The sequence below is a fragment of the Lygodium microphyllum genome, chromosome 23, assembly GCF_053477565.2.
Source record: "Lygodium microphyllum isolate KBCC chromosome 23, Lygodium_microphyllum_v1.1.10, whole genome shotgun sequence".
NCBI lineage: Eukaryota > Viridiplantae > Streptophyta > Polypodiopsida > Schizaeales > Lygodiaceae > Lygodium > Lygodium microphyllum.
Window position 1 is genome coordinate 31,214,473 of NC_141157.1, and position 144,179 is coordinate 31,358,651.

Consider the following 144,179-nt stretch of genomic DNA (forward strand, 5'->3'; position numbering starts at 1 on the left):
TAATTAAAAATAGCCAATATGACTTCAGAGTGAGAGTTACCACCACATTCTTACTCTCCATTTGAAGCACAAGAGTATATGACTATGGACTTGTGTGGAGATCATTGATTTATAAGGGTAAAAAATGTTTGAGTAAGATATACTAGGTGCTTTGTGCCAGTCTTGTCCTGGCGCTTCGCGCCAAACTTTGAAGCACCACTATTACTATTGGCTAACATATTTCACACCTTGATGCATGTCTTATGTGGAAGTATGATAAATGGCTAGTTGAATCCCTAAAAAACAAAACATGAGAGACCCCAAAACCATTGTGAAGTAATTGTATTATTAATAGTTAATACACGCTTTGCCCCAAACCTTTGAAGCACTAGTGTTCTTTTAGCACTTTGCAGTGGTGTTGTCTTGGTGCTTTAGACTAAAGCTCAAAGCCCTAATGTCAATAAGACATCAACTATTTAACCTAGACCCCTAGGATCACTATTCAAAGTTAAAACTCTACTTTTAGTGCCACTATTCTAAGTTGAGCTCAACAATTTTTACAATTTCCTTCAGTCCTCTTCCCTCTTACTTTAGCCTACACTTAAATATATTAAGTTAGTATAGAAGACACATTAAGTGTGAGTGAGTCTCTATGTGTGTGTGTGTGTGATAACTCAAAAATAGATTTTAATGTTGATGCTAAGGTCCTAAGTTGATATGATGTTATGGTCTACAACAAGTACATATTCATTGTAAAAGCATGCATTTAGCTTGCTTTAATATACCTTTTGGTGGATGTTATTATCGCAATGAGAGAGAGAGAGAGAGAGAGAGAGAGAGAGAGAGAGAGAGAGAGAGAGAGAGAGAGAGAGAGAGAGAGAGAGAGAGAGAGAGAGAGAGCATATCCACATAGATGATTTTAAGGATTATCCCTTATCGTGGGTAAGTTATGTGCCTCATCCTCTCCTTATCTTAGCATTGGCTCTCAAACTACTTGGATACATGTTTCCTATTCCCCCCTTGAGAAACTCCAAGGTGTACCCTACCAACATAAGAAAAACGCATTGCATTTTGTAACCTAAGTAAGACTTTATGTGGTAAGAGTATGGTCATGTATGTGTTTTGCATATATGTACCCTGGGTTGTATTGATGCATGTAAAAAGCACTTAGAATGAAGCTTAGTTACATGATAAATGGCCACTCCCTTGCCTAATAGTATATATATACAAAACATCACACACACACACACACACACACACACACACAAAACACATATCTTAAATATAAATTATAAAAATCTACTAATATCTTAAATTTTAAAATTTGATTACTTTATATAATCAATGCTAATAATATATTTGACCATTTGATTACATATTAATATAATATAACGCTATGTAATGTGTAATACATTGATAATATTAATATATTCTATTCTATTTTCTAATATAATGCTATGTAATGTGTAATATATTGATAATATTAACATATTCTAATCTATTTTGTATTATCATTAACAACATATTGTATCATTTTTATGTATTAATATTAATATAACATCAATGCTAATATAAATAGTAGAATATATTTTAACATTAATATATTGATTTAATAAACAATACATCAAGCCGAAGCAGGCGAGTGGGAGCAAGAGCACACTGTGTGGGCACCCCCCCGCCCCCCCCACAACCACCTCTCGATAATAATGTAAGAGATAAGAAGTTGCATATTGCAATTGCAATTGGGTATGATAGCGACTTTCTAAAAAGTTAAACATATGAATGTTAGATGATATGGCTCAGTAAGCCAAAGCCAGGCATCTATACCTCTCAACTCCAAGACAAAAGCCTAACTCCCTCCAAAAAAGCACAATGCTAAAAGAAAATGACACTCAATGAGTGCCAAAAAGGTTGCCACTTCACATAAACTATTTTGTCTAATAGAACAAAGTGATCAACCAATGACATGTCAAGTCAATCTTTTTGAAAACACAAATAAAACTTTGAATGTAGAGGAAGATAAACGGAGCCAATAGAAAAATATAATTATCTACCTACAACCATCATTACACATCGAGGGGCTATAGGCGGACTTTCATCTTTGCAAAGATAAAAAAGTTGAGTGGTTGTAATAGCACTATACCTACTTCTTTAACAACTCAAAGGTAACATTGGTATCCCTTACAATTGCACCATGGGACTTAAAACCATAGCCTCATAATTATGAGGCCTCGTCCTAAACGACTCGTCCCAACGAGCAGATTATGATTTTGGAGATCCAAGCAAGGTGGACTGTTTAGTGGTGCACATGGGCAAAATTGAAATGGGGACTCCAACATGTTAAACCAAAACATTGAATATACTTGGTGAAGGGGCCAACAAGATGACTCCCCCAAAAAGCAAACCGCATTCCATCCCAATTCAGTTCCATGAAAGATGTATTTTTAAAACCACTTGAAATACGGTACAAATTACATTTTTTATATATTGCGTTTTTGAATGGATTATGTAAAACTTTAAAACAATACATCCTTGAGTATCATTATCAAGTCTTTAGTGAACCTTTCATTTATATTTGATAAGATAAGATTAACCAAATACCCCAATCTTATTTATTTAGTGCTATATGATAGTTGGACTATTTAACTATTTTTATATCAAAGATCCTTAGATGAGACTCTAGTGGCCCCTTGAATTACATACATTGGCATTGAACAATGGTGTTTGAGCATGTGAGGAGACATTGCAAAATATCCAACACACCTTGGCATTTTGCAAGTTTTGGAACTGTGAAAAGAAAGTTTCCAATATATGTGTAATAAAAATTTAACCAATTGGGAGAGGCCACGTGTAGTATGGGGAAGGCATACCCACACGTAGGCGGGGGCGCGCGTGATTGGATGGAGAGAACTCGAGCAAAAGGACGAGAAGTAGTAGACTTCTGTTGATTCACAACAGCAGACACCGATCTCTGCAGTGACCAGAGAGAGCTGAAGGTACTGTCAACTGTTCATTATTTCAACAGCTCTCTCTCTCTCTCTCTCTCTCTCTCTCTCTCTCTCTCTCTGTTTCTGTGTGTGTGTGTGGAGCTAAGCAGAACATCTAAACCACCTCTCATTGCTTGCATTGGCTCCATTCTTTCATATTTCTCCTTCTTGAGCTTCTGTTTGTCTAGTTCCCTTTTTGAATGCTAGTTGGCGATCATTTCTTCACTGACATGTCGATAGGCTTGCTTTGATTTTGCTTGGGCAGTTCTATTGGGCTTCCATCCAAGCAATCCTCTGGCACCATCTAAGATGTTAGTCACAGCCCCATGTCAGGACCTTCTCAGTTCTGTGGGTGCATTCCCTGTTGAGCCATCAGTAGCATCTGCAGCGGTCACATGCTCGACCTCCGGCATTTCCAACTTTGAATTCAAGAACATCTCACAACAAAGAACCAGATGGAAGATACTATGCCAAGCATCCAAGAAGTCCGCAGGCACCGTTGATGATCGCCCTCGGCTGACTCAAGCTAACCCTCAAGTCAGTGTTGAGTTTCACAATGATTTGGATGAAGCTCAAACAATTATAAAGATTGTTGCACCTGGGAGACCAGGCCTCCTCCAAGTAGCCATCGCTGTATTGAAGGACCTTGGATTGAAGGTCACGAAAGCCACTGTGGACTATGAAAATGGTGTACTCTCAGAGAAGTTCTGGGTGCAAACAGTGCTGAATTCTAAGGTTCAGGACATGAAAGACATGAAGAATGTGCAGAGGGTCCTTCTTAGTGCTTTGGAGGAACCTGTGACTAATACTGCAGGTAATGTGAAAAGGCTTCCACCAAAACTTTTCAACAAGCGAGAGCCGCCTCCAGAGGAATCTTTTGAATTTCATCGGAGGACTGATCTTGTATATCGCCTTATGAATCAGTATCTGAAAAATGATGTTGTATCCATACAAAAGAGTATCGTCGACCATGTGGAATATACTGTAGCCAGATCAAGGTTCAGGTTTGACGACTTTGAAGCTTACCAGGTATCGGTTTGATGCATCTATCTCAAGGTGTTGGATAGTGTTCAAGAAACCTAATTCTCAGTTCAATACCAGTCGTTGATTTAACTCAATGGTTAGTGAACAGGGTCCTTATAAGAATAGCTGGATTTCTGCTCGGAAGAAAGGGCTCCCAAACACAAAGAAAGACCTTTTTGCCTTTCCTCCATTCTCTGTGCATCTTACTTGATTTTTCCTAGTAGCCTCTCCCTGAGTGAATAATATCAAAACTGATTGGCTGAAGTGCTCTTTGCTTAAAATATGCTGTAACATGAAAGCAGTGCTTGGACCTCCTCTCCTTAATGGTCCTGAGATCAATACTTTTCACATCAAAATTTCCAACTTTCCACTCATTTCTTTGAAAGGTGCTGTTCTGCTCGGTTACAAGGTCCAGTTCTCTTAAATATGCTGTTCTGCTGGGTTACAAGGTTCATTTTCTCTTAGACAAGCGACTCTCCTTAAATCCCTAAGACCTGCCAAAGTTTCCTAATTTTTTAATGCCATCATCCTTTAGTTGGGCCTGTGAGATCCCTGTGTTTCTCTCTCCTAGAAGCAAACAATCTGCCCTAGGCATCTAACCAGAAGTACTTTTAATGGCCCTGTGTTCCCAAGATGGCTGAGGCTCAGAATAAAAGCCATGGACTCTTGGCTTAAAAGTCTCTGTGATATTGACTGCTCAAAAGTCTCTGTGATATTGACTGAGGGTGGAGGCAAGGGAGCTGAATGGGATCGTTGACACACAATGACTCAACTGGCCACACCTAAAGTAATAGCCAGCGAATGTTCCCAACTTTAATTCATAAACCAAAGCATAATGTCAGCCACGAGCCTGGAAATGTAACCTCCCGGGTGGAGGCTTGGCTATACTCACAACTGGCAAGCTCTGTTTTTGTTCTCATAATCCAAGAAAGGCCACCAAAACTTGTCCCGATAATGTGAGGCCAGAAGAAGGAGGCGCCAGATATGCAAGGGGAGGTTCACCACTACTGCCCACATGGGACAGGTCTGCCAAAGGACATCCTCGAATTCTTCCAGGGACCACCATCAAACAACATGAATTGGTTGTCTGTCTTTGAACAAAGAAGTGTGCTGCAATTCGCTGCAGCACAATGCCTGTCCCTGACTCCCTAGAACTGCCATTGCATGTTCTCCTTCTGCAATTCAATTGCTTTTCCTTGATTAGCATGAACATAATCACTCATCAACATATTAGCCTGAGAAAGCATGTGCTGGAACTACTCATTCCTCTCCCCTGGAGGAGGATGAGAACCCCCCTCCAATTGAGGGGTCCCCAGGATTTCTGTCTCTGAAAGATCTATAGCCAGCATGCAGCACTTGAGGTTCTTCTCCTTTTCCATCATCCTGAAATTCCTCTGCTTGAGAGTCACACCCAAATCCACTTATTCTTTCTGCATGTCAGCATCAATGTCCTAGAGTTTTGCATTTCTAGTATAAATACCGAGTTTTGCATTTTATCAGATTCAATTCTAAAAACATAGTAGATCAGAAATTCAGATACTGCATGAAACGGGCTGCCCTTGTCTATTGCCCTGCACAGATGGGCCTGCCAGAGTTTTGCATTTCCAGTATAAATACTACCAGAGTCTTGCATTTCTAGTATATGATCAGACTCAATTTGGAAACCATAGTAGACCAGAAATTCAGACACTGCCCAAAACAGGCTGCCCTTTTCTATTGCCCAGAAATACCTGCTGCAGATAGGTATGCTGAGGACTTTGTGAGTGTTGTAGACAATGGTGTGGAACCTTGATGTGAGGCCCTCTTCATGCTCTAAAACAAGCGGAGGTAGCTCTTCCCCTAGAAGAGTCTCTAGAACCCTGTAGGTAAGCAAGCTGGTGTAAAAGACATCATACTTGGGAGATGGCAACTGAGAGTAAGGAGAATCATTGCCATGTCTTGTGACGAGAATGTCTTGCCAAGGGATGCAAGCTCATCCTGGTCCTCTATCAATTAAGAAACTTGCCAAACTAGTACTCCATAACTCTTCAAATAGACCAGCAAACACATGAAAACTCGCATTTTTCTTGTTGGGCTGTCTGAACGGAAGGATAATCACCTACACCTTGCATAGAGAAGTTGTAGATGCCTTGGAACACTTTATAGAATGCTCGATCAAGGTAGAAAATCTGCATTCTTCGTGAGAGATTTGCTCCAAATAGCAAGCTGAGTGTGGTCTCCCCTTTGTAGAACCTCAAAGTCCTCACTTTGGTGATGACACCATGCGAGAGTGCGCATTGGAAGAGTCATGCAACCTTTCAAACCGGTACTCCATAACTCTTCAAATAGACCAGCAAACCCACAAAAACCTCTTGCACTTTGGTGTTGGGCTGCTCAAAAGGAGGGAAAATCTGCCACACTGTGCAAAAAGAAGTCATAGATGCCCTGCACAATTCGTAGAAGGCCCAAAACAAGGAAGAAAATTTGAGTTCTTCTCAAGAGATTTGCGCTCGACAAGGTGAGTGTGGTCTTCTCTTTGTAGAACACTGAAATGTAGAATGACCAGTCAATTGAGGCGGGGGCAACTATAAATAGCTAAATTTGCCAAAAAATGGCCAATTGCATAAATCTGGCGTAAAAAATGTTGGCCAACCTCTGTCCTACTATAAAAATTGTTGATTGCATCATACTAGCCGGTGTGCATTAGGGCATGTCTTGCGCTTCGAAAAACACTTGTACATGTTTGATAGTGAGATTTTTCCATGCCTTGGCCGTTATGAGTTGCTAGGGGGACCTTGCTCCTTCACAAAGTAAGGCCTATGGATGTGAGGGATATGCTGCAAATACAAGAGAGTAACAATCATTTTACACCATTGGAAAATTCATCAAAGAAAATTTGGATTAAATATTCTCTTTTACCAAATAGAATGTGATATTCTTTGCTCCTTATGCCTCCTTTATTACTTGAACAAGATTTGTAATTGAACATTTGAACTGTTTTGGATATGTGTATATTATCTTTTGTTGCTTGAGGAGTTTTAGAAAGACATTGAGGTGTCTCTAAATCTCCATCCTTAGAAATGCAAGTCGCGGTGTGCTTGCAACATTTGTCGTTATTCCACATAGCTCTCTCCAATACTTCCAAGTAATGGTTACCTGTTTTCCTATACGGTTTCCTAAAAAGCTTTTGATTTTTGAGCTTTCCATTGAGACATTAGCCAAGACATCTCTTGTTTTCTTTGAAAGTGTTGGATCTATTTTTAAGTGAACTTGACCTCCATGAAAATCCATTTTCGAGAGTGATGCCTCATATTTGTCAATACACTCATCTGATAAAGACGAGGGCTTAATCGAGCATGCATAGTCAAGATGCAATTCGAGAAGTTGTTAATTATTCTAATTGCTGTATGTAAAGTACAAATATGAACATTTCTAAGAGAAATTTAAAGAATGGGATCCCATATGTCTTCTATGTTTTTAAATTTACTCAAATCTATAGAGTCTCTAGTTGGGGCTCTTTTTGTAGGGCGCAAGTTGCTCCAATCTTTAGACCCAACACTTTCTATGCAATAAACACAAGGATATTTTGCATTAGCCATTGCATATTCCAAGCATACATGTGATATTTTTTAAGTCAACGCTCATATGCCATTCCATATTAAAATTACCAACCCTATCAACCATCAACATTTTTCCTTCACTTTGAGACTTAATAATGTTTGGCCCAGTATAAGTGAACAACCATTTCAATGTTTGATGATTCTTAATTGGTACCTGGGTTGCGCCAACCCACCAAATCTCCATCTCAGACTAGAACTTATGCATTGGTGCTTAACCCCCACCATTGCTGTAGTCCAATACCTTGTCTGTGATGTAAATGTTAACTCTTCATTTCCTGTCATTTTTGAATTTGTGCTTCATTTAACTTTAAGGCAAACTTCAAAACACTGTGACATTTCTCTACTGTGAGTCTATAGATGTGGACCATTGCAATCTGCACTTTTCTTAAATAAACCTATATATTGTTAAACACATTGCATTTAAAAATAGTTTTCTTCAATATGAATGTACTTCCCAAAAACATGTGGAATCTTACGATTCATAGCGGTCCTTGCAACCAATAGTGCAAGGGCCCAAGGCAATACAAATGCACTTATTCTATTAGATCTAAGGTTTTTAAACCATAATCTAGAGATAGCACGATAACCTTTTTGACTAATACCCACAATATCACATGTCTCTACAATTTCATTTGGTTTTATAGTGTCTTTTAAGTCCTTTACCAATTCATATTCTGAGGTGACTTAAGAATCCTCGAAATATCTTTCTTATTCATGGGCTCTTTTAAAAGATCGATTCTCTCCTCACTCTCTCAGATATTAATGCCTGATATATTAGAGATTTCTTTCCAAGATTTAATTATCTTTTCTTTACTCTCGCACATAAGCTAGTTATATTTTTTAACGGTCTCTTCCTCTCTTTGAATCCTATCGGAGTTTCCTTCAAGCGTGTTAGCTTGTCTTGTAATGACTTATTAGTATTTTTCAAAATGTTAATCTTATCAGTTAGCTCGGAAATGCTTGTTTGTGCAATTAATAATGCTTTTTTCATTTCGTGCATTTGAGCCATGTATGTGCAAGATGCAGAGCATAACCTTGTACAATAGCCAAGTATCTTGTTATAACCTTCTCCAATATATCTTACGTAGTCATGAATATTAAAAAAAGGAGGTTTACCTGTAGAAGAGTCCTTGGGATAAATATTTCCATTCACCCACAAATCTATATGATTATTTCATTGTATTTGCAATCTGTTAGCTTCCATCCCATCTATTAGTACTCGATGATGTATACTTCTCCAAGATGTATAAATTGGATCTAGTTGAATGGTAAGTTTGTACTTGCATTTATTTGCATCTGTATTACTTGAAGAGGTATTGCTAAACATTTTAGCAAATCAACCATAAATGAATCTCACAGTGATAAGAAAGTGAGCGCAAAAGAAGAGAATGGCGAAAGAGAATGGCAAAAGAGAATGGTGTATGAGAAGAAGACGTGGGAGTAAACGAACATGATTTTGGTGCATATATCTTGAAAATACAAAATCTCCCAAGTTTTAAGATTAAAACAGCCGAAAAGGTGACTTTGATATAAATTAAAAGATGAGGGCAATTAATGGCTAATCCCTTCAATAAACCAAATATTCTCTCATTAATCGCATTTGAGCAATCAAATTTGGCAGTTTCAATTTTCCAAAATCTCAACTAATTAGCAACTTAATCATTTTCTTAGAAGTGCCTTTTTTGAAGCGTTTTTGTCCAAAACACAATCTAAACCACTGAAAAAGAAATATAGAAGCTGGAAAAATAACCAACCAATGTGAACACTCTTAAAGTCAACGAAAAAAAGAAATGCGTGCTCTAAACAAAGCTATCCCCTTTGTCAAAACACATGACAGATTGAGTGTTGGAGCTCCAAATGTCCTTCTTTGACTCAGACTAAGGCTCTAAAGCAGGAGATGATTGTGCAAGATATACACGACTTCTAATTGTGAAGATATGCTAGGGTTTGCATTGAGGAAACATAGCATGTACAACAAAGACAGAAACATAAAGACTTAGATAGAGACCAGCAAAACTCAAATCCTAAATGCAAAACGTAGAACACAAAACGTAGAACACAAAATGTAAGAAACTCAAAGCTCAAACAAAGAGAGAAGAAACTCTGAAGTGAATGAATGCTGTAAATGAATGTAAAAGTGCACAGAATGCCCAAGGACAGAGCAATGCAACGTTGGAGAGTGATGTCCATTGGAGATGGATTCCAAGTGTTGTGACCACTAGTCAGAGTACAGAAGTTGAGGAAAACACCAAATGCTAATCATTAGAGGTCATATAACTGAGGCAACAGTAGGAAGGTGCCAGGAGTAGAGAGTGGTAACAGAAAGTTGCAACCATAGTTGTAGGATAACCGCTCGGAGGGAGAAGATGATTGCCAACAGGGAGAAGATGGTTGCCAATTGCCTCTTGGGAGAGAAAAGACTGAACGTAGATTGTAGGCCTGACGCCTGATGACGAGGGAGGGTACCTCTTGTTGCCTAGCTGATGGAGAGTTGAACTCACAAAGGAGGTAGTTTGTGGGCTGGCGATGGACCAAATGCAGCAGAGGAGTGAGAACCTGCACTGAAGGGATGAGGCTGAATGGTGGGCAGCCTATCTATTTATAGATGTTGAAGGGTTTCCCAAAAAATTAAGGTTTTGGGGTCCACTAAAACTCTCTTAAACTACGTACCAAATTTGTGTTTTTCATTAATTAAGCATGTTTTGGGGCTGTTTAAAAATGCTAATCAGCTGTAAAGTGTGTTTTAGCTCAACACCCCTTCTCAAGCCCAAAACTGAGTCTTAAAGGGAAGGTTGGCAATGTTTACCCTAAGGCATCCCACCCCAAAGCAACTAGGGCATCGGACAAAGGGTGCACCTCGGCTGCCTAGTGGCCTACCAAGACTATAGAGGCGATTGTTATCTTACCAAGGGAGTCAAAGTAGTCATCCCAAAGAGGATAGGGCAACGGACAAAGGGTGTTCGTTGGCTGCCCAGTGGCCTACCAAGGTGCTTGGAGCAGAGAGCGGCAGCAGGAAGCTGCAAACGCAGTTGTAGGATGGTCGCGAGTAGGGAGAAGATGATCACCAATTGGGAGAAGGTGGTCACTAGCTGTCGCCTGGGGGAGAAAAGGCCGAATGTAGACTACAAGGTTGATGCCTGATGATGAGGGAGGGCTGCCACATGTCACCTGGCTTATGGAGAGTTGAACGCACGAAGGAGGTAGTTTGTGGGTTGGCAATGGTAGATGGACCAAACGCAGTAGAGGAGTGAGAACCTGCATTGAAGGGATGAGGCTGAATGGTGGGCAGCCTGTCTATTTATAGATGTTGAAGGGTGCCCCAAAAATTAGTGTTTTGGGGGACCATTGAAATTCTCTCGAACTATGCACCAAATTTGCGTTTTTCATTAATTAAGCATGTTTTGGGGCTGTTTAAAAATGCTAATCAGCTGTAAAGCGTGTTTTAGCTCAACACTAACAACCGCTCTGATCTTCTTGATCTAATAGAGCGGTGATCTCTAGATGAATGTGGCTTTGGACTTTGATCTTTGCATCGTTCTTTATGACGATCTAATTGGCGGGATTGCTTCTTTGAATAAGATAGGATGAACTCTTCATTTGAGTCATCAAATGCTTCGAACTGGTACTCCACATCTCTTCAAAGAGATTGGCAAACACACAAAGGTTGCTGAGTTTTGGTGTCGGGCTGTCCGAATGGAGGGGAAATCAGCTCCACCTTGCAAAAGGAAGTTGTAGATGTCCACATACTTCGTAAAAGGCCCGAACAATGCAAGAAATCTATGTCCTTCAGGACAAATCTGCTCCAAACAGCAAGTAGAGTGTGGTCTTCTCCCTGTAGAACCTTGCAGTCCTCTCTTTTCGCGATGATACCATAGGAGACTGCACAATGGAAGAACATGAACACAAAGAGAGAAGCAAAGAGAAAGACTACCATAAAAGAAGAGAATGGAAGAGAAAGATCTGCACTGAACTCCAAGAGAATGCTGAACACAATGAGGACTGTTCATGCATGTAGCCTTAAGTGTTAATTAGGGCACCAGATCAGGCCGATGACAAAAGACAGCATCTAATAACAGAAGAGAGTTCATTATGCCAGAGTATGCTGAATTTGCAAAAGAAGAATGGTGACCAGCCAGTGGAGAGTGGCTGTAATTAGCCAGAAAAGCTGAAAACTGGCCGATTGGTGCTAGAGTATGCCCAAAAAGCTGGCTGACATGCAAACTGCAACAAAATAATGCAGGAAATGCTGATCACAATTATATTGCTGGTCATGCTCAATCGCCATTGTGAATGCTGCCTCTAGTCTCCTCACTGAAAATGAAATGCACTGGATTGGAAAATAACCTCAGCTAGTGTGTTCGCAATTGCCATTGTGAATGCTGCCTCTAGTCTTAATGAAAATAAAATGCACTGGGCTGGAAAATAACCTCAGCTAGTGTGAACACACTAAGATGCTCACTGAAAGTGTAATGCACAATCTAGAATGGGCAGAAAATAGTCAAAGCTCCAATGTCTTTGTCAAACTTTGATGGACCTCACGACTAGGAGATGACGGATTGAAATAATAAAGGCTAACAAGCTCTTGGTGAAGTGGTATTGACTCCAAGTATGTTGCCTCCATTGTGATGAGCAACTCATGCTATCTGCAATTGCATCCATGGTTTGCATACAAAGAGTCTTCGTACAAAGCAATCATGGTCAGAAAGAGCAAATCCTTGTAACCTACTACTTTGGAATTCTCTGATCCAATCACTCCTCACCTATCATTGAGAGTTGGCTCTAACACCAATTGTAAGATTCTGAGTACTAATGCACAAACCAAGCAAAAGATGAGGGAAACCAAGAAAGGTAGAGATCCTCAAATCTTAATTACAACAGTTTAATAGAGATTTGTAAAAGTATTAGCTCCGAGGGCCCAAGCATGAACCAAACTCCAAATCCACGAAGTCACCTAGCTGTCCTATTCTGGACAGCTCTTCAATTCATCTCGATCTGCCTCGAATTGTCTTCACCTCGATCAAGGCTCACCTTTGTCTTGTGAGCATTCTAGGTTGCGTGTAGACTCCAAATCCACTACGTGATCTAAGTGTCCTATTTGGGACAGCTTTTCACTCCCAACTCAATCTGCCTTGAATAGTCTTGACCAATCTAGGAACACTTAAGCTTGCTTCGATCTCACATTCACTCCAGCTTGTAGATAGACTCACTCTGTGTCGCTCCTCGCAATTTAACACAAACAATAGAAGAAGAAGAAGAAGAAGAAGAAGAAGAAGAAGAAGAAGAAGAAGGGATTGCTGATCACCATGATGCACCACCACAATGATCTCGCATGTTGCCATCGGTCTGTTTTCATCCACTCTAGGTTCAATGCATAGCCGACACCCATTATGAAGTCAAGACTTCTACGTTTGTCACTTTCTTCAATTAATTTAATGTAGCTGACTTGTTTGATTGATGTGCTACATCATTAATAATAAAAACATGTAATTTTCACCCTTCATTTTTTGAGCCGATTTGCTGCCATGTTTTGCAAGACACATCTTGTTGCTCACGACCTGCACAATCTGCTGCCTATGATTTGCTAGTGGTTGTGCACGTGTCTCACCTCTTGCACTATCCTTCTCATGTGCGTTCCCTTGGCCATGTCTTTTGCCTTCGCCTATCCCATTGCCTACCCGACCTATGAGCATGTGTATGTGGGCGGTGCCCGGTATGTTACATCTACTTGATTAAAATATTATAATGGCCCAAATTTTTTAATTTGAGTGTAATACGATATAGTTCAACCAGCAAAAAATTGTGAACTCACTTGAAAAAAAGATCTAGTGGCGGGCAGTTAGATGTCATTGTATTGGCCCCTCCACTCTAGTACTTTATGCAATGCTTTCTATAGTGGCAGTAAAACCAGTTTTCTCCAATTGACTAAGATGCTTGAAGACTTTCCAAAACATCTACATTCTAACGTCAAGATGCTTGAATCATGAATATAAGTTTGAGCAACCAAGGTCTCCCCATTTGACATTCTAAGACCTTGTAGGTACCCTTGCAATAGATTATCCATTTGTAAAACAACAAAACCCCCCCCCCCCCCCCCCCCCCACACACACACACACACACACGCACGCACACTATGCGTGACTTCTGGTGCACAATACATAAAATACCGTTTTAGATGATATGAGAACATGAGATTTCTTCCTTAATATTGTAATGTATATAGACAATAACAGAATTTTTTCGAAGGTTATTTTCAGTTTTCCTTTTTTGGGGGGAGGAGTGGTTTATGTATCAGTGTGGTAGGAGGACGACTAACTTTGTACTTTCACTGTAATTGCAGGCCACAGCCCATAGCGTACGCGATCGTCTGTTGGAAAGTTGGAATGATACCCAACAATTTTTTAAAGACAAGGATCCAAAGCGACTCTTCTATCTTTCAATGGAGTTTCTTATGGGTGTGTGAAATGAGCAGCCAGTAAATTGTTATGCTGGTGTCAAAAGCTCATAATTCTTGCAAAAACTACCATCTTTCATTCGTTTGAACACTGCTTATAGTAGTTTTGATTTTTAGTTTGGACTCCATCTTTTGTTTCACTAGCTCTGCCGACAGAATCTCATATGTGGAAGACAAACTTATATATGAAAGAAGAAAGGTGAAACTGTGAGGAGAGTTCTGTTAGGTACTGCTTTGAAGGCTTGAGAGAGTCAAGTGGTTAATTGAGAGTCCCATCAGCACCTGTGAGTCAACAAGTCATGTGATTAAGGCTTTGCTATGAGCTTGTCTTATTTTCAGTGGAGTATCTTTTGAGACGCTACTTAGCAATGCTTTGAAGATCCAAAGAAGATGATTTGCAACTGTATTGAGTTAGGATTAGGCGGAAAGCACGAAATCCTAAAGTTAAGGGCACTGACCGCTATGAGACTTCCAGTTTGAGTTGGGAGCACTTTTCAACAGGTAAAATATTTCAAGCTGAAAAACACAACTGAATACCGATGTTCAATAGGAGACTTCATGTTACAAGATCATTTGATTCCATTATGAGAATCTATGTAATGACATAGCTAAAATGAGATGCCAGCCATATGAAGGAGAAATGATTCAGCCACTGAGTACATGGCCTTCCCTGACAATGCTAAGCTGCCAAGGGCACAGGTATTTGGCAGTTTCTTGCCCTTGCAGATATAGAGAACCAGCAAATAGTAGATGGGGGAGGTTTCTGTAAGTCAGATGATGGCAGTGGTGGGAGAGGGGTCGTAGGAGTGACAGAGACAACAAGAGGAGGAAGAGATGGGAGCAAAGGCCACTTAGGGGGTGTGGAGAGTGATGAGACGTCTTCACCTGGCTGCCTAGCCACAGGAGTCCTCCCCTGTTCCCACAAAGGTCCAGGTCTCCCAGCTATAGGAGGTTCTCGTAGGTGAGGTGCAGGAGGTTGAGTCCTCAGAAACAGACAAAGAGTAGCTAGTTGGAGCAGAGACTACTGCATGCTAGACAGAGAAAGCAATAGATTCCCTATGCTCCCATTGGGTGGGGGGGGGGGGGGGAGAGGGGGGGGAGAGAGGGAGAGAGAGACACTCCCTGAAGCCTGCATAACCTGCACCGGGCAGGTCTGTTTGACCTGGAACCTGCGTGACCTGCACTCCCTGCATGACCTTCAGATGAGCAGACTTAGTACAGATTGCATGACCTGCACAATTGCATGATCTTCAAGACTATCAACAGACCAGGAGAGGAAGGCCAGAAAACCTGCAGACAGTGGCGACCTACCTGTAGATAGTGACGACTAGGAGGAAGGCCATGAAACCTGCAGACAGACCATGAAGAAGGCCACGAAAGCTGCAGACAGTGATGACCTGCCTGTAGCATCACAATTTAACTGCAACCGTGTGTAGCATCTTGACTGCTCTTTGGAACACTGGGGATCTGCCTGAAGCTTCATGACTTGCTTCATAGAGAGAGAGAGAGAGAGAGAGAGAGAGAGAGAGAGAGAGAGAGGTACCTTTTTTTTCGTAAATAATACAATTACCTTTTACGAGAGAGAGAGAGAGAGAGAGAGAGAGAGAGAGAATTGGAGAGAGAGAGAGAGAGAGAGCGCGATGGCAAGAGAGCACGCGATGGTGGATTCCGCCCTGCTGCCGGCCGTCTGACCTGCGTGTCCTGCGTGTGGTCGTCGCCCGTCAGCCCTGTGTGTCAGGTTCCCTGTTGCCGTCAGATCTGGGCCCTGTGGGCCGTTGCCTGTCCGCCCTGCATCGCCTGTTCACCCTAACCCTGCCGTCGCCTGTTAACCCCCCTAACCCTGCCGTCACCTGTCAGCGAGAGCTGCACCCTGCCTGAGTTCTCCCCTCAGGCGTCTGCCGGGTCCGTTCTGCCCATTCGCCACAGTGTTCCACGCGCTGGTCGTCCTGTGACTACCCCGTCGACCCCTACTGCTTACTGGCTGCGACCTTCCTTCTGGGGTCGCCCTGGTTCGCGAGAGAGAGAGAGAGAGAGAGAGAGAGAGAGAGAGAGAGAGAGAGTGCGATCCTGTGCCTGCGCGTGTGCTGCTTGTGTGACGAAGGCCTGCGTGCGTAACACTGCACCCCTGTGGGACTGCGACCTGTGAGCCACCCGTTTGCATCTCAGCTGCCTGCCGCCTGCTCCTGCAGCGATTGGCAGAGAGAGAGAGAGAGTTCTTGGCAGCGAGAGAGAGAGAGAGAGAGAGAGAGAGAGAGAGAGAGAGAGAGAGAGAGAGAGAGAGAGAGAGAGAGAGAGAGAGAGAGAGAGAGAGAGAGAGAGAGAGAGATTTCTAACTCAGCCGACAGTGATCTGCACTGTGCGTCAGTCCTCCTTCGAGGTTAGCTCGTCATACAAGATGGCTGGTTTGGATCTGGATTTCATAGACCAAACGGTGGCAGCACTTGGCCCGGATTCTGATGCTGAGGAACCGGAGGATATGGTTCCGTGCACTGAAGAGATGCCCCCGGGTCCTGACATCCAGCCTGCGGGTAAATTTACCAAGCATACCTCGGAAGCGATAGGTGTTATTCAGGATCGTTCCTATGCGCAGGTTGCTTCGGATTCTGTGGCCTCTCAGGAGGTGGACTGGGAGCATCTGCTGGAATTTGCCAACACTCTGCTTGGTGAATATGTTCAACATAATCAGGAAGCCTTCTCTGACTCTGCACCTGACGATGTTCTGGAAGCTACCGTCGACCCCAAAACTGTCCTACGCTCCTTTTCGGTGTTTTATGATCGTGCTGTGATACTCTTCTTCACTGGTCGAATCCCGCTGCTTTCCCGTATTCGCCAATGGCTGCAGAGTCTGCTACAAGGGGAATGTGTTGAAGAGATTTTTGTTGGGTCCCGGGGTTTTTTTGAGGTCCTCTTGAAAACTGAGACGCACCGTGCTGCTCTCCTGTCTAAACTGCCTTTGTTTTTTGATCGTCGGTTGGTTCATGTGGTTCCATGGCGCTCGATGGCAGATTTTTAGCGCCTCCTGCAACGTGAATGCCCTGTGTGGGTAGAAGTGGAAAATTGTCCGGCTGTTTATTGGCCGCTATTGAAGGATGCTATGGCCGCTGTGGGCACGGTTCTGGTCCCTCCCAGTCTTCGGGCTGTGAATCGCAACCGCTTGTGCATGTTATGGGATACTGCACGGAAAAGGCCTGCTTGGTTATGCCTCAATTGCTCTGGCATGCATCCGTTACACTTTCGTTTGAAATGGGGCAATTTTGCAGGCCATTGCTTTTCCTGTGGACAGTTGGGGCACTTTATGGCCGAATGCCCAGAGCAGCAATACATTTCAGATGCGGGCCATGTTGCTTCCCCCATGGAAGATATGGTGTGTGATGCTCCGTCGCTGGATACTATCCACTCGCCCCAAGTCCTGGCCAAAGGTAAACAACAGGTTTCGAGTCTGGATTCCCGTGCCACTGATTGGGTTGAAGTACGTGCAAAAAAAGGCAACAGGATTGTTGCTGGCATGGAGAGTACTGTGCCTACTACCTCACAAGATTCCATGCGTACATATATGCGCAGGAAGGAAATGTTGTCTTCCGAGCGCTCTGCTTTCGCTATGGTTTCCTCAGCCCCCCGTCCTCAGCCCGCCACGAAAATGTATTCAGATCGTCTAAAGGGTCCACCTGCAAAGCTGGCTTTTGATACCAGAGGCAACGTCATTACCCCGTGGGACTGTCGTTATCCACGTTCCAACCCCAAGCAAGCAGATATGCCGTCTACTTCCAAATCTGGTCCTCAGAACTCTTTTGCGGTGTTGGCTGATTTCTTGGATGAGGGAGTCCTGGATATTCTCGCCGACAAAGTCAAATCGAGGCAAGCTGTGCCTCGTACCTGATTGTGTTTTGCATACACATGAAAATAGCCACGTGGAATGTGCGAGGAATTTGTTCTCGACAGAAGCAACATGCCATGTGGACTGCATTGTATGAAAATCAATGGGATGTCCTGTGCGCTGTTGAGCACAAGAGTCACGGTGACGCCGGAAAAGTTGTGGATTGCCATGGCTTTCGTTTGTTCTATGCAGGAACACATGCCATGCATTATTCAGGTGTGCTCATGATTGTACATGCCAAATATCAGCCTGTTCTTATTAAAAATGATGTTCATGGTCGCTTTTTGGTGGTTGAAATTTTATTCGACGGGGAAATCTTATGGTTACTTGGCCTCTATGCTCCGAATGATTCGTTATCTCGCCGGGAGCTTTGGCAGACTTTGCAGACTTCCTTGTCACTTGGCAGACGGGGCTTCTTCATGGGGGATTTCAATATGTGTGTTGATTCTTCCCAGTCCACATCGGAGCACTCGGTAATGGATGCGCCGGAAAGTCGTATGTGGCATGAGTTGGCTCTTGCTGTTCTTAAGCAAGATCTCTGGTCCTGGCTACACCCGTCTTCTACAGGATTTACTTTCCATTCGGCCCAGTATGCCACAACATGGTCGCGGTTGGACCGTATATATATCATGCAGAATGATGATTTTCTGCCTGAGATGCTCGAAATAAAAGTGCTGCAGCAATATGCCTTGTCGGACCATTTCCCTCTGCAGTTCGAGTTGCTTGCACAATCCATTGCACCTTTCAAGCAATTTCTGGAGAGACTCCCTTTGCGTTTCAACTCATCCTACTTGAAGCATGCAATTTTTCAAGGCTATATGTAGCAATTGCTTGACAGATTCTTCTTGGACTTTTCCTCTCAGGGCACTGCGTCATTTGAAAGATTGCTCTCTAATGTGCAGCGGGTTGCTCGGAAGTATGGGATCTACCATGCCTCTCTTTGTCGGCGCCGTCGACAGGTAGCGGAGGACCTGCTGGTTTTGGTTCGCTCCCTGCTGGTGGACACTCCGGATGATGCATTTCTGCTTGCATTGGCCATGCGGGTGGCCGATCTTATTAAAGAATTTTAGTTAAAATCGTATCAGCAGGCCAAATTGCAACATGTGACAGAGACTTTGCAAGATAGTGCATGTCAGACCCATAAGTTCTTTCGCGCTCTTCATGCCTCTCCTGCTCGAGAGAATATGACCAGACTCGAGGATGCAGAAGGCCACCTTATCCTGGATCCACAGACTATTGTGCATATGTGCAGGAATTATTTCCGTGACCTTCTCGGTTCCGCTTCTCCACCTTTAGCCCAAATTACTCAGGCCCGTTCGGTTTTTTATGACCTGGTCCGCAATCAGCTTCCGCAGGACATGCAAGCTACTATGGAGTCAGATATTGGTGAGGCAGAGGTTATGGACGTCTTGTTACACTTGCCCAAAGATAAAAGTCCGGGTTGGGATGGTCTCACCAATGAGTTCTTTGAAGCTTTCGCTACCCAACTGGCGAAACCATTGCAGGCTTTGTTTTAGCATGTGTGGGAAACGGGGATCATGCCTCCCTCATGGAAACAAGGACTTATTAAACTGCTTCCAAAAGTTCCTTCGCCATCTAGATTGACACAGTGGCGCCCAATTTCTTTGATGGGTTCAATGTACAAAATCTTTTCCAAAGTAATGGCGAATCGGCTCCATAAGCATCTCCCTGTCCTTGTGCACCCTCTCCAGTATGGTTTCATTAAGGGCCGAAATATTCTACACAATGTTTTGAATGCCCAATTGGCCATTGATTATGCCAGGCATTCTAATCAGGAGGTCGTACTGATTCAACTGGACCTAGAAAAGGCTTTTGACTATCTGGACTGGTCTTTCGTTGCTGAACTTATGTCTGCTATGGGCTTTGGTGCTCGTATGTCTCGTCTAATCTACACCATTAGTGCTGCGGCGTCTTCGCGAGTCATGCTGAACGGAGGTGTTACGGAGCCATTTGTTCTTGCCCGTTCTGTCAGACAGGGGTGCCCTTTGAGCCCTTTATTCTTTGCCCTTGCGACACATCCAGTTCTTTCCATGTTATCACATATGGCCGCCTCTTCTTAGTTGGCCAGACTGTCGCTTCCTACAGGACAGCACTTCATTAGCCAATCCCTGGCAGATGATACCTTTATGATTTTGCGTGCGGACAAGGATAACCTTCGAAAAGCATTGGATGTTTGGGGTCTCTTTGGTCAGGCGTCAGGCCTTCGTATCAATGCGCTCAAATCAGCCATTCTAAGCTGCACGGAGTCGGATTTGCAGTCCTTGGACTGGCAGGGTCTGGTTGTTCCTCGTGGCTCCATTGTCAGGCAACTTGGATACCCTTTGGGTGTTGATAATCCTCCAAAGCAGCTTCTGCAGTGGATTTCTCAGAAAATGGTGGCTAAGTTTATGTATTGGAAGTCTCAGGCCTGGCCCTTCCATGTTTGCCTCAAAGTAGCCCAGATAATTATGTTGCCAATGCTCACATATTTCTTGCCATTATTGCCCTGGACTACTACGACTCTGAATGCTCTTACTCAGTCTATTCGCTTCATGCTATGGAAGGACTCATTGCATGCAGGTATTTCCTGGATCTCGTGGTCGCATGCGTGCACCCCCAAATGCATGGGTGGCGGAGCTATTTTAGATGCCTAAACTCACATGTAGGCACTTCGTTGGTCTCTTTTCTGCGCCATGTGCTCGGATCATCATCCGTGGGTCGCTATAGCCTGTTATTCCCTTGAGGGCCATGGGCTTCTGCATGGCAATACCCAAATCCGGAGTTCTTGGTGGCATGTTCTTAATGCTGATTCACGGTTCTCCAGTTCTTCTTCATCACTGCTTACTCATTTGGTATGTTCCTGGAAACACGTCCTTCAAAAGGCTCAGTGGCATCCAACGGAGGATCGCTTGGCTACTAACTCTTTTCAATTGGAATTACTGGCAGTCTTGCGTTTACTTTCGTGGGATGGTAAACATGAGCTTAGACCACAATTCAACCGGATGGCACGTTTGGGCTTGTCTTCGGTTGCGGATGCCACCCTTGCCAGTCGCAATGTGCTTATATCGTTTCGTACAGCTAGGAGGCTTTTCAGGATCCCTCGTGGATATAGGCCTTTATGGGAACAGCTTTTGACGGTGCTCCAGAGCAGACAACCCTTTCCTGCTCTTGCTTCGGATCATCCCTGGCAGGATTGGGACCTAGAAGGCCGGCTGAATTTGAGCAAAGCTTCTGCTAACCAAGTGTATCATCTTCTGATTAAAGATCATCAATGGCTAGTTACTAAAGCGAATGCTTTATGGGGATTGCGTAAATCCCGGTCATGGTGGAGGGCAACTGTGATGGAGGGCTGGTTGAACAAGACACCCTTTAAATATAAAGTCTTTCTTTGGAGAGTGATGATTGGGGGTCTTCCGCTTGCTTCGGCTCTTTCCAAGCGACGAATCTCCAATGGCACCTGTTTCTTTTGCACCACTACTATGGAATCCGCCCGCCACCGATTTATCTCTTGCCCCGTCGCTCAGAAAGTCTGGTTATTTTTGTCGGCTGTTTGGCGAGGGGTGGTTGGTATCACCCTGCGCCCCTTTGATTGGGTTTTTGGCCAGCCCAAATACCCTACTCCCGCACAGCCACATATAAAGCTCATGTATCACTTTCTTCGATACTGGGGCTGTTGGCATAACTGGAGAGAGAGAGAGATGACAAAGACTTGGCAGATTCGGATGGTGATTCGTTAGCTGAAGACCTTGGGCCGTTGCTGGATAGTGATGAGATGGGCAAACGTCGTAGGATGTCGGTTGAAGAACCGGTCTTAGGCCCGAATTTGCCTCAGCCTGAGGTTCATGTTTCGTGTTCACAACTTGACGGGTCTCTACAGTTCATGTTGGCCACTGCCAATCATCTTATGTTGGATTATGTCAATTGTAATGAGGATAAAGCTAACTTATTACCGGATGGGGATCAAGCAGTTGCAGTCATGGGAACTGACCTGGTCTTACAGCAGATTGCTGCTTTCCATGAGAGGGAAGCCATCTTTTATTTTATTGGAAGGATTCCTTTGATCACTAGAATTCGTGCTTGGCTGCAGTCCATGCTTGTCAGTTTTGAACAGTGCTCAGATGATGCTTCAGGGCGTATGCAGGTCCCCCTGGTTGAAGAGATTTATGATGGCCCGAAGGGGTTCTTTGAGGTTCTTTTTCGTTCTGTGGAAGTACAGGTTTTTATTATGCAACGTTCAATATTTGTAGGGGGTCAAAGGGTCACCACTCTTCAAGAGTGGGATTATAGTATTGTTTGACCAGGTCATAGGAAATCCCTCACATACTGCTTGATTGAATATATGTGCTACTATGGGTGTTAGTATACCATAAGTATGTGAGAAATGTTGTACCACTAGGCCATCCTCATCCTGTGTTCTCCCATTTCGTAGTCTGTAAATTGCATCTTTGACCATTTTCTAGGTGAAGAGAGACCACTTTGTTGGCCTTTAGGCATGTGGGGGCTGCATAGATGGCTGTCCTGGCACATCACATAGCTGTTTCCCATAGTCAAGGCAAGGATTTGGTGATGTGTTTTTAGAGGGGCTGTCTCTCATGAAACATCTTCCATGCACTTTTGTACCCTTGACACACTACCGCATGTGTTTGGCCATCTTAGATCCTAAAAGAATTAGCATCATACTCCATGAGCAGCTCGAGCTGTAGATCTTGCTCACCAACAGCAGCTGGGTGCCAACAATTGGCACACAAAGTACCTTTGATTTGAAGGAATTGCCATGTCCATTTGGAATGGTTTGAACCTCTCTTATGTCATGAATGAGGATTGAAGAATTCTTGCTGGTGTAGACATTGCCTTGCATGGAACTCAAATGCAAGATCCCATCCTTGGAGAGAGTCATGTGGCAAGAAGCACCACTATCTATAATCCATTCCTAAGAAAGGGGAACCAACAATATGACATTTTGGGAGGATGGAGACTCTAGAACCTTGAGATGCAGAAATGCGGATGACAATGGAGCAGTCACTGCTCTAGATGACTGAGAATCCTTCTTGGATGGCCCCTTCTTGTCCTTGGGCAGTTCTTAAAGGGACCTGTCTTGCCACACTTGTGGTAGGTGGCATCCTCTTTCTTGGATTTGTTGTCTTCTTTTCCTTCCCCTTCTTTGGGCTAGAGTTTTGACTTGTCAAAGCCTCCAAGTTCCCCTCGGGGTTGGCTGTTGCTGTGCTAAGTTGATTTCCACTTGCCTCCAGCTGCATGGACCACAAAGTCTGCACCTGCTTGCTGTTTTCCCTTCTCTGAGTTCAACATGGTCTGATTTTTAGAAATTTGGGATTGTTTACAGCAATATTCTTTGCTGGTATAAATAGGGCAGGTGGCCATCTTGAGGTAAAAATGCATTACAAACTGATTAGCTGTTTAAAACAGCCCCAATACATGTAAATTTCTAAAGTTTCATTAAAGGATGTGCGGTCTTGGAGAGTTTGTGTCCCATAAGAAAAACCCTAATTTGGGAAGATCCTTTCGCATCCATAAATAGACAAGCTACCCACCATTCAGCCCATCACCTTGTCTTGCCGGTTTCAGCCATCAGCTCTCCCTCTAGTGGCCATGGTTGTACAAGCCACTATTGTGGTTCTTTCTCACAGCTCATCTTTTCTATAAAGATGCTACCTTTTAACACAGCCAGCTTGGAATCACCCCCTTAACCTTAGTTTATACCTAAGTTGGAAAATCTAGCTGTCTTGTGGGCTGTTCTGTACGTGATAGTCCTACAAAGATCAGAAGATACACTTTCTATGATCCAAATGCGAGTTGGTTTTTAACATGTAGACAAGGTTATGATTTGGGTACTTCTGTCTTTAACACTGAAATTCTTTCATGTTTGTCTGATCTAGGACGCTCATTGCAGAACAGCGTCTCCAACCTTGGCATCAAAGATCAATATGCTGAAGCTCTCCAGCAACTGGGATTTGACTTGGAAGTCTTGGCAGAGCAGGTTAGTTTTTCTTATTAATATTCAAAATTAACACTGCTCAGTTGTATTCCAGTTCACATTTGACAGGGTTGCCTGCTTACATTGTCTATAGTTGCAACATGCATTTGTGATCATGTGGCTAGATTATTCAAGGATAAGATTATTGAGATGCCAAATGAAATTTCACTTTAGTTGATCTGCATTGCTGATCTTTCTTTCTGTGGTACAAATTCAGTCAGGGCAAGGATTTCATTCACTTATTGTTAACTGTGATCAGCTTTTTGAATAGAGATGCAAGTGTCAACTTGGCCTTCTTGTCTACTTGACGTGCTTATACTATTATAAACATTGAACACACAGGAAATGGATGCTGCCCTTGGAAATGGAGGCCTTGGCCGATTGGCTGCATGCTTTTTGGATTCGTTTGCAACGTTAGACCTCCCTGCTTGGGGGTAGGAATTGGTATCTTGCAAGTGCGATGATGATGATTGTGAAGGCTACTTACTGACTGAAGTTATGTTTCAGATATGGGCTGCGGTATCAATATGGACTGTTTCGTCAGAATATTAAAGATGGCTTTCAGCATGAGCAGCCTGATTATTGGCTAAATTTTGGTAATCCCTGGGAGATAGAACGTGTGCATGTCTCTTATTCTGTGAAGGTATTAATCCACTGGCTTCTTTATCTGTTCTCACCTAGGTTAAACCATGCTTTTCACAGGCCATTCTTTTGGAGGCTAAGTCTCAAGGCTGATGTTAATGTTCACAGTTTTATGGAAATGTTGAGGAAGATATACAGAATGGGAAGAAGATTTACAAATGGGTGCCTGGTGAAATGGTTAGATGCATACACTTATTTTTATGGGCTGCTTTATTGAACCTGTTAGGGAAGTAAAATTGAAGTCCAGTTTTTATGCAATTCAGTTTGGAAACTTGCCTGCTACCATTTTTCCAAGATCATGCTATTGATACAAGAAGAGGAGTATCTTTTTCACTTCTTATTTGCAGGTAGAGGCAGTTGCGTATGACAATCCCATTCCTGGATATGACACAAACAATACAATCAATCTACGACTTTGGGCAGCTAAACCTAGTGGTGGATTTGACTTGGTATTTTTGATATTTCTTCATGCAAGTCTTTCTTCAAGTGCCCAAGGTCATATTATTCTTAGTTTTGACCTTTGCCATATGTTTGGCAAATACTCTAGTTTTTTATCCCTTTAGAGCAAGTCATTCAAGACGAAACCTGATTCTTGCACCTATTCCATTAACTCATAGAATGGGGAACGTGGTGAGGATGGAGATCTTTATGAGATGAAAGTTTTTATTAGAAGTCAGCTCTCATTTGCTTAAAGATCAGAACTTCCATAGCATTCCAGTTTAAGCCATTGTTTGTTGCTGTTTCAGGTTCTCATCTTTTTACTACAATCACAAATTAACCTTGTCGTCAGCCCCATGGTTATTCTTAGGATGGACACATTATCCTCTCTTATCTTGACACATGCATCCCATTGAGGAGCTTGTGATGTAGCTAGCCACATGCCTCAGATATCCACGGCCACTGCTTTCTGATATACCGGACCACTGGTAAGACTATCGATGAGCAGGACAGCCCCACAGAATATGTGCTATAATGGTGAATTTTGTGAGACGAGCTCATCTTGATAGGTAGGTGGCTTCAGGAGCACATACTTATTAGTAGGCACAAGTTTTTTCGAACCTCCAGTATGGTGGAAGAAATGGGCATATCTTAAAAGTTTGGGGCTGGAGGTGTACTTGTTATTTTTGGAAAATACTGCAAGAAGGCATGGAAACCCTTCCAAGACCGTTACCTCTTGATGATTGCAAATTACCTCAAGAGAGACATTGCATATGCATATATCATCCTTCTTACCATGTCTATAGGCAGCCCACTCTTTCTCACCCCCATGAGTCCACACCAATCAATCCTTCTAGATGGTATGAGATGCCATAGTTGGACTCCAAAATGGGAGAGCACAGGATCATGACAGTTTTGTAGCATGCAGCAGTTTCCCCATGTGACCTGGAATGGGGGCCATATGTGAGGGCTTTTGGTGTCTACATTCTATCATTGGGACTCCAGGAGCAGTGATACTTTGCAAATCACATTACAGTCATCCCAATGGCGCAACTAGATAGTGATACACAGTGCTTGTACACACAGGTTAGCACATAACTTGGTATACATAGTATGCATTTTCTTCCCCCTTTCCAGCACAGCATGGGTCAAAGGTTCCCCTCAAAGATCTCAGCAACAGGGTTATTAGAACAGATCAGAATCAGCTACACAATTACAGGGCATGGACTACACCTCAGACGTTTGGGGAGCTTGGGCTTGGGAGATGGAAAAGTACAGTTTTTTTAATGTCTTCCAAACCCTAAATGCAGTCATACCTTATCTTCCTTTAGAGGATTAGTGTCGATTAATATATCATATTCATCTAAATGACGATTCACTTTGTCATGCTCGCAAGAACTCACATGTACAATGAATGCACGAGTGACTGGTAATTTCACATAAAAAACTTTCTGTTCTGAGACTAGCTCTAGTATACTTCAGTCCTAAAAAATTTACTATCTTTGCTCACAGAAGGAAAATTTATGCCTCATGCTTAATATATGCATGATAATGTGCTGATGCAGGAAACTTTCAACACAGGAGATTATGTCAGTGCTATTCTTAATAAACAAAGGGCAGAAGCAATTAGCAGTATACTGTACCCTGACGATCGTTCTTATCAGGTACTTTGGATGTGAACATGAACAGCTGTGCCATGTTTAAGTTTGCTTTTGCCTCTAGATTGAGTTTGTCGCAAGAATGCCTTGATTTCTGTAAATGGAAAACTGCAACCAAATTTCAAAAGTTTGCAACTTGGAGGAGAGTAGACAGGATTTTCTGACGAATGAGTTGGTCTAAAGTACTCACGTATGTGCATGATAAAAGTGGATTATTGAAGGTTTTCTTGATCTGCAGTTTGTAAATTAGAGTTTTATTTCCACTTCTTAGTGTTGGGCATTGAAAGAAGCCCTATTGAGCCCCATAAATTTGATATCTTCACTTTCATAGTAGCGTATGAGACTTTGTTGATAGAACAATATCAGGATCCAGATATGATTACTTTTTGGTATATCGTTGACTAGCAGCTAAAATGCTGTTTTTTGACATACAAGTCTGCCGCCTTGATGTAGGAGAGACTAAGGGAGTAGGATAGATCCATCTAATCACCATAATTGCGACAGCTTAACATTTTGAGAACATTAGGTCCAACAGAACCAACTCAATTTCAAGTGTAACAATCTAGGATAATCATGTCTTCTGTAGGGTTTGATGGTTAAGTTTCATGAAGGTCCACAGCCTACTAATGCAGTCTGTGACTAGGTCTGTGTGACAAGGATAATGGGTTATCTTGCTATGTACTTGAGCTCTCTTGCACTACATGAGCCTTCTATTCAGGAAAACCACACGTGAATGATTAATTGATGATTGTTCTAGGTTTTACTGCACAAAGTTTTTCAACTCATCAGCATAAAACTTCAAAACAGGACTTTCCAGGCTCGCTGCTCTAAAAGGTAGCAGGGGGGAGGAAAAGTAAAAGTGGTCGTCCATTAAGATAAAAGGGCCTGCTCCCATGGAAGGCTTTTTATAATTCCCTTAATACTCTTTAGGTGTTCCTGATTTTCAGCCAGATTGTCAATAGCTCTCTGCCAGAAGGGTCCTCTGCTGTGCAATCAATCATGGGCATCTCACATTACAGACATGTGAAGTGACTGATGATCTCCCATTTCTCCTAGCTTGCGAGCCTGTTTGAAGTTGGAATGAATGTTTGAAATCTTGGGTAGTCGCATTGTTTGGATAGTTCTCATATCGCAAGGCTGGTCCAAAGATATAGGAACGTGCAAGATGGACTAGCTATTGTGGCCTTCTTGACTCCAACCAGCTCATCCATATACTTCTCTCCAAACCTATCTCCAACATATGATATCCTCATTGCTTCCATTGTGCTGAGTCCCAAAACTCTTCCTCTTACCTTTGAGGGGTTAGAAGTTAAAGGTAGTACTAGAAGAATGGTGACCCTATGTCCTCTGTTGTTGCCTTTCTTGGTAACCTAAAACGTGTAATTTAGCCTCTAGATGCAGCTCTATTGACAGCTAGAGCACAACTCCAACGACGCTGTGGCTGAGCTTGAGCAATGCCGTGGGAAAAACCTTCTGCCTTACCAGGAGGATCTTTATCGTTATGTTGGAGGCCCCAACTTCATCCGAGGAAATATCTTTTTGGAGACAACCACCTTTGCTCTGGAAAATGTGGCTAATTTGGCTTTAGCAGTTTGCAAACAACCACTTTTGTAGCTTTGGCAAAATACACTTTCTTGGCAGAAGCAGTTACTCAGGCTACAGTACTCAGCTGCCTACTTACAAGTTCTACAAGATCATGATGATGGATGCAATGGCTCACTCAATTCCTTTTGTGTATAATATTGCCATAGAGGCACTTGGTATATTGTATGAGATTGAGTAGCATTACATTTGCTAACGCTTTGCTAGAGACTTGCTTTGGCAAGAGTTGTATCTTTTTGTGTTAGTAATATGAGTTGCTTGATGTGTTTTGGAGCTTCCCTTATTTAAATGTCTTGTTAACCTTGTCTTTCTCTTTCTTTACCCCTTGCAAACACATCATTGTCTTTTTAGGCTAGAGAATTAAATTGTAGAGCGCACAAATTTCTCCTCTCCATCAAGTGATACCTATCTATTCTTGTAGACTACTTAGTTCCATCTAGAAAATCCTAAAGTGTGGGTATCCCTAAGACCAGGTCTGCTATTGTATATGAATGTGTGCAGCCAATGGCTAGAAGAGAAGGCACGTACTCCTTTTGGAGTCATATGGAAACAAGAGGATGTCATTTCTACATGCAACTGTCATGAACCTTGTGTTGAGCTAAAACAGACTTTACAGCTGATTACCATTTGTTAAACAGCCCCAAAACATGCTTAATTAATGAAAAATGCAAATTTTGTTCGTGGTTCAAGAGAGTTTCAGTTGTCCCCCGAAACCCTAACACTTTAACATCTATAAATAGATGGGCTGCCCACCATTCAGCCTCATCCTTCTGTGTAGGTTCTCACCCTTGTGTGTAGATTTCAGCCATCAGCATTCATCCACATGGTGGTCCAGCTTTCGTGACTATTGCCACTCCTCCATCAGCCCTTGCAGTGCCTAGCGGCTTCCTCCCTGGCTGTTGCCTACTGTTTGGTGCTCTCCTCCCTACTACATTTGGACTCTTTTGCCGTTGCAAGCACATAATTTGCCTCCTCCACCTTGCGTTTGGACACCTCTACCAGGCAACAGTTGGCAGTGATCTCCCACACCTTTCAGCGACCTTCCGTTGCTTGAGTTTGGCCTTCACGACTCGAGGCGGTAGCTGGCGACACTCCTCATCTAAGCATATGCTCCTTAGCTGCGTTTGCAGCCTTCTGGTGTCGTCACCTTCCTTTTCCACCTTCCACAACTGTCACCAGCATCTCCAACATTTGTTGGGATTTGCATTTGACGGTCTTCCTCTCTCCTTCCAGTAGTCACAATACTTGGGATCTGTCTTTGGTGGACATTACTCTCCAACACTCCATTGCTTTGCCCTTGGGCATTTTGTACACTCTTACATTCATTCATAGCATTCATTCACTCCAGAGCTCTCTTCTCTCTATGTTTGTCTTTGAGTTTGAGTTTTGCGTTTGCGTTTTGCGTCTAGGGTTTGAGTTTTGCTTGTCATTGTTTGAGTCTTTGTGTCTTAGTTGTGTTCGTACATGGAATGTTTTCTTAATGCAAATCCTAGCATATCTTTACATAGTATCCAAGGTGGTGCTCTTCTAAAGAGTACCTTGTGGTGATTATGGAGGCTAGTCTTTGTGCAAGATTCACATGCTACTTGATTTTGACTCATAATGTCTTAGGCACCTTTTTTTAAAGATCCTATGATGCCCTATTAGGCTTCTTCATCATTGGAGGCTCTGAGAAGGCATTATGGTCTCAAGGAGGAGGTAGACACACCTTCACCTTCACCATCTTCTTCTTCTTGTTTTGATCATCTTATAGATGAAGAGTTTGAAGAGTACTTGTGCATCACGTACAGTTCGGTTTACACTTTTCAATGAGTGCTACTACTCTGTTTGGACCGATTGGTGAGATTGGCCATCCCTCTAATCTTGGAGGGACCAGGACATTCAGCGGGTTTGGCGATCCATCTCCTTTATCACAACTAGGCCTTATGTTAGGTTTGTATAACCCTTTTGAGTTGCTCTCTTGTTTCTCCTTTTGGTGTACAAGATTCGGATGTTTTTTAGTATGTTAACTTTAATAGAGGAGGTGCTCGAAGCAAATATCCTTCATGAGGTATATCCCACACCTTTGCACTTTGGGATGCTTGTGATGGGTATCATCTTCACTATTCTCGAGCACTTTCACCCCGCCTTTCCCCCCGTTTTCCCTCCACGACCTTTCAGACGTAGGGATATCCCTCCTTTGCTTATGGAGTGTTGTTACACATCCCTTGGGTCACTCCTATGCAAGGTTCCATCGTTTGGGTCCCTATCCCTCCAGCTTGGGCCCCTCGTGTGGTTACCATGTCCATATCTAGTCCGCTCATGCCTAGCTTTGGGGCCACTGTGCACACTTCTTGTATGCACGGTGGGCACTTTGGGATTGCTTCGCAAGTGTACTCCACTCCTCCACCTTATCTCTTTTATCTACCCTACCCCCATTATCCACCTTCTCTATCTCCTAGCACTGTCACTCTAGTTGCAATGGTCAAGAATGCCTTCACCGATAAGATTTGTTTTAACGGGTCAAATTTCACCACTTGGTCGAACTTCATTCAACAAGTGCTTGAATCTCAGGGACTTTGGGATCTCCTTGCTAGTACTGAGCCTATGTGGACCCTTGATCAGCTCATCTTGATCACCTTGGTCAATGGAGAGGTTGCAATGCTATAGTCAATGTTGAGTTAATGCAAGGGTTGCTTCTTGAATTCTACTCTCAATTACAGCATTTTTCCCTTGCACTTGAGCATTGGAGTCATCTCATTGATCGCTATGCAGCTCGAGATCGCACTCGACGTATCATCTCGATTTTGAGCTTCAGGAAGTTTCCATTAAGGAAGGGGATGATTTGAAAGTCAAGTTGGCTGAATATCAGTGATTACTCGTCGAGTTTGCCACTAATTGACTCCTCGAAGTCAGACGACGATCAAGTCACGTTCTTCTTGAACAAGTTGCTCGACAAATACATTCATTTTATCCAACACATTATCTCACTACCTAGATTGCTGACCTTTTATGAGTTTGGGTGCCAGTTCTTGCGTTATGCAAGGCTGCATGATCAAGTTCACAAGAAGTCCTCCACACACATTCATTTAGAGAGGCGAGGGTTGGTTGCCTCTTCTTTGGGCGGAAAAACCAATAGTGGCAAGAAGTCGCAAGATGCGAAGGCAAGCCACAACAAGGGTAACACCCCTTCCTCCGATGGAATCAAAGAATCACAATCCCTTTGGTGGAAAATTCCTAAGAAAAATAGGTTTTGCATATACTATTAGAGGTTGGGCCATGTGGACGAGGAGTGTTTATACCAAGGCCCAAGGTCTTCCTCCTAGAAAACCATAGCAGAGTATTGCAACTACCTGGACTGTGGCTGGCCAATCTAGTGGGGCTATGCCTCCCGTTGTTGAATCATTTGCTTCATCTGTTCCAACAATGAATGACTAGATATGTGGCCCGTGGTTAGCCTCAACAGCCTATATTCGTCACTACTCTTGAGGATTAGCTGATTGGTTTGCTAGTGGCTCACCTATTGTACTTTATGCATCCATTCCTAGGGTATCCATTGCACCTTCTAGGATCCCTTCCCCACCTCACCGTAGGTGATGGTGGCCGCATACTTAGTCTTTTTCTTTTCGACTTCCGTTGCATCTATACATACTCATTACATTGTACTTTTATTTAGCTTTGCTTTCTTTATTTCAGCTTTGCTTTTTGTTTTGGAGCATCTCACTACTCACCTCTGTGCTTGTAGATTTTGATATATTCTACAGGGTTTTGTATTTCAATTAAGGGCTAACATGTAGGTTTGCACCCATCCTTCCTGAGCTAGAGACAAGAGCTGCGCACTGTTCTTCTCATGGTTCCATCTACTAGGAGTTTTTGTTCTTCTACCAACATTGAGGCTTCTTCTCCTATGGTGGATCGTTTGGTATCTCTCTTGATGCTATTATGGCAGTGACGTCTATCCTTGCTCTTTTAGTAGGGATGCTTCATCATTTTTATCCACATGGTTCTCGGTACCACTGAAGACCGACATCCTTAGGCTCCTCTTCCTTCTTTGCCATCGACATCTAGGTTGAGAGGGGGACTCCTTCCCTTCTTGGTATTCTACATGTTTCGATACTTGTCTTCGATATCAGCCTTTATCCCTGTTGTACCTTCCCCCATGCATTGCATGATTTCATCATCTTTGTACTAGGGCACTTGGGCAAGTGAACAAATTTCCCATGAGGGACATTGTCCAAGTGACACTTGCTGCATGAGCATTCTTCAGCATATAGCATACTATGCATTCCATTGTGTAGAGCACCACTGGATAGATCCTAAGCTGTTTCCATCGACAGATTACACCACCATCTTTCTTCACATGATACTTCATCACATTTCCCTCGTCATCGATACCCTTGACTGGATGGGTAAGCTTGTATTGCTTTGTGATGTGTTGGGTGTACCATTCCTACTGTCATCTTCTAGGTTACTGTTACTAAATCGGCTACCAGTACCTAAAATTAGCTTTCCAAAAAAAGAAAAAAAAGAAAAAAGAAAAAAAGGTTCAATGTGGTTCCATCTGCCTTTGTAGGGTTTGGTAGGCCATTGGGCAGCCGACGTGCACCCTTTGTCTGATGCCTTGTCCTCTCTGGGATGACTACTTGGAATCCCTTGGTAAGATAACCATATAGCCCTACATTTGATGATGAAAAGACTGAAATGGCCAAGATTCGGTATGCTTCAGCTGTGGATAGCTTGATGTGTACTATGGTTGCTACACGTCCTAACATAGCATTTGTGGTGGGAGTGGTCAATAGGTACATGGCATATCTTGGTAGGAAGCATTGGGAAGTAGTGAAAGATATCATGAGATATCTTAAGGGCAGAAAGGATTTGTGCATCTGTTTTGGAAAGCAGAAGGCATCTATCATTGGCTTTACGGATGTAGACTATGCTAGTCATGGTGATTGCAGAAAGTCAATTTCAGGGTATGTATTCACTTTCACAGGGGGAGCAGTTTCCTGGATTCCCAGGCCACAAAAGTTTGTTGCATTGTCTACTACAGAGGCAGAGTATGTGGCTGCCATTGAGGCATGCAAGTGCCAAGAAGGCTTTATGGCTTTCATGTCTGGTGGGAGAGCTCGGTCCCACCTCGGTATTACCAAGCTCTCCCTATCCTCCATTGTGATAGTCAGAGTGCTATCATACTAGCACAAAACCTTGTCTTTCATGCAAAGGCGAAGCATATATAGTTGAAGTATTACTTATCAGGGATGCACTTGATAGCAATAACATTGAGCTTGTCAAGGTACATACGGATAATAGTCCTGCAAATCTTCTCACCAAGGATCTTCCAAGAGAGCGGTTTGCTCATTGCCGACAGATGATGGGAGTTGGATAGTATATGTATTTAAGCTTTGTACATACTTAGACTTAGCTGATTCTTTTCTTTAACCTTAAGGCACGTTGCCTTCCGGTGGGAGGTTGTTGGGAATAAAGGGCTACGGTGCCTTTTATACGTGCTCGGGTGTGAACACACTCTTATTACGTGTACTTTACATATATCTATCTCAAAAACCTAAAAGAGGTACAACTAATTGTACCCACACATTGTGCATCTCTCACTCTCTACTCTCTACCGTTGCTCACGTTTCTCTCTCTCTCTCTCTCTCTCTCTCTCTCTCTGTGCCATTGCCATTGGTGACCATCACATCTCCATTGCACATTGAACACTTCACCAATCTCTTGAACCATGCTGCTATCCTTCCTGTAGTTTTATGCCTTTGTGTTTGCCTTGAACCCTCACTCGGTTCCTTGGTTTGGTCTATGACTACAAGGAGACACATAGGCAAGCACACAAACTTTGGATTAGAGCATGGATCAAGTGGTAGGATTGCCTGTGAGGTGGCATGGACCCTTGGAGAGTCAAGCAAGATTTTTTGGTATAAGGCCCTCAAAGCTAGGCATTAGTGTTGTAAGGAGGAGAGCACGGTGTAGGAATTTGGTAACCATCCAATTGTTGGTACACGTCTTGACTCTCTCCAAGGGACTGTATTCCTTTATATGAGGAGCTTTGAGTGCGATCAACCCTCACCAACATTAAGGATAGGAGGATGGAGGAGTCCTTTCATGCCTTTGCAGCCTTCTAGGTTTGGAAGGGGGATGGCGAGGTTATCAAGCTCAGGAGTAGTTTACTCTAGTCAATTAATGCTACAACTAACCCTAGTTTGGTTAGGTTTACATTCTAGGGTTCATATTAGGGTTTAATTTTTATTCCTTGACTTGTATTATTATAGTTTCAGTGGTTTCAACTAACTAAATGTCATCGAGATCTATTCTTGGAGTAGTAACTTATAGGAACTCTTAGTTTTTGCTTAGTAGAGTGTCTCCAAATTGGGTTCTCCCTATGGTGAACTTGTATGCACTTAAGCAGTTCCTAATCTACTAAGGTTCCCTAAATTTACCCCCTAGGGTGACTTCATAGCATTGATTTTACCCCACCCCCATTCTTAAGTTTCCCTCTTTTGGCTTGAATCACAACAATTGATCATGTTTCACAGTACTCCTTTTGTTGTGTTCTTGTCTCCTGCTATTCCTTGAATTTGTTTCTCAACTATAATCTAGATGTTTAGAGCGATGCAAGTGTTAGCCTGCCTATTTTGGTCATGTTAGTCTGTCATCTCTTGGTTGTAAGCTCTTGTCAAAGTCTGATGGAGATATAGGAGCCTTGGTAATTTTAGGTGCATTTCCTTCGATTATCGATTTCCTATGTGCATTTCTAGGTTAGTTTCTACCTTTCCCAGTTTGCCTCCATTTGCCAAACATTGTCCTCACCGGTTCGGATTTTTCTATGGCCACCTAATATTTTTTTGGCATTTTTTGGAGTGCAACCAGCATCAAATGCTGGTCGGCCACTATTTTTGGCTCTTACAAATGCAAGTCAGCCAATCTTGGGCTTCTATGGCTATTTGTAGCCAGTCCTTCCCCACTTGGCAGTCACTCACACTTTGCGGTCTTCATTCCTTCATTTGCAGGTGCACACTCCGACACTGTGACACTCCGTGCTTGGTGCTGCCATTGTCATCGGCTTGATCTAGTGCCCTCACTAATGTTGTGGGCTGCATGCAAGGATGGGTCAGTCCATTCCCTTTTGTATCAACATTTTTTTTTAGTCAATGTAATATTCTTCCTTCATCTTTTGCTCTACTTGTAGCCCACCATTGCTGGTTTGTTTATTAGACGGATGTCAAGTCTGCCTTCTTGAATGGCATCCTTGAGGAGGAGTTTTATGCTTCACAGCCTCAAGGTTTTCTTGTGGAGGGGAAGGTGGACCATGTCTACAGATTGCAAAAGGCCCTCTATGGCATGAAGCAAGCTCCTAGAGCTTGGTACTAGAGGATTGATCGATTTTTTCTACAGAGTGGCTTCCATCGATCACTCATGACCCCAAACTATACTACAAGGTTGAGGGTGATAGGTGTGTCTTGATCATATTGCATGTGGATGGTCTTATCATTATTGGGAGCTATGCTCAGGAGGTTGATTGGACTCACGAGATTTTGAGACATGAGTTTGACATGATAGATCTTGGGATCCTACACTTCTTCCTTGGATGCGAGATCTATCGGATAATAGCAGGTATTTCAATATCCTAGCACATATAAATCTTTGAGTTACTCTTGGAGTTTGACATGGCCGAGTGTTAGCCTATTTTATGCCCCATGGACCTTGAGTCCAAGCTTTGGGCAGTAGAAGATCCCCTTAGATACCAACCGTTATAGGTGTCTTGTTGACTCCCTCATCTGGCTTATTCACACATGGCCAGATATACCTTTTGTGGTGGCTTTGTTATCTTCTTTCATGAAGATTCCCACTCAGGAGCATCGGGGAGTCGCTTTGTGTATTGTTCATTCTTTATAGGGGACTCGATCCTACGGGATCACGTATGGAGAGGGGGTTTCTCTTTTTGGTTGGAGTGACTTTGATTGGTGGGCAAGTGATGTGGATTTGAGACGGTCCACTACAAGTTATGCCTTCTCCCTTGGATCGGGAGCTATCTTGTGGAGCAGTATGAAGCAGCCTATTGTGGCCTTTCCTCCTACAGAGGCAGAGTATCATGCTTTATGTTCTACAGCTTTGGACGTAGTTTGGCTTCATCATATGTTGGCAGAGATCGGCTTTTCCCAGCTTGGACCTATGGAGTCGCGTGCGGACAACCAGAGTGCTCTAGCTCTGGCAAAGAACCTTGTATTTCATGCTTACACAAAGCACATTGAGGCTCAATATCACTACGTACAAGAGCGGATCACGAATTCCAAGTTAGCGGTGGCCTACTGTCCCACCACGGACAATGTAGTAGATCTCTTCACGAAGCCTTTACCCTAGGCTTCTATGCTTCATCACGTGAGGTTGTTGGGTCTTCATACACTTCTAGGATCTGAGAGGGGGTGTTAGCTTGCCTATTTTAGTCATGTCAGTCTGTCACCTCTTGGTTGTGAGCTCCTGTCAAAGTCTGATAGAGACATGGGAGCTTTGGCAGTTTTAGGTGCATTTCCTTCAAATGTCGGCTGCCTGTGTCCATTTCTAGGTCAGTTTTTGGTTTTCATAGTCTACCTCCATTTGTTGGACATTGTCCTTGCTAGTTGGGATTTTTTCTAAGGCCACCTAATATTTTTTTGGCATATTTTGGAGTGTGACCAGCATTAAATGCTGGCCGGCCAGCATTTATGGGACTCATAGGTGCAGGTCGGCCAGTTTTGGGCTTTTATGGCTATTTATTGCCAGCCCTTCCCTAGTTGGCAGTCAGTTGCTCTCTCTGCTCTTCATTCCTTCGTTTGCAGTTGCAAACTCCAACACTCCATGCTTGGTGCTGCCATCATCATCAGCTTGATCTGGTGCCCTTACTGACGCTGTGGGCTATGTGCAGGGATTGGTGAGTCCATTTCCTTTTGCATCAGCATTGTTCTTCAGTTAGTGCAGTATTCTTCCTTCATCTTCTGCTCTCTCTCTCTTTTTGTGTTTGTGTTTCTCTTCCATTGCACACTCTCACAGCAAGCTTGTGCACCCATAGAGGTATTGTTTCTTGTCTATTTAGATTGCAAGACTAGCCAATTCAAGTTTGAGATCGCAGCTCTTCCTCCTTATCGTGTTTGGATAAGCAAGCTCCCTGTTTTTTCTATTGTGGCAGTATACAATGTGGTTCAGTCTCCACTTATGGCTGATTATTCTGACAATTGAACGTTTTTCCTCTTTCAAAAATAGAGGACTAACAAGACCATTAAATTGGTTGGATATTGTTCCACAGTAAACTGTTTTGTTCTCACTGTATTGAGGACAATTATTAATGAAACAAACAGATCCAGAATCAATCATACGCAACAGTTGAGGAAATGGGCTGCAAAAACTACAACAATGCCACTGCACTATGATCCACTCAGAAAATTTTCTTTCGACTTTCATGGGACATATCTCAAATGTTTTGCCAATCGCTGTTATGGGGCACCCCATTGTAGTGCTATACTTACTAACAATCTAATGTTGCAAAAAGAATCTTAGTCAGCAAGTGTGTAAGAAGCTGAGAAGGTTTCATACCATCTTTATGGTAAAGGCTCTTCCCTCCTTATTTTGGTTTGTTTTATGCAGGGAAAGGAGCTTCGCCTGAAGCAGCAATATTTTTTTGTTTCAGCATCTATTAAAGACATTGTTAGACGCTTCAAAGATTATCATATGAACTTTGAGGAATTCCCAGACAAGGTTCACCGCTTTGCATTAACTGCTTATGTTGCTGAGGACCATAAGCTTAATTTTGTGCTTTGGAGAAAATGATGGTTCTGCTCCAATAAATTTTGTCAATTCCATTGTCATTTATATTATTGCCATGTTTCTTTACCAGGTTGCTCTTCATCTCAATGACACACATCCAGCCATTGCTGTAGCTGAGCTGATGCGTATTCTCGTTGATGATGAGGGTCTAGATTGGAGTCAAGCATGGGGCATCGTAACCAAAGTGTTTTCATTTACTAATCATACAGTGGTACTGGAATCTTTGGAGAAATGGCCTGTGGAACTCATGGGAAGTCTGCTGCCTCGCCACCTTCAAGTATGGATAGCCCGTCAATTTACCTTTGTTTTATCACAGTTTGTTTTTAGTGCATATGTCAAGCTGGAAATGCCTTCTTCTTGCTTGGTGCTTGTATTAATATTTGCTCATTTTTTATGAGGTGATGGAAATATCAGTCTTTTTGAGTACACCATGAGCTCAGTCTAGCACAAAACATATAAGAGTCATTCTACCAGTTATTAACAACGTTCTACCAAGCACAGACACTCTGACTGACCACGGAGTCTGTTTGGAAGGTTATTTGGCTATACTGTTGTGGCACCAAGCCTGGAAGAATTTGCTGGTAAATAAGGTGTTGCTTAGCTTGCAGCCTCTGTGCTAGTGTCTCTCATAGGATTACCTTTCAGGATTATTCAGATTTTGCAGAGACGCTTTGCTACAGGTTGCAAACAGGGAATTGCTCAATCTTTCTCGACCAACTTTCAGAATAGATTGGAGGAGAGCTTTAGGCCAAGGAGGATTACACTCTTTTCTTTGGATTTTCCCACATAGATGGGAGCTCATTGGCAGTATTTGGTACCTTTGGACTGTGAGATGCAGGGAGCCTATATATAAGTAGCATATCCCCCACCCATATAAGGACAGAGATCATTCATACTCTTGAGAGGAAGATGGGAGAGAATGCAGGTTAATTCAGATTGCGTGAGTAGGATGTGAGTGACCTTCCTCCCTATTGGCACCTTCATTCACTTAGGGATTCCTACAAGGCATGGCATTACGAATGGCCTGCCTGACTCTTCTATTAGCCTTGCATTTGTACTCAATGTCTTCCTTTGAGCAGAGCGCTAAGTGATAGCATTCATCTATGTCTTTTCTTTGTTTGAAGAGAGATATTGTATGTTTTCGTTAGCGATTTTCATTTAATTATATGTATTCTCTCTTGGAAAAGGGAGCCTGGTGGTAGGCATATGCAAGATGTGGCATGATTGAGGATTCTCAAAGACCAGCACATGAGGTCTGGAGGAGGGCTCTTAGGCTGGTTTTCTGAGGCACCCAGGGAGAGATGCTTGTGAATTGGGGAACAATGACCTGGACTGCAGACAGAGGAATACTAGCATGTAGCTGTGAGGTTTTTCAGTGGGTATTTAAGAGTCATCCACACCCAGAACTTCATTGAGACAGAGTGGACTGCAAGACATTATCATAAATGGGAATTTATCTCGAGTATATTGCTTGGAATACTTGGAGTCTGGACAGCAAGATACAGTCGGACGATAACTACACTTCTACTTCCAAGGCTTTCTCTCAATCACAAGATCATTCATGCTCTTAGAGGCAGATAGGAAAGCTCTTAGCAAGATTTAGAATGCTTGCAGACAGAGTGAGCAACCCTTTTAGACATGGAACCTCCTTTCATTAAGGGATTGCTCATATGTTTTACACTCTAGATTGTGACTTGTTATTCACCTAGCTTTTGTCTGCGACATTCTCTTTTGAGAGTTGTGAGCCTATTCGTTGCATGTGTTGGGAATTTTATACTCTGTTTTCTTTCTAGCTATTTGTTGCCGAGGAGATTTTCACAAAAGTATATGTGTCTCCAAATTCAAAACAGCCCCACTTGTAATGCCTCAGTCTTTCAGGAAGACCCACGCATTAAAGGGGCACATAGGGGAAATAAATTAACTAAGGAATTATATCCTTAGTAGAAATGAAAAAGAGAAGATAATTCGTCAACTGACTGTCAAACAAGCCGAGCCGCCACCACCGAACTGATCATCATCATCACCATTGAGATGAATCGTTGCTCGATAGCTCCGAAGCCACTGTGTACCTCACAAGTGTGCGATTAAGAAACTACCTAGAATGCATCAATGGGAGGGAAGGAGAGCTCCATGATGGCAAGACAAGGAGAGGAGTAAGCTGATAGCCTAAGGCTGTAGCCTTAGCCAAAGGCTACAAAGCCATTGGCTCTTTTGCCTTTCACCCGCTAGTTGCTGCTGTGAGAGAGAGAGAGAGAGAGAGAGAGAGAGAGAGAGGTGGTGAAGAAGAGAAGAGGAGGAGAAGAGGAGAAGAATAGAGGTGGAGAAGAAGAGAAGAGGAGGAGAAGAGAGAGAGAGGGAGAAGAGAAGAGGTGCAGAAGTAGTGAAAGGTAGGAGGAGAAGGAAAGAAGAGAGAGTGAAAGGAGACAAAGAGTGAGAAGAAGAATAGTAAGAGGTCATCATCAACAACCCCAAGATGTACTCCTTTGGTCTACAATAATTCCACCTTATTACGTTGTCAAATTCCCAACTCACGAGGAATCCCCATAGCGGTTCAAGATTCTTGAGCAAGACCTAGCTAGTGCACGCGGACTCCCTACTTGCGATGGCCTCGAAGAGACGATATTCTGGAGTGGGGAGTGTGGGAGCTACGAGTACGGTCACGAATACGGTCAACATGCTATCACACGTAACACAAAACCATGTTTTTTCGTAGATTAATGATCACTTATTAATACATGAATAAGAATCTAAGTAAAATAGTTTTATTATTCAGCGAAGAAGTTATAGCTTAAGGGGAATTTAACTGGAAAAAAATATTAGAACAAGTAGGGGTTATTAATTTAGAGTTTTAAAGTCGGAAAGATAGGATAAATTGCATGACATTGCAATGCATTGAATAAATTACCTCTAGCTGCATATAAACAAAGTGCATCAAGGAAATCAAATTTTTATTCAAGAAGGATCATTAGAAAAATCCACAACAAATTTTAGTAAGAATTAGGAAGTAAGAAATTGCATTAAGAATATTTCTTTAGCTATAGGAGAAAGTAAAAATTACATCAATAATATTTCTTTAGCTATATGGAAAGTAAAAAAATTGCATCTAGAATATTTCTTTAGTATTTTTGAATTCATGAATATAAAGAATTATTTCAGAAATAGTTTTTCTTGACACTTATAAACCATATAAAGTAAATTAAGATAATTAAAGTAGGTAATTAAAATTGTTCATTAGAAGTACCATCTTTAGAGAAAAATTCCATCATTATTAATTAAGTAGAAATTATGGCACATAGCTCATTAGAAATTATCAAATTAAATATGTAACTATTTTGAATCTAGGATATTCAAACCAATTTACTATGCCAACATGACAAAGTGAAATATGAGTCCTAGGTCATAAGATAACCAAAAGGACGATATAATTTCTTCTTTGAGAAATAGAAAATCCAAAATTCCTAGAAAAAATACCCACCTTGTTGACTCACGTAGTTTCCAAGGAAAAGTCGTGATTTCAAGATTCCAACTTAGTTCCACAAATTAGGACAAATTTTAACTATTTCCCCAACCTATAGAAGTTTAGAAAAATAGTCATAACTCGTAATAAGGTCAAGCAATTAACCTTTAACAAAGGTTACAAGTAAGATTACGAACAAAGACTAATGATAACCAAGGAAAAATCCAATGAAGGAAGACTAATTGGAATTTAGATCTCGAAATGGAGACTTAGAAAAGAAAAATCCGAAGGGAAATTAGGAGAAATCCAAGAAGCTACGAAGAGGACCAAGTTGAAAAGAATTGCCACTTAGTTAAGATCTTGCTCTAATTGCCTCTCTATTTGTGTAGAAATATTGTTTGAGGAAGAATTGCTTGTGTTTGTAACAATGCACATGATTTTAACTTGATGTGCTTAGGAAGTTGATTGAATTGAATCAAAATTCTAATGTACTAAGTTTGCAGCAGGATTAAAAAAAGAAAAGTACGCTAGACCTCCCCCAAGGCTAGTTGCAGGTCCCTTTTCCAAGGGGGATTAGCTTTGTTGAGTGCCCTTGCCCTTGCAGGCATCCGATCATCACACCACGGATGCGGCATGTGGGAGTCCACTTTTACTTTTCCAGAGAGCAGGTTGAGCTAGGTACTATTCGCCTAGAGTTTGTGCCTTCATCAGATAATTTTGCAGACATTTTGACCAAAGCGGTCAACTGCCTGGTTCTTCAGTACCTGCTGCCCAGGATCGGCTTGGGTACACCCTCCCCTACTTCTTCAGCTTGACGGGGAGAGGGTGCTTCCCTCTTGCTTTCCCTTCCAGTTTGAGAGGAGGCGGCTTCTACTCTTGTTAGTGACAGTGATGATGCTTACAGTTTTTAGACATTACATTCATTTATTCTTTTGTATTGTATTATGAACATTTGTAACTTCATCCGCACTGTTAGGATGACATGATTGTAAAAGGACACTTGGACAAGTGAATAAGTATCCTGCAAGGGCACTGTCCAAGTGGCACCGTTGCATAGCATATTGCATGAGCATGACATCTTGTGTCTCCCTTTGCATTACCCCATGCATTGGCATTCTGTTCATGTAAACATGTATCTGTGCTCATTTATCCCTCTTCGGTCTTTTGGAGTGGTCGACTCTAGGATTCACCATATTCGTGGCATAACACATGGCAGTTCTCCTAAAGGCAGTTTCTCTACCCTTGCTTGCTTGGTTTGCTTGTCTTGCTAAGCCTACCATCATCCTTTTTGCCTCTCCCTATATTCACCACATGGTTGGCACACATACACACTTTTATCATCCTTAGGCACTTATCCTAGTCAGTGTGAGGGATTGGCTTGCTAGTTTTGTGAACGAGTTGGTTTTAAAACTCTCTTTATCCTTTCCTTTCTGTCGCTTAATCGGCCGCTTTCCCTATATTTCTTATGTATTTTCAAAACACTTAAAAAAAAAAAACCCAAAACACAACGAATGCTGTCCATTGTTGTAGCCATTTGCCTTTGTAGGACTTGGTAGGCCCTTGGGCAGCCGCCGAGCACCCTTGGTTCGATACTTTGGCCTCTTTGGGGTGATCACTTGGGCTCCCTTGGTAAGATAACCATCGCCTCTGTAGTCTTGGTAGGCCATTGGAGGGCAGCTGACGTGCATCCTTTGTCCGATACCTTGGCTGTTTTGGGGTTGGGGTAAATTAAAATTTAGGCTGGCCTACTTTTCTAGCCCTATTTTGGGCATGAGAGGGGATGTTTGCTAAGAAATGCACTTAGCCACTTAAACAGCCCCAAAACATGCTTATTTTAGGCTTATTTTAGCCAAAACCCTAAAATGGAGAGCGGATTGAGAGAGTTAAGTGAGAGAGAATCTAGAACCCTAATTTTCTATAAATATGCAGCCAGTCCTTCACTCTTCTCTAATCTCGTTTTTGTAGATTTGAGGTGTTTCAGCTTGCTGCAAACACCTCGTTCGCGGAGGACATCTTAGCCGAAGCTATCCATTGCTATCTCTATTAGTTGACGTGTGATTTTCAGCTCTCTTCATGCAGTTTGGAGCTGATTCCAATCAGGCAATTGCTGTTCTTGTGCAGACTTGCTGCCGTACAGCCTGCCACGTCATCACAGTCTTGTTGGCTGCGTTTTTAGTCTTTTTCTCTCCTGCAGGCTGTCCTGTCAACGTTTTTAGTCATTCTCTTACCTGTTGCTTACGTTTTTAGTCTCTCTCTCTCTTGCAGGCTGTCTTGCTTGCGTTTTTAGTCTTTCTCTCTCCTCACTACTGTCTACATTAGATCCAGCTTCTTACCGTTGCGTTTTCTGGTGCTCAACATCCAAAAGTTGGCTTGTTGTGATTCGAGATCCATTCGGAGTATGACACACTCTCCAACTTATTACCTCTACCCTGATCCTTGAGATTTAGGAGTTCGAGGTTCAGTATTCATTCGCTGCATAGTGTGTTTGCTATGTGAGCATCGTATTATTCAGTAGTTATATCACTTCATTTATTTATTGTGTTCATTGTCTCTAAGTTACCCTAACCCTAACTGTGTTCTTTTATTAGTTTGTGCTTTGTCGTACGGTTTCCGTTTATGTTTTTGTGTTAGGGCATTTCTTTACAATTCCTTCCTTTGATGAATTGGTATTGTGTAGCGCGGATAATCTCAGGGAGGTATTCATATAATCTATTAGCCAAAACTTTGGTAAAAATCTTGTACATAGTGCTCATCAAGGGAATGGATCACCAATGCTTCAAAGTTGAAGGGGATGGCACTTTGGGAATTAGTTTAATGGCGCCCTCTTTTCAAGAGCGCAACATGTTTCTTGTCATCGAAACTTGTTGGCATAAAGCTGTGAAAGGTGCAGCCAATTGAGTTGCATAGGCTCTCAAAGAGCTCATTAATGATACCATCCCATCTAGGACTCTCATCTTGAGGTAGATGCAACATAACTTCCATCACTTCATCTTGTGTTACACCCGCATTCAATAGATCAACAACATTTGGCAATACTTGATCTTCAACAAGATCACAAAACAGGCTGCTAAGATTGTGTCTGAAACAAAGAATTGAAATCCAAGAAAATTCGTAAAGTAGTTTTTGCACATGCACAATTGCTTGAGGATTTGTAACCATATCCCTTGCAGAATTGCTTAGCCTAACCACATTTTTCCTAGCAAAGGAAGCATCCAAGCCTTGATAGAATTCATGTGACTAACAATTATTATCTTGCAATCCCTTTGATAATGCAATGATTTTGGCCTATTGATAAGATCTCTTTTGAAAAGTATCAACAAAATGTGACAATCTTGCAAAGACAGAAACCAAAAGAGAGTCTCATGGCGAGTCCATCAGGTGGGAATATGCCAAGGTAGTATTCTCCCAGATTCTTTGTGGCTCTTATGCTCCATCACACAAAACATCCCAACCGTTAGAATGCAGAATTTGCCACATAGCGTGCTGTTTATATTCCATGTAGCCAACTTCAAGAAGAACAATAGGAAAATCAAGTTTGAGGCTGAAATTGCCTCTCAATGGCTTTATTTGCTAGAATAGCAAGAACATCCTCATCCAAAAAGTTAGCCAAAATAGCAAAAGCAGTTATTCCATTGCTATGCACTTTAGTAAAGAAGTTGAGGGTTGATCCGCATCAATAACACTATGATGTGGGTATTGGCAATCCCATGGAGTAATCACTTTACCACATTTATTGAAGGAAAGACATTTAGGAGGGTTTTGTGTGATGACTTGTATTAGGACCTGAAACCGGCCTGTTCACTGGAAAGGGCGGTAGTGTACAACCAAAATACATAAATGCTTTCACCCAATTTACAGTCGTCCACTTTACTTGAACTTAAAGACACAGAATCAAGAAGAAAAACAGGAAGCTAGAATGCTCCTGTTGCAACACAGACACCTTGTTGGCCCCTAAGTCAGGCGCCCCTTGCGGTATTTCTTTATTTTTAAAAAGAGAGAAAGTACAATGGGCTGTCTTTCACCTATTTTGGGTGAAATTTGACAGCATAACAGTACAATTACTGACCCAAATCAAGTTGACCAGGAGGGGAAACTCTGCCCAAGTCTGAAACTTCTGGTTGGAGTGCAGATTTGACCATTTCAGACTGCTGTAATTACTGGTTCAGACTTGTTCTGAGACCTGTTTTCAACTCATACTGTTCCCTGTACTGTTCAGCCCACAGTAACAACTGGTTCAGACCTGTTCTGAAACCTGTTTTCAGCTTATATTGATCCCTGTACTGTTCTGCATTATATGGGCCAAGTGCCCCTTGATTTTGACATCATTTGGGCTCTGAATTAACCTCTCAACAGTCCAAAATCTGTACTGATTTAGTGCTGTTTCAGACACTTGCTTGGTGAGGTTACCACCCTCATCTGTCCCTGCTGGGACAGCAAACATTGCTCCTGTTCTTGGAGAAAAGAGGCTCTTGCCTCATGCAAAAACAGCATATTCCACGCAGTTGTACCTGAATCAGAATAAAGGCCCTTGATTCGCAGCATAACCATACTGTCAGGGAGAGAGAGAGAGAGTAGGAAGCAAGCTCAGCCTTTTGTGCATCATAGACAGGGTAGGCCAGCTCTCAAGAGCTCTCCATCTGCAGCTGTTCATCACAAATGAGCCCCTCTTTTTTTCCAAAAACTGCACGCCAGCCCTCTTTAAAAGAGGTAAGTGCACACATTTGTGCCATGTGGCAGCACTAGAAGATATTTCCCGTGTTAGCCTTCCGGTCTAAAATTCTCCATGCTCGGTGCAGAATTAGACCTCGACACAGACCAGAGGATTGATCCTCCTACAAAAACGAAGATAATGATGTGAACAGATTTTGGGGTTAAAAAATAGTAACTCCCTAAATTTTAGGAGTTGCTTCCATTGCATTCCACTAGTCTTCTAATAATCTTTGCAGACTGTGGCTACATCCAAATTTGTAATGTAGCTCAACTGAAAGTGAATTTCCACTGATGACCCCACATGGACTAATCTCTTCAAGATTTGTCCATCTTCACTTTGAGCTAGTCTCTTCCAGGCTAGTTCTTCAACACACTTGTCCATATACACTTTCACAAGTCTCTTCCAGGCTTGTCAATCTACAGTGCCATCAGTCTCTTCCAGACTTGTACTGGACCTTAACTGTCTAGTCTTGACTCACTAGACATTCCTGTCTGTTCCACATACTGGCCATGCAACTCAGGCGTTTAGATTTCAAGAGGGATCCTTCCAAAAAGAAAAACGAAATAAAATATGTAATAAAAAAATCAACAAAAAGGTAATAGTTGTCACAGTCTTGTGACTGGACCTTAGGTTAATGTTGTCTTAGTGCTTAATAATGCCATTAAAGTATTGTGAGAAAAGGATTTATCCTTATGATGTGCATAAGTGTGCGGATGTTATGCATGTATAGGTGCCTTGCCTTCAGCAAACATAAAAGTTAGGAAAAGCTTGGTTAACTTTCCAGCCACTTAAGACGACAGCTTTTTTTAGCACCATGCTGGTATCTTTAGGCAGATCTATGGATTATTTTTAGGTTGACCCTTAGTAAGTCCATTTATACTAATTGCCTATCCTTCGTTCCTTCAGTCCATATACCCTTGTGCCCTAATAATGGTCCATCACCTGCAATAAGCGTTGCAGTTGAGCTATTCTACAGACTTTGTGTACTTATGACCCTTGTCTTGATATTACTCCCCCCTTTTGTAAGAGCTTTTGTTCTCGAAAACAAATGTGGGAAATCGCTTCTTGAGTAGAGTAATGTGCTTCCAAGTAGAATCTTCTTTAGGTCTATCTTTCCACTTGACCAAAACTTTTTCGAACATGATGACATATATAATGCTCATGGAAATCCAAGATCCATTTGGGTTCATGAGGTTGAATCGATGGTTCAATAATTTGTACTAACACTCCTTGATCCACCAAACTATCATCATTACCAAGTTGCCTTTGTAATTGGCTAACATAAAGGACTAGATGGACTCTACTAGAGGATGGTAGATCTAATTTGTATGCAACTTCACTAACATGCTTAAGGATAAAATGAGCCACAATACGGTGGAGATAACTTAGGAACTAGTCCAGACCTCAAACTTCTTGAATGTTGTGGAACATGTAAGTAGACCTTATCACCTTCCCAAAAGTGATCATATGTTTATGTTCATCTGTATATTTCTTATAATAGTCTTGAGCTTGCTTAACATTCAAGTACGCTAGTTTAGCATATCAAAATGATCTTAAAGCAAGTCCTCGATATGTTGGATTTTCTCATTGGCTAATCCCACTGTAATTGGTGATAGAGGTTGAAATCCATATATAATAATGAATAGAGTAAACCCTATAGTCACATGCTTAGCACTGTTGTAAGGAAACTCTAATGTGGATAAATAAATTTTCCAATTACCCAATTATATTGTTTTTTGCTTACATATGATCGTAGCATAACTTTTAGAACTTGGTTTCCCACTTGGTTTGCCCATCCATTTGAGGGTAATTAGCACGGTACTTGGATTAAGCATTGTATCTAACCTTTTGAATATAGCTCTCCAAAAATGGCTATTAAACTTTTGATCGCAACTGCTTATGATTTTGGTTGGCAATTCTGAGAGCCGATAAATATTTTTTACAAATAGCCGTGCTAGTTCAGGAATCTTATTTGTTATCTTTGTTGGAATAAATCTACATATCTTAGTGAGTCTATCCACTACTACCCAAATGGCGTCATGACCACGATTAGTAGTAGAAAGTCCAACAATAAAATCCATAGAGAGACCTTTTCACTTGCCATTAGGAATCTCTAAAGAATGTAAAAACCTACCTACCTTCAAGTGTTCAGCTTTGTTCACTTGACACTTTTGGTATTGAATAACATATTGCTCTATATCCTTAAGCATTATAGACTGATAAATGTGTTTACATACATGTGCATAGGTCTTTCTTATTTGTAGATGACCTATACTAGGACTATCATGATACTCCTAAAGAAATTGGTGCCACGTGTCTAAGTTTGAGGGTACACATATTCAACCTTTGTGAAGTAAGTACCCATCATCGATGATAAAGTTCTTCCATCGATTGAGCTTCACTTGTAAGAGAGGAGCCTTGTGTGGAATTCACATCTTATGCATGAGTTGGTGAGCGATCCCTTCTTTTAACCACATTTCACACCTTTTCGTAAGACGGATCATGCTCATATTTCCCTTTTAGAGATTTTAGTAGATCACACTTTGATATTGTAAATGAGAGTGTCAATCTCAGGCATTCTACTCAGAGCATCGCCTACATCATTATATCGATCCTTTCCATACCTTAGTGTGCAATCAAATTGTTGAATAAATTCTCTCCTAGGTAGTAAACCATTTGATACTCTCTTGATCAAATACTACCTTAAATGTAGCACCATACAAATAGTGGTGCCATTTTTTTGAAGCATAGACAATTGCATAGAGCTCATGTTCACAAGTAAAATAATTTTGCTAACTCTTATCTAGCTCTTTACTTTCAATAGCCACAGGTCGACCCTCTTACAGTAGCACAGCTCCAATGGTTGTGGCACTAATATTAGTTTTTGTCAAAAACGGTCTACGTGGATCCACTATAGCTAGGATTGGAGCTTGGAGCAATAGTAATACCTATTTTAAATTTGTCAAAACTGCATTGTTATTCTTCACCCCAACCTTTTTTAGATATGATATGGTCAAGATGTGAACTTATGTCTTTAAAAGTTCATATTTACTTTCCTTAGCATAAAGTTCGTGCTTCGTGAGCAACTCAAAACTAAGTGAAGATGTTTTAATGTTCTTCTTCAAAACGACTACAAATGAGAATATCAACAAGGAAAACAAGAAGAAGTTTCCAACATATGGATATAAGACACTATCCATAAGTATCATGAATGTGGCAAGAGCATTAGTTAGATCAAAGGGCATAACGACTCTGTGCGTATTCACGCTTGATGGTACCTTGACCTAAGTCAATCTTTGTAAAGTATTGTGCTCCTGTAAGTTGATCAAACACCTCATCCACACGAGGAAGCGGATGCTTATTTTTTATTGTGATCGCATTTAGACCATGATAGTCTATACACATACGCATGGATCCATCCTTTTTCTTCACCAACAATATTGGAGAAGCCTATGGAAAAAACCTAGCTTGAATAAATCCTCGTTGGAGATCAGTTGCTTCTCCACTCCACTAGCTTTGCTAGCACTTAGTCAATAGGGTGGTCTTGACTAATCGGCTTACTTCCTAGGTAAAACATCAATACTATGCATTGCACTATGTTCAAAGGGTAAACCTGGAGACAAATTAGGAGGAAATACGCCGTTCTATTCGTTAAGTAGTTGGCGCATCTTATTATGTATATGTTGCAGAGAATGAAAAGAAAGTTTATAAGAGAATGCTACGGTGAGAAATTTTCTTTTAAAGAGAGAAGAGAGAAAGTATGTACTTAATTTATTATTGGATTCTAGTAAAGAATAATCCACAACATCACTAATAAAGACAAAGACTTGTATGAAGAAACAAAGGGAGACATTACATAATAAAAATAGACATCTTATATTTCATATTTTTGCCTAAATAATGAAGTTCAACTATACATATAAGAGGGGATGGCAGAACATTCTCCTCACCTTGTAACAAAACATGCACACCATTGCCCTCCAATGCAATAGTGTTATGTTGATAACCACATTTTAGTAAGTCACCTCAACTATACAACCATTTTCGGCCCAACACCACATCTGCTCTACTTATGTTCATAACTTGAAAATTTATTTTTGTAGTATGCCCTTGCACTTCTAATAAAACATCGCAGACTTAGTATGCCACATATCCTCATCACTCCCATTCATGAGCGAGACAACACGAGTACTAGGTACTTGGGAAAAAGTAGCTTCTTAACCAACGTATAGTTAAAGAAGTTGTGTGTCGACCCATCATCCACGAGGATATATTACATGAGCTATTCGTTGCATGCTTTGGAAAAAAGACTCCATCCGAGTTGGCATTATGATCATGTTTGTACACCAAAAGTCATGGGAGGCGCTGTTGTTTTGGATGTTGAGACTCGTATGGTTGCTTTATGTTGGTCATTGTTTTAGGTCCTATGAGCTGGTTGTCACCCTTGGTTTCAATTGCTCTTTTTTACTTGAAAACTGAGGTTTGCTCCATGGAAACACTAAAATTCAGGCCTCTTGGTGGTACACTCTTCATTATTGATCAATTAGTTTCTCTCCCATGCTTATTTCTGTTGATCTAGTTGACGTGTTCCTAGAAGCTTGTGCTTTGAAAGGGGGTTTGGCATCCACCCTTTTGAGTCTGGATTTACATATTGTTGTCTTCACCATTGGGATACTTGGGCTAGATTGGACAAGATGTATGTTTGCTAAAGTGACTCTTTCCTTCCAGCAATGCTCAATATGTGGGTGAAGACATGACATGTTCTTTCAGATCACTAGCCTTTGGTGTTAGAAATGATCCATCAATGGTTGGATGCTTTCAAGGCTCTATTGGCCCATTTTCCTTTGCAAGTTTATTCATATTTTTTGCTGCATGAGCAGTTTTTCGAAGTATATAATGCAGTTGATTGCTTTGTTTGTTAGATGGGGTCCTCTCTAAGGGTATCTATGCATGGCTGATTTTTATGGGAGAATCCATGCACATTGTCTTGAGAATATGAAATACAGAATGCATCCGCTATTAGAGCTGAATTGCAACTCTCGAAATCTTTGTCGGAGCATTCTCCAACCTTACAGCAGGTTGGGGATGATTCTAGCAACTTCATCACTTATACTAAGTGGTTGAGATGTAGAGTTCAGTTGATGAGCTGGAGTGGGATCCAGGAGAGTGGCTATGGCCGGCCACTGCGGTCGCTAAGAAGCCATCCAGGTTCCTGGAGTGTACTGCCAAGATTGGCAGACACATACTGATGCGGGAGGATTTGGATTGGGCGCTGTCACGTAGCAGGCATTGGGCGGAGCACAACATCACGGAGCCTTTCCGATAGACCTTTTGGCACTGCCTATGGAATAGCTAGAGACCGAGGAGGGTGTCGTATTTCTTATGGCTGGTGGCACATGGAGGCTTGGCGGTGGGAAGTTGGCTTGCCCAAATGCAGGAGGGAGGTTGTAAGTGCTGAACACAGCAGCCTCTGGAAACCCCAAAGCATTGCCTTTGGTCATGTGAGGAGGCACAGCTCGTGTGGAGAGGAGCATGCCGCATCCTTCGCTGTATAGCACCCAGCCTTGGATATATCTCATGGGGAGCTTTCTGTTGGTAGGTAGTCAGCCAGGGCCGTCACCTTCTGTATGAGGCCGGGATGCAAGACGCCATATTCGTTATCGAGGCAGGGTCGTGCGTAGTGGTCGGTTTGGAGACTTTACACATCGGCTAGGTACTGGGGTCCATATCAGACCGCTTGGAGGTATGGAAGATCATAGGGAGTCTCACTAGATGGCATATCTGGAAGGCGCGGTGTCAGGAGGCTTTCGGCAGAGAGAGACTTTCAATACAAGTGACCTTAGCGGAGCTCTGGACCTCCATCATCCACTCCCTCCGCAGCTGATGGGACCAGGTGCAGGGCGAGTCCAGGGCTCGTCAGTAGCTCCGTTGTCATTTCATGCGTACTTGGGGCGGCCATGACCTGTTCTTCATGATGCAGGCAGGTAGTCCCAGTTGGCAATACGCCCCCCCCCCCCCCCCCCCCCCCCTCGACCGCCTTCAGAGGCTTGTATACATGATGTAGTTGTGACTTTGCATTAACTCGAGCTAGTCTGTTGAGCATGAGCACCCCGTTGTAATCAGTTTTTTTGAAAAAACCCTCATTTGGCAAGCTGTCTTGTTGATCCTCATATTTTGGAGTACGCGTTTATTAGCTAGTGATGATCTTCTTTTACTGTGATGGCCTAAGAGCCAGTGATTGGCGTGTGATGAGAATGATCCACCAATGTTCCAAGTTCCATTTCGATCAATACTATCCAGTTCCTTCTCCATGGCCTCATGCCACAAAAGATCATAGAGAGCCTCATGCCAATAGTCCGGCTCGGAATGTGCAATGTAATTAGTTGTAAACAACACATATGAAGCATGAGAGGTGAGCCGAGCAGACCTTTTAGGGCCTTCTAGAGTGGAATTTGGTGGAAGGATCCTCTAATCCCGCACGGTCTATTGGTACTAGCGAGATAATGGTCCTCACGGAGAATGCTTAAGAGTTGAAGTGCCTGTAGGAAGGTTAGGAGCAGTGGGTAGTAGACCCAGCTCAAAAGGCACAATCTTATATGATGTGAGCGAAGGTGAGGATGAAGAGTTGGGTGTATAAGATTGCATGGTGTCCCTCTCATCAAAGATGACATCTCTCCTAATGATCACCTTGTTCGTACGAGGATCGAAAAAACGATAGACGTTCACTTAAGAAGAATAGCCCACTAAGATTAAGAGATCAGCTTGAGAGGTGAGCTTTCCTATGTTGTCATCCGGAGGTGTGTATAAGCATGACCACCGAAGACTTTGAAGGGAGAAACAACAGGCGGAGAGTTAAAAAATGCCTCGTACAAAGTCTTTTTAGGGACCGCCACAATCAAACATTGGTTAAGTATATACATCGAAGTGTTAATAGGTTTGAACCCAAAGGCGCTCAAGGAGCTTTACTATTAACAATAGAGTGTGTCATATTTAGGAGTGTCCGGTTCCTACGCTCTACAATTTCATTCTATGTAGGGGAGTCGGTAGAGGTGAGATGGCGAGCAATGCACTGCTCCTGTAGAAACTCAAAGAACTTGTGGGAGGTAAACTCGCCATTAGAATCACTGCATATAGTCCCCACACGACGACCGGTTTGATTATGAAGTAGTAGCACCGAAGTGTTGAAATAAGTGAAGGTATCAGACTTGTGCTTGAGGAAGTACACCCACATGTACCTAGAGAAATCATTCACTGTTAAAAAAAAGTATAGTGCACCATTCAAGGCGGTAGTGGATGTGGGACCATAAAGATCTACATGAATGAGCCTAAGGGATTCCTTAGCATGGGTGGTAGATTGCGAAGGGAAGGGTGTATGATACTGCCTACCTAGTTGACATGCTTTATAGACCTCTCAAGGTAGTTTTAGGCGTGGAAGATCCTCAACCATTCCTTGATGCGATAGCTCATAAAGAGAGTCGTAGCCAATATGTCCTAAGCAAAAATGCGAAAGACGCTTAGAGTTTGTGGGCTCCCGTGTAGTGGCCAAGGCTTAGAAGTGATGGAACTTTGAATCATCGGCAGTTGGCTCGGTAAGAAAATGGCTCATGTGGTAAAGGCCATTAGGCTGTGCCTTGCTGCAAGCAATCACTAAATGAGTCTGAGAGTCTAGGACTGATGCCAGGAGGCATATTTCACGGTGGATTCCGTGAGGTTTTACGGTGGATTCCGTAAACTTTGTTGACCGGGGCTCATACACAAAGTGGATTCTTTGTGCGAGAAGTTGATGGGGACACCTATCCTTTTCGGGCGTTTCATTAATTTAGTGTGTACATGGGTGATTCCATAGCGGGTGATTCCACAAAATACATATTAAATTAATAAACGTTTATGAGTTTAGAGTGCGCACTCGTAATAAATTAAGGTTAGGATTGATTTCTAACCAGTTGATTTATTTATGTAGCTGAAGACTGCTAGGTATTCACTTTTGTCGATTTAATTGTATTATTTTACTAACGATTGTGAATGCTTCAATTGATGTGTAGAGATAGCAAGAGTGGCGGAGGAAAGCATTGGAGGATAGTGTGTATTCGAGTTATCACTTATATTTTGATGGGCACATACCTTAGGCATGGCGCCTATATTTTGTCGCGCCTATTTATTGAGGCGTTGGATATTTATTTATTATTTTGTATGTGTATGGGCGTACGATTATGATATTTGTATTTGGACATTGTATTGGGTACGCCTGACTCTTTGGGCGCCCGTCCATTAGCTTTATTTTTATTTTTGTGCTAAAGCAAACTCAAAAGCCAAAAGCGTGCTATTTTGTAATTTGGGCGATTATTTGAGCTTGAAGATGATTAATACATAAAATACATGCTTTGTGGAGCGCTCACATAAGGCATGGGGGGAGATTGTACCTAATTGGTCTCTTGTTCATGTCGTGCATGCTTTCTGCCTTGAGTTTTGTGCAAAAAGTAGAGTTCTTTTGTTCTTGGGGACCTTCCGGCATTTACTACTCGAGCATACAGTGTCCGATCTGTGCACCAGTGGTATCAGAGCCACTCTGTTAGCTCCACATTGAGCTAATAGCAATTGAGGGCAATTGCTATCCCACCCCGGGGGTATGATGCCAGGAGGCATATTTCACGGTGGATTTTGTGAGGTTTTACGGTGGATTTCGTAAACTTTGTTGACCGGGGCTCATACACAAAGTGGATTCTTTGTGCGAGAAGTTGATGGGGACGCCTATCCTTTTCGGACGTTTCATTAATTTAGTGTGTATATGGGTGATTCCATAGCGGGTGATTCCGAAAAATACATATTAAATTAATAAACGTTTATGAGTTTAGAGTGCGCACTCGTAATAAATTAAGGTTAGGATTGATTTCTAACCAATTGATTTATTTATGTCGCTGAAGACTGCTAGGTATTCACTTTTGTCGGTTTAATTGTATTATTTTACTAACGATTGTGAATGCTTCAGTTGATGTGTAGAGATAGCAAGAGTGGCAGAGGAAAGCATTGGAGGATAGTGTGTATTCGAGTTATCACTTATATTTTGATGGGCGCATACCTTAGGCATGGCGCCTATATTTTGTCGCGCCTATTTATTGAGGCGTTGGATATTTATTTATTATTTTGTATGTGCATGGGCGCACGATTATGATATTTGTATTTGGATATTGTATTGGGTACGCATGACTCTTTGGGCGCCCGCCCATTAGCTTTATTTTTATTTTTGTGCTAAAGCAAACTCAAAAGCCAAAAGCGTGCTATTTTGTAATTTGGGCTATTATTTGAGCTTGAAGATGATTAATACATAAAATACATGCTTTGTGGAGCGCTCACACAAGGCATGGGGGGAGATTGCATCCAATTGGTCTCTTGTTTATGTCGTGCATGCTTTCTACCTTGAGTTTTGTGCAAAAAGTAGAGTTCTTTTGTTCTTGGGGACCTTTCGGCATTCACTACGCGAGCATACAACGTCCGATCTGCATACCAAGGACCTCGACGGGACATGATAGATATCATCTAGCGAAGCGAGATTCGAACCTTGGTCAGCGGAAAAATTAATGCAACCTTGGCCTTGAATCTTGATCGAGGAGTCATTTTCTATACGAATTCTCCCGACTGTAAGGGCTTGGAAAATGAAAATGTCCTCTATAGGAATCATGTGATGGGTAGCTGCATTGTCCATAAGCCAAATAAGTGCTGATGTGCTTAGTTGTGACAAGTGGGCCTCTACAGCCACCTTGTTAGGAGGCAACTTGCAGATGTGAACGAGACTTGCATCCAATGTCTCTAAGGAGACAATGTGGGCCCATGGAGACTAGTCAAATAAACCCTTTGGAGTTGAGTAGTTTGCCGATTGTGATGGCTAATTGGTAGCAGTGTGGATCTAGCCTCGCCACTGCCCTTGTTGAGTGTTGCCACCACCTTGCTTCCCTTGTTGGGAGCTTGGGGGTTACTTGATTGGGGTGTGGGGGTTTGATTCTTGGATTTTGATTGTGTGCCTCTTCCCTTAGATCAACACTTGTCGTCATAATGACCATCCTTTTAACAATGTTGATAATACCTATTTTTCTTAGGCACATTCTGCCATCCAGGTTTGAGAATTGATTGTGTGGTCCCTTGGGATTTACTAGCCTTGTTTTGATTTTGATTTTGATTTGAATTTTGTTTGCCCTTACCTTGCTGCTCCTTCGGAGAAGATGCAACGAGAGCCTCCTCTATTCAAGACATGTTATGAAATTGATTTTACAACCGTGTGTAACGCAAAGGCTAATACTCAAATTCATAAAATGTGGGCATCTGAGGCTGTGAAATCGCCTGTTGCAAAAAATGGTAATATTTTCTTGATAGCTTGTTAAGGAACAAGGTAACGTGATCGTTAGAGGACTTAGGAGCCCTAGTGGTTGAGAACTTAGCAAGGAGATGCCGATACTTAGCCAACTTGACTTTCAAGTCATCCTTGTTTGTGATTTTAAAGTTTTGGAGCTCATGATCCAAATTGATGCAATGCTTCCTATCCCAACCCGCATAGCGGTCAGTCAAGTGTGCCCAGTGCTCGGATGCTAAGTCAAAATGCTGAAGCTAAGAGTGAAACTCAGGCAATAAGCCTTGCATAAGCTCGACAATAGTAGAGGTATTACGAGCCTTCCATGAGTGGACAACCTTGCATGGAATAAGTGGGGGATTAGATTGTGGTTCCAACCCTTGTACTAAATCCGTGAGAGTCTAAGACATATCTTATCAAGTTTGACCAAGTTTTGTAGTTTGACCCATTGAAGTGAGTCTTGTCATTAAAAATATGCTTGGTGGATGAGGTGTTAGAACCATGAGGTGTCTATGAAGATGGATAGTTGGGGTAATGTGGAGGATAAGATATGGGTGGTGGTGGAAAATAAGGAGTAGGAGGGGGTAATTGTGGAAAAATAGGTTGCTGGTGTCCAATGAGTCCTGATTGATGCAGAGATACCAAAACTACCATAGGTCTAGATGGTACCGTAGGTGGAGGTGGAGGCAGTGGGGCACGATAGCCTTGTCCAAATGTCGGCTGGGACACAACATAATGACTAGATGGTCCATTAGGCAATGCCATAGAGGCAAACTGTGGTACCAAATGATCCACACTTTAGTATGTTTGGGTTGCACTCCCACAGGGATAAGCGGAAAGCATGTGTGGAAGTTGAGCCTGCGTCATAGGTACACCACCTAGAAATGGATATGTAGAGATCCTATAGGTTGTGTCTAAGTGTGCAGAAACCCCCCAGTGTGGTGAGTGGTGGTAAATGTGGTGTACTTAATGGAAGTAGAAAGGAAGGTGCAATGGAAGATGAGGGAGGGATGGGTGGGAGACCAAATGGATTAGTAATAGATGTTGTTGTGGGAAACATGGTTGGTTTCTTTTGTCCATTAAATGCATTAGATGAAGATGCAACTACTCCAGATTGACCATGGAAAATAAAATCATTAGAAGGAAAAGGAAGGGAAAGAATACTTAAAAGTTATTATTTTAGCTTCTTATCTAGTTTTGAATTCATAAAGAAATACGTGTCTTCCTCATTACTCAGAAAAAAAGGTTATTTTGAAGAGTCCCTTCTTGACGAGCATCTCGCAATCCAACAGAAAGTATAGAATTAGTTGGCATAGAATCAGACGTAATAGGGGTCGTATGTGGCATTGGAGAAAAGAAGTACTATGGAAGTGGAGTGTACTCGGAGCTAGGTTCCTCTTGCAGATGACCAGTCCATAGTGGAGATTCTGAAGGTATTGCAAGATCATTATAGTTCTGTGCACTGAATCTAAAGGAGATAACTCAGGCTTACCTTTAACCTCAAGTTGAGTCCTATGCATAAGGATGAGATCATACTCAATGGCAGAAATCTCATATGGTTTGTGGTCTCCATGGTAGTTTGATGGTTCTCCACCCATGTCAGATCGGGTAGTAGCAAGTTGGGAGGCCCACTCCTGATCGTTTCTGTCCATGTTTGGCTGTGGAGATTGGAGTGTTGGTGTGAATGCATTCGAAGTCATTTGACCCTTTTGTTGTTCCTACTTGTGCGGATGAGCTTTTTGATCAAAGGCCAAGGTTTCTCAGAGAGTACCTAGCTTTGATACCATGTGAAGAAATGCTCTAAATTGGAAAAAACACAAAACCAATCGTACGACAAAACACAAATTGATAAACATAGAACACGGTTAGGGTTAGGGTAACTCAGAGACAATGAATACAATGAATAATGAAGTGAAGGACTATTGAATATACATTGCTTATGCAATAAACACACTATGCAGTAAATATTGAACCTTGAACTCTTGAGGTAGAGGTTATGGTTGGAGAGTGTGTCGTACTCCGAAATAGATCTTGAAAACGCAGCAAGGCAGCCTTCGTGTGTTGAACAACAACAAATGCAGCCAGAGAGGCTGGATCTTATACAGATAGGAAGTGAGGAGAGAGAAAAACCAAAAACGTAGGAACTTGAGGAGAGAACAACTGAGCGATAGCTGGAAATAGTAGACAACTATGCAGAAAGTGCAGGCAATAGCTAGAGGAGAGAGAAACTCAACAAACGTAGGAATTGGAAGATGGCGACAATGTCGGACTAATGGCGACATGCCTAGCTGATGATGTCAGCAGCAAATGCAAGGTGTAGAGAGTAGGCGTCGATAGCTCTGTGGTACTAGGCAACAACTCCTAGATGCAGGCGACAGCTCTAGGATGCAGACGACAGCTTATAGGTGGAGTTGGAGGCTTGAATCAAGTGCCAGATGGTAGCAAACAGCAACGGGAAGCTCTGATTGCTTTGTCCTCCACGAATGAGGTGTGGGCAGCAGAGATACGGCTCTTGAAATTTGCAAAAACGAGATTGAGGGAGAGTGGTGGGTTGCATGCCTATTTATAGAAAGTTTAGGGCACCCAAATTAGCGTTTTGGATGTGGGACACAATAACTCTCTAGGATTGCGTTTCTTTTTAGGATAATAGGGTTTCTTCATTAATTAAGTGTGTTTTGGGGCTAATGTATTGTTTACCTTGGTAACTGGTTGTTCTGCTGAGGCTGCACTGCAAGGACAATGATCTAGAGGCTTCATGGGTTGATTTAAAACATGTGGACTACAGAAAGCCATCAAGTGGTCCAACTGACTATGACTGGATCTGAAGGTACAGTATCTATGTTGGTTAGTAGATAACCTTGTACTGACTATGACTGGATCTGAAGGTACAGTATCTATGCTGGTTAGTAGATAACCTTCAGCAAATTTTTGGGAGTAAGATCACAGAAAGCCTGGGAGGATGCCCACACAGCAGGTCAATATATACTTGACTGGACAGTTCAGGTTGCACTTGTTTAAAAATCCTTGTCACATACCTTGGTAGCAATGTATTACAAATTGTTTCTCGTAATTTGGAAATAGCTATCTGTTTTCGTGTGCTCTCTTTCATGCCAAGATAAACAACTCTTCCATTTTCTCAGAATATTGTGCCTTCAGAATAAAGACAAAAGGATGCTGCATCCTTTTGGGATTATTATATCAAGCATCAAAGACTTACCAGACCATGCTTTCAGCACGTCTAGAATTACAGATGTGCAAGTTTTAATGTGGTATACCCTTCTTAATTTCTATAAATGATTGCTGCTGTTTTATTGGACTCAGATAATTTACGAGATCAATCTTGCTTTTCTTGAAGAAGTGAAAAAGAAAGTGGGATCTGATTTTGGCCTGTTGGCACGTTTGTCCATTGTTGAAGAAGGATCAGTAAAGGTGAGTCTCTCTTGCAATGTGTCAGAAATCTTCAACATATAGACATGGTGGAGGTTTGCTAATTGGCACAGTTTGTCAATGATCTTTGCGCAGAGCATTCGGATGGTAAACCTGGCTCTTGTGGCTTGCCATTCTGTGAATGCAGTTTCACAAATGCATGCCAGTTTTCTCAAAGCAGCCTTATTAAAGGTATATATTAAGTATTTTGTTTTGGAAGACTTGTAATTATAAACTCAGCAAGATGTTTACAATCCTGAATTTGATTGGGCAGCCTTCACATCCAGGCTGAAGACACGCTTCATATGCTAATATAGTGTAGGATTCATTGCAGGACTTTTACAGCATTTGGCCGCACAAGTTCCAAAGTAAAACAAATGGTGTTACACAGGTGAGCTAGATGTTTACTGTTTTTTTCAAGAATTTTTGTCTCATTTTGTTTGTTGTGATCATCCACTGATCTACATTCACATCTAATAAGCATTAGTTGAATGCACAAGGTAATGATCAAGTGTCTGTGTTTGTCATCAAATCAGGTAGACCTGTCCATGAGAAACATAAAACAAATATCACCTGCTGTACACTAAAGGAGGTAATTCCAGGTTAAATATGAAGAATTTAGTATGCAGAGGGGTTGGATATAAACAGCCGTTGGGTTAGGATAAACTGCCAGTTAGGGATTCCTCTCTAAATGCTAACTCAGTCAGCTTGCAATCCACTTTAGAAATGTGAATTTTTCTTTGGTCAGTGCCAAAATGGTAACTGGAGTGCTGCTATGACCCAGAAGCCTCTAGCATCAGATACACCAGAATTCCAAGTGCATCCTGAACTAAATGCTTGGGAGTGGTGATATGGGCCTAGAAAAGAAATCCGAGCTTGAGCATGCCTGTGAACTTGTTTCCTCGTGTAACATTAACTGATGGGTCTGATGAATTCCTGAGAGCTTTTTGGACCATGGCAGCAAAGGCAAAAAAAGGATACCATTCTAATAATTATCAAGTGTTCCAACTTGAAGCAGACATGTAAAGGCCCAGTGTTGCAATTTTTCATATATGGATTAGTTTCTAAGCCTTGCACAAATCATTTCAGAAAAGCTGTGTCACATCTACCCATATTAGATAAACGAAGTGTCTAGAAATAGTTCCTTGCTGAATGCCAACCTATATTTTGTAAGTGTTCTTCTCTGCAGTTCATGAGGACTGATTTCTGGAAAGTGGTACAAATACTGGAAGCTGAAAAAACTATTGCCATGCAGTGATTGCTTCGTCTAAATCATCCTTCTGAGCATCTAAGAGTATGAAGGAACTTTCAATCCCACGATATCACTGTCATGGGCCATTTTATCATATAGGGAAAGTCTACGATGAGCATTAATCATAAGCAACAAAGGACTTGGTGGGCATCCTTTCATGAAAGAGCGAGTCAATGTAACGGTTTCAGTAACTGTGTCATTAAGCATAAGGTAATACGGTCCATTGCTGCATTTTAATGAAACTATCAGACATCCAAGGTCTAACACATACAGAATTCCTAAGCTGCAATAAAACTGACTGATTGAAAGACTTGTCAGTAGCCAAATGGTTGCCATCACCACCTTTTGATTTGAAGAATTTTTTGTAACCAATTCCAATCTTCACAGTATATTCCGGAAAATATCTAGATCCTTAACAAATCAACACTAATGGGGATGAATAAGTGATGGAAAACAAGGGCCAATCCATTTCCTGCAATCTTAGTAAAAAATAATAAATGAAATGGGTCACCACTTACACCAATCAATGTAAGGCAGAACGTTGGCACAAGATGAATGATCCCAATTTTCCATGAATCAAGCATGCTTACAATGCTTCACGCCTCCTGGCAAAGGTCAGTGACTGGGATCTTCATGTCTTCTGCATATCTTTGGAAGGCCGTCCAGCTCAGATTTTTATCCTTTGGAAGCTGCAACAGGACCACCTCAACTTTTCCCTCACTGTAAATTGTTCTGACTTAGAATGCATATCTTTTAAAACTTGATTGTGAACCAACTCAGGATTTTACAATGCCATTATTGAAGAGAACTTAACTTAGCAAGTCTCAATAGAAGTCCACAAACAACTGAATGGTCCTTGAAGGAGTTGCATCCTTAGGATTCTTAAGCTGAATAATTTTTTGAGATGCATATTTCTACTACAAACAAACATCAGAAAGTATGGTGGTGCCAATTATGATGCTCAAGTGATTACATCCAAGCAAATGGTTATTGCATTGAGGATCTTGGATTACATCCACTGCCTAGTCCACCAATCAATGCAACCCTACCTCATGCAAACTAGACAGATCCTTCTCATGAAGCAATATTGCATCTCTCATGGAAGGTTGCAATTTGAGCCACTGTAAAACAAGCATCAAGTTTATTCTCAACCACCAGATAGTCTGATTTGTTATATTTTTTTTGAATAAGTAATCACCAAAGCTGCAAGAGCATATGAAAATATGGAGCTTGCTCTCCCTAACTGGCCACAGTGTCCCTGGGATAGTGATATCAAATATCTCATCTATTATCATCACCCCTCCCCCCTCCTGAGTTGCAAAAAATGTGATTCCACATAGTTGACTCAATTTTGATCTTGTTCATTTCACATGAACAGTTGAGCAAGTTATCGCTCTGCCAGGGTCTTGTTGTCCAAGTTCTGTCAACTTCTAGTAGAAACCGGAATGGGCCCTGGCAAGGCTAGAATAAAGGAGGAATGTAGTAGATTGATGCTAAACTTATGAGCGGGTCTCTATTTTCCCAAGAAGATACATTTGGGAAAAACACCTTAGCATTATCACCAACAACTTAGATATACAAATATAAAAACTGTCTATATAAATGAAGAAAAACACAAGTGTATGCCATCACCTCACCCTTTGCTTTTGTCAAGAGAATGAGAAATGGACCTAATGATCTAATTAAACGTCATCAATCATATCTCATTCTTGTGACAGCTCAAGGGGAGAGATGCAGTAGAAGTTCAAAGGCCAGTAGATGAACCAATCTGGCAGTTTGTAATGCCACACCGGGAACCCCTGAATGAAAGAAGATGCTAGACCAATTATGTAAAAAGCCTCCTCCTACTCACATGATCTGAATTACCTCGCAATCTCTTCCATCTACCTCTCAATCTCCTAGAGTATGGGCACTGTGTCACAAGCTCAAAATCCACATGGCTTATGCCAATCGACATGGGAGCCTGAAGCTCTATGTCTCCATGGTTGCCAAAAAGGCCACTTAAAATTTCCCTCATCCCCAAAACTTGTGAGTTTTGTAACCTAATACTAGGAAATCTGTCCACTACCACTCAGTCCATTGGAGTACACGCATCCTTCACTTCTTGAAATTGTCCGTGATTATAGTAATGCACACACATGTATTGCAAGTGTTGAAAATCACTTAGCAAGTCCACCAAGAAAGCCCTACCAGCCTGTTTGCAAAGAGAGAAAAGAGAGCACATGGTGAATGGATCAGATATCTCCTGTCCTAGTGCCATGAAGAACCTCCTAAGTATGATACATCTGACACAATCCCTCTTACCACTTCCAAAAAATTAACCTTGGGAATTATGAGGACTTGTGCTGATCTCAAGGGTGGGACTTTGACTCTCACACAATCCCTCTTACAACTTCCAAGAAATTTACCTTGGGAGTGATGAGTTCTTGTGCTTGTCTCAAGAGTGGGACTTCGAGTGTGCCACTATGCATTCCACATGGCTAGTGCAAAAAGAGGGTGAATGCTGTGCACTCTTGCACAACCCATTTTTTGTGGCAAGTAGATGAATTTGGGTTTGTGATAGATGGCTCAAATATGTTTAATCTATCTGCAGTTTTCTTTTGGGGTAGCATAAAGAAAATCAAAGGGCTATGTGGTGTGCAGCGACGTTGGCTTGCCTTGGGAAATCCTGCTCTTAGTGAGGTGATAACAAAGTGGCTTGGCACAGAAGCTTGGGTTAAAGACTTGGATATTGTTGCTGGTCTTCGTCAACATGCAGCAAACCTGCAACTCCATCGAGAATGGAACCAGGTTCGCATGTTTCTTTATTTTCTTTTTGGAATGTCTTGAATACTTGCACCTAATGCAGTGGAAGGGGCTTGATCAAAAGTAATAAGGTGGTGTTGCTGTTTTTGTTAGGCCCACCAACAGAACAAGAGGAGACTAGCCCTGTACATCAAGAAAATAAGTGGCATCACGGTATCTCCAATGACACAAACATAGCATGCTTCTTTTCCTGAGGAATATTGCCTTCTTTCTAAATTGATTGCCTGTAATTGGTGGCATATTTCAAGCTTTGATGTTCAGCCAACTTGACACAGTTTGAAGTCACAGCACTGAAAAGCCCTTTTTTACAGGTTAGTGTGGATGCGATGTTCGATGCTCAAGTAAAACGAATTCATGAGTACAAAAGGCAATTTCTAAATATACTGAGCATCATTCATCGGTACGACTGCATTAAGGTGTGAAAGATCATTAGGTTTTCCAATCCATAATGTCTGGAATCTCATATCATTGAGCATGACAGTCAATTTGAATGTCAAACAGAACATGTCTGCAGAGGAGAGGAGACAAGTTGTACCACGTGTGTGCATTTTTGCAGGAAAGGCAGCTCCAGGTTATGAGTTTGCCAAGAAGATAATTAAACTAGTGCACGCTGTTGGTGAGAAAGTAAACAATGACTCTGATGTTGGTGATCTCCTCAAAGTGGTATGTTTGATTATTGATAACTGAACCGACATCTTCCTACTTTTTGCTTGTACATCTAGTCATTGGAAACAATCACAGTAAAATATTGGAGAAACACCCATTGTGAAAATAAAAATGAACACCAACGCAGTAGTGATGGAAAGAAAAGTGAAGGTCATTCACTGCAGCAATCACACAGTGATTGTCTCAGCATATTGATGATTTGGGACTTCATGAATTTTAAAGCAAGTTAATGAGATTTTGATTCAAGAAAAGAGTAAGAAGAGATCTGTCAGACAACCTAGCAACCGCATTACAGTATATTGATCCAGAGGCTAACGTATGATGGCTGACATAAAAGTGTATTTTTCATCCTGGTACTGCTACTTTTACATCGTTGTCTTGCTATTGAGATGCCTGTGCTCTATTTATCAGCTTCTCTGGGCTTTGTATTGCCAATATTTGTTGAGACTAAAATGCTTTGTTGCTGATGCTGGAATTCGTAAAATTTCCAGGTTTTCATACCAGATTATAACGTCTCAGTAGCAGAATTGATTATACCAGCTTGTGACCTTTCTCAACATATCAGGTGAATGAATTGCATGTTCCTTTATCCTTACAGCTAGCCTGGTTCTGCAGGAGCTTGTTTAAGTACAAAGTAAGAGAAACCTTTCTCAAGGACTCACTTTGGATGTTAATAACAGCACACCTGGGTCTGAAGCTTCTGGTACCAGCAATATGAAATTTGCTATGAATGGTTGCCTTCTTTTAGGCAGCTTGGATGGCTCCAATATTGAGATTCGAGATGAAATTGGAGAGGAGAATATGGTAGTAGTGTTATAGTTTTTTGTATTTCCATGAATTTTGCACAAGGTATCGTCATTTGTGATAGATTTTAGTTATTCTGCATTGCAGTTTACATTTGGTGTAACAGCTGCTGATGTACCTCATCTGCGGGCAGAAAGCAAGGATTTTCAATCTCCACGTGAATTCCAGCGTGTGATAGGGTATTGCAACCATTTTCTTTCTCCTCTATCTGAAAGTAGTAAAGCAAAAAATTTCCTTGAAAGCATGAGTTTTTGGTTCTCCATTACCTTGCCAAATAGAGTCCAGGTTTTAATAATGTGACCACCTCTCCAATGCAGTATGATTCGTGACGGAATATTTGGTTTTCAAGACTATTTCAAGTCACTGTGTGACACTGTCGATGGAGAAGCTGGGGATTACTACTTGCTAGGAAATGACTTCCCACATTACCTTGAAGCTCAGGTCTGTGTGTGTGTGTGTGTGTGTTTTCTTCATAAAGGTAATTGTATTAATTGTATCAATAACTGGAAAAGTACAAAAGTCACAAATAAATTAAACGGGCAGCAGAGGAACAGAAGAAAAATTGTCGTGTGCCAAGAGACCAATCATCCTTGGGGGGAATGCCTGCATACAGCATGATACCAAATTGACAATGAAGAAGATAATTGAGTCTAGCAATGTGACTTTGCACTCTGGAATGGGAATAAAAAATGAAGGCATTTGAGGTAGCCCAGTTATGCCAACATCTCCAAAAGCATAGGAACTGAAACACAATCTTCATATGCAGCTGCACAGGATCCGAAAATTTAGGCTTCCCATATATCCAATCACAAGGACGCATAGTAGTTCCAACCATATGGCAGCAGATGTCAGGTAAAAGGGACTAGATCTTTCTTGCCACTGGGCAAGACATAAACTGATGATGACATGTCTCCACCCTCGTAGTACAGAGGAAGCATGAACCATTGGAGATATTGCATCTAGAAAGTGCAAAATCAGGAGCAAGACCACCCACCATCATTCACCAAACAAATAGTTTGTATCTGAAGGGGGTTTTGTTGGGCCATCCCACCATCACCATCGATTTCCACCATTTCATGCTTTTATGAAGGCCCCTAATAGAGTTGCCCTTGTCTCTCTCAGCTTGGATCTGCACACCTGAGGGAGGGGAAGAAAACAGAGAAAATAAAAATAGAGATTATAATCACAACAAACAGACAGGGAGCATGGATGCAAAGCTAGACACACTCGAGAGAGCGCTGAAAATGCTAATCAGCAATACCAAAAGACCTTAAAGAACAGCATTAATCAAGTGCAGAGTGGCCATCTAGAGAAGATCACAGAACTTGAAAATGAAGTGGAAGAATGGAGGAATGAGAGAGCAGCCCTGTAAATGGAAATCCAACAATTAAAAGAGGAAATCTTGGCATTGAAAAGCAGTGGATGAGAGGAAGGGGAGAACCAAGAGGACACAATCACTGCTATGAAGGATGAAATCACCAATGCAATGGATGTTAAACTGGAGGCTACACAACAAGGATGGGTATAGGTAGTGAAGAAGAATATAAAAAAGGAGGTGGAAAAAGACAATTGAAAGGAGTAAGTGCACATTGTCAATGCCGCGCTTGAAGAATAGAATGAGACAAGTGAAGGCGATTGAACGTAAGGGTAAATGGCATAGTGGACAAGGAGGGCTCATCACCCAAGGAGGGTGGTGAGAATTTGTGCATATGCCTCAGATAGAAAGAGGAAAATGCACTTCCCTTTACCAAAGCCTGGAGAGTTGGGAAAGAACTGCAAAAGTGTACACTCATCTTGAGATTCCGAGATGAGATGGAGAGGATAGCCTTCATGAAGAAAAAGGTTGTATTAAGCGGACTCCCAGGGGATCCCATCTATTTGGACGATTATCTTACTAGGATGAAAGTGGAGCACATGCTTGTGAGTATGCCTAGACTAATCAAGGCTAGAAAGGAGGGCAAGAACGTAGTGTATTGAGATGGCGGAGTCATCATTGATGGCAAGGTAGTTGAATAGGGGCATATGGCCTATGAGATAGAGACATTAGAGATGCAGATGATAGTATGGAACTGTAACGGCTCATTATGGACACACCTAGGGGAGGAGGTGATGGAGAATCATGAGCTGATTTTGATTAGAGAGACACACGAGAGTCCCGAGAGAGGAATGCCTAGAGTATAGGGGTATGGATGGGAGTCCACATATAGGAGTTGCATGAGACATCAAGGCACCATCCAAGGATAAGGAGGAATAGTGGTGTTGATTAGACGGAAGCTATAGGATAGAGTCTCCATCATGACACGGGACCTCTGACATGCTAAGATTGTACACTACTCCAGACTAGGAAAGATCCTCTTGGCAGGAGATTTTAATGCCTTAATGCAGAGTAGAGAGTGTGACACATGATTTTGAGGATCCACGGAGGCTACAGGTGATGGATATAGAGGAGGCAAGTACAGGTGGAGTATCAATTGATAATGGAGAAGATAATAGTCATTACGGCTAGTACCTACTAGAGCTAGAGTCACGACACAATCTTGTTATTTGCAACTGGATGAAGAAATGGCTTGGGTCGGGAACACTAACTTGCTTCCAGCCCACTAGCTCCAGCATGGTGGATTATGTACTAGGTTGCATTGTGATGATGGAACCAATTAGATTCTTCACAATCCCTTCTTGTTTGATCGGAGAAGATAATACCTACCTATCCCTCACCAATTCCTCCTCCCCATGCCCATAGGTACTAGTCACTGCCCACTCTTGAGTCCTAGCCCACCACTTCCATTTCATGCACGAGCTAGTTGACATATGCAATCATCGTGTCTATGATGGAATTACACAGTTTGAGCATAATACTCCCCTAGTGACACTCACCTCCTAGCTCACCTCCATCCTACACTCAGCCACTCTCTAGAGCTTCTCACACTACACACTAGTGTGAACTTACAAGACCTAGGACCATACCCACAACAGGTGGTACGATGAGGAGTGCAAGGAGCTATACAAGCACCTCCTGATCCAGAGCGGACTTGGATCTATTATAGAGAGATAGGCTTGTGGGCAGATAAGGACCTTGACTCACCAATAAACAACAAGCATATGCGGAGGCACAATATTGGGATCTATACAATTTATTCATGAGTAGAGATGTACCGACAACATGGCACAGACTGTGGAGCCATGCCACCCACACCCATCAGTGATTGAGAGACAAAACTCCTATGTAGAGGGATTATATGATGTAAAACACCAACCATTGATTCCTCAGTTATCACTGGAGCCCCACCCTACCATATCCACCTTCTTTACACATGATATGGTGAGGAGGGGGATAGAGCGCCTACAACATGGACAATCGATGGATCACATAGCTATATAGCATGAGCACTTTATTTATGCAGTGGATATTTTGGGTCCTCTCATGTTTATGTTTAATAGGGCTCTAGGAGAAGGCTTACCAAACAAGTGGACCATGCATAGTATTGTGCCTATTCCCATCAGTCAAGAGATCCTCTAGATATGGGCAACTACAAAACCATCATGGTGGGCCACACGTTGGAACAAATATATGGAGCAATGATGGAGGCAATGCTCAATGCATATGTAGACAGAGGGAACTTGACCACATCTTCACTTTGAGGAGCATGATTGAGCAAGCGAAAGTGAGGAAGAAGAGAATCTATTGTTGCTTTGTGGATTTCTGCAAAGACTTTGATACAATTTTAGGAGATAGATTGCTACAGAGGTTGCAGACACGGGGGATCCCATTATATATGATTTGGGGCATCTATGCACTATATGGGAGGGTGATAGACCAAGTGAGATTCCAAGGAGGACTTTTAGACATGATCTCTAGCACCATCGGAGTGAAGTAGGGATGTCCCTCTCCCCTACACTCTTTGGGTGTTGACGAGATCGAAGGTTACATCACAGGAGGAGGAGTTAATGGGGTGGAGATAGTAGATATATTGGTCTCTATTATGCTTTATATTGATGATATTGTTGTGGTCCCTAAGTCACAGGAGGATCTACAATGACATCTTCATGCGCTCCATGACTTTCACATATAGCGTGGATATAGCAGTTAATCTTGGAAAAACCAAGATCCTGATCTTCCTCACATCAGCCCTAGTGGGGAGGAGATTAATCTTCACCCTAGGAGGACAGGTGGAGGTTGTGGATTCATATGTCTACTTAGGGGTCACATTCATTGCAATGTTGGGAGATTCACTATGGCTCAGGTAGCCAGAGATCGACTCTCATGAGGATACACAACATTGGCCATGATGGAGAGATAGTGCTACCAGCTACATTTTTTAGGAGTCTCGTACATGGAGGTGGCTATTTGACACATTGGTCACAGCAACCATGATGTATGGTGCACCTATTTGGACCCTTGGCTTGGCTATATACCTATGGACATAGATTGAGAGTCCATTGATAATCATGCTCTCATGGATGATCCGTATCAAATTATCAGTACCACATGAGATAGTGGGAGCTGAGTTTGCTGCACCCCCCATGATGATGGAGGCATTTTTTTAGACCATCAACTTCATACACAAAGTATGTGGCATGCATCCAAGTAGACTACCTCGGAGAGCCTTTGAGGCCTCTAGGTAGCTAGCTCACGTAAGACATGAGACTTCATGGTCACAAGATACACAATTGACGTGGACCACCTCCCCCCCTTTCAGTATGATCATGACTCCCCCTTCATACATCTCTCCCACACTAAGAGGAACTTGGTCATGTGATGGGACCTTTACCGATTGTACGTACAACATACATGGATTTACCCTAGCAACCCCTTACCATGAAGATGTTGCACTATAGGGACTACTTCATGAAGACTACAAGAGATGGCTTCATTGAGAGACCTGGATACCTAGATGCGTACATGCCACATGAGATACGGGTAGCCATTGGCTAGCACAGGGTATCCTCTCATTAGCTTGAGATCAAGATCGGGAGGGCAGCCCATATTCCTAGAGCTAAGCAAATTTGCAAATTACCCCAGGAGGAGGTGGAGAGCGACTACATTTTCATACATAGAGTCTATAGTAGAGTTGGAGCTAGATACCCCATGTTATTTGGAGGAGATACCTCCCTGAGAGACTAGTCATGGAGTCCCCATACCACCGTGCTTGGGCCAAGTCCTAGTCGAGATTCAAAGGCTGCGCACATCATTAGTACAGGCTAGTACAATACAAAGAGAGGGACATCAGTCACATAGCTCACTGATTTCTTCTAGACAATGACCACACACATGGCTCCAACATAGAGAGGGGTGACAGTTCAGAGAGTTGAGATCAGAGCATCACACTGACCATGGATATCGGGATAGTAGACACAAATGCTACATTAGAGAGATGGGAGATTCACTAGTGACATGAGCAGCACATGACAGAGCTCAGGGCTTAGTCCAGTTACTACCCCCATACTATTTCATTAGGTATGTATGACATGCTCTACCCACTTATCCTGACTGGGTGGAACTAGATATATGGATATCACTTAGCTATATTGTTAGACATGTACTACTTCATCCTCCTATTTTATCTTCACATGTGCACTATTTTGACTTATATATCACTTCAGTTTCTTTCCATAGTATATCATTGATCATCTTTTAGCATGTCACACTTTGCGTGGATAATGATGATCCCATGGAGTAATGACCTTACCTCATGTGTCAAAGGCAAGTTTAGCTGAAGGGTCTTTAGAACGGTCCATAGAAGTTTTCACAATAGAAGGTTTCCGAGGGGTAGAAGAGACCATGTCATTAGTTGTACACACCATGGGCAGCTAAACTTTTTCGTCACACATAAGTATGCAAGGATTCTTGGGCAGGGCCAGGCATAGTAGCCAGGATGTCAACATTAACCGTTTTGCTTCTTTTAGAGCAAACATCCATTCAACCCTGTTTTGGTTTAGGCTTTTTCCCTTTATCTACATTTATCAATGCAGGAGCCTCATCATCCTGAAGGCTTTCAACCATGAGATCCTCATCAACAACCAGGGCAATCCCATCCTCTAGAGCTGCATGTTTTTCAGGGCACTCAGCCATAAAGTGCCCCAACTTCCCACAAAGAAACAATGTCCAGCAAAAGTGCCCCATTTCAAGGGAAAACGCAAGGATAGCATTGCAGGACAATTCAGTTGCAATGAGTTAGGCCTCTTTTGAAGGGTATCTTACAACATACACATGCAGTTGCAGTTGGTGGCCCTCAAACTGGGAGGCACCAAGATCATACCAATAGTTGCCATAGCTTCCTTTCATAAAGGCCAATACACAGCAGGGCAAGCTTCCACTTCCACCCAAACCAGGCATTCCTATTGAAATAAGTGTTGAAACTCATCCATTGGTCTCCATGGCACAACATGAACTAGGTGTTGATCAAAGATCAAAGGCATCTTGGCCAGGAGATTATCACAGAGTGTGGCTGATTTTAATATCACTTTGTAAAAGCCATGTGGTCCCACAAAAATCTCCTCCATACAATCACCCAACAGCAGTGAATGTAACCATTGGCAGATTCAGGAAAGCACATGGATCCTGCCTGTGAAGAAGAGGATAACCCCTATTTCATATACTGCTGAAAAAGAACGCAACACCGTCTTGTATCAACAGTGGCATCCAAAACACCATCTTGATCCAGATCAGGAATTTCTCCCAGTAACGTGTAACCTCAGTGGCAAACTTGACTTGTGCATAGGCGTGCACCTAATGATCAGGTTGTGGGGGTTCTTCAGAATCTTCCATCAACTGCAGGGGGAACAGCTGCAGAGCTGGACGAAAGCAGGCACATCAGGTGGGCAGGGTGATCACGCAGGCAGAAGGGAAGGACAGTCATGCAGGCTCCATCTTGACTCTCCCCACACCATCTCTCTCTCTCTCTCTCTCTCTCTCTCTCACACACACACACACACACACACACACACACACACACACAAGATGTACGAACACCTACTCTTTGGCTGATTTCTTTTCAGGCTGCTGTTGACAAAGCATTTGTAGATAAAGAAAGATGGCTAAAGATGAGCATCTTAAGCACGGCAGGCTCAGGCAAATTCAGCAGTGACAGAGCAATCAGGGAGTATGCTGAGCAGATGTGGAGGATTGAACCTTGCAAGCGACCTATTTGATGTGTGAGCGGACAAATAGGCTCAACAAGGATGTAGTACGTTGGAGGTAACTGCACCAGTACCATTTTTGAAAGGTATTATGATTGTCAGGTATTGCAGGCATCCTGCGAGGAATGGCATACACCCTGTTTAATAGTGAAAATCACATTTTGCAGATATGAACCTGATTTTTAATGCACGGTTTTTCCCTTTACAGTGAGTAGTATTGAAGCTGCTTGGTCATCCTGCTCATCATACCAATTTCAGCAAAGTACATTGATGTGTTCAATGATGTAAGGTTTATTGCCATTGCTAGCACAGGCCAATGCTGTTGTAATAATTGATATGGATTATATCATGTTAATCAAAGTTCACTTATTTACATGGCAATCCTCCTCCCTACTACTCCCCAGGGAAAAAAAAGGGTGATTGTATTAATCACTAGAAAAATACAAAAGTCACAAGTACACTAAATGACTGGGAAAGAAACAGAGGAAAATGCAGCATGCTAAGAAACCAAATCATCCTTGGAGGAGACCTCTCAGTTGACCAGATGTGACTTTACACTTTGGAATAAGAATGAAAATTGAACACATTTCTAGGAGTGCCAGCAACCCTAGAAACGCAGAAAGTGAAAAATGATCTTCATATGTGGGCACACAAGATATCATAACTCAAGCTTTCCAAATACCCAATGAGAGGGATGCAAGATAGTTTCAACCACATGATGCCAAATCTCAAACAAGAGACCAAATATTCCCTGCCATCGGGCAACAAATAAGTGGCAAGAATTAAATCGAGGACAATAGGTTTCCACACTCGTAATATTGAAAAAGAACCATTGGAAATCTATTGTCTATAACAATGCTGTATTAAGGAGACTAGCCACCAATGTTTGCCAAACAGATACTTCGTATTTGAACTGGGCTTTGTTGAGCCAACCCACCATCATTGGGATTTCCACAAGGTGTGCCTTTTTGAAGACCCCAGTAGGAATTGCCCTTGTTTGTTAACCAATCGTGATCCTTAATAAGCATTGAGCAAATGATATATATCTAATTAGCTGATGTGTGCTCCAATGATAGCCATCCTTTATAACTTTTCAGCCTTGCTAGGGACTATCTAGAATTAGTCTAGGAAAGGGCTAGCTAACATGCAAAGAGGATGAACTAGTTTCCCATAAGTCACGATATCCTTTGAGAAAATGAAAGATCCTTCAGATTGATTGGAATGTTATTGAGGTGTCGTGCAAATAAAAGTGTATCATCAATAGAATTCTATTGAAGTCATACCATTTGATTTAACCTAGGTCTAAATTGCTCCTTTCATTTCCATGAGAACAATATTAGAAACACTTGGCCATTCAAGTTGTGTAGAATCGGCTTGTGAATGAGGATTTCTTGGATGCCAATTAGACTTCTTAAGCACCACTTTCGATGAACAAGCTTACTGAGTGAATAATATAGAACATTTGAGACTGACAAGTTGATTGGTATTAAGAACATGCCACCATGAGGCTTGAATTTTAGTATTCTGGTGCATGATACTCTTCAAAAAATAATTGTGCTAGAGAGACCCAAGGTTGTTGACCAAGTCAACCTTAAATAATGACCATCTAAGTGCCACCATGTGAGTTGCCACATCCAAGATTGTACCACCTTCCATCTCTCTCTCTCTCTCTCTCTCTCTCTCATATTTCCAACATCAAGGAATATTCATATGTATAAATAGTCTTTTGGGGCCAGCAAATGGAAGGTATATCAAACTAAAGCTATGAGAGAAATGCATCATAAAGAAATAAGAAGTGCATAGAATGGATCTCTCTCTCTCTCTCTCTCTCTCTCTCTCTCTCTCTCTCTCTCTCTCTCTCTCTCTCTCTCTCTCTCTCTCTCTCTCTCTCTCTTGTATGCATGCATGCTTATTAAACTTAATTAGAAATTTGGTTTCAACAAATATAGATTTTGTATGGTTCAAATATCAAATTTTATATATCAATGTTATAATGTACAAAGTGACCAATACCATGGAATAGTTTAGGCATTAGGGATAAACACGTGTAAACAAGGTCTAAGATTGATCTAGTCCTTTAGAAGCTATGTTGCCAAAGATGAAATCGCTGAAGGACCTTTTAGATGTACTCCTTTTGTAACAAGTTGAAAAGCCCCTTAGGGCGATCATGTATAATGTACATCCCAAAAAAAATGTAAGGCATGTTTTATGTCTATCTCAAAGCTCTTCTTGAGTTGATGTTTCAAGGCATCCAACTCATCATGAGCACTCCTAGTAAGCAACATATAATTCACATAGAGAATCAAAGTCATAAGGTTGCCATCATGAGCCTTTTTTTTGTATAAACACGGATCCATATCACTGTGGGAATATCCATGTGAGTGCATAAATGCGTTAAACTTGTACCATTTCTTAGGTGCTTGCTTAAGGCCATAAAGACTCTTCCTCAATCTGCACACTAGGCATTTCTTGCCATGTTCTGCCAAGTCCTTAGGTTGCTTTATGTAAATCTCATCATGCAAGCTCCCCTAAGGAAAAGCCATCTTGACATCCATTTGATAAGGATCCGAGTCAAGTTGAGCAACCAAAAGCATAGGATAGTCATCTTCACAATATTAAAGTCTACACCATGTTTATGCTTGAAGCCCTTAGCAACCAATTTCGCATTGTATCTTGGCTTGCTACTAGCCAAAGGAACCAAATTTCACATATGATTTTTCTACAGTGGGTCATACTCTCATTGGATGGCTCTCTCCTAAGAGTGACTATCATCTTTGCGCATGGCTTCATCATAAGTAAGAGACTAAGTAACATCTATTACCATAACATAATCCATAGAGAGGGTCTCATGGGTAATAGAAGAGACTAACTAAAGCCACAACAGATCGAGCAATGTAATGGAAGCTCAGTACATAACCAACCAAGATGTATACATTACTGACAACATTGTGACAAAGATAGGTGCTGGTCCAAAAGTAATGTCAGATCAGCTTATTAAGCGTCAATTGTGTACATAAAGCATGACAAGAGCATGTATATATCACCAAGTTTCACGGCCTCATTGTAAGACCCTTAAGCTCAACTTTGAACCGAATGTTCAATGCAATACTCAAGTGTCAAGCAGTGGCTCCCATTAGAACCAAAAGTTGAATGCCAGATAAGCACATAAAGCTCAAGATATCATGTGAAAGATTTCGATATATCCAAGATTCAAGTAGTATAAATCCGAGAGCATTCCATTCAAGTTACTTGCAAAGCACTTAATGCAATATCAAATAACCATACTTAATAGTGAATGATAGTCAATGTCAAGATTTAAAGCTTTAATCTCAGCACAAAGGCATTTCGGAAGCATAACCATGCATGTAACAACCCAAGTAGTTGGTAAGTACCCAAGAGCAATAGACATGCATTTCATCCCCAACGGATGCTTGGATGTATAATTGGGATGGTGGAAGCATGATCTCACTAAAGTTTAATAAAAACTAATTGCTTAAGAAGCAAATGTATTTCTTTTGGAGGTGCATTGAGGTAGTGTTTCATGCAAGTTAAAAATTGATGAAGAGTGGAATTGGCTTTGTCCCATTGCCATTGATATTTATATGTGAATGACAGGGTTCCACATTTTCTTTAGATTTGCTTGAATAATAAAACATTTTTATGTGATATTTCTTCCTAATTGCAAGTTTAATTTTTGACTCAATGATATGAAAATTTCTCTTTGTTTTAAAGATTTTTAAAGAGGGATCTCTTATTATTCTCTCTTCTTTTATTGCTTCAAATATTGAGGTTTATGGGCCACCAATACTCATAGGAATCATGTTTTATTGGTGATCAGTCATTTTAGCCTAATGTTCACTTGAGACTTTCAGTATGAGAATTTTTGTATGATTGTTGCCATGTTGGTGTTTTGGATACTTTAGTTATGATGAAATCTATTAGCCTTGCGCATTTTTTGTTTTACAAGCTCATAAATGTTGGTTCCAAAAGGAAGATAGGGTTATGTGGTTCAAACCTAGAATGTTAGATATGGCTTAAAAGATCCTTACCATAAGACATATCTTCTTGTTTTTTTTGTAATGTAACATTGCATACCATAAAAGCATATTTTTTTTGTCCTATTATTCACTTTTGCAAAACACAAAAATGTCCCACAAATTACCAATGTATACATGATTATCAATGAACCCAATTGCATTGTGTCTATCTATTACTGTTGTTTACATACAAGTAGGCAACCTTTTTCAAGCCATGTATATACACACCCCTTGCACCCTTGTTTACAAGAATATCGAGATGTCATCGTTTCATTGCATTACATCACTTTTGAAGATAATTAGAAAGGAATGTTGGGCCAAGTGTTCTTCATAGCTACCTAATGATGTATCAATCTTGATAGTTATACCAAGTCATCTAAACCTCATTTGTATGAGAACTTATGAACATCAAGTTGAAAATAATTGTGGTCCATAGAATATTTTACATACACTCTTGTTGCTTGTGTGTAAGGGATGACATGATTCTAGATGTATGTAATAATTTCATTAAATGACATCTTTCTCCCATTCATTGGTTTATAAGGTCTTACCAATATCAAAATAATAGTCCACATAATGTTTTATGTGCACTCTTATAGCTTCTTTATAAGTGACATGATCTTACATGTATGTAAGAATATCATTTACTATCTTGGGGTCTCACATACACTTTAGTTGTGTGCTTGACATTGTATTTTCGCCAGTGAGTGTGCCAAAATTTACTTTTTGAGGTGTCAAGTTTGTTTCGCAATCCATTGGACTATTTGCTCTTGTTCCAACCTCGGGTGTTGGGGTATTTTGATTTGTAAGCAGTCGTGGTTCATGTAGATTCTCAACCCCTTCTTTCTTCTTCATCAAGCCGCCCTTGTTTCCATAATGTTCCCTTGTGAGTTTATGTACTATAGTTGTGTCTTCTTTGATTTCTGAATGTGTCATTCTACAAATCACCTACAACTCATCATTTGCAGTTGTGTGTGTGCATGTATACATGTGCACACCTACATGCATGTGCACTTGTGCGTGTGTGTGGGGGGCCATGACAAAATTAGGAAAAAAAGGAAAAAAACAATATCTTGCTCCAACTATTGTTCACCTCTATCTTTTTTATGATAACATTCAATTGAAGCTTAGTTTTTATATTTTGCACATCATGAAAGTTTTATGGGAAGTAGAGGAATTTTGATGGACATTTTATGTTGGTTTGATCATTAAATACCTATACTCGATGCATTTCAAAACCTATTAAGGAGTGTTTCGATTTTTTCAAGCAAGATACATTTCGCAAAGAATATTACACAATGACTGCAATCTATAGTTGGTGGCTCATTTGTTGAAGGGGTAATTTCGAATCTTGTTGAGTTTATGATGTTTTACTAATAGTAGGCAATGAACATAACTAGTTGATGCTAGAAAAATCTCCATTAATATATACCACTCAACTAGTACATGTACTCCCATGGTCTGTGGTAAATGATTACCAATCTCTTATTAAGCATTGATGCATAATATGATAGAAAGTGATAGATATTCTAGAATATCTACATGAATGTTCAACAAGTACTATTGTCAATTTGGGTGAGCAAGCTTGTCCACTAAGATCTTTTGGAAATAAAAATAATTTTGGTATATTATAGACCATCGATAAATATAAGCTTCCTAAATATCTATCAACACAACATGGATTGCATAACACCACGTCGGAATGATGGGCTTCTCATTGGTGCAAGTTTTGTAGCATCGTAAATTTAGACATATATCCTTGAAATGTCTTTTGGCAGTGCACAAGTCTTCTCCATATGCAATTCCCACAAATAATAACATGGTGCAAAGATGAAGTGCATAGTCAATTTGAAAGCCCTAAGACTTGGCAGTGCACAAGTCTTCTCCATATGCAATTCCCACAAATAATAACATGGTGCAAAGATGAAGTGCATAGTCAATTTGAAATCCCTGAGAGAGAGAGAGAGAGAGAGAGAGAGAGAGAGAGAGAGAGAGAGAGAGAGAGAGAGAGAGAGAGAGAGAGAGAGAGAGAGAGAGAGAGAGAGAGAGAGAGAGAGAGAGAGAGAGAGAGAGAGAGAGAGAGAGAGAGAGAGAGAGAGAGAGAGAGAGAGATTTGTTTTGTCACTTATAGTATTTGTTGTCGATGTGATTTGAACACATCGAGCATTCTTTGACCCTTTATATAACAATGCGGCCACATAAGAGGATATACAAGAGTATAAGCAACATATTGGGTGGTTAGTACAATTTTATTGGTTTTGAAGTTTGCTATCTTGGTTTAGGATGGGATGATAGGATAGTTGATTTTCTTCAAGCTTACCAGGATGTGTTAAATGAGGATGCCCTACGATTAATAAAGCTTAACATAAGATTTGGGAAAGTCGAGCCAAAAAAAAGGGGGGGGGGGGGGAACACAATATGCAAAATGCGGGACCATGCCATGTGGTTGCGCTTCTGAGCATGTTTGGTTCCTCGATGGTGAAGGATTGTGTAGAAAGTAACGTTGCCATGGTAGGTCATCGTGTTGTCATTTACTGGTAGATCAATATGCTCTACAAGGTTAAATAAAAAAAGAAACTAAAAAGCATAGGGGAGAGGAAAGCATGCTTTGCTCTTTTCTCCCAAAAATCTATATAAACCTTGTATATTGGGCAAAAAACAATGGATTCCAAGCTCTACAAACTAGGCCGAGTCCTTGGAGCATCCTAATCTACTCTTCTTGAGGATTCCAACCATCCTATGCATGTTAAGCTTTATGCTTTGTGCCAAGGGCACTCTCTTGTACCATCTCCTAGTATTGGCATCCTCTTTACTGGCATTTCTTGATTTGTATAGTAAATGTGAAGTGCTACATCATAGTTAAGTCCATTTACATTGCCCACCCTCTGTCCTCATTTACTCTAGCCCCTATTCTTTTGAAACAAGTTTTCAGAGGTGATTCGAAGCTCCAAGCAACTTCAAAACGATTAGGCAAAAATAGTGGGAGCTTTTAGAACTCTACCCTATCCTTAAGCAACAACATACATGAATTTGAAAGGTTGTTCATATGTGCGTGTGAAGATTGTGCCATGAAGAAAATTCATATGGGTCCTAAGAGATGTAGAGACAACGTGCAAGCTCCCATAAGTAAGGAGGTGGTTGTTGAAGCTGAGGCGGCTCAATTTGAGACTAAAGCCCTACTTGAAGAAACTTGGCAACCAATGCCACTTATTATGAAACGATGAAATAAGCATTAGAAGTCATATTTTCTTTTTAGGAAGGTAATATGATATCAAGAAGGATAGTTTCTATGCATGGCATGTGTAAAAGTATGTTGAAAAAATTATTTTTATGATTATGATTCTTCTTATATTTGACTATGTTATAGAGTATGTTTTATTATTATTTCATACTTGTAACAATTGGGTGGTTTATGGATTATGGTGGTTCAAGCCATTGAGGTACCGAACCTGATGCTCCTTATAGCATTTTGTAGAATTTTGAAAAACTCACCTATGGATGGGGATCTTATGTTTGTTGGATCATTGAGTGCATGAGAGAGCAAAGTGTTTTGATAAGTTGCTTAGTGAGGCTCCGAGCCAATAAATTTCTTGTTGCCATAGCAAGAGTGCAATCACATATAACTAAACCTTGTAGGGCAAGAAGATCCTATCCTATGTGGGACGTCTATCTTCTCTATTTTTATGTTCCACTAGTGTGGTAGCATGCTCTGTTAATTAGACAACTAAAACAAACCTCGTTGAGGAAAGTGGGAGGCCTCAATCTTGACAACCGACTGTATATGGTTGGGTGGATCTCGTGAGTTGAATAGCTTTCTAAAATACTAAATAGAGATGTTAACTTGTGACCCTCCGAATTTGGTAGAATAATTATCGGGACCAATAGCTTTTATCATTCAACTTGATCGTCCTCAAACCCCTCAACGTGTAAAATTGCTTAATTCTTTTGCTCTTGAATGAATTGGGGTGTCTAGGGGTATTTTTCAACTTATATACTTACTTGCATGCCAAAGCACGCTTTTCACTAGATAAAGGAACCAATTTCTATATATGATTTTTTAACAGTGAGTCATACTTTGACTATATGGCACTCTTCCAAGAGTGACCATCACCTTTGCGCATGGCCTTATCATAGATAAGAGACTCATTGACATATGTCACCATAATCTAATCCATAGAGGGTGCAAATCGCGATAATATCTTATAGACCACCACAAAACAGGCTGTGGGGCTTGTACATCTTGTCTAACATCAGGGTCCTAGGCCATTGGAGCATCAGCTGTTGTAGGCTGTCTAGTTGGTTGTACATTAATAGGAGGCTCCTCCTAAAATATCACATTGCGTACTTGAATGACCTGCTCTAGCTACTTATGCATTTTCTTCTCATGGAAAACAACATCATGGCTACGGATGACCTTTCAAGCAGCCTATAGATCCGATAGGTAGTAGCCCATCTCACCTGCATCTCCGTAACCAAGAATGATACATTTCATGAACTTAGGATCCAACTTATTGTGCTTGTCCTTGGGAACATGGTAGAAAAGCTCACAACCAAAGACACACAAATGAGCATATAATGGAGGTTTTCCAGACCATACCTCCTCTGTAACAACCTGATAGTTAAGAACAATGCATGGGGATCGATAATCAAATGTATGACAGTAGAGTAACTGCCTAAGTCCAAAAGTATTATAGTAAGCCTACTTGGTGGACTTGCTTCTGAATCGTCCTATTCATGCACTCATCCATACCATTCTAGGGTGGGGTATATGGGGCGGTCAATTGATGCTTACTGCCTCTTTTATCACAAAATTGCTTAAAGGCTTAGACACATACTTACCCCCATTGTCAAATTGTAGGAACTTCAGCCTATACACAGAGATTGGTTCTCAATAAAAGTAAGCCAACGTTGAAAGGTAGCCAAGACTTCTGATTTCTGCTTTTTTGTGGGTATACCTAGACCTTATGCAAATAATCATCAATGAGAGTAACGAAATACTTTGCACCACCTAATAACTTGCAAGGCATAGATCCACATATATCAGAATGAACAAGAGCTAGGGGCTCACCTATGCACGTAATGCCAACTTTCTTATGCCACTTACATTTTTTCCTGCCATAAAGACAATGAACATAATAATCAAAACACTTATAGTCAAGGGGTGGAAGATATTACAAACGGGCAAGCATTTCATTTCCTTTAATGATATGTGCCCAAGGCGACGATGCCGTACCGATACATGTGATATGACAATGATTACCAAAACATGATTGATATACCCAGACACAAGTGAGAGATAAAGAGTGCTAGACTTGGCACCTCGTGCCAGGACAAGTTTTCCATAGGTAAGCTTCCATGAGAAATCACCAAAAGATACAACATAACCTGCATCATCCAACTGTCTAGCCAAAATCAAGCTTTTGGTCAAAGGAGAACATGGCATATATAATGTAAAGTAAACATATTGCATGAAGGAAACTGTAGTTGGACATCTCCAATACCAACAATATCCAAGGCCAAGTCATTACCCAATCTACCAGATCTTGTCATGTTGCGATAGAAGTGGAACCACTCTTGATGAGGGGTGACATCAAATCAATCCCATGAATCAAGTTACCAATAGTGAGCCTAGGTAGATGAGGCATTAGTCAACTGTGAAACATTAAGAGAAGAAGTTGCAAGTATATAGTCATTATCATAATCAATCTGCACGACATTAATCTCTTCAATCTTGACATTGGACTTAATAGCGAGAATGTTGTGATCATCATTCTTTTCTTACACTTTATCCTTTTCCTTTTTCTTATGCTTGTCATCACTCATTTTATGGCATTGGAGCTAATATTTTACCTTATGGGTAGATGGGTTAAGTTGCAATCCCCCCTCATCTCTCATTCTCTTTGAATTAAGTGCAATGTTAGCCCTACTCTCACTTTGAATTGGTTGTGAAGTGACCTTTCTTAGGTCATTGTTGGATTATTGTTAGGTCACCTAAGAAAAGTCACTCTTGGTGGTGATCTAGATAGATGCTGATGGAGGACCATGATTGTGGAAGGTGTGAGTGTTCAATAGCTATTGTATACTAGAGAATAACATTCCATCATGTATATATGGTATTGAAGATCAAGGCCACACACATGGACAAATCTTTTTGACTTATTACCCATGAAGTTTAACCAATGATCACCTATATATATGACATATAGTAATCTAGGGAATTTTTGCATATCCTCAACCCAAACCTTCCGTGAGCCGTCCTTGAGCCGTCGCTTGTGCAATGAGGGAAACCTCCCTAAGACCCCAAGCTCGGGCTAGCCCTAAATCCCATTGGTAAGTACATATATTAACTCACCACTTGATGCAAAGCACCTTGGATGTGTACTTCATTCACTCTTTTCCACAAACAAATTGTCAAGTCCACATATTCTATCTCATAATCATCGAATTCTACAAGGTTAAACATATTCTAGTGTTTAAACTGGGATTCTCTAGTGAGCATCTGCTTCTTATAGTGCCTAAATATCAATGGCATTCTTTTCTTTGGTTTGGTGAAATTCCTCTTTCTAATAATTTTATTAATGCTTCTATTACCCTTTGTCTTGGAGTATATGTCTACATGTGTGAAGGATGGAGCAAGAGAGCATGGAGGTGAGAGCTATGGCGGATGGAGCAAGAGCAAGAAAGAGAGAGACTCCAAATATGGGAACTCCAACAATCACAATGTGAAGGATTTTTCTTTATTCAAATGTCACTGAAAGAATAAAGAATGAAGTGATAGTGATGGGCGCTCACTGCTTGTAGTGTTTGTGCAAGTGCGGGCACTATTAGTGTAGTAATACACAGGTGGCTAGGTGGAGGCGGCTTTACCCCCAACAACACTCTGTAGAAAGGCTTTTCATGAGCAAGTATGTAGGATTCTGGTCAGTTGAGATCTTGACAAGGTCAACAGACTTGTCCTCAACAATTCCACGAATGAAGTGATATCTCACCTCAATGTGGTTTGTCTTTGCATGGAGGACCAAATTCATAGCTAGATGGATAACACTCATAGAATTCGATGCAGTATAGAGATAACATCTGCAATACCAAGAACAAAAATCAAACGGCCCAACCAAATGGCCTCCTTGCAAGCCTCGGTGGCTGCAACATACTCGGCCTCTGTAGTAGAAAGGGTCGTGCAGTTCTGCACCCTGGATATCCATAAACAACACCTCTAGCAAAAGTGAACACATAGCTAGAGGTGGACTTTCTACTATCTGCATGTCGTGCATAGTCAGAGTCAATGTATCCCATGACTCCTGTATCCTGGCTGCCATAACATATGCACATATCAGCAGTGCCCTTCAGGTACTCATGATACCCTTCATGGCATCCTAATGCCTCTTGCCAAGTGTAGCCATATAACATGCCACAATACCAACTGCAAAAGCAATATCTAGACGGGTTGTTATCATGGCATGCATAATACTGCCCATTGCAGATGCATAGGGAATATTGGCCATCTTGGTCCTCTGCTCATCTCTTTGCGGAAAATCAGTCTGTGATACCTTCACACGAGAAGGCAATGGACAACCAATAGGCTTTGCATAATGCATACGGAAGCACTCAAGGACCTACAAATGTACTCTCTCTGTGATAGATAGAGTAGTCCTTGATGTTTATCACATGTAATGCGCATACCGAGAATATGAGAGGCTTGTCCCAAATCTTTAATCTCAAAGCTCTTCTTGAGTTGAGCCTTAAGAACATCTAGCTCATCATGAGCTTTCCCTGTCAAAAGCATGTCATCTGCATAGAGTACCAAAATCAATAAAGATCCATCACGGGCTTTCTTAATGTACAAGCATGGATCCATAGCACTACAGCTGTAGCCATGTGACTACATAAATGCATCAAACTTATGATACCATTCTCTAAGTGCCTACTTTCAAGCCATAAGGACTTTTCCTCAATTTGCACACTAGGTGTTCCCCACTAGGCTCTGCAAAGCCCTTAGCTTGCTCCATGTAAATCTCATCATGCAAGTCTCCATGTAAGAAAGCCGTCTTGATATCCAATTGATACAAGTCTAAGTCAAGCTATGCATCCAAAGCCAAGACTAAGTGTAGGGTGGTCATCTTAACCATAGGAGAGAAGATCTCATCAAAGCCAATACCATGCTTCTACTTAAAACCCTTTGCTACCAATTTGGCCTTGTATGTTGCCTGGGGTGTCCAGGGGTACTTTTCAATTGTACATCCACTTGCAAGGCAGAGTCCTCTTGCCACTAATTAAGGAAACCACATCCCACGTACGATTCTTATGCAACGAGTCAATATCTGATTGCATAGCCCGCTCCCAAGAGTGACTATCACCCTTGCACATAGCCTCATTATGGGTGAGAGGCTCTCATGCATCTGTAACCAAGACATAATTTATGGAGGGATCATAGCGGTTAGGAGGTCGTCTATCTCTAGTAGAGTGCCTCAATGCAGGCTGTACTGCATGTCCATATCCTGTCCAACATCCTGGCCATGAGGATTAGCTAGTGCATGTTGTTTAGATAGTTGTGCGGGAGAAGGGGGCTCCTCTTGAAAGATAATCCTGTGTATCTCAACAACTTTCTCAGGTTGCATATGCATTTTGTCCTCATGGAACACAACATTATGGCTGCGGATCACTTTCCGCACTTGTAGATCCCAAAGATGATATCCCATCTCACCTGCATTACCATAGCCAAGGAAAATGCATTTCACACTTTTACGATCCAGCTTATTGCGTTTATCCTTGGGCACATGGCAAAATGCCTCACATCCAAAGACACGCAAATGAGCATATGAGGGAGGCTTTCTTGTCCATACCTCCTCTGCAACCTAGAAGTCAATACCACTACAAGGTGACCTGTTAATGAGATGCACAGTAGTAGAGACTGCCTCAACCCAAAAAAATTGTGGTAAGCCTGCTTGGCTAAGCATACTGCGGACCCTTTCCTAGATAGTCCTATTCACACACTCAACCATACCATTCTGGGGAGGGGTGTAAGGGGCGGTCAACTAACGCTTAATACCCCACTTGTCACAAAACTATTCAAAGGCATGCGAGATGTACTCACCCTTGTTATCTATCCTTAGGCATTTTAGCCTATGCCCAGACTGGTTCTCGGCTAAAGTGAGCCAACACTGAAATACTTCCAAGACATCAGACTTCTGCTTTATGGGATAAGCCCAAACCTTACGTGAAAAGTCATCAATAAATGTAACTAAGTACTTCACACCCCTTAGTGACTCTGACAAGGCATTGATCCATAAACATCAGAATGCACATGAGCCAATGGCTCACCCATGCGTGACATACCAGACTTCTTATGCGAGTTTCTAGTCTACCTGCCATATGAACAATGATCACATGCCGCAAAGTTAGAAGAGTCAAAAGGCGGGATATACTGCAAAGCATGAAGCATTTTCATTCCTTTAAGAGACATATGCCCCAAATGAGCATGCCAAACAAATACATGTGGGATACAACTCACTGACAAAACATGGTCAATAGTACCAGATACGACCAAGGGGTAGAGGTTGCTAGACTTGGCATCTCTTGCAAGAACAAGCATGTCATGAGTGATCTTCCATATAGAATCACCAAAGCATATATGATAATGTGCATCATCAAGGTGCCCAACAGACATAAGGCTTTTAGTCAGTGCGGGTACATGCCATACATTATGCAAACATTTCTACCTGAGGGAAACTGTAGAGTGACATCACCAATGCCAATAATAGCAAGAGACTGATCATCACCTAAGTGCCTAGTACTAGATGCACTACGATAGTTATGAAACCAGTCATCACGGTAGGGGGTTATAGGAAAAGACGCACCCGAATCCAAGAGCCAATACTGTGCATGAATAGACTAAGCCTCGGTCAGCCTCGGTCAACTGAGAGGCATCACATGAAGAGGCTGTTAAGATGTAGTCACCATCGGACTCCTCAGGATACATGACATTTATCTCCTCAATCTTTACGCTAGACTTTGTAGGTATAATGATGCGATCATTGGATTTCTCATGCACTTCTTCTTTCCCCTTTTCTTTGCGCTTGTCATCTTTGCATATTATGGCACTCCGACCGTATGTGTCCTGTTTTCCCACAATAATGGCATGTAAGATTAGACTTATGTCCACAAGACTTGTTGCGTCCACGTGACTTAGACCGAGACTTCTGAGAGTCCTTCCCATGAGGATCATTATCTTTCTTGCTACTTCTGCCACCTCTAATGGATAAAGCATGTGAAGTGCAGGAAGCATCATTGTTTTTCCTGTTAATTTCTTAAGTCAAAAAAGTACTCTCTACATCTTGCAATTTCAGCCCATCAAGTTTTTTGGTACAGATCGCAGTGTGAAATACATCCCAAGACTCAGGTAAAGTGCCAAGCAGAAACAAAGGATGCAGATTATCTTGAAACTCAATTCCTTGTTAATGTAGATTCTTTATGATAGAATGAAACTGGCTAAAGTGAGCAGACAATGGGGTCCCCTCCTTCATGTGGAGATCCATCAACTGTGTAAGCCAATACATATGTGAAGCAAGGCTCTGCTTTGCATAAAGTTCTTAAATCTTTTCCCATAGATTCCATGCACTCTGATCTTCATCTTCAACAACATTATTATGGACCTCTTTAGAGAGTGATAAAAATGTTTCTTAGTGGCTTAATTTGCAATTTTTGTACCAAAACATGCCATATTTGAGATTTTTAGTAGCCATAGTTGATGACATCCAACTTGACAATGTTAAACAAAGCCATATCTTTGAGATGACTAGCCATAATGAGTCAAACAGAGGCAGACTATGCAGAAAATAGCATGTTGTAATTAGTAGTAAACATGCCAAAACCACTACCAAAACAAGCTAAAAATAAGAGAAACTGCTAAAATGACCAGCTATCCACCAAATAGTGCCAAAAGTACATCAAAAGGACATGATTAAGCTCTGTAAATACATCACAGTTCGCATAAACTAGCTTGTTGTAATAAATAACAACAGTAAGTAAATGAGAGCAAACAATGAGCTAATAGAGATCTAATGACAACAGTGATCATCAAGTCCAATCTTGCATCAAGCGGACATAACATAGGTACTATGACAGCCAATGAACATGAGCCAAACACCCAAATATGTCAAGAGAGTCTATCACTAACTGATACATCCCTTGAGTAATAAGCAAGATGTACATACTACTAGCAAGACATGACAAAAGGTCGGTGTATGCTCAATGAAGATGGATCAAATTAGGTCATAAGCATCTAAGAGCAGACATGGAAGCATCTACCAAGCAAATATCATAGTCAAGGACGTGTAAGAGATCCCACTCTCAAATCTCAAGTAATAGCTCAAATGCACAATCCACAAGCTCTGGGTAAATCCAAGACCATAAGCATAAAGCTCCTAGTGGCACAAGAGTTAATGGAAAATGAACAACCAAGCTCAGAGATAGCATGTAAATGCATAAGACATATCATAGCCAAGACCGTACATCATGAGAGCACCATGAGCATGTAAGTGGCCAAGCATTTGATAGCATTTAAGTACATCATGTACGAACCCAAGTCAATCTTTGAAAATCCAAGAAACATCCAAAAGAGGTTCCAAAGTATCCAAGTACATGCCCAACTGAAGCTCCAAGTGGCAAAGAAGCTCAAACAATGTAGGTAGCATGCATCACTGACATATACTTCAAAGCATGTACCAATGGGTCATGTATAGACCCTAGGTATAACCTCTATCACAAAGCATGCTAGTGTAGACCAATGTCAAGTAAGTGCCAATCAATACAAATCTCAAACGAGGCTCAAAATACATTCCGGAACCATCCAAGACATTTTTCAGCCTCCATTTGCATCCAAATAGTCATAACAAGCATCTGGGAAGAAGCACCTGAGACCAATAGGCATAACATAACCTAAGTTAAATAGCTTCAGCACTGCTCTATTACAATAGTAAATTCATTGTGAAAATGAGCATAAACATGGCCAAAATCAGCACCAAATCAACGGCATATCATATGCATAGCTTCCCATAACATTCGGGCATGATTCAGGTACCAAATGGCATCAATAGCTAGTACCAAGCAAGCATAAACATCAAATGCTAATGTAGCACTGTTTGGGGTTGCATCTGGATTGTTATGATAGTCATGGAGTGAAGTATATTAGACCCAAATGTAAATGCCAAGCTCAAGCCTTCAATGCCATGGTTGAAGCATGCTCCTATCCCTCAAATGAGACCTTTGTGTAGTGCCAATGGCTTGAAGAGATGCTGGAGATGAAGGCCACGTTTTTGATAGGCTGAGAAAATGGGAAAACTTGTTGAAATCACGTTTTTAATATTTCTGAGGGAGTTGGGCACTACTTGATGTTTAGGGAGCTTCTATGGCTCCCAAAGAAGCTTCCCAAGAGGCCTCAATAGGCATAGAAGAGAGAGAGTTCAGTTCTAAACCTTCATGGGCTGAGCCATGGCTGCCTTGTTCTTCAAACCCTGTGGACTAAAATAAAGAGTGGAATGAGAGCTCCAATACCTATAGATGAATGCCTTGAGGTTACCCAAGAAGGCCCAATGCTTGCCTGAGAAGGATGAGCCCGTCGATCGGAAGCTCGAAAGGTGTGGCTATGGTTGCCAAGAGTGAAGACAAGAGTGTAGGTATTCGGATGAATGCTGAAGGAGTGCCCGACCATGTTCAAGACCTTGAAGAGCCAAGCTTTGATACTAGTTGAAAGGTATGAAGGATCAAGCAAGAGAGAACGGAGGTGAGAGCTATGGCGGATGGAGCAAGAGCAAGAAAGAGAGAGACTCCAAATGTGGGAACTCCAACAGTCACAATGTGTGATAGGCCTTCCCTTTATTCAAATTTCATTGAAAGAAAAAAGAATCAAGTGACAATGATGGGCGCCCGCCACTTGTAGTGTGCAGGTGCGGGTACTATCAGTGTAGTAATACACGGGCGGCTAGGCAGAGGCGCATTTACTGCCAACAATGTCTAAAGCAAATGATTAATTTGATTATATAGAAACTACATACTAAAGTTGAGTATTAAAAATTGTCCACTTGGTCTTTACATGTTCATGTTTTATAGTCCAATCTATCATCATGGCTTATATTTGATCATTCTTGTTGCTTATTATTTGGAGAAAATTGGATATTGGTGTCTTTATGTGTATGACACGAGGTCTTTTCAAAAACTAAGACATACAAAAATTGCATTGTGGGGTTAATGTGTTGGGAAAAAAAACGTTGTTGTTGGTCAAATTTCTCCAATGAAGATAGTCTCAGTTTTAAATGCAAGTTCAAATATGTACTTATATGTCCACAAATATTAATAATGGATTGAAAAGAGATTATGGTACATAAAATGGATTAACATGGAGGCAAAGTGTCTTGAAAGGATAAATCATAGTAAATTGTTAAAGATCCCTTTGATTCTTTAAGATCCATAAAGAGCTTCCTTTTGTGCTAAATACACAATTGCATGGATTCGCAATGTCGTAGATGATTATTGATGTGATTTCTCGTGTTTTTGCACATGCCAATGTTATGGATCAGGTATGCATTATAACAAACTTTGGAGAAAAATTCAAGTCCTCATAATTGAAAGGTAGATCCCGAATGGATGCACACAAGTAGAAGCAAGAGCAAAGCAAGAGCTATGGTGGATGGAGCAAGAGAGCAAGAGAGATGCCATATGTGGAAACTCCAACACTCACAATGTGTAACCAACCTTCCCTTATTCAAATATCACTGAAAGAATAAAAAATAAAGTGTTAGTGATGGATGCCTACCACCTATAGTATACATGTGTATGGGTACTATTAGTGTAATGAATACACACATGGTTAGGCACAAGTGCCTTTACCCCTAACAACCTCCCACTTAAAGGTGAATGTGCCCCTAGTGAGGAGAAAACAAGAAAAAGTTGACAAAGTACAAATGTACATAAAGTACAACAAGATGAGGAATAGATGTGATCTCATCCTACCTCCATCATCTTCCTAAGGAAGGCAAAATGTTCCATAGAGAGACTTTTAGTGAGCAGATTTACAGGATTCTCATCAATTGAGATCTTGACAAGGTCAATAGATTTGTCCTCTACTACCTCCTTGATGAAGTGATAGATCACCTTAATGTGCTTTATCTTCACATGGAAGACCAGTTTCTTGGTCAACTAAATGGCACTCATAGAATCCAAATGCAATGTAGGGACTGTATTAGTAATACCAAGGTTTGCGAGACGACCAGATGGCCTAACCAAAGAGCCTCCTTACAGGCCTTAATGGGTTGCAAGATACTCTGTCTCTGTAGTAGATAAGGGCTGCACATTTCTACACCTTGGACATCCAAGAAATAGCACCTCTAGAAAAGGTGTAGACATAGCCACATGTGGACTTCCTACTGTCACATGTCTTGTATAATCAGAGTTAGTATACCCCACAACTCATGTATCCTGGCCACCATAACATATGGATATATGTGTAGTGCCCTACTGCCAGGTGTAGCCATATAGCGTGCCACAAATCCCACTACAAATGCTATGTTAGGATGAGTGGATATCATGACATACATCAAAGTGCCCACTACGGATGCATAAGGGATCTTGTCTATCTTAACCTTTTTCTCATTAGTTGACTTGACTAACCTTCACATGAGAAGGTAAAGAACAACCAATACGCTTAACATCTTGCATATGAAACTACTCAAGGACCTTCTAGATGTACTCCTTCTTCGCCAAGTAAAGGATCCCCTTAGAGTGATCACACATGATGTGCGTCCCAAGAATATACAAGGCCTACCCTATGCCCATCTCAAAGCTCTTTTTGAGTTGACCTTTCAAGGCATCCAGCTTATCATGAGGACTCTCAGCAATTCACATATCATCCACATAGTACCAAAATCATAAGGTTGCTATCATAGGATTTCTTCATGTATAAACATGGATCCATATCACTGTGGGTATTATCCCTATGAGTGCTTCTCCACTTATACCCTAGGTGCTTCCTAACTTTTTCCTCAAGGCCCTTAAGATGCTATATATAAATATCATCATGCAAGTTCCCATGCAAAAAAGTTTTATTAACATCCATTTGATAGAGGTTGCGATCTAGTTGTGCAACCAAAATCAACACTAAGGGTAGGGTTGTCATCTTGATGATAAGAGAGAAGATTCCATCAAGATTAACACCATGCTCTTACTTAAAATTCTTGGCAACCAATTTGACCACACAAATGTGCATATGATGGAGGTTTTCCAGACCATACCTCCTCTGTAACCTGATAGTTAAGAGTACAAATCAATGTGGACTTACAACCATGGGTCTTACTGTAAGGCTATTCACGTGATTGGGAATGAGACTTCTGAGAGTCTCTCCCACAGTGGTCATTACTACTCCTACCATTATTGCCTCTGACTGTCAAAGTGTGAGAGGTGCGAAAAGCATCAATATTCTTTCTGTTAACCTCTTCATTCAAGAGCGCATCCTCTATATCCTACAATTTCAGCCCGTTACATGCATATTTACACACATGGTAGTACAAGATGTGTCCCATGACTCAGGCAATGTAACCAACAAGAACAAGGAAGATGTCCTTAAATTCAAATTTCTACGAAGACAAGTGGTTGAAAATAGAATGAAGCTCATTTAAGTGGGCGGACATGGAAGTCCCCTTCTTTATATGAAGGTCCATGAGTTACTTCAATCAATACATTTGATAGATAGGGCTCTACATGAAGGTCCATGAGTTACTTCAATCAATACATTTGACAGATAGGGCTCTGTTTGCCATAACATTGTGAATCTTATCCCATAACTTCCATACTGTCTTCTTATTAGAGACACTATTACAGTAGACTTGCTTAGAGAGTGACAGAATGATTGTAGATTTATATAACTCATCCAAATTATCCCAATCTTTTGCTTTAAATAATTTGAGCTTTACGACCTCATGTCTCAATGACTTAATTTGCAATTTCTATACTAGAACCTGCTAGATCTGTGCCTTTCAATAGTTGTACTTTGTGTCATCCAATTTCTTAATGTTAAAGGTACCATTGTCATTTGACCCACTAGCCATAATGCAAGAGATACAAGCACAATTCGAGACAAATAGGGTACTATAAATGACATCAAAGCAACCCCAAAATCACAGCCAAATCAAGGGTTGAGCAAGAGAAACTGCCAAATGAATGAGCTATCCACTAACTGTAATTAAGGAACTATCAAATCCAAGTGATTGTCCTTAGATTGAATGTATAAAATTGAAATGGCAGGCTATTGTAATAAACTGCATCAATATGCCAACAACTAGGTGTAACTAACTTCAAGAAAGAAAGACTAGGAATAACTAGCACTAAAGGCTGTCACAACTACAATGTGTCGGTAACCATACATGCAGTAGGCATAGATATCATGCACATAGGAGATCTCAGAGTAAAGAGAGGAGAGCTTCCAAATGCATAATCCCCTAATCAAAGCTCAATACATAACTGAGAAGCATATAAATATCACTAACAATAGTCAAGAAGAGGACAAGAGAGAGAGAGAAGAAGAAGAAGAGAGAGAGAGTGCAAAAGAGAGAGAAAGATTGCAGGAAGAGAGAGAAAGAGAGTGACGATGAGAGAGAAAGACTAGAAAAGGAGAGAGAAAGGCTGAAAGAGAGAGGAAGAAGCCACGAGAGCTTGGAGAAGGAGATGAAGATGAAAGGAGACTTGTATTATAATATGATTCTCCAAAAATCAAGTCCCTAACACCTTATATACCAGCCAGTGTAGCTAGTATTTCCCCATTACTAAATCCCCCTCTCTTACATTCAATCCCCACCCGAAGGTTTTGGCCCTCAAAAACAATTTGGGCACTTATGATAATTGGGCAGGAGTAGATCAGAGTACTACTCTACTGCATTATTATAGGGGTATACAAATGCATGAAGAGGTATTATTGCGTATGATGGGTCATTGGGGTATGTACAATACATGGGCCTTATTGGGAAATTATAAAAATGAAAATTGACCCAAGTATCTTGAGTAAATGCTAGTTGTAGACAATGGACAGCAAACTGTCTACTACTACAGGGCCCTGCTGTAGAAAATATGTCATAACTTTTTGTAGGAGACTCTGATCGGGGTGTGCCATATATCAAAACGGAGCTCTCGAGGAGTGCTTGCAGCCCATGTATGATGTCCATTGCTGTCCATAGTACAGAATAAAATCTGCTTTGAAACAGAGAGCTGTCTGCAGTCAATATGAGATAAAACAGGGCCATAGTTAGCTAGATTTCAGCCACAAATATGCTTCTAATACGTATGGAAACTATTCCAAAACTGAAGCTAGCCTCCAAGAAGCTTCCTCAAGTGGTAAATCTTGCCACTTAATCAAGTATTCCATGATGGAGCGAGAGCAAAGCTTTTTTTCCCTTTGTCCTATGACTTGCTCGGATATGTATTGATTGATGCCTTCTTCATCTATCGGTGGTAGCTCCTCAACATAATCCATTGATGATCCAATGAAGGGCTTCAATTGACTCACATAGAAGACATTATGAATCTTCATGGATGGGGGCAATGCCAACTGATATGCCAAGTCTCCCACTCTTTTGACAATTTGGTATGGCCCATAGAACCTGTGAGCTAACTTATTGCTGGACCCATCCTTAAGCGTGGCATATCTGGACTTGGGCACCTTCAAAAGCACCAAATCCCCTTCTTGAAACTCAACATCCCTTCTTTTGTCATTAGCATAAAGCTTCATTTGATCCTGAACTTTCTTCAAGTTGACTTTACACTGCTGAAGTAAGACCTGCATTCTATCCAACTCCTCCTTGCTTTGTGGGTTTATTTTATCATTGAACGGCTCTCATTCTATAATTATTCACCGACCTATATGGCATGCAAACAAAAACCAGCAATCTTTTCATCATTTTACTCCGCATTTAGACACATTGTAACCACTCTACCCTCGCATCGATCAAATGTTGCATTGTTGCATAGATTTATAAGGCATTTTGCCATCATTTTATGTGTAAAAAGCGAAAAAAGACACACTAGAACAAGAAGGTGGGGCTGAACTGAGGCAAATCCTCATGCTTCAGTCCCCACAAACATTCACAAACATTGTTCTTAATTTTCATTAATTTTCCGCACCCAAAATGTATTTTTTCCCTATTTTTAGTAGTTTTCCTATATTTTCCTTGTATTTTCCCTTATTTTCTACATTATTTAATTACTAAAAATTCAAAATAGGTTATGGGCTATGGCCCTTAGTCCCTTCTTGCAAAAAAAATGGAAATTTGGTTGGTGTTCCTATTTATTCTTCCACTTTTATGCTCAAAAACATCATTTTCCCTTGATTTCCCATATTTTACGTGTTTTAGTGTATTATTTTGGGCCATAAGATGCATGTTTTTCTGATTTTCTGGTTATGATCAACAAATACTCATGAAAAACAACAACATAAACAATTTTTAGCCCACATGAACAACATTTTATCAATCAAAAGCCATGAAATCTCAAATTTCCTTTGAAAAAATTGAATTACCGCTTATTTGCATGTCTCGAGTTTCATGTCCATGGCTGCAAATCTGAAAATCAGCAGCACTTCATGCTCATGACAATCACACGTCACCATTTCCAGCCCGTGGAGCAATCCGATCGATGCCGGACAAGCCTCCAGCCTTCTTTCTTCTTCCTTTCTCTTCCCACATGAATCCCCCCTTAGAGGAGAGAGAGGGAGGAGAGAGAAAGACTGATTTTCTCTCTCTCTCTCTCTCTACAGGCTGCCATTTCTTGCGCGGAACGGAGCGATGCGGAGCGTGGAATGAGTGCAATACCCTGCTGCAGTTGCCTCCATGGCTTCTTCTCCAAAAAATCTTTGCATTGAGGGGGGGGGGGGGGGGGGGGGCGTTTTTTCCGCAACGGCTCTGTGCAGCCGCCCCCCCCTCCTAAATCGTTTTTTTTTATGAAGGGGGGGTTCCCATTCCCAAAGGCACCCCTTCCCTTCTCTTTTTTTTGGGCACCTCCCCAATTTTGACCGGCATTTTGGCCCTTTTCACGCCTCTCTCGCATACGGTGTCCGAATCCAGATCTGAAAATTTATGTGAGCTCGTCTCGGCATCCCGCACTGACTGACAGCTCCACTGACCGGCACAGGCGTATGAAAAATTACTAAAAATCCGCAAGTGTTGCCAGGGCGTCCTTAAAGCACTTTGACGCTTAAAATCGTCCTAGGTTGAGCCGCCGCCTTTGACATTGGATATTTTTCCCTTGATATTCATTATTTTTAGCTATTTTTAAGCACTTTCCGGCACCAAAATTCCGCTCTCAGAATTCACCATTCAGTGTGATGCCAGTGGCAGAGGCATAGGGGCTGTATTGTTACACGATCATGGGGTTATAACGTTTCAGAGTCGCAAACTTGCTGAAAATGAGATGACCATGAATGTATATGACCAAGAAATGATGGCCATCCTTCATGCCATTAAGAAATGGCACCACTACTTGTATGGTAGCAGATTTAGGGTCAAGAGCAACCATAGGGTCCTCAAGTATTTCCTCTCTCAGTCTAATCTTACCCCCAAACAACGCAGATGGATAGCTACATTACAGAACTGTGACTTTGACATTACACATATACAGGGAAAAGACAATGTAGTTGCTGAATCATTATCTAGAATGTGGGCTTGTAAAGTTTCGACCATCATGGAACTTCATAATGATTGGATAGCAAGATGGCTATTTGTTATAGATGCTGATTTCAGCCACATTTTCCAAAAATTACAGCAACGGCATATGGAAGAAAACTCTCCATATCAGCTTAAGAACGGTCTCTTATGGTTTCAGAGCAGGATTGCCATCCCATACACTTCTCCATTCAAGCAAAAGATCATGCAAGAGATGCATTCCTCACCTACAGCTGGTCATTTGGGCATATTTAAAACATATGACAAGATTGCTAAAAGCTTTCATTGGAAGGGCCTATGGAAGGATGTAAAAGATTTTTTCTTGAGCTACGTGCCATGTCAGCAAAACAAGGACAACACCTTAAAACCAACTGGTTTACTGCAGCCATTTCCTGTGCCCGAAGGCAAATGGACACACATTACTATGGACCTCATAACCCGCCTACCGGTGACCAAGAAGGGATGGAACAACATCTATGTAGTTGTGGACAAACTCACCAAGGCAGCCCATTTCATTCCTACAAAGACTCAATATAATGCTTCTCAAGTAGCCATCCAATTCATGGAACATGTTTACAAATTACATGGCTTACCACATGTCATTGTGCATGATCGGGATGCTAAGTTCATGAGCAAATTTTGGTAGGCAGTTTTCAACTCTATGGGCACTCAGTTAGCCCCTTCCACTGCTTACCTTCCACAGACCAATGGCCAGATAGAGAGGGTTAACAAGTGGTTGGAAAGTTACTTGAGGCATTTCTGTTAGGATGTGCAGAATGCTTGGGACTCATGGTTGCATTTGGCTAAGTTTTCCTATAATAACTCTACACACTCTAGCATTGGAGTTTCACCTTTTGAGGCATTGTACATCTATAAGGTGCCCCTTCCCATGGTCCCCTTCCCATGGTTACATTCCTGTATACGATTAAATGGTACCTTGAGTGGATTTTGTGCGAAATGTTTATATGTTGAGCGACGCACCGAGGGGCCAATCCCCAAGGTGTAGGAGAGTCGTAGAGGGGTGGTGGCACTCAGTCGTTGGAGGACCCCCTATGTCTGTGCTTCGTGCCATTAGGCAATATGTAAGGGACTCCCTCTGAGGAGTAGTGGGTGAGAGAAGAGTGGATTACAAACGACGTGATACAAACGCAAGATATTTAGGAAGGCAATGTGTGTGTCATCAACGCTCCTGGCCGCGAGGCCGTGGGGTTATTGAGCGCGTGAGATAGAGGTTCGGCTAGTGCACGAGCCAGTGCCGGCCCGTTCTAGGTTCCAGCAGTGGTACGCCTGTCGGGAGCTGCTTAAAAGTGACTGTCCTCGAATCCTGGTTGTCTAGGGACCAACTAGCAGTTTATGCCAAAGGATACTGTGATTGATCCATTATTTATTGATAAGCATCGTCTAGCAGAAATCCAAAAGCAAGAGAGAGACGAAAGAGCTAGGCGATGTGCTGAAATTTTTAGGAGATATTCCCCCAAGCGTAGCGGTGCTGAACCCTTACGAGGGAGTGGATCTAGTGGTCTTGGGGCCACAAGCAGTAAGTTAGGAGAAGGTGGAAGCTCTAGTGCTCCCCTTTCTTCCATAAGCCAGTCTACATCAAGTGCGGGAGGTGTAACCCCACTGTCCCTTATTCCTAGTGCAAATCCAATCCTTGTCATGGCACAGCCTATTGCAATTCCAGCAGGAACGACGGATTTGCTGGCTCTAGGTTACCCGCTACCCATTTTTAATGGGCTAGTTGAGGAAGATGCGGAACTCCACATTAGGGAGTTTCAAAAGCTGATGTTTAACTGTCGCATCCAAGAAGAAGGACATTTAATGATGTTCTTCAACATGACTCTCAAAGGAAGAGCTGCTATATGGTATCATGGTTTAGAAGCTGGAACCATATTGAATATTGATGCATTTTATGGAGCTTTTCGAAGGGAGTTTGCCCTTGAAAGGGGTGGGCAATATTGGTTGCGTGTACTCAACGTGACCCGCCAAGAACCACACGAGGATATTTGTGCTTATGCGAAGAAAATAAAAGAGGCTTTTCGTAAGTTGGACACCTCTATTCCTATCCCCACAGCTGCCCAATTGCAATATTTCCTACATGGTTTGGACTTTAATATCCAATTGCAGTTGAGTAGTGTCCCCTTGGGGGATATAGATACTGCCATTACACGAGCACAAGAGGTGGAATCTCGACTACAAGTAGCCTATGCTTCTCGAGGCAATTCGAATATGGGTTTAGTATTGGGAAACAATATGGCGATGGCCAATGGCAGTAGTGGCCAAGGGATAGCGATGGCTAACCCTAATGGGAGAGGGAACATGATGCAGAATGTCCCTTTATTACCAGCTCCCCCTAGCATGTCGATGCCTACGGGCAGTCAAATGGCTCCAAATGGTGGAGGCCAGGCGGTCAATTCTAATACCATGCCTGTGGCTCAACAACCAGTGCCTAATCGAATTGTTAGGCCAATGGAACGACATGGTAATGACCAAGGCTATGAGTCGAGCGCTTCCAATGTTCTTGGCGAGGTTAAGGACATGATGAAGCATTATACCGACATGATTACGGAGCAGTATCGACAAATAGCCGTTGATGTCAACTTCCTTAAAAAACAACAAAATTTGATAGGAAGTAGATACCCAGATGAGGGTGCACCTTCGAGGTTTAGCTGCAAATGGTGTGGTGGGCAACACTATCCAAGAAATTGCCCAAATGTTAAGTGCGACATCTGTGGAAAATCCGGCCATTTAGCAGCTACTTGCTAGAGTAAGATTAGTTCCCTCCAGCGAGGTAGTCGGCAACCAGGGCCTGTTAATCATCGTGTGCAAGGAAATAATTCCCAGCGAGAAGACGGGCCTAAACAAATACTTCAACGACCAAAGACTACAGTGGAGGAGCTACCCAGTGGTAGTGGGGTTAGTTTGATTGAGGCTGTACGCGTTAATGATGCTGAAACCTCTAATCTGTGAGCTGTTCTTACAAGAGGTCAAAAGAGTAGAGAAGCCGACAAGGATAAGCCTGTCGACGGAAACCCTAAACAAGGCGACAAAGGAACGCAAGTTTTGGATCCTGCCATGGAAGGGGGACCTTTGAAGCTCGTGGAAAGTAAAGCCGATAAGGAACCACCAAAGAAGAAGGTGAAAGTTAAAAAAGAGGCAATAAAGCCAGTTCAGTGACCTAAAGAGCGGATGGTTTGGCGTGAAAAGCGAACTCTATCGAACTATCATGAATTCGATTTGGCGAGCTCTCTTTGCGAAGTCAAGCTGGATGTGAATCTTTTACAGCTTATTAAGCTTTCCCCAGGAGTACGCAAGGAATTTAGAAAGATCCTACGTACCGGGTATATCGTAGAACCTTTGGGTATTGCGCGAGTTGGTGATGACTGGTTCGAGCATGCTGAGAAGCATTGCCCAAGGGTTGCAGCCTATGTCGATGGGATATTAGTAGATTATGCTATTGTCAACACAGGATCATCTGTTAACATTATGAGTTTTGAACTGATGGAAAGGTTGGGTCTTGCGATCCAGAAAGATACCTCCACAATTCTCAGAATGGCAGATGATAGTTTGAGGCAGCCGGAAGGTTGCATTACTAAGGTCCATGTCACTGTTGCAAATGTAGAATGCCTGTTGGACTTTAGGGTGATCCGTTTTGCACGCCGTCCAAGTTACCAAGTATTACTCGGACGACCTTGGATCTTGCAAGCGGACTGCCAAGTAGATATACCGGCCGGTTGACTGATATTTGGCAGAGGTGCCCAGCGTGTGGTGGTTGATGCTTATCCTGAGTCCCCGCAGAGTGAGAGAGCTCCTCTATCTTCTACAGAATTGGAGACATTAGAAGAATTATCTGCCAGTGAGACATCATCGAGTGATGAGTCCAAAGAGGGATCCACCACGGAAGACATCTATCAGATCGCTTTGAACGAGCCGATAGAGGGCCAAGATCGTATAAGAGATGCAGATGTTATCGAGCTAGACCTTGGTACGCCTGATGATTCGCGGCCAATCAAATTAGGTTCTATGCTCAGCACAGCAGAAAGGGAGGACTATGTGGACTTGATTCAGGAATTCCGTGATATCTTTGCTTGGAGTTATGATGAGCTGAGAGGCATTCCTCCTAGTCTTGCTGTTCATACAATTCCGTTGAAAGAGGGCAGTCGTCTTGTACGACAGAAAGTAAGGCGTATGCCTTTCGAACTGAGGGACGGGCTGTTTGAAGAGTTACAGAAGCTTCGGAAAGCAGGTTTGATTTTTCCTGTGCAACACACGGAATGGTGTTTGCCAGTTGTGATCAGAAAAAAGAAAAATAATCAAATTCGATTATGTGTAGACTTTAGAGAGCTGAATAAGCAGAAAGTTAAGGACTACTACCCATTGCCATTTATTGACCAGATTTTGGATCAATTAGCGGGTAGGGAGATATATTCGTTTATGGATTGCTTTGCAGGATATAACCAGATGGCAATTGCAGAAGAGGACAAGTTGAAAATAACTTTTATTACTGTATTTGGTACTTTTGCGTACCATGTGATGGCCTTTGGTTTATGCAATGCGCCTGGTTCGTAGCAACGAACAGCAGATAAAACATTCGATGACATATCCCCTGAAGAGTTGAAGGTGTTTATTGATGACTTAGGGGCTGCTACCATGAGAGGAAGGCAGTTGCTCATTTTAAGAAAATACTTTGAGCGCTGTAGACAATTTTGCATTGCCCTAAACCCACGGAAGTGTGTTTTTGGAGTACCTTATGGGCTATTGCTGGGTCATGTGGTCAGTTCGGTAGGAATTGTGACAGACCCCGAGAAGGTCAAAGTTATAGTTGCCATGGGTCCACCACGCACTCCGAAAGAAGTTCATAGCTTTCTGTCTTCAGTTGGTTATTACCGTAGATTCATAAACGCCTTGGCAGAAAGAACGTTGCCGCTTACAAATTTATTGTCCTTTAGCTATTTGTTTGTATGGGGTGACCCTTGTAAGGTAGCATTCGAGGATGTGAAACAAGAGCTAGCAAGAGCTCCCGTTTTAAAAGCACCTAAAAGAGGTGAGGTGTTCTATATATTCTCAGCAGCCACCATGTATAGTATCAGCTGCTGTTTAGCCCAAATTTGGGAAGAAAAGTGGTACCACTCGATTGCTTTTGCTAGCCGGAAGCTAGGGGTATCCGAAATCAATTATACCTACATGGAGAAGTTGTGTCTAGCGATGGTCTTTGGGACCAAGAAATTCAGGCATTATATTCTCTACGAGAAAGTCGTGCTTTATACGAAGGTGGAGGGACTTCGACTATTGATGAATAAGCTACAGCCGCCTGATCGTCTAGCGAAGTGGTTAATCACTTTGCAGGAATTTGATTATGAAATCCATAGTAAGCCACCAAGGTTGCAAGGTATCGTGGAATGTCTTGTGGACTTTGGGGAGCCGAAAGAATCTGTGGCTGAAGGTAGTGACATGGAGTTGTTATCTAAAATAGATACGGCATCTATTCCCTCTTGGTACGCTGCAATAACGCATTATTTATCGACGAGAGAGGCGGGATCCGAATTATCTAAAGCTGAGAGAAGGAAAATTAAGCAGCAAGTGTTGAAGTTTGCCTTGATCGCAGGTACATTATATCGGCAAGGGATTGATGACATCTATCGCCGATGTGTGATGCCTGACAAGGTGCCATTCATTTTGGAAGAGTGCCATGATTCTGCTTGCGGCGGCCATTTTGCTGGACAGCTTACAGCACAAAAGGCTTTAAGAGCAGGTTATTGGTGGCCTGCCATCTTCCAGGATGCGTTTGCGTATGTTAAGAGATGCGATATTTGTCAAGGACATGATAGTCGAGAGAATAGGAAACGACCACTCACCCCTATTATGGTGACACTTCCATTTGAGAAGTGGGGAATAGACTTTGTGGGTCCTATTACTCCGTCGTCGACTGCGCAAAAGAGGTACATCATTATAGCAACTGACTACTTCACAAAGTGGTCAAAAGCACGTGCAACAAGGAAAGATGACGCTAAAGAAACTGCTAGTTTCCTTTTAGAGCAGATAATATGCCGTTTTGGTCCGCCGAAAGAATTAGTGTCGGACCGCGGAACCCATTTTCTGAATAAGGTGATCAAAAGCTTGACAGAGACTTGGCAAATCAAGCATAACAAGACAACCCCATATAACCCGCAAGCCAATGGGCAAGTTGAAAGCACCAACAAGCAGCTTGTGGGCATCCTGTCCAAAATTGTGTTGGAAAAGAAACGGGATTGGGATAAAAAGTTATACGTGGAAGTGTGGGCCTATAATACGACTTTCAAACGAGCCACTGGCCATACCCCGTTCAAGTTAGTATATGGGGAGGAGTGTGACTTGCCTTTAGAGATTGAGCTGCCGACTATTCGGTTTGCCATCAATCATTCTTTGAGTGATGAAGACGCACTTTTTGAGCACTTGACGACACTGGCACATTTAGATGAGCTTAAGCTGCAGAGCTTATTGCACCAAGAAGTGGCGAAGCGCCGAATGAAGCAGCTACACGACCTCAAAGCCAAGAAATACACCTTCAAGAAAGGACAGCTTGTTCTGTATTATGACGCACGATGTGAATTATTTTCAAGCAAGCTAGAGCCCAAATGGGACGGGCCCTATAGGATCATTAGAATAGGAAAGAATAAATCCACAGTCTTCTTAGCTGACCTTGAGGGGATAGAATTTAAAAATAAGGTTAATAAGATTAAATCTTATTATTTCTGATTGCACTAATACTATGACTGCCTTGCAGGTCTAGGCGAGATCGATCAAATATCTGCAAGGAAATCGTGATAGAGGTTGATGGGTCGTCTGATCCCTTATTTAGAACACCCATATTTAGAACAGAGGTATCATCAGGGAAAGCTCATTTGGTGGAGCAAAGGATATAAAGTGACTGAGCAAGAAGGCGGGACATTTATTTGGGAGATCAAGGTCTTCTGCCATCACTGCCTACAAATTTTGACGAGCATCCCTGTTGAATTCAATGATGATGGAGGGATGGAGCCTACAGTCCACCCGTTGAATATGTTGAATTTCGATTACCATAATTACGAGTAGAGTTCAGGATGGCGGGATATGTAAACCCTTTATGGACATACACCTTGTATTTTGATGGGGCGTCCAGGGGTGCATGCAAAAAAGGAAGTGTAGGAGTTGTCATCCGAGACCCCCGACGACGCATTGTCATGAAGTTAGTTGCTTATCTCGGGGTGAATTTTACCAATAATATGGCAGAATACAAAGCCCTGATTATGGGTTTGAATATTGCAAAGAAGGGTGGTATCCGCCAGTTGTTGGTGAAAGGCGACTCTCAGTTGGTTTTAAATCTTCTCAATGGGACGTACATGGTACGAAACCCCATCCTTTGCATGTACCATCATACTGCCATAGCCCTGCTAGACGAATTTGATAGAGTGTCTTTTCAGCTGATTCCATGAGATTGGAATCAGTTTGCCGATTCATTGGCTAATTTTGCGTATGAAGAAGATCTCTTCTTTAATTGTGGCCCTTGTCCCGATATATTTATTGACGATGAGACAAGACCCGGTCGTTTGTGGGGTATGCTTTCTGAATATGCCCTCTTTGGCAGACGATGGTTGATCTGGGTGATGCAGAGGGTAGGCGAGACTCATCTGCCTTTATTATCTTGGACCCACAGACTGATTAGACGACATGTGATGCGAACACCTCTTGCAATATATGCAGGAGGGATGGGTCATAATTTAATGCACCTAGTTTAGGGCTACGAGCCTCTGTTCCCCTGGGAATGTCATGCTTTGATGTCCATCATAGTTGTTTCCAGGAGGATGTTATGCATAGTATTGTTTGATTTCATTAGGCCAAGAGGGCCAATCTATTGGCAAAGTTATTTGATTTCATTAGGCCAAGAGGGCCATTTCCCTGTCTAGTGCGGGTGCATTTAATCGGGTTTTTGTTTTAAGTGTTGTGCTAGACAGGTTTCGTGGTTCGTGGAATTTGGTGGAGCCTGGAGGAGCCTTTGCTGCGATGGAAGCTTCTTGTGGCCAATCTAGGTGATACCTCTCCTTTACAAGTACCTTTCTTTCCTGTTATATGTGGATTTGTACTTGTCGAGGGGATATATTTTTGTTGGGGACCGGCAACCAAGGCATGAAGTCCCAGGTTTAGGCTAAGTATGTTTGAGGGAGGTCGGAGTAGTCACTGCCTCCTGTAAAGACATTGTCAGGCCATCGAAAGACCTATTTTAGAAGGAAACCCTGTTCTGCTAGCCTACTAGGCAGCTGTTCTAGGAGTTCTTGTTAGTAGTGAGGTAGTTAGAGAAGCCTGCCAGAAGATTATAATGATGATGCCAAGAAACCCTGAACATCCTAAAAGATGAATATAAATACAAAGGTTTGTAAAAAGGGGTTCTAACCCCTATCAAAGGAACAAAGGAACGAAAATGGATAGGCAGTTGATCATCGCCTTGTGAAGGCTTGGTAGGTTCCTGGGGACGAGTCAGACCCGGGGCCGATACCTTGTCTTCCTAGGGGTGGCTTCTTGCTGGAAAATTAAAAAAAAAAGACAAAACAAGGAAGGTTGGAGCGAAAATAAAAGTGAGCGTTAGAAAAGGATTAAGTGTCGCCTTGCGAGGGCTTGGTAGGTTCTTGGGTGCCGAGACAGGTCCTGAGACTGATGCCCTGTTCTCCTTGGGTCACTATGCTCAGCTCCCTCCTTTTTACATGCCCAAGTATGTTAATAAAATAAAAACCCTAAAAGAAGAAATGTACTGAAAGACAATACTCCTTGATCAGGCTATAGGAGTCCTCGCCTTGTAGGAGCTCCTAGTTGTGTTGTCTTTAGTTGGTAAGTAGTTCAGACTACCACTTAGGGAAACCTCTTTGATAGGGTTTTTTTAGTTTGGTTGTGTTGGAGCAGTTGGTTAGCGACTCGCTTCGGATCTTCTATTAGATGATGCTAGGCCTACTCCTTGTGGATGTCATGCCTTGGTTCTGTCAGGGGGTAGGGTGAGCATTGTGCTGAGTTTTATTATATATTTGTTTTGTATCAGCTTGATGCTTCTTTGGTTGTTTATGTGCAGATATGTTCGTGGATTCGACGGGCTGAGTCGCCCTATCCCGTGGTCGCCAATGAGAGCGGAATTTTGGTGCCGGAAAGTGCTTAAAAATAGCTAAAAATTATGAATATCAAGGGAAAAATATCCAATGTCAAAGGCGGCAGCTCGACCTAGGACGATTTTAAGCGTCAAAGTGCTCTAATGACGTCCGGGTAACACTTGCAGATTTTTAGTAATTTTTCCATGCACCTGTGCCGGTCAGTGGAGTTGTCAGTCAGTGCGGGATGTCGAGACGAGCTCACAGAAATTTTCAGATCTGGATTCGGACACCGTATGCGAGAGAGGCGGGAAAAGGGCCAAAAGGCCGGTCAAAATTGGGGAGGTGCCCAAAAAAAAGAGAAGGGAAGGGGTGCCTTTGGGAAGGGGCACCCCCCCTTCATAAAAAAAAATGATTTAGGAGGGGGGCGGCGGCTACACAGAGCCGTCGCGGAAAAAACGGCCCCTCCCCCTCAATGCAAAGTTTTTTTGGAGAAGAAGCCATGGAGGCAATTGCAGCAGGGTATTGCACTCATTCCACGCTCCGCATCGCTCCGTTCCGCGCGAGAAATGGCAGCCTGTAGAGAGAGAGAGAGAAAATCAGTCTTTCTCTCTCCTCCCTCTCTCTCCTCTAAGGGGGGATTCATGTGGGAAGAGAAAGGAAGAAGAAAGAATGGTGGAGGCTTGTCCGGCATCGATCGGATTGCTCCACGTTCTGGAAATGGTGACATGTGATTGTCATGAGCATGAAGTGCTGCTGATTTTCAGATTTGCAGCCATGGACATGAAACCCGAGACACGCAAATAAGCGGTAATTCAATTTTTTCAAAGGAAATTTGAGATTTCATGGCTTTTGATTGATAAAATGTTGTTCATGTGGGCTAAAAATTGTTTATGTTGCTGCTTTTCATGAGTATTTGTTGATCATAACCAGAAAATCAGAAAAACATGCATCTTGTGGCCCAAAATAATACACTAAAACACGTAAAATATGGGAAATCAAGGAAAAATGATGTTTTTGAGCATAAAAGTGGAAGAATAAATAGGAACACCAACCAAATTTCCATTTTTGTTGCAAGAAGGAACTAAGGGCCATAGCCCATAACCTATTTTGAATTTTTAGTAATTAAATAATGCAAAAAATAAGGGAAAATACAAGGAAAATAGAGGAAAACTACTAAAAATAGGGGAAAAATGTATTTTGGGTGCGGAAAATTAATGAAAATTAAGAAAAATGTTCGTGAATGTTTGTGGGGACTGAATCATGAGGATTTGCCTCAGTTCAGCCCCACCCTCTTGTTCTAGTGTGTCTTTTTTCACTTTTTACACATAAAATGATGGCAAAATGCCTTATAAATCTATGCAACAATGCAACATTTGATCGATGGGAGGGTAGAGTGGTTACAATGAGTCTAAATGCGGAGTAAAATGATGAAAAGATTGCTAGTTTTTGTTTGCATACCATATAGGTCGGTGAATAATTATAGAATGAGAGCCTAGTAGCACGAGGGTTTCCTCGGTGCTAGGTTCGTGCAACGCCGCATAAGAACGGTAGTTGAAAATCATTAAAAGGATGTTTTCCACATGTGCACAATATTGATTTTGTAATTGTTCGAGCACTTAGCATCCACAATATGCATAAATCATGGAAATATTTAAAGGTATCAGAAATCCTGGATGCACAGCAATTGCTTTCATTAGGACCTTGACCCATGTTGAGTGAGAGACAGGACACCCTAAGCCATAGGCTAGTCAGGGGGTCTAGGGGAAAGAGAAATAAGGACAATGGTACATTCCTATATACGATTAAATGGTACCTTGAGTGGATTTTGTGCGAAATGTTTATATGTTGAGCGACGCACCGAGGGGCCAATCCCCAAGGTGTAGGAGAGTCGTAGAGGGGTGGCGGCACTCAGCCGTTGGAGGACCCCCTATGTCTGTGCTTCGTGCCATTAGGCAATATGTAAGGGACTCCCTCTGAGGATTAGTGGGTGAGAGAAGAGTGGATTACAAACGACGTAATACAAACGCAAGATGTCTAGGAAGGCAATGTGTGTGTCATCAACGCTCCTGGCCGCGAGGCCGTGGGGTTGTTGAGCGCGTGAGATAGAGGTCCGGCTAGTGCACGAGCCAGTGCCGGCCCGTTCTAGGTTCCAGCAAATTCTTTCAAAAAATCTGGGCAAACCAAGATGGGAGCTGAGGTAAGCAATTTCTTGAGCCGATTAAAGCTCTTATCAGCTATGGCATCCCAAAAAAAAGGCCTCTTTCTTAAGCCTATCGGTCAAGGGAGCTGCAATAGTGGCATAATGCATAATGAATCTGCGATAGAATGATGAGAGACCAAGAAATCCTCTAAGTGAAGTGGTATTTGCAGGTGTGGGCCAGTCTTTTATATACTGCACTTTCTTAGGATCAGCCCTAATTCCATCTTCACTAACAATGTGCCCCAAGTATTCCAATTCTGTCTGCATGAAAGAACATTTTGTCTCTTTGGCAAAGAGTCTATGCTACCTCAATACATCAAACATCTGCCTCATATGCCAAAGGTGATCCTTTAGTAATCTACTATAGATGAGGATGTCATCAAAGAAAACCAACACAAATCTGAAAAGAAAGGGCTGAAGTATTTTGTTCATTAAGCTCTGAAAGGTGGCTGATGCATTAGTTAACCCGAAAGGCATAACCAAGAAATGATAAAGCCCCCGGTCAGTCCAAAATGCTATTTTGACCTCATTCCTTGCCCTCATGTGGATCTGGTGATAGCCTGACCTCAAATCTATCTTTGTGAAGTACTTAGCCCCCTTGAGCTCATCTAGCAAGTCATCTATGCGTGGAATGGGGTACCTATTCTTCACGGTGATCTTATTAAGATCCCTGTAGTCTATACACATCCTAAAAGATCCATCCTTCTTTTTGACCAATAACACAGGGGAAGCATATGGTGAAGAACTAGGCTCAATAAATCCCTACCAAGCAGTGACTCACTGCTGACTTACCCTTATACAATGGATTTTTAAAAAAAATTCAAGTGGCTCAGTCAAGAAACAACAACTCAATTGGTTAAGGTAAGTAGAAGCAATAATCCTCAATGAGTTTTAGCATGAATTTACCCATTCCAATGCAATGAAAGTGAGGCAAAATGACTGTGAAGAGTTGGACATTGGACAAGCATCAAATTGATCTCCTAGTGCCTACTTGAGCTCTTGCATTCTCTCAAGAAATTGGTTATGGCTCAGCAAGAGGATGAATTTGAGAGAATAAGAGTTGAAGAACCAAGTACCTTATGATGCTTGATGAAGATGGCAATCAAACAATGGTTCAGCCTTTCTTGAGTGCTCTAAGATGCTCCATTATGCTCCAATAAGCTCCATGGTGGCGATGCTCAGCCAAGAGAGGAATCTTTGAGCTTGAAAAAGAAAAGTTCTTCAATTGGAATGGAAGGATTGAGCTCTCAATGTACAACCTCCCAATTCTTGTATGGAAGCTCTTATATTAGTGTAGACCTTATTGATCTTAGCAACCAAGACCAAAAGCACCAAATCTGAATTAAACAGCTGAAATACCATGTAGACACAAGAAGACTAATTTTTTGGACACTAGATCTTCTGATAGATCTCTCTGCAAAAGCCTTTAATCTCAGAAAAATAGCATAAAACAATTATGGAACCCTTTAAAAGGTCTACGAAAAGCATCATGCAGCTAGGAACAATGTTGCTCGGCTTGCAACAATTTTGCCCAGCCTTAGACAGCTATGCTCCATTTGAGGACAGCCATGTTCAATCTTTAAATAAATTCAAGTGCTTGGAGATGCTGCTAGACAAGATTCCTGAAAGCCGTGTATTGCAGATGTAGCTGTGGCCCTCTTGTTGAGAACAACTTGAATCTGATATAGAACAAGGTCTTTGAGTTTGATGTAGAGGATGAAGAAACACAGACACTTGTACTTTAGGTGATGGATGAAGACAATCTGAGGGCAGATAAATTGATGACCTATATAGAATTTATTGCTCTGGTCTGTCTTCAGTTTTAGCAGAAGCAATGAATGGCTTGAATGGACTGTCTAACTTTTCATCACTGTTTTCTGATCACAATGCTTTTTAATCCATCTTAGCCTCCGTTTGTTTGTGGTGGCTCATTGTGGTAGAGCATGAGCTTGTCTTCAAACACGTTCTTTAATCCTCCAAATAAGCTTATGTGGTGTTCTCTAGCCATTCAATATGCAGATTCATCTTCATTTTCAGAAAAGAAGGCTTTACAGAGGCTCCTTGACAAGGCCCATAGTGAGGAAGATAGTAAAAAGGAACTGGTTGTATAGTATTTGTTGCACCTGGATATCAGTGATGAGGTTAAGTTTACTTAGAAGATTCAACGTGATATGGCAGAGCACATCCTAGCTTGGAGAACATCAAGGCTAGCATTGCTGCAAGGAAACTAGATTTTGATGCATACATAGATCCCCAGAAGCAATACACAGATGTAGTGATCCAAGTCCTGCCTATCCAACTAATCCCAGATGATAATGAGGGCAAGGTGCTGAGAGTAAAGATGGCAATGAAGGGAGGAGCTCCAAATTTCACCCCTGTGTATCTCTTTGATGAGACATCAAACACAGTTGAGAGCTTATCAATGCTTGCAATCTCAATCTCACCCAAGTGGTGGACTCCTCTTCCATTGAAGTCAATGAACTCTTGAAGCGCTTCCTAGCGCTTCAAGTTCGAGCACACCACATCCAAGTCAGATCAAAACCCATGGCCGGAGCATCGGAAGAAGGAGTGCACACGGTCAAGCCGACACGCCATAGCCAAGTACATTGAGGATAAGTACAAGGGGATTCTTCTAGGTAACTTAAAGAAGATCCTGTCAGTGCAACTTAGGAACCTGGTGAAGCAGAACAAGCTCCTGAAGGTGAAGGCCTCGTACAAGCTGTTTGAGGAGCTGAAGAAGACGGTGACCAAGCCCCCAAGGGTACCCAAGCCTACCGCCAAGGCAGCGCCCAAGAAGGCGGTTCACCTCTGTTTTCCCTTACCTCGCAACAGGATCCGCAAGAGGACCGGTTTCTCCTCTGAGTTAACTGATAGCTCTTCTCTGAAATCCCCCCCGCTGCTCCTTCACCGTCTCAAGGATCATCTCTTGCCTCTCATCACCTAGATAGTTCCTTCCTATCTTTCTCCTCTCCATCTTGAGCACTCAAGAGCAAGGTTGGAAGCTCTCTAAGACATGTCCCTTCCTTAAAGATTCCAAAAGCAGCAGAAGCAAAAGCCATAGAAAGGAGAGATTTGATGTTTCAAAAACGGAGAGCAGGATGCAAACCAGTAGTGATAGTAAGGAAGAATGGGCTGATCTCCTCCATGGAAGCTTGAGAGGAGCTTGAAAAGAAAGAGAAAGAAAGACTCTCCCTAAAAAAAAGTAACAGTGACTACTCCCTCCTCTATTCCTGTTACCACTGTTTTTAGAAAAATACATTCAGAAAATGGCCTAAAATGACCAACGAATTGCTAACTTTAGTCTTCCAGCCTCTAAACTTGGTCCAAGGACTCCATTAATACTCCTAATTGCTATCCTCCTAGTCCTTGACCTCTAGGTCCTTCAGTGCTCCTCCATTTTAGTGCATGCCCCTGTGTACCTGAAGCTTCTTGGATTTTTAATTGAAAAGGATGGTTACTGAGCATGTAAAGTAACTAAATGGATCAAAACTAGAGCTTGATACCACTTGTCAACAAGAGGACAGGATTGCATTTTAGTGTATTTTCTCCTCTAGTCAAGATTTTATGTGCATTTCCCAGGGCAATTTTTGCATTCTTCAGCCTGCCTCACCTGCCAGACATTGTCCACTCTTTTCGGGATTTTTTTGAGCATTCTTGGCATTTTTACTAGCATTAAATTCTGGTCGAACCAGCATTAAATGCTGGTTAGACATATTTTTGGATTCAAATTTCAGGTTGGCCAGTTTTTGGGTTTTTTGGCTATTTATAGCCTCCCTCCTTCCTTGGTAGGTGCACACTCTGACTTTGTCATCTTCCTTCGTCTTCGCAAAAAGCGAGAGGAAGAAGCCATGAGAGCTTGGAGAAGGAGATGAAGATGAAAGGAGACTTGTATTATAATCAGATTGTCCAAAAATCAAGTCCCTAACACCTTATATACCATCCAATGTAGCTAATATTTCCCCATTATTGAATCCCCCTCTCTTACAACAACACACTAACAAACATAAGTGCCAAGTTCAAAGTAAGTGATCAAATTAGCCCATAGTAGGATAACTGCATCCAATACATATCAAGAGAGTATGTACATAAAGTAAGTATCCCATAGTCTCGGTGAAAGTAAGCTCAAGCTCAATTGCATAAATTTAAAGCTCTATATAACATCCAAAGTAGCACAGGTAACTCCCATTGGAACAAAATCAAATGCCAAATGAGCAATGCAAGGCCAACATATCAAGTGCATGACATCTAGTATCCAAGATACATGAAGGATAAACGGGAGCATACCCAATAGATTCTTCAAGCCCATAATTTCATAAGCCACTGAAGTAACCAAGGTATGTAACCATAGCCAAGATCAATGCAATGGAGCCTAAATCTCAGCTCAAAAGCATACATAGCATATCAACAAGCGCGGAGTAAGTTGGAACAAGTCAAAAGAAGGAAAGACTCAATGCATACCTTGAGAGGAAGAAGCAATGGCTACCATGAAACCTTGAGTTGAAGTTTTGAATCGAGGAGGTTGAAGCAAAGGGTAAAGAAGATCCTTGAATGGTTGGCTCTGATACCAGTAGAAACATAGAGCATGACTGGAAGTACACAAGCAAAATAAAAAGAAAAACAAGAGCTATGGCGGATGGAGCAAGAGAGCAAGAGAGAGATATACTGTATGTGGGAACTCCAATAGTCAGAATGTGTGACTATCACTGAAAGAGTAAATAATAAAGTGATAGTGATGGGCACCTACCACCTATAGTTTATAGGTATGTGGGCCTATCAGTATAACGAATACACGAGCGGTTAGGCATAGTTACCTTTACCCCCAACAATAAAACCACTTGAACTACTTTCTCTTCTTAATTGAACTTTTAGGTTGAATGATTGGACTTTACAATGTGCCTCGTCAACTAGTGCCATTTTTGTTTGGTAAATTACTCTATGAACATTTTATTTATTCATCCTTGGTAAAGGATCATGCTAATATGCAATGGCATTTGGATAATCCATTGAAGAGGTGTGGAAAAAACTTTCTGAGGGACATTTGGAAGTGTAATCTTTTTGGAAATCACATATATTATTATGAAGGTGCTTGATTGTGGTTTTGTGATCCTTTCTAAAAGAAGAAATGTACCTTTGTTTTTTTCACCTTATGCTACTCATACAAAACTAGATCAAGATTTCCCTCATTTCACACTTATCCTTGTAATACAACAGATAGGAATTTGAGTGTATGTTTCTCCTCTCATCATTCTAGGAAATAGTTTTGGTTGTTTCACCTTAAACCTACTCTTTTGAGGGCATACACTTGGTCTTTTGCTTGGATGAGATGATCAAAACTTTAGACCATTTGGAAATCTCATATTCATATGGTTAATGTTACTATTGCCCTTTGACTTTGTTTAGGAAACATTTGCTACAATCTTTACTTCAAGATATTGAGCAAAACTAGTACTCTCTTCTTTTTTTAATGTTTCTAACTTTAACTAACTAAGCATAAGTGTCTCGATACATTAATATTGTATAATTCACTACCCTAGTTTTATCCAAAAGAATGAGTGTGTACACACACATGTATTAGGCATATGTGTACTGATTGTGCATGAACTAGCTAGTGGCCTTGTGGATTGCATGGACAAGCACACCATCATGCCAATTTGGGCTTATCATATTTTAAACCTATTTCTTAGGGTTTTTTTTACTACAATCACTATATGGTTATTCTTCACTTAGTGAAATTTATGATTTTAGCTTATGTTGTGGTGCTAACCTCCTTAATAGCATCACTTTCCTTGAAAATTAACTTAAAAAGAATATTAAGGAAAGTGTAACTTTTGAAGTTTTATTTCTCAAAGCTTTTGTATTTAACTAGTTAACATTAAACAAATCTTGAGCTATGAGAAAGCATAATCAAAATAGATAACAAAAATAATTTTCAATGCAAAAAAAAAAATATTATTGTTTTTGTTGAAGGAAATAAAAAAGGAATAGTTTGCAGATAAGAATAAGTGGGGGTGTTTATGAATCAAAATAGATAACAAAATTAAATTTCAAGGAAAAAATATAATATTATTATTTTTGTTGAAGGAAATTAAAAAGAATAGTTTGCAAAAAAGAATAAGTGGGGTGCACATCCCTTACGTTTCCTTCAAGGAACGATGGGATTCTTTCTAGTTTATTTTGACAAGAGGGAACAAGCTCATCAATTAGTCTTGTCCCACCTCTAAGATAGGACAAGGAAAAAGCATCTAGGGTGTGAACCACTTTTTTCAAGTCTTGGAAGAGTGAGTAGAAAACCAAAGTACCAAGAATAAATATTCATGAATAATTTTCATACAAGATAGAGTAAGATTTCTGTTAGCTACAACTTGGATATATTCCTAAATTTAGGAGAATGGATTCACCTTTGTAGCTTTTTGTTGACCCAAAGGAAAAAATAGTTTGAATCATGCTTGTTGGTAAAGGTGGAGAAGTGTCGCCCTAGGAACCTTCCATTGGTGTCCAACAAAACTCTAAGGAAATTGTCATAAAACATGTTTCTTTTACTTGATATAACAACATTTCTTATTTCTAGATTAAATGAAACAAAACTATTTTACCTTATGCATTTAAGGACACCTCCTTGTAGGACTTCTGTCAACTACAAAAAAGACTGCTAGAGATAAAAGTACTTCTTAAGTTCTATACGTCTATTTCCTTAAAGTTATCTATGATGGTAATGAGTATAATAAGTCTAGAAAAGATTTTATCTCCGTCATCTTAAGTATGCAAATACATAAGAATATTAATATTTTAAATATATTTGGAAAAATAAATACCAAGTCACACTGACATTGGTATAAGATATAAGAGACTTGTTTTTTTCCACCATTAAAAAAAATCAAATCAATCTCTTCATCTCTCTAACTCCTATAAGCTTTCATGGCTTCTCTCTCCTTCTTTCTCTCATTCTAGTCTTTCTCTCTCCTTTGTTAGTATATCTCTCTCCTTTTTCTCTCTCTCTTTTGCACTCTTCTCTCTCCCCTCCCCTTCATGAATGAACCATGTGAATTGAAGCATAACAAAAGGTTATATAGTTTTATAAGGCTTTATGATCTATAGTGAGTGTCTACCACACAAAGGACCCCATTATTGTTTGCTTGGCCCATCCCCTCCCCCCAAAAATGTATTAGTGATAGGAAGGGGGTGAAATGTAGGGGGAGTGCTTGCAGGCCTCTCCTTAAATATAAAAATAAATTGGGGGTGGGGGGGTGCACTCAAGCCTCCCCAAAACTTATTAGTGAAAAAATTCAAGGGGGCCTCCCTTCCATGCTTTTCAAACACAAGGAGGGTTGCCCATACCCCCCTTTCCTCCTACAGACTCTCCCTTTCCAATACGGAAAAATTAAAGGGAAGGTGCTCCCTCCCAAAAGGGAAAAATTAAATGGGTAAGGGGTGCTAAAGAACCCCAACCCCCCCCCCCCCCCCCCCCCAATTTGACACTTTTCAAACACAACCCTCTGAGCAGGCATCTGCATGTGCTCTCAACCCTCGCCCCTTCCCCACGTCATATGTCATATAGTGAAAAGGTGAGCAACCTAAACATAGGGGTGTTAAAATAATACAAAATTATATAAATAATTTTGCGTGGTAGGGGGGTCTTAATTTTGAAATGGACTAATTTTTGAATGGGAGATCTAAAATAATACTTAAAATATTTTTAGTAATAATAATGTGTATTCAAGATAGGGGGATGGATATGGTAAATCCTAGGCATTTGGATGCGTGGGTGCCCAATCCTAGGCATTTGGATATGTGGGTTACCATGCCCTAGCATCTATGCAGTGCATGGTTATGCTCCCCCTAACTATTGTCATCTAGCCCTATCTTTCTTTCCTTGTCTTCATCCTTCTCTCCCAAGTAATACATTTGTCTATAAGGGTGGATATTTTCCCCTACATGCATCTAGCAACTCTATAGTGATGCAATAGTCTACACAACACATCATGAATGACATAAATGTTAAGGATGCCCTAGTTTTTTATTTAGTAAAACTAACCAAGCACGGGACTTGCAAGGTACCTAGATGAGTTGGAGGGTGTCGTGGATGTCATTGTACACTTCCTTATCCTCCATTCCTCCTTTGATTGTATTTCATAGTTCAATGAAACAAGAGTGAAATGCTAGGGTTTTTTGTCTAGATGCAATTTTTGAGATATTTTGTCATAAAAAAGGGACCTGAGAGAGGATAGAGAAAGAGGAGAGAGAAGATTGCAAGAAAGAGAGGAGAAGAGTGCAGGTGAGAGAAAGTATAGATGAGTAGAGAGAAATATTGAAAATGGAGAGAGAAAGACAAGAAAGAAGGAGAGAGATGGCTAGCAGCCATGAAAGGTCAAGGAAGAAGATTGAGAGAGGAGGTGAATGTCAGATTTTATTATTGTGGAAAAAAAATGATATGTACATATGTCCCTTTCATCTTTTATATGCCCCTAATTCAGCTCTTTGCATTCCATCCCACTCGGATGTTTTTGTCCTTTAAAAAAAAACATGTGACTTATTACAATTGTCCAAATGGTGGAGAGGGGTAGAGTACTTTGCATGGAAAAAAAATTAGCCTAATGTTCAAGGATTCACTAAATACAACTAGGGCATTGAGAATCAAGTATAAATGATTGACATCCATTTGGAAATATGAAAATGAGATCTTGGATCAAAATGTTATCCATTAAGAGCTCCTCCCAAATGTAGACACTATGTTGGCCTCTACAAACCTTACTGTACTAAATTTGTAATAATTTTGGATTGGTTGATTTGAATCTAACATGCTATAGCTCTAGACAAAGCTCTCTTTAAGTACTTTCAACCCATATGACTCACGTATCTTTGGCATTAATTCCGCATTAAATCTAGCCCAAAATAGAGAGTTGTTTTGTAATAAAACAAAGCCCACTAGTTAGCATGATATTGTCACAAAATTCTTGAAGGTAAGGACATCATTCCCAAAGTAATGTTGGTCCATGCAAAGATCTAAGACTAGCCCTTAGCCTTCTAGGTCAAAAGGAAAGGTGACATCTTGTCCATACATTAAATTCATGACCACCAAGGCATAGGCATCATCAGCCATGAAATAATATACATGTACTTGTGAATCCATGAAAGCATAAGAAATTGAGTCAAACCCATGGTCATGGTCTTCCTCATCAGAAACTTCATAGGCTGCAACTTTAAACCCTTTATCTTTCACTTGACTTGCATCAAAATTTTCCTTAGCATGACTATATTGATCCTCTTCGTCTAAATATTCAAGTACCAAGAATATCTTTACATTCTTTGCTTTGCATATGTCTTTGTGATTGGAGTACATCACTTCAGCACATCTATAACATAACCCTTGAACATGCAATTCTTTGATTTGGTAACTGTTTACATGTCGAGCTATGGGCTTTAAACACACTTTTGCTCACATCATCACTATATAGATCAACAATAGAATAGTCATATTGCTGTCCATGATACTCATGATAAGCATGTGACTAAGAAATAAATGATTGCTACTCATAATCATATTGTTGACCATAAGAGAGTGATTGTCTATACTCACTATTATACAAATGTAGCAATGATTGTAGTAAGTCTTGGCGAATTGTTACATCAACCATAGCAATTGATGCAACCAACATATGCTTGTCTTGTACATGCACTAAACCCTCTTGCAAAATAATATTACCATAAAGATTTATGAGAGCTTCCAAGATGTGTGGGTGTACCAAAACTGATACATATAAGATGTTAAGTTTGGACAAGTGCTCATTCTATCTGAAATACATCTACCACTTCAGATGCCATTATCATTGCATCCAAATCCATAAGTATATGTGCCAATACATAAATCATGTCAACCATGTGAGCTAGTATTAAGGGGGGGGGGGGAGTGAAATTTTAAAATTGCGAAAACCTTAGAAAAAGAAAAAATAAGAAAAACAAAAAAATCTTCAACTAACATTGACTAGCATGCGCATTGCCTTCTCGATTTTGTCCCGATTTGTGCAATCAAAGTGATCATCGTCACAACTACCCACCAAGGGAAATTTTGTGGTCACAATTGAGTAGTTTCAACCACCAAAGGGAAAGTTGGTGGAGTGACCTTCAAAGGAAGGAACAAAAAATGGACAAATGTGAAGATCCCGCTTTAGAAGTGGATATGGAAAGAGCAATAGTACATGCTACTCTCAACAAGAAGGGTCCCAACCTTCAGTTCTTAGTAATCCAAATGCCAACAACCTACCAAGGTAAAACCTTTAAGATTTTGATTGATTGTGAAAGCACCCACTCATTTATCTCACCAAAGGGTGTAAAGAGGCTAGAAGTAAACACTAAATTATTAGTGAAATTGGAAAATGGGAAAGAGGCAATTTTTGCTCTACAGACTAGGAGAGTGGATTTTAACTTAAGAGGCAATCTTTCCAACATGTGGTTTAGGGTCATAAATCTAGGAGTTTACAAGTTCTTATTAGGAAGGGATTGGATAATTCCTAATGATGCTCACATTCATTGCGGGAAAGGTCAAATCATGTTCCTAAATAAAAATGAGAGTTAGTAACCACCCAAGGCAAAGCTGGAAACCCTAGAATTCAACTAGCAAAAGATTCTTGAGTCCTGAAGAGACTGAGAAAAGGAATGCATATCTACCTAACCTTAATAAGATTGAGCAAGGAAAGGAAGCCAATGAAGAGCCATCGTGGCTAAATGAATATGCAAAAATATTCCCTAAAGAGCTGACAGAACTTCCTCCACCAAGAGAAGTTGATCATGAGATCAAGCTAACACCAAGAGCTACACCTGTAGCAAAGCAACCCTACCTATATCCATTCCAGAAGCCATTGAGTTGAAAGAACAACTCAAGCAAATTTTGGATTAAGGATACATTAGGCCGCCATGGGGAGCATTAGTGATGTTTCAAAAGAAGAAAGATGGAACGTCTTTGCATCGACTATCGTGGGCTAAACCAAGTGCCAATCAATAACAAATATCCAATTCCAAGGATAGATGAATTGCTTGACCGCCATTAAGGTGCAAATATATTTTCAAAGATTGATCTATGATTAGGCTATTATTAGATAAGGATCAAAGAAGAGAACATTTCAAAAACTGCATTCAATACAAGGTATGGCCTTTACGAATTCATTGTAATGTCTTTTGGTTAACCAATGCACCTGCAACCTTTATCAAGCTGATGCAAGACATTTTTTGGTCCTATCTTGATTACTTTGTTCTTGTCTTGTTTGAGACATCCTGATCTACTCAAGGAAGGATGAAGATTATGAGTTGCAACTCTGAGTTGTCTGAAACAATGAGGATACACAAAGACTTAGTCATAATTAGGCCTATTATGCTATAAACAAGACCCACATAGCAATTTGTTTTTGAACAAATTTTATTATCCCCTATTTTCAATGAAGTGCCACCTGCATAGGTTGAGATTACTCTCAAAGAGCTTTATGTGGGTATATGGCATGCTCCATTTGGACTAGCTCTTGGAAAGGTATCTTAAATATTGTTGAGTAAGATTTGTTTATACAGCTAGTTGTCTAGTAGATGTAGACACTATTTTATGAAGACTTTGTGGCTAAAGATTCCTTTTGAATACATTAGGATGCCACACACTAAAGAGGCTTCTACATTAGTCTTCATTTCATCCAAATTTTTAATTTTTTCGAGACACTTTTGCATTATTTGTAAGGTTGAAAATTGAGTAGTACTCTATCTTACCTATTATTCTGGCCATTGTAATAACTTTCCATTTTGTTTTTTAGGGTAAAAATCTTAGGGCAAGGATGAAATGTGAAGAATTGGAAAGATTAATATTTTAACACCAAGTCACACTAACATTGGTATAAAAAGTAAGAGATTTTTTTTTTCACCATTCAAAAATAATCAAATCAACGTCTTCATCTCTCAACTCTCATAAGCTTTCATGGGTTCTCTCTCCTTCTTTATCTCATTCTAGCTTTTCTCTCTCCTCATCAATATTTCTCTCTCCTATTTAATCTCTCTTCCATACTCTTTTACCTCCCCTTCTAGTCCCCTTTATGACAAAATATGACTAGCAAATGAGATATCTTAACTTAGGTCATTTTGATACTCTACTTACCTTTTTTAGGTCTTATCTATACAAGGGTACTAGTGAATTGTCCATACATTTTAATAATACAACATTTCTTTCACCTAACTAGTATATGAAATATGCTCTTCATGATCAATTCCTTAGAGGGATTATGGCCTTCTAGTTCATGGAAGCTTGAGGCAATAACAAGTCTCTAATTCCCTTAGAAGCCATATGTGAGCTACATTGATAAATTCAATGTGTTTACTACCTAGGCTAAGAGGTCTAGAAAATCTCTTGAAATTTCAATTTGATAGAGGATAGGTTATTAATTGGGTGTGATAGGCTCATTCTATATTATGTTCACAATGATATGAGGAAAGAGATGGCTATTAAGTTGTGAAAAAAAAAATCTTAAATAGCTTTAGTAAAAAAAAGAAGAAACATAGTTTTAGGTTGTCTTACAAATAATGAGATAAGGGAAAAAATGTATAATAGGTAGGCAAACAAAAGATTGTACTAAGTTCAAAAATCTATTTACTGTAGAATGGTTACTAAAAGTTGTCTAATAAAAAATAAGATGGAATATCCATGTTCTATTTGATGTCATAATAAATTATGCACAAATAAAAGACAAGATCATGATAAATAATAGGAGGTTCAATGAGAATCACACATGCTAAGTGGACCAATGATGCCTTATGCAAGTTCACGATGATGCTACAAGTTTGAAGAGTCTATGAAATCATATGTTACACATCAAGAGGGGAGTGGATTAACCATCTAGTGACATTGATATCTTAGGATGACAATTTACTTTTTAGAAGAGTTAAAAAAGATTAGATAAAGCTGGGGTCAACTCCATTTTGTCCTTACGAATAGGGACTTTGATCCATTGACATTCATCACATTGCTTCACAAACTTAGCTACATTGCGGAATAGCATTGGCAATCACAATTGAGACTAGAGTACCTTGCGTGCTGTAGTGTCTCCACCACTGAAATGTCCTCTAGCAATCCCACTAGGTGCTTTTGTTGAGCACATCATGCATTTCATGTTCGTAGACACATCTCCTTAAGCATCCATCATGTCCTAGTCGATACAATTGACCGACAACCAATTGATAGGGTTCAATCTTCAAGATTAGTCTCATTAACCTAGCTTTTTCTATGGGTTGTTCAGGCAATTCATTCTCTAGGATGTGGACTGTATCATTCACCCAATATGGTATGAGGTCTGCTCTAAACAAGTTTCATTTGCTGGACATTCCAAAAAGATGTGCATTCGATAGATCATCAGTGATGCCATGTCTAGTTTCTTCACCCGTGGGTATGCGGGACATATGATTTGCCATATAGTGTTGTTTGCATTTGCGCACTACCATAGAGAAGTCGAATTCCAAAAGAAGAAGTAACCATCGAGTAATGCATCCTATTGTATAGGGTTTGTTCACAAGATAAAGCAGTGCTTGATGATCCACGAAGAAGGTAAAGGGTGTCGGTAGAAGATAATGTCTAAACTTCTTTACAGAAAACACTATGGCTAACCCTTCCCTCTCTGTTGTGGAATAGTTTATTTCTATATCAGTGAGTTGTCTACTAGCAAAGCTCACTAGATGTTAACGGTATTTTGAGAAGGCTGCAGAAAGCGCAAGTGTTGGATACTATTTTTTAGTGGATTACTATTTTGTGGAGCTTCATTGTATTACTTTGGTTTGTGTATTACTTTTTACTCATGGACATCATCAGACTATCATGGTTGTATTATTTTGTGAGAGCTGGGCTCACTCCCGTGCACATTGTATTTATCACCCGTAGTTGTATTTGTCGCACCCGCATGTGTTGCGTGGGTTGCGCACATGTAATTGTGATTAGAATAGTGTAGGCTTGGTCTATTTAGGCTAAGGTTCAAGCATGTTTCAAGGATTGACCGGCCTAAAGCCCACTATGTGGGTAGGATGCCCAAAGAGGGTGCAAACCCTAATTCACAGTTGTGGAAACCCTAAACGCAAAAGGGACGCAAACCCTAACCCTAATTCTATGTCTATATAAGGGTGGGAGGTCTCAGTTGTATTCACCCCTTTGGCACATTCATGCTGCGGAAGCTCTGTTAGTGCAACCATTCAATCTTTCTATTATATCATCTTGCTTCCATTGTGTTGAGAGTGACTGAGAGGGAGAGAGTGAGAGGTGTGTTGAGCGAGGGACTAAGGGAAGGTGAAGCTCTTCGTCGTCTTCTTGCTTTTCTCGTCGTCTCTACTAGCTCTTCGACTCGTTGGTGTGCTTGGTGGTGGATGCGAAGGAGCGACGGGATCGGATCGTGTTGATCGTGGTCGTGGAACTATCTTCGATCCTTTGAAAGGTAAGTTAGGTGAGTTCACTACAACTCGAGCTAGTCGTGTTCTTGCTTCCTTGGGTTGGAGAGGAGAATGCTTGGTTAGTTAGAGCGGAGCGTGAGAGACAAGGTGAGAGATTGTCGCCAACGTGAGTTGCAGCTTCTGAAAGAATAGAAGTCTGTCCAAAGTCCCGACTGTTGGTGCGTTTGCCTCAACATTTTGGTTCCGTTTTTGCCGGGACCTAGGATGGTGCAACCGCCGAGGTTCTCACACTCCCACCATGTGGCAGAATAGGAGGCTTGTGCATGGGTGTGGATAGGATCGATGTGGTTCCGATCGTCCGCATTTGTGGCTAGCTTCCGAAACCCATGCGGCTAGGTTAGGAAGGGCCAAATCGGAAGGAACCGGTTTGTTGGATTGAGATTGGAATAGGGTAGAATAGTAGAAAACACAAACCATAAACTCAAAAACACAAAAACACAAGAAAACACAAAACTCAAAACTCAAAACTCAAAACTCAAAACTCAAAGCGCTCTTCTTGTTGTTGGACATCTTGTGTGGGAAAGTTGGGAGATGAGGGTTCATCGTTCTTGCTTTTATCATTGGTTACATACATGTTTATGGTTGAGATCTAACCAAATATACTGCTTGCCTTTGTACTCGTCTTCTAAAGTTCTTGGCTTGTGAGGTAGAGGAAGGAGAAAGCAAAGAAGGCCAAGAAGAAGTAGATAGAAGATGGTTGGGAAGAAGAAGAGATAGATGAAAAAAAGGGTGAAATAGAGAAAAAGGAAGGGCAAGAGGTAGTGAGGAAGAGAGCTAGAAGAAGAAGAGTAAGAAGAAGAGAAGAAGAATACAAGAAGAAGAAGAAGAAGAAGAAGAAGAAGAAGAAGATTCAAGGATTGAGATAGAAGAATGATAGAAGAAGAAGAAGAAGAGGAGGATAGAAAAACAAGAGAAGAAGAAAGTAAGAAGGAGTGAGGAAGAAGAATAAGAGAAGTGGAAGAAAGAGGGGAAGAAGGTGAATAAGAAGAATAAGAACAAGGGGATAGAAGAAGATAAGAGTACGAAGAAGAGGAAGCGTAGGAGAATATGAGAAGTTGAGGAAGAAGACTAGGAGAGAAGGGAAGTGGAAGTAGTTGAGAAGGAGAAGCAGAAGAAAGAGGGGAAGAAGGTGAATAAGAAGAATAAGAAGAAGGGGATAGAAGAAGATAAGAGTACGAAGAAGAGGAAGCGTAGGAGAATATGAGAAGTTGAGGAAGAAGACTATGAGAGAAGGGAAGTGGAAGCAGTTGAGAAGGAGAAGCGGATTAACGAGAATAAGTAGGGAAGTCGGCCAGAAGGGTCGGTAGGGGAATAGGAAAGAGAGAGAGAGATATATATATATATATATATTTCTCTTTTTTTTTCTCACCCTTGCTCTAACACATCAACTCGCATGACCTCACTTACTCGCACCACCATCCTTGAACCGCCTAGGGTTTGCACAATCTTACAACTCGCACCACCTCATTTGCACTAGGTCATACTCATTCGCACCACCTAGGTCATACTCATTCGCACCACCTCATTCGCACCACCTAGGTCACACTCATTCACACCACCTCATTCGCATTCGCACCACCTCATTCGCACCACCTAGGTCATACTCATTCGCACCACCTCATTCGCACCACCTAGATCACACTCATTCACACCACCTCGTTCGCATTCGCACCACCTAGGTCATACTCATTCGCACCACCTCATTCGCACCACCTAGGTCACACTCATTCGCACCACCTCATTCGCACCACCAAGGTCATACTCATTCGCACCACCTCGTTCGCATTCGCACCACCTCATTCGCACCACCTAGGTCATACTCATTCGTACCACCTAGGTCATACTCATTCGCACCACCTAGGTCACACTCATTTGCACCACCTCATTCGCACCACCTCATTCTAGGTCATACTCATTCGCTAGGTCATTCGCACCACCTCATTCGCATTCGCACCACCTAGGTCATACTCATTCGCACCATCTCATTCGCATTCGCACCACCTAGGTAATACTCATTCGCACCACCTCATTTGCACCACCTAGGTCACACTCATTTGCACCACCTAGGTCATTCGCATTCGCACCACCTCATTCGCACCACCTAGGTCACACTCATTCGCACCACCTCATTCGCATTCGCACCACCTAGGTCATACTCATTTGCACCACCTAGGTCATACTCATTCGCACCACCTCATTCGCACCACCTAGGTCATACTCATTCGCACCACCTCATTCGCACCCACCTAGCACCTTATTTACTTGCACCACCTCTTATCACTCACTAGTACCACCCCAACCCTAATCCCTCACAAACCCTAATTATCACTTGCACCAATCACCCCTCACTCATACTCCTCTCTCACTAATCCCCCACTTACTTCTCCACACTCATCTCTCACTCATCTCTACTCACTCATCCTCTCTTAACTCTCACTGACATTCCCACCCATAGTCTCTTAACCTATGCCTTAAGCTTCACTCCTACTTGTTTTACTCACATTCTAAATTTGAACCTCTTGCTTTAAGTATTGGTATCAAGTGCCGTCCTTACTTGCCATATTGTCATCATGACCTAGTTGTGATACTTGGCGGAATTGCTTGTCCCCATGCACATTGTATTTGAAAGGAAGAAAGCTTGATTTCATACTTCGTGTGTTTTTCTTTAAAAATGGAAACGATGAAGAGAATGTGTGTATTTGACCAATATTGAGAGAACCCTTCAGGTACTTTTCACTCCCACTCAACAACTCAACAAAACAACCAATTCGGACGTTCTGAAACATTTGAACCATCATTCACTGAGGACCATTGCTAAGACCTAGGTTAACCTCTCATTGATTTAGTTGTATGCGCTTGCGAAACGGCAAGGTGATCCTCTCTCCTCCTAGGAAGCGGAGCCCTAGCCCCGAGACTCTTACTGTTCCAACAACCTTCACAATGGATGAAGCAACATTTTTAGACTCTCTTCCACAAGATGTCCGAGAGTCCTTGGATAGCTACCAAATAGCTGCACACTTTGATCGTGCTCGACTCTCCCTAGCAGACCTTGAGGAAAAACTCATGATCCTCAAAGACCAAGGAACTAGTACTTTTAGCAAGATCCTTGAACACACCATGGACACAAAGCAAGAACTTTTGAACATGAAAACCGAACTGGATGGGATCAAGCACATGTTGCTGAATGCTGGAACATCAGGATCATCCACTAATACTTTAACGGACCTCGTCCAATGTAGGCTCTTTGATCATACCAACTTGCTCACTGTGGGAGCTCACATGGCTCAAACACTGCTTACTGGGATGGGTAATACACCTGCCCAACGAGACCACGCCAAAGTTCCCCTAGTGGCCAAGCAAATTGATAAGTATCGTGCTGGCGACGACCCATACAGCTTCATCGAGCAATTTGAGCAAGTTTGCGAGGTCAATAACCTTATAGGCGATGCCAAACAGGCTCAAGCCTTTGGGCTTTGCATGGGCGAGAAGGGTCGTACTTGGTTTACTGGCCTCGATCCAGCTGAGAAGGCTTCCTTCGCAGCTCTTAAGACTCTCTTCATAAAGTGATTTTCTGAGGCAGGCTACGGGGACAATTTAATTGTCCGACTCATGAATATTGAACAATACGACGAAGAGAGCATGAGAGACTATGTGTCTCGATTAAAAGGCCTCTACAAGAGAATCCCACTAGCTGAAAAACCAGCTGCTAAAGTAGTCACGAAGGCTTTCATCAAGGGTATCCGTGATGAAAAGATCTATGAGGCACTGGCTAGCAATTCCGTGCTAGATCGAGCAAATCTCAAAGGAGTCTTAGATGAAGCAATCCGCATAGAAGACCTACACAAGGAGAGAACTCGTGACAAGAAAGGAAAAAGCCTAGAATCTAAATCACAATCTAGTAGAGGCAAACTTGAGATAGGAAACACCCAGACTCAGCATCTCATGGCTGATGTGATGAAACAACAGCAAGAGCTCTTAAAAATGATCGACTCATTCAGGCAGCCTCGACCATATCGACAAAACGTGCAGTGCATACATTGCGGCGGTGATCACTTGCCATCCGAATGCTCTCGACAGAGTAGGACCTGCACAAATTGTGGGCGGTTTGGTCACGAAGCTTCTACTTGTAGAGCACCTAGGCGGCTTCCCTATGCTGCACCCTACGCAAATCGTGGGTTTCCATACCCCAGACCTCAACAGATGGCTCTTCCTGCTCCTCCTGACCATAGACCTGTAGCTCCTCGAGCTGACATTAACCCATCCGGCATCCCACGGCCTCCGGGCCCTATCATAACTCACCCACCTAGTGATCCCCCTGTCCACTATGTTGAAGAGCCCGTTGAGGACGATGATTATACCAACCCATTTGTCTCTTATGATGAAGAAGGAAATGTGGTGCTCATGGACTATAGACCAATCCCGATCATGATGTTGGGATGGGGTCGAGGGCGTGCCTTGATACAACCCCGCGAGACTCTTGCCTGCTGGACTTGTGGCCAACCTGGTCACATCTCCACACGTTGCCCACAAAAACAAGAACAATCAAAGGAGAACGAATCTGATCAAAGGTGTCCTGAGTGTGGAATCACTCACATGTATTCCGATTGCCCGAAGCGGAAAGCTAGCTCTAGCAAAGCTATTGTTCCCACTGTTCCCTTGACTCTCTTTGCAGTAGAAATGCTGAAAGATGAGGATGTGATTTCCATTCCGATTAATGCCATTACCCGAGCACAAGCTAAGAAGGGTGGCGTCAGTATCCCTGGCCCATCTCTAGCTACTGGCTCTATCATTGGAAAGAAGAATGCAAAGAAGAAAACTAAGCATGCTGCTCTCAAACTCAAGAGTGACGGGGTGACTTCAGTTCCCGCAGTTGCCTGGAGTGCTGAGCAAGCCACATCTGCTCCACACACAGAAATGGTTGCTTCAGCCAAAGTAGGTGAATACCCCGATCCTGAGCATCAACTTAAGTTGATTAGCAAAGTAAAGAATTGGGTGGAAGAGGCTCAAGCTGAGATTAGGGCTAAAGAAGCCAAGGATAATTTGCAACCACATGGCATCAATAGCATACTTCCCTTGGCCTCAACAATTGGCCCTAACACCTTTGGACGACCCGCTACCGACCTTGGTGCACAACCACTTGCCCAAGGTCAGCCAAGGAAGTTACAATATCAGGAAGTAGGCCCTGGGTTGCTAGCTGTCTTAGCCTCTACCAGTGTTTCCATCCCATTGGGCATGCTCTTCAAGAAGAATCCTACCATTTGGACAACATTCAAGACTTGGATTGATGGAAGCACCGAGACCCAGCCTATTGAGGACGACCCCCAACATCCATTGCCTCGCTCCCCTCCTACCCCCATCCTCGGAGCTCTTGGAGTTGCTACGTTCTGGGAGGGTGCTGAACAACATGCAGTACTCCCTGTGGAAGCACTTGGTGATTCCACGAGAAGAGGCATTATCGATACTGGAGTTGGTGTCAGCATCGTGAATCAAGTAGTACTTAAGATGTGGGGCAACCCTCCAATTGAGCTTGTCCACTTTAATCTCACCATCGCCGATGGTTCTAAGGTTCGACCCTTGGGCATGTTGAAGGACTGGCCGGTGAAGATCGCTGGTGTTAAGTTCTGTGTCACATTTGTAGTCATGAAAGGCGTTGACTATGACCTATTGCTTGGCCGACCCTGGATGCGTAATGCACGACTCATTGAAGATTGGGGCAATGGTCTAGTCTTTTTAGGAAATCGTACTGAGGCTGTACGCATTGAAATGGATAGCTAGAAGATTACCTCAGTCGACCTAGATGCTATCTCCAGCCTGTTGCGTGGTGACACCATCTGTCCCCCAACCCAGAAGCCCTTAAACAAATATATTCCATGTCTGGAAGATGAGCAGGACTGGCTTCATATTCTTGCTACCTTGGAGTTGCCCTTCACGGAAGAAGGAGAGTACAAAGAAGCTAACGAATATTTGAGTCGACATAGACTTAAGGAAGCCCCTGTAAACAAGCTCGATATTCCTGATGAACTTCCTTCTATGCCGTTGTTGATGATGCATGCTAGACCATCATGCACATCTAAGCCAAAAGGTTTCCGTGTACCTACTGATCGCCTTGAGCTCCGTAAACTCCTCTTCTCATGGAGACCAGCCTTCAAGAATGTGGCTGAGGCTAACCTACTGATCTTTGAAGAGCTTTTAACGTGTCTCGTATGGCATTGGACTAAACTTCATCAAGTTTTGTTCGATTATCATAATAACCTTTTTGTCTCCATGATGCCTCCAGATGACTCGGACAGAGAAGAGGATGGTGACTTTGAAGATGACCCGACTGAGTATGCAAGTGATACCGGTTCTGATGTGGACTATGACTCTGATGGAAGAACCATTGAGCAAATCACAGTTGACCAAAAACCCTCCAAAAGCCCCACTTTTCACATTGATGCTGGCCTGGTCCGTGTTAAATCCGATTTAGAATGGTTGGAATACTTGCAAGCCATGGACTATGCACAGTTGGAATCCTATACTTTTGACCCCACTTCCAACCCTGATTTGTTTACTACCGAGCCCTCAAACACCCTTCTTTTTGATGCTCCATTGACGTCAGAGGAGTCCGATTCTGAGTCCGATGCTAGTACCGACTCTGATCCTGAAATCCCTCAGCCCACCCCAGCTCCACGCTCTAAGATGAACTTTCCGGTTCACTTGAGAAGGATGCATCTTAAGAAAGCTCTGAAGAACCCTGACTCTGACACAGGCTCTCAATGTAAGCCCCAAGATCTCCCTAAATGATTTACTCGATTCAAGAAAGGGGATCGGATTGTCATTATGCTTGGTGCCAAACGCCAGGGCGCAACTAGTGAGTCTATTGAAGGCCCTGCAAAAGTAAAGGAAGTTGACCTTGCTGAGGAAGGGAAATCGCCTAAACCCGCCTTTATCGCTGAGGATTTACGCAAGGAAGATGAGGAGGCGCTCATCCAGTTGCTCAAGGAGTTTCGAGACGTGTTTGCCTGGAACTACACAGATCTCAAAGGAGTGCCACCTCAGGTACTTACTCACACTATTCCCATGCGGCCCGACGCTAAACCTGTCCAACAGAGGCCCTACCCCATGAATCCTCGCTATGCTCAGCATGTGAAGGAGGAATTGGACAAATTGCAGAAAGCAGGATTCATTTATGAGATTGAGCATACTGACCGGGTATCACCCATTGTCGTGGTCCTAAAAAAGAATGGCAAAATTCGAGTATGTGTCAACTATACGAAGGTCAATGCAGCGACCAAACGGGATCACTATCCGCTGCCCTATACAGATTACATGATTGAGAGAGTGGCCGGGAAGGAGGCTTATAGCTTCCTTGATGGATTCTTTGGATACAATCAAGTTCAGGTTCACCCAGATGACCGTCATAAGAGTGCTTTTGCCACTGAGTGGGGCGTATTTGCTTATATTGTCATGCCATTTGGGCTGCCCAATGCACCCGCCACCTTTCAACGCTTGATGTGCACCATCTTTAAAGACGTGTTGCGTAAGTGGCTTGAAGTCTTTGTTGACGACCTTTGTGTCCACACCAGTTGGGACGAGCACTTAGCCAAACTTCGCTTTGTCTTTGAACGATGTCGGCAGTATCAGCTTTCTCTAAGTCCCCTGAAATGTCAATTCTGGGTCACACATGGCATCATTCTAGGACATGTTGTGTCCAAGAATGGCATTGCCACTGATACAGCCAATATCAAGGTTATTATGGAGCTTCCACCTCCCACCAATCCGAAGGGTATTCAATGCTTTCTTGGGCATACTGGCTATTATCGCCGCTTTGTTCTAAACTATGCTGCCATTGCCAGGCCACTTTATAAGCTTTTGGTTGTGTGGACATGGACTACTGAATGCCAGGATGCCTATGAGGCCCTGAAGAAGGCTCTTGTCTCTGCACCCATTTTACGAGCCCCAGATTGGACAATCACATTCCATGTTCATATTGATGCATCCAAAATTGCCATTGGAGCTGTTTTGTGCCAACCTGGTGAACATAACATGGACTTTCCAGTAAGCTTTGCAAGCAGGCAACTTACTGAGACTGAGATGAATTATTCCACCACTGAACGGGAAGGTTTAGCAATGGTTTATGCAGTTAAGAAGTTTCGGCATTATTTGCTTGCCACTGCCTTCACATTTTTTGTTGATCATCAATCTCTACTTTATCTTGTGAACAAGCCATGTGCCACAGGCAGAATTGCGTGGTGGTTGTTGTTGTTGCTTGAGTTTGATTTCTCTGTGGTTGTGCGGAAAGGGAAGCAGCATTACATGGCTGATCACATGTCTCGATTAACCAGTGGAGAAAAGGCTACAAGAGTTGATGATAATTTACCCGATGCCTATTTATTTCGCCTTCAACAGGAGGCCCAACTGTTCAAGGCTGATCTTACACCTCATTGGGCCAATGATATTGTTGCTATTTTAGAGAATGGAATTCCTGAATGGCCCATTGAGAAAGCTCGTCTCACTCGCTTGTTGATTAAGACCCGACCCTACCAGATGATTGCTGGTCAACTTTATCGACTAGGGCAGGACAGTCTTCTTCGACGATGTGTTTGTGAACATGACATGGAGCGTGTGCTTTAGGAAGCCCATGGCGGCATTGCTGGCGGACATTTTGATGGTCAGGCAACAGCACGTAAGGTCTTACACGCCCAGTTGTGGTGGCCCACCTTGTTTAAGGATGCGACACGTTTTGTTAAGCATTGTGATGAGTGCCAGCGTACCAAACTTCCTATTCGCAAGGACAACATGGAACTTTCACCTATCATTGCTAGACAACCTTTTGAAAAATGGGGGATTGACTTTGTAGGACCTATCACTCCAGCTGCTCAGTATTCACAAGCACGCTACATCATAGTCGCAACAGACTATATGACAAAATGGGCTGAGGCACGTGCCACCCGTAAGAATGATGCTTGTACAACAGCTAAATTCTTGTGGGAACAGGTGATCTCTCGCTTTGGCTACCCGATCGAGTTGGTTAGTGATCAGGGGACTCACTTTTTGAATGAAGTCATTGAGCATTTGCTCTCCACCTTTCTTATTATCCACCGCAAGTCATCTCCATATTATCCTCAGGCAAATGGCTAGGCTGAGTCCTCCAACAAGATTTTTCTTAATGTGTTGACCAAGACTGTTTTTGCTTCACGCTCTGATTGGGATAATAAGCTTATGGCTGCCGTTTGGGCTTACCGCACTGCCTTCAAGACTGCAACTGGCCAGACTCCATTTCGACTCACCTATGGTACTGACGCTATTATGCCAGTTGAGTTTCTCATCCCCAGTCTTCGCATTGCAGTACAGGAGCGTTGGGAAGGCACTAGTGCTTGGACCAACCGCCTTGTGGAGTTGGAACGTCTCACCGAAACTCGCCTTTTGGCCACACATGCTCTCCTTACTGAAAAGGCCCGACGTAAGGCCTGGTTTGATCGACATGTGCAACAACATTCCTTTGATAAAGGTGACATAGTGCTCTTGTATTCTCTTAAGGGCCATAAACAGAAATTGAAACTTCGCGGCCTAGGACCGTATCGCGTTCGTCAAATTAGCAGGACGGGCAATGTTGAGCTTGAAACCCTAGAGGGGGAAGGCATAGGACATTTCAATGGCAGCCGCATTAAGAAGTATTACCCCCCAAACCATTACTTGCATGAACTCCCCATGCACCCTCCTGATGTTCTTGTCAGTGCGGTCATGAACCTGGTATGAGCAACTTGAGCAGAAGGCAGATGCTCATAAGTTGGCTTCATCTAGCACCACACAGAATTCCTCTTCATTTTTTAATGTACGAGCTGTTTCCATTTCTTCACTTGACCCTGAGGATGACCTTGTCATTCCCTCGGCTTTCCTTCGAATCCAGTTGACTACTGCCAAGCAGGTCACTACTGACGCTCTCATTGATGAAGGTTCTGACTTCAACACCCTTCCATATAACCTCTGGATGGATTTGGGCCAACCCACCTTGACACCCACTCACACTAAGCTTAACCCCTATGGTGGCCAACCTTACTCGCTCTTGGGTAAATGTAAGCTTTTGCTTACTATTGCAACTGAGAGCATCCCTCTTCTTTTTTATGTTCTTCCGAACCGCGAAGATGTGGGCAAGGAACTTCTCTTGGGCCGACCTTTCAAGTATCAGGTTCCATGCACTATCAACTATGTTGATCAGCGCATTACATTGCAATTTCCAGGTGCCCATGTAGTTTCTGCTTTCAGTAAAGGGGATCTTTCTGGGGGGCCAATGACAATTCCTCTTCCCACCCCTTCTCAATCTAATAGTTCCTTATTTCATCAGTTGCTGCAAGCCCAACATCACCATGCTACTCCTGTTAGTCGCGCCTCAAAACCCATGCCTATGAAGTTTCCTCACTTCCAGTGGCGACCTCGCCTCCCCTCACCACCTCCATTTCCACCTTCACCACCCTCAAAGCCATTGCATCGGCAACCGAGTCGACGTCGTCGAACTCCTCCAAAGCCCACAATTTCCTTGTGTTGGGTGGCACGTGCTCTCTTGGCGGCTCAGGGCTATTACTAGGGTAACACCTACATTTGGATTTCCAAACGATCTAACTTCTCATCTATCCCTTTTTCTTGGGCTTCATCCACCGTTCCTCCAGGCTGCTCGAAGCGCCGAATGTCTTATCCGCGGGTTTCTCATTCCTTCCTACCTCCAGTCACCCCGTCTCATGACGAGTCAGAGTCTACGCCCCATTTCGCTTCCCTTAACCAACCACCTCCTAATAAGAAGTCATTTCCACTACCTTCCTCTGTCTCCTCATCTCCATCTTTCGCTCTGAAACCCCCTCCTGACCCTCTTCTCACACCTTCCCTTGGGCCCTTAGCTTCCTCTGAGGCATCCTCCTCTTCCAATCTCTCTCGGCTAGTCCACCAGTTGGATCAGGTAGCCCAAGCTAAACTCCAACATGAACGCGGGGACCCGGTTCCACCTCATCTTCAGATTAGTTCCACCACTCCTGATCCCCCTTCTGGTCTAAAACCTCTGCTCATTTTCCGCTCTCTTAGTGGCATGGCTGCGGACTTGGCCACGAAGGACAACTCCTCCGACGCTAGTTGGTTACTCCAATTCGATTCTATGTTTACCACCTTTGCGAAATTGTTTGCTATGATTGACCTCGGCCTTGCCGACAATGAGGCACTTGAACTTGCTACTTTGATGGAATCCCACGTGGGAGGAGCATGAACATATTTTCCGCAAAAGTCTCTTGGTGCAGGCTAAGTACGTCAAGACTCTTCCTCAGAAGCGTCTCCAGTCCTCCCGATTAATCTCTTCTTATGCTCGAGTGACCAAATGTGTTGATTCCGCCGAGCTTGTAGCTCTTACCACCAAACAAACCACTTCTAGTCTTTTCTTACGCCTCTGATATAACCATCGGCTTGAGATTGCTCAGGTTGGCAGTCGTCTGATGACCACTGCCGAGCAACTACGCGCCATTAGTAACCTTCGGTCTGATCCTACATATCATTCTCCTATTTCACTCCATGCCATCATTTTGGCTCGTGACCTAGAAGTGCCTTCCAATTTGCAACACCATCCCCTGTTTAATAAAATTCTAACGGCGGAAGAACTACATGTGGCTAGTCGCTTTGCTGGTCCATGTCTCCTCACAGATATTACCACTTATTTGTGTGGTTTGGCTATGCGCCCATTTGACCTGGATACATTTGCGGAATTGGAGTATAACCCCAACTTTTACGTTTGGTGGATGTCCATCCTTCCTTCATTTTCCCCGTCCACCTAGTTGTCTTTCCATTTTCTTTGTCCATACTTCATCTTCTTTTTCTTTTTCCTTTTTGTGTTGCCCTGTCATCTTTTCCGTCCTTTGTCGCTTACCCGTGCAAGCTAGGAAGCTTGCTAGGTCTTTTTGTTGCAGGAGGGCAATTGGCAATCCATTTTGGCATTAGTTTTATAAAAAGGCAAAGGTATAGTTTGACTTTTATATTTTGTGTGATGGTTAGCTAGAAATTTCTCAAGATGTGGTCTTATCTTTTGATTAAGCAGATGACAGGTTCACAGTTTGAAATGTCTACAATGTCAACATTGGTGGCTGTCAAGGATCATCATTATGAGGACAGGGGAGTATTCACTATGGAGCAATGCAAGGAGTTTGGTCTAGAGACCAGCATATGGAGTTTTGGGGCCTTGAAGTTTCATCAACTTACCAACTTGGAGACTATTGTCAACAGGTATCCTAAAATTGGGGAGTTGGTGGCTAAATGTGGGCTAATCGACTATATTAGAGCAACCAATGGGCCTATTCACTTTGCCAATTGCTACAACTTTGTTCAAAACTACGATCCTAAGACTAAAACAAGTAGGATGAGCTACTGGGATGAAAAAGAGCAAAAAGTTGGGGAGGTAGCACTTACTTCTAAGCTGATAGAACAAGCCTTAGGTCGTTGTCAAGGGTCAAGAGGGCATGGTAAAGCTAGTAAAACTCATCTAGTGGATCAAAGGTGGGAGGGTAAGCCTAATGTTACTACTGGTGGTCTATTGTTCTCTGCCATTGAGGAGTTGGATCTTAGAGCCACTGCACAGGTGTTTCACCATTTGTTTACCTACAACAAACCCAGCACTCGTGCAGGGAGAATACCCAAGGGCTTCATGGAAGATATCTTATCAGACAGGATACTTGATGAGGATTTAAATAAGTTTTGGATGGATCAGATTTGTGAATCCCTTGCCAAGGCACATGAGACTCTTCCTAAAACTCCTGAAGGGAGACTCACCACTACTGAGGCCAAGATATGCATGATAAATTACGGTGGTGCACTCAGTAAGGTCATCACCACAGCCTTGGGACTCTCCGAGCCCTTTCAGGTGACACCCACAGTTGCTGAGATGGGTCAACTGAAGGACAAACAACCAAGGGAGGAACAAGAGCCAAGTGTTGAGAGTTCACTAAAGAATATGGGTCAAAAAAAGAGTAAGAAAGGAAAATTTAAGACAGAGCACCATGTAGCGATCGAGGAGTCGCTAGAGAATGCACAACACTTGGGGGAAGCTCTCCACAAGGAAAAGGAGAATCAAGCCACAACCATATAGGAATCATCCATTAAGGACATGAGAGGGAAGGAAGCCTCCGCTCCACAGGAAGTTGAAGAAGACGTTGCTAGGAAACCTGGAGATTCTGACAAAGGAAAGGGAAAGACTCAAGGAAAACAATCGGTGATTGGTCCAGGAGATTTTCAGATGCTCATGACCACTTTACAAACCATGAAAGCCCAGATAAACATATTGGAACATGGTAGACAGAATGGAAATTACAGTCACTTCTAGTGTAGAGAAGCTGCGACCGGATGAGACTACCACTAGTTCAAAAGTTTGCACAAGAAGGACATCAGCGAATTTGGATGGTCTTACCACATTAGAGCTCTTATGTGAAGAGTTGAAACAGGACAAGGATCAAGCAATTCTGGAAAAATTGGAATTACAAAAGAAGTATGAGGCAGAGAGATCATCTCATCAAGAATTTTTGAAACACTCAGCCCAGCAGTTACACGACTTACAGACTCAGATTGTGGAGAACAATAAGGAGATGGAGGGGCTAAGGGAACAGTTGCAAGAAGTTGAGGTCCTAAGGAAAAGGGAAGAAATTCTATGTGCTCAGGTTGCAAATCTTGTGGTTCAGTTAAAGGAGGAAAAGGCAAGGACATCAACTCTCACCAGAGAGTTGTCAGAAGCACATCGGACTCAGACGCAGATGAAGATAGCCTTTATAGGGTTGCAAGATACAATTGCAATGAGTCTGACTACTGCTGTCAATCAAGTTGAGGAAAAAGCTAACAGAGCTTACGAGGAGATGTTACAACAGCTACTCACATGCTTGGCTCATTCCCTTCACAAGGAACGCCAGTTTAAGCTTCATGCAACTACCTATCAACATGCACTATCATTACAGCAGGGGCTTTATCATCAGGCCATTTGCACTTTATCATCCAAAAGCACCGATGATGTGGAGGAACTCAAAGCTCAGTTGGGAATTGCTACCGGTGCCTTAGCCGCTTTTGACCAGGGTAAGGAGCTCATGTTGTTGACCTCGAACCCAACTAGCAGCCAGATGATTGATCATTTGCATGACATGGGCTATAATGATCAAGAATTGAGGGATGTAGAAATGATGCAGCCAACATCTACTGAGCCATGTGACTTACAATATGAGACACTTGTTGAAGACCCTATTGCAGTAGAGCCTTTTGAAGATATGGTTCCTTCTGAGGATTATATGGATCCTCAAGATTTTGTTGAGCAGGAAGATGGAGCTACTGAGGAAATATAGGTACCCCCAATAGTGTCGGACAAGGAACTTGAGGTCCAAGAGCGCTTTGATAGGATGGTTCACGTTCTTAGAGCTACCCCTCAGGATGTGCCAGAGTATTCCATTGACATGCAAGGCATCGAGGCACAGAGAGAGGATCTAGATGAGCCCATTAAGACCTATCATGAGAAGCAGACGAGGGAGGAGACCATCATTTTTGATTTCAATGTCTATGGAGATGCCAAATTCAGAACACCCTTACCAGTCAGTACAGTGCAAAAGCTTATTAAAGTGGGAGAGAAGATTGTTAAGAAGTGGTTGAAGAAACAGGATAGGTCGGCTTTGAAAGGAGCTTGTAAGATTCCCAAGGAGAAGAACAAGAGGGAGTATCTCACCGAGAAGCCACGAGAGGTGTGGAAGCTTCAACCAGAATGGCGATATCCTATCCTTGAAGCGGATGAAATGGCCCATTCCGCCTTTTGCTACTCAAATTGGAAGACAGATGTACTCCATTGCCCCTATCCGAGAAGGTATGGCAGAAACTATGATGCTGAGAAGCATGGCAGGCATAACTTTCCCAAAATTCCCAATATCAATGCTCCGCATGAGAGTGATATCTATCACTTCCAGTTGCATGATCTGCTACCCTCTTTTGACAGTTTCCTTAAACTCTACTCAAATTTCCCCGATCCTGCCTTCATAGTCACTTGCAATTATCTCCACCTCATAGTCAAGCTCTTACAGCAGCCACCGACTCCTTATGAGGATGGCCTGCCACCCTTATTCTTCGACATCAACATAGGGATTGACCGCATTGACATGGCAAGACTTCTTCTTCGAGCTATATTATTCCCCTCTTACTACGTAGCCTTGCTTGAGGATATGGTGGATAGCAGATTTGCTCGGTGTACCCATCCTTTTTATCCAGAATCACCCATTTATCTCCGAACCTTTCTTAAGCCATATCTTTTGAGCAAAGGGTGTCTTTCACTTACCTTGCAGCCACTTCCTGAGGAGTGACTCCCTTGTGCATCACATGATGGAAAAAAAAAAGAAAGCAAAAAAGAAAAAAAGAAAAAAAGAAAAAATAAAAAAGAAAAATAAAAAATATATATATATATGCACTCACATGCACTGCACTGCACCTAGGGGTCCTCAAGTTGGATGCATCCAATGGCTTTGGTCGGCTGGCTCCGTCTCTAACCCCCTAGCCCTTTTTCCATTTCCCCACACATTTGCTTAGGGCACATCAAGGTCAGGACATGCCTAGGGAGTCTCGGCTCGCCTAGGTTAGACCTGTCTCCCTGAGTCACGTGCACTTTTCATTTCTACTTCATTTATCTCAGTAACACCACATCACCTCAGGTCACCTACCACAGGTGGTTGATCCAATGGAGAACCATGCGCTTCAAGAATTCCTTTATCTATCCCACTTAGGTGTCTCCCTTGCATCTTCAACAACAACCTTTTTTTTCTCAGTACCTACCATTCTTTCCATCTTCATCAGATCAAGCTCCCTTGCTTCCTCATCATCGAGCATCATCATCAACAGAAGCACCCATGAAGAAGTCTTTTACCTATGTATTAGACTATGTATGCACGTGCACACACTATAGTATTTGCACCATAACCTATTCACGGTTTTGGGTCCTCAAGTGTGGGACAACACTTCAGGCTTGCCTGGAGTTCGATCCATCTCCCAAACCAACATCATCATATGTCTTGTGCACGATAAGAAGACTAGCACTTTTCCCCTAGGGAGTGACTGCACGTGAGGTTTTACTTTGCAGGTATTCGAGTTGTGGAGAATCATGCACATCACTTCTACATCAACATTGCATCTCCCATCTTCTATGACCTCTATTCCATTTTCCAATGACCATTCAAGTTCTATTCATCAGAAGGATCAACAGTCAAGTGTATCTTCAGTATAGCCAACTTTTATAGGATTTGTCACCAGCAACACCATCAGTCTCACCATCTACCACAATTTGAGCAACATCATTTGTACCACCCGCAGCAGGCAACATCCTCATCTTCAACAGCCACCGTTCTTCATCAGCCACATCCATTTGTTCTCCATCAGGACTACTACTTGATCAGGACTGTTCCCAGCATTCCGCATCATCGGTGCAAGCTATAGCATGCTACCTACGACGTGAGTGCCCTGGGACTAGCACTCGTCTAGGGGGGAAATAATGTAAACGGTATTTTGAGAAGGCTGCAGAAAGCGCAAGTGCTAGATACTAATTTTTAGTGGATTACTATTTTGTGGAGCTTCATTGTATTACTTTGGGCACTTGTGTATTACTTTTTACTCATGGAAATCATCAGACTATCATGGTTGTATTATTTTGTGAGAGCTGGGCTCACTCCCGTGCACATTGCATTTATCACCCGTAGTTGTATTTGTCGCACCCGCATGTGTTGCGTGGGTTGCGCACATGTAATTGTGATTAGAATAGTGTAGGCTTGGTCTATTTAGGCTAAGGTTCAAGCATGTTTCAAGGATTGACCGGCCTAAAGCCCACTATATGGGTAGGATGCCCAAAGAGGGTGCAAACCCTAATTCACAGTTGTGGAAACCCTAAACGCAAAAGGGGCGCAAACCCTAACCCTAACCCTAAACGCAAAAGGGACACAAACCCTAACCCTAATTCTATGTCTATATAAGGGTGGGAGGTCTCAGTTGTATTCACCCCTTTGGCACATTCATGCTGCGGAAGCTCTGTTAGTGCAACCATTCAATCTTTCTATTCTATCATCTTGCTTCCATTGTGTTGAGAGTGACTGAGAGGGAGAGAGTGAGAGGTGTGTTGAGCGAGGGACTAAGGGAAGGTGAAGCTCTTCGTCGTCTTCTTGCTTTTCTCATCGTCTCTACTAGCTCTTCGACTCGTTGGTGTGCTTGGTGGTGGATGCGAAGGAGCGACGGCATCGGATCGTGTTGATCGTGGTCGTGGAACTATCTTCGAGCCTTTGAAAGGTAAGTTAGGTGAGTTCACTACAACTCGAGCTAGTCTTGTGTTCTTGCTTCCTTGGGTTGGAGAGGAGAATGCTTGGTTAGTTAGAGCGGAGCGTGAGAGACAAGGTGAGAGATTGTCGCCAACGTGAGTTGCAGCTTCTGAAAGAATAGAAGTCTGTCCAAAGTCCCGACTGTTGGTGTGTTTGCCTCAACACTAGATAATCAAGATTATGCTCACTAGGTTGGCATAACACTGCTCCCACGACAAACTTTAATGCATTAATGTGCACATGGAAGGTAATGTACCAATATGGGGGCCTTAAGATAGGAGCTAAAGTTAGAGCATATTTAAGCCTTTCATAGGCTTGCTAATATTCTTTGGTCCACTTGAGTACTATCAATAGCTTGTATAAAGGTCTAGCAAATCAATGCATAATTCAGTACAAACCACTAGTAGTATCCTGTGTGTGGCCTAAGAAGCATTGAACTCCCTTGAACTTGGTCGGAGGGGGAAGGTCTACAATTACCCTAACTTTCAAGGAATCTGTGTGGCTATCCCATTCCTCGACACAATGGGTCCTCAAATATAGCCATGCTTCACCCAAAACTGGCACTTTAAGGGGTTTAGTGAGAGACGGAATTGCCTACACTATTCAAAGACTATTCATAGCTTTTCTAAGTGCCCTTCCTAGTTGGTGTGGATTCACAAGTCACCAACAAATACCTCCAACCATTTTCTAAGCATGCCCTTGAAGATAGCCCACGTGAGGTGCAGGAAGGTAGTAGGGGCATTGATAAGCCCAAATGGCATGACTATGTAGGCAAACACTCTCCCCCCCATTCAGTGGTGAGTGCCGTCTTGTGCATATCATCCGAATGGACTTGCACTTGGTTAAAGCCTAAGAAGACATCTAGGAAATTGTAGGCTTCCTTTTCTACCACTCTCTCTAGTATGTGCTCAGTGTATGGTAATGGGTAGTTGTCTCTCTTTGTAGTTGCATATCATTGATCTTTTTATAGTTCATGCACACTCAAATTTTTCCATTCTTTTTCATGTCTATCATTAAGGGTGATACCCAGTTTGTGTGCTCTATCTCATAAATGAACCTTGCATTTAGTATCTTATCAAGCTCTTCCTGCACTACATGTGTATGCTTAGGCTTCATTGAGTATGGTCGTTGCTTAACTAGTACTGCATCAGGGATTATGGGAATATTATGAATCATGATACTTGGATCTATTCCTTTCAGCTCTATGCAAACACATTGGAGAATTCCCTTAAGAGATTTATGAGATTAGTCTCTTCCTCCTTATTTAGGTCCTCGACTAAGTACACGAGTCGAGGCTTGTCCCTTTCCCTTGCCAAGTTGACATCCTTAACTTTGATTGGTCCTTCAATGGGTTCACTCACTTGCCATTTCTACTTGGCTCCTAGTAACACCACTATTCGATCACCCTTCTTAAACTTCATCCACAGGATATGGATTGTCATACAACATTGGAGTATAATCCAACCTTTTACGACTAGCTCTTGAAATAGTGAGACACACCAAGGACGCACTACAAACCTTCTTGGTGTGTATGACAATCCATATCCCGTGGTTGAAGTTTAAGAAAGGTGTGTATGACATTGGAGTATAATCCAACCTTTTATGTAAGAAATGGCCTTCAAAGAGAACTCATTATGGACTATTGTGTGGTGATAAGAACCCAAATGGCAGGGCAGCAAGATAGAACCAACAAGCTCCCATTCTCAAAGGAAGAACACAATAAATATGGCTTAGCCAGTAAGACGAACATCTTCAACTAGTTGAAATACTGTAGCATCCATAACCTGGAGGAGTTGGTGACATCGAAAGAAGAAATCAGACAAATAATAGAAGAGTGCAATATTGCTAAGTCCTAGGAGAAGGTGGACCAGGACATAGATCATATGCACTAAATTTTTGAAAAATTTTGATGTCCAAAGGAATAGTGGCACAATGACAATCAGACAGGGAGATGCCACTAGGAGGGTGGAAGTCGAACTTAGCCCGAATAACATGGAGAAGGCCTTGGGATTAGTGGACAAGCTGGGGAATAGGCCAAAGAGAGATGTCTATGGGATGTTAGGAACAGAAAGAAGAAAGTTTATACAAATTATGGAATCATCTTGGTGATATTCCTGATCCCACCATCAGACTACAAGCGAAGATGGTCCACACTCTCTTCTCGAGTCAAAGATATAATGCCCTTATGAACAAAATAGGAGTGCCCTTACTTGAAAGCCTTGCAATAAATACACTGGATGAGGTGAAATGGAATGCTTATGCCTGAAAAACAATCCATGCATTGGCAAAGGTGCTAGCAACAACTCTAAGGGCAATAGGAGAAGAGTCCTTGGCTACAACAACAAAGTCAGAGAGAAAAAAACTAGCATCCAAGGCATCGACATAGGGTTTGGAGGGGTGCTAATAGCCATAATACAAGAAGCTCTGGGGGAGGTGGAAAGAGAAGAAGTAGTGGAGGAGACCCTTGAATGATCACCGGCCCAAGAAGAGCATCACTCTCCCACTCTAGTGAGCCCTCCCACTTCATTCTCAATAGGGAATTTAGGGGAGGAAGAATTCAATAGAGTTCAATAGCAGCCGGGAGGAGGCAAAAAAAGCTTCTAAGAAGAGAGAAGCCAGTTGCCCCACTCAACAGTAAGAAACCTCAAACATAAGGATGGTTAGCAAATAGGGAGGCTCGGTGCCATTAAGCCAAGGAGAAAGAAGAAGAATCATGCTGAAGGTTCCTATTAGGAGAACTAGATCTGCCAACCAAAGAAAGTAGAGAATTGCAAAGGGTTGAAGAAGAATCCAGGAAACTCAAAGAGGAGCGCAAAAAGAGACAAGAGAAAGAGGAAGAAAGGTTGAGATGAGAGGAGTAGATAGCTCTTTCTATTGGAAGATCAGTGAAGCAACCCTCTCGATCTTAGGAGTTAGTCATGATGAGCCCTACACGTGAGAATGTGTCAAGCACAAGTGCTGCCATAGAAGAGGCTAAACAAAGGCCTGTGGTAGTTGGCAAGGGAAAGGATCCCCTACACCCACCCCCACCAGTCATGGTCCCCATGACCACTTCAACGCAAGGAACCACTGAAGGGGCAGTTAATGAGAGCAACATCATGGCTTGGATGCAGTATCTTGTAAGCAAAGTGCAAGAGCTTGCACTTGCACCAAGTGAAGGAGATCCACTCATAGGAACCAAAAGGCCAGCAACAACAATTAATGTATAATCACACCAAGTGTTGAAGGTACCCCGCCTTGAAGTATCTACTACTTCGATGCCCTCAGCAATGCGTAACACAGAAGAGTATGATGAGTTGGTGAAAGAACTTGAGAGTCAACATGACAAGATGGATGAAGGAAGAAGGGTCGCACTTGCCGAGCTAGACAAAGAAAGGAATGCCTTTGTAACCTATCGATTAGAAAAAATGAGGCAAATGACCATAATAAGCAAGGAAGTGATGGCATTAAAAGAGGCCTTAAAGGCAAGGCATGGCAAAGAAAGTCTAAAAGACTTGTATGATGAAGAAAGGGAGAGCTGCATTACTCTAGAGACACAATGCGCTCTCGCATCTCAGGATAGGCAATGCCTTGAGGAAGAGGTCGGTAGCTTGAAGCAACAAAGAGAATAGCTATCCAAAGAAATACAAGAGGCAAAGGCACAAGGTGAGCAAGAAGCAAGGAGAAAGATTGTGGAGCTATATAACCAACTACATGCAGCACTCCACCAGCAAGCCATCCTAAGGGAATAGGTAGAGTGCAAGAACCAAGAGAAGGAACAAATGAATACATTATGGTGAGAGCAACAACAAGTAATCACTACCCTAGCCCAATATCAAAACCAAGGATTAGAGGAAATGAAAGGGAAGACAAAAGAATGGGCAGCTAAGAATGAGGACATGATTAAAGACTTAGTTTACCGCCTGGCACATTCAGAGAGGGAACGCATTATGGTGGAAAGCAAAGCCAAAGCTGTGGAGAAAGGCATGCTTGAGCAGAAAAAAGTCTTCTTGAATACGATACTAAATGTCACTCAGACAAGAGAGGAAGAGACCATTAATGAACTCAAAAGGAAATTAGAGTTAGCAAGGAGAGCACTTAAACATGGAGAGGAACAAAGAGTGAAGGGAGCTTCAAGCTCAGCCCCCGAGACCTACGAACCGCTTATTGGTCAAGCATTTCAAGCCGAGCAGCCATGGAGCTTCAAGCTCAACCCCCAAGACCTACGGACCGCTTAATGGTCAAGCATTTTAAGCCGAGCAGCCATGGCTACCTCTCACATAGCCAAAGCGCCCTCCCTACCTATGGGGTGTAGTGAGCTTACCTTGATGCCCAATCGAGTACCGTCCTCTCTCGTGCACTTTGGCAGCTCCACGATCCTTGAGGCAAGCTCAAGCAACCTCAATCCCTCTCTGACAAGCTCCATCCTCCATAGCCGCGCAAGACAAGAGAAGAGTAGAGAAGAGAAGAAGATGAAGAGAGGAGATGGGGAGCTTCTTCTCCTCGATCCCTCACTCTCACACACTCACTCCCTCACTCCCTCACACTCACTCACTCCCTCTCTCAAGCACAAGCAAGAAGGCAAGAAGAAGAGAAGAAGAAGAAGAAGAAGCTTGTTGCCACACAAAAGAATGAGCTTCTCATTCACTTTTCAACTTTATATACATAACCCTAAATCCCTTTAGGGGCGGTCATCCCCTTATCCTCTTTTTTACATGGCCGACCCTTTGTCCCATTGTTCTTCTATCTTCCTAGCTTCCTTCCTACTGCCCAACCACCTTTACAA

The 144,179-nt window shown here is 42.0% G+C and overlaps 1 protein-coding gene across 7 annotated transcripts; it reads left to right on the forward strand.

The window, feature by feature from the left end:
* The first annotated feature begins 2,884 nt into the window (after positions 1–2,884).
* Positions 2,885–73,702, forward strand: LOC148016020 (uncharacterized). 7 transcript variants are annotated; one of them, XR_015688183.1, is made up of 24 exons: positions 2,885–2,975; positions 3,232–3,995; positions 13,926–14,040; positions 23,808–23,908; positions 24,248–24,339; positions 24,413–24,548; positions 24,656–24,724; positions 24,895–24,996; positions 26,551–26,649; positions 37,849–37,959; positions 38,099–38,305; positions 59,857–59,964; positions 60,058–60,153; positions 60,296–60,352; positions 63,857–64,003; positions 64,112–64,171; positions 64,330–64,434; positions 64,520–64,681; positions 65,176–65,249; positions 65,365–65,488; positions 65,576–65,667; positions 65,806–65,929; positions 72,485–72,711; positions 72,834–72,998. XR_015688183.1 is itself a non-coding variant. In XM_087664746.1 (23 exons), exons 1-22 carry the CDS (start codon positions 3,276–3,278, stop codon positions 72,635–72,637), a joined length of 3,054 nt encoding a protein of 1,017 aa, XP_087520872.1. In that variant the 5' UTR covers positions 3,047–3,275; the 3' UTR covers positions 72,638–72,683; positions 72,793–72,998. The 7 variants fall into 7 exon arrangements, 2 of the variants coding, with proteins under 2 accessions (XP_087520872.1, XP_087520871.1); XR_015688186.1 differs by lacking the exon at positions 2,885–2,975 and adding an exon at positions 73,030–73,702 and having other exon boundaries at positions 3,047–3,995; positions 72,485–72,683; positions 72,834–72,909; XR_015688184.1 differs by lacking the exon at positions 2,885–2,975 and adding an exon at positions 73,030–73,699 and having other exon boundaries at positions 3,048–3,995; positions 72,834–72,909.
* The last annotated feature ends 70,477 nt before the right edge of the window (positions 73,703–144,179 follow it).

What these genes read in the sequence shown, in the direction of transcription:
- LOC148016020 (XM_087664746.1), top strand. Translation starts at nt 3,276, where the DNA reads ATGTTAGTCACAGCCCCATGTCAGGACCTTCTCAGTTCTGTGGGTGCA. An exon ending in TCCATCGAGAATGGAACCAG is followed by an intron (nt 64,004 to 64,111) that starts GTTCGCATGTTT and finishes TGTTTTTGTTAG; the next exon opens with GCCCACCAACAGAACAAGAG. An exon ending in TTGGTGATCTCCTCAAAGTG is followed by an intron (nt 64,682 to 65,175) that starts GTATGTTTGATT and finishes TAAAATTTCCAG; the next exon opens with GTTTTCATACCAGATTATAA.